The sequence below is a fragment of the Oncorhynchus kisutch genome, linkage group LG29 (assembly GCF_002021735.2).
Source record: "Oncorhynchus kisutch isolate 150728-3 linkage group LG29, Okis_V2, whole genome shotgun sequence".
NCBI lineage: Eukaryota > Metazoa > Chordata > Actinopteri > Salmoniformes > Salmonidae > Oncorhynchus > Oncorhynchus kisutch.
In genome coordinates, this window is record NC_034202.2 from 4,415,190 (window position 1) to 4,520,289 (window position 105,100).

Genomic DNA, 105,100 nt, shown 5'->3' on the forward strand with positions numbered 1-105,100 from the left:
GCCTGACCTCTTACACACTATATTAGGCCCAGCCTGACCTCTTACACACTATATTAGGCCCAGCCTGACCTCTTACACACTATATTAGGCCCAGCCTTTGGAACTTTGGTTTTCCTTGATAAGGCTATTATATTGTGATCACTACATCCTATGGATTTGGATACTGCTTTAAAGCAAATATCTGCAGCATTAGTAAAGATGTGATCAATACATGTTGATGATTTAATTCCTGTTTGTAACGACCCTGGTAGGTTGACTGACAACCTGAACCAGGTTGTAGGTACTGGCTACAGTTTGACGTTTTTTCCTGAGTGGGTAGCTTGAAGATAGCCAGTCAAAAATTAAATCACCCAGATTTAAATACACTTCTCTGTTGATATCACATACATTATCAAGCATTTCACACACATTATCCAGATACTGACTGTTAGCACTTGGTGGTCTATAGCAGCTTCCCAGAAGAATGGGCTTTAGGTGAGGCAGATGAACCTGCAGCCATATTACTTCAACAGTATTTGACATTAGATCGTCTCTAAGCTTTACAGGAGTGTGGTTCTGAATATAGACGGCAACACCGCCTCTGTTGACATTTGTCTTTCCGGTACATGTTATAACCATGTATTGCTACCACTGTATCATCAAAGGTAATATCTAAGTGAGTTTCAGAGATAGCCAGAATAAGAATGTCATCTGTTACAAGCAAGTTATTGACTTCATGGACCTTGTTTCTTAGGCTGCATATATTAATATGGGCTATTTTTAGCACTTTTCTGGGTTGCTTGATTGTTTTTAATGCTTTACTTGGAAGCTTATTAGAGGTAGACTTGCTCATGTTATTTACAATGGAGCTGATAGTGCAGGGTGAGCTGCATACGGTGGTCTTCCTACTATTGCACACAGCCTCAGTGCTAACAGTGTAACTCTGGTTTATACTCTCATGATTACTGCTTACAATAGCTGTAGGATAAACAGATGCATTCTGTGCCAATGCCCCTAAGATCATGTACATTTGATGCAGCATTATGACGACATTGTCACAATGGTAGGGATTAACTGAGCAGGTCTTGGATCATTTACCAGTCATTGTTTCAACGTAGCCTTGAAGTGCATGGACAGAGTCCAGGAGTCAAGATGATTTGGATGGGCTCCGTCATTCCTGTAGAGTATCTTCTGTTTCCAGAAGGTATCAATAAAAGTGACTCCACCAGAGCTACAGTAGCCAGATAAGTAATACCAACAGTCTGTTGAATCTTTAACACCCGCGGCCCAACTATGTTACTGGACCTGAAATGATTGCCCGTTTTTTGGAGTCTTTAAATGCTAAAATCAGTTCTTTAAAATCAATTTTCAAATGTTCTGAGCTAGCACTTCTGATGTCATTTGACCCCACATGGACTACTACAGTGTCAGCTCCCAGCATCTGTGGTAGAACAGTCTGAAGCAGCCTTGTTATGTCCTGTGCTCGCGTGGTAGAACAGTCTGAAGCAGCCCTGTTATGTCCTGTGCTCGCGTGGTAGAACAGTATGAAGCAGCCCTGTTATGTCCTGTGCTCGCGTGGTAGAACAGTATGAAGCAGCCCTGTTATGTCCTGTGCTCGCGTGGTAGAACAGTCTGAAGCAGCCCTGTTATGTCCTGTGCTCGCGTGGTAGAACAGTCTGAAGCAGCCCTGTTATGTCCTGTGGTAGAACAGTCTGAAGCAGCCATGTTATGTCCTGTGCTCGCGTGGTAGAACAGTATGAAGCAGCCCTGTTATGTCCTGTGCTCGCGTGGTAGAACAGTATGAAGCAGCCCTGTTATGTCCTGTGCTCGCGTGGTAGAACAGTCTGAAGCAGCCCTGTTATGTCCTGTGCTCGCGTGGTAGAACAGTATGAAGCAGCCCTGTTATGTCCTGTGCTCGCGTGGTAGAACAGTCTGAAGCAGCCCTGTTATGTCCTGTGCTCGCGTGGTAGAACAGTATGAAGCAGCCCTGTTATGTCCTGTGCTTGCGTGGTAGAACAGTCTGAAGCAGCCCTGTTATGTCCTGTGCTCCCGTGGTAGAACAGTCTGAAGCAGCCCTGTTATGTCCTGTGGTAGAACAGTCTGAAGCAGCCCTGTTATGTCCTGTGCACGTGTGGTAGAACAGTCTGAAGCAGCCCTGTTATGTCCTGTGCTCGCGTGGTAGAACAGTCTGAAGCAGCCCTGTTATGTCCTGTGGTAGAACAGTCTGAAGCAGCCCTGTTATGTCCTGTGCTCGCGTGGTAGAACAGTCTGAAGCAGCCCTGTTATGTCCTGTGCTCGCGTGGTAGAACAGTCTGAAGCAGCCCTGTTATGTCCTGTGCTCGCGTGGTAGAACAGTCTGAAGCAGCCCTGTTATGTCCTGTGCTCGCGTGGTAGAACAGTCTGAAGCAGCCCTGTTATGTCCTGTGGTAGAACAGTCTGAAGCAGCCCTGTTATGTCCTGTGCTCCCGTGGTAGAACAGTCTGAAGCAGCCCTGTTATGTCCTGTGCTCGTGCTCCTGTGGTAGAACAGTCTGAAGCAGCCTTGTTATGTCCTGTACTCGTGCTCCTGGGTAACACAGGGTTTTTGCCTTGGGAACCGAGATGTTTCTCACCATAGAGCTGCCTATGATGACAGCTGGTGATGTTGAAGGTGTCGGTCTCTCAGGCAGCCTCACGGTCTGGTGAGGCTGGAAGATCCGAGGATCTGAGCCAGATGTAGAAACCACCGGAGAGGGAGACAGAGCCGAGGACGAAGATGCAGGTACTTCCGGATCTGATCTTGATTGGGAAGCCACCAAGGACGAAGGCACCAGAACCTCTGGATCCAGGGCGGCAAAGCTGTTTCTGGTGTGTCAGTTCCGGGCTCAACATCTCCATGGAGACCCCCGTTGCCAGAGGACGCCTTCTTCCACGTCGAGTGACATACCTCCATGGCTGGTTGGTTGGGTCGAGATCAGCTCCATTCTCCAGGGAAAGGGGAGACCCCTTCGGGGATGGAACCCTGCCAAGCACCGGCCAGTTGGCTGTGAAGAGCCAACACGGCGGCAAAACTTCCACCAGACCTGCGTCCGGCAACTAGGGTGGAAGAAAAAGTAGGTTGGCTTGGGTTCCACAGTTGCTTATGTAGGTTTGCTACTTGCTTGCTAAGAGTAGCTACTTTACTCCTGTAGTCCTGCAAGCAAGAAGTTGCTACATTGGAAGTCAGCCTGGTCCACATTGTCCCCGAACATCATGACAGGAGAGTGACAGGTAAATAAAAAGGGAGAGTAGCACATTATGTTCAGGTGACTTGCTGTGTATAAATAAAATGTAATTCCTTGCTCCAGCAAATGTATTCAAATTAACAAAACAGAGTGATAGGAAAACATAACTATACAATGAGACTGTCACATAAGCCTACAGTGTCATAGGCCTGTAGCCCAATGTGATTAGTGAGAAATTAGCTTTATATCAAGTGCTGATATGCTGATATTTAGTCCTGCAGTTGTGTCTGTAATGTCAACTTTCTGCACTTTAGTTGCAGAGATTCAGAGAGGGCTACAGTCAATGGAGAGTGCTGCAAAGATAATTAGATGAGCATGTGCAGATATCGACCCAGACATGAGAGTTACTGAAGGAGGATGAGGATGCCATCATAGACATTCATGTATCCTTCGATGGCACTTGGCACAAGAGAGGGATTCACTTCCACCTACAGGATAGGTGTGTGCATTGGTGCTGGTATCAGCGAGCCATAGAAAATGGAGGCCATACATTTTTTTTTATAGAGAGTGGTACCTGTATATCATAGGATGTCAAATGATAACATCCTCAAAATAATATAGCACGGAGGAACCCAGAATGTCTGAACTCTGTAATATGGTCGCGATGCCCCAAAACTGTCTTCATGGGCAAAAGCCGCATTGCCGGAGCAGCCAGTATGGCAGTAGCCATGTTCAACGAGGGAGCCACTGCTATAACAAATGTGATGGACAGATTGTGGCTTGACATCACTTTGGTGACACTGGAGAAATCAGAGAGGCGTTGTGAGAGCTGATGCTGCTTCAATGGAGTGTGCCAAGCGTAGGCGCAGGTCCCATGACACAGTCAAGAAAGTAAAGCGTCACCAGCAACAACTCAGAGGGCCTTACATAGCTGATTAATCTTCTGCACATTTTCAACCATCCTTGTATGTGACAAATTGAGCAAAGTGATGTGTGAATTTGCCCAAAACTGCATATTTGCCCAACAGACCAGTATTCAAAGCATATGCTTGAAACAAAACTATTAAACATGCTAATGTAGTTGTAAAAGGTATATTTGATGTGTATATCAGTTTAGTAGTGATATGAATAAGAGTTTAATTAATGATCAATTCATTTCTCAGTCTTCAAAGGACGAACATTCCCATTATTCTACACAGGTTCTTAGATTTTTACAGAAGCTTTTTTTAACATCTTGTCATTTTGATTTTAAGTGTCACGTGTAAATATTTGCCAAATATGCATCCGTCATACATGTGAATAGTTATTTTTTTAAATCCATGAAATGACAATATTTTAATAAAATGATCTGTAGATGTCGGATCTTTGAGTTTATCACAATAAAACAAACCAAAAAAGCTGCCTTGAAGCAACGTGTTGAAAAACAGATTGTAAAATGTTAGCACATATTTAAGGACAGTTTGCCTCATTTGCATATCATTTAGAAATGTATAACATTTATATAATATAATAATATTTATGTATACTTTCAACTGGTAAAGTTTGTCTGATGAGTGTAAAGGGAGAAAAATCCCTATTTGCCGGTGGTGCCTGACCTTGAGCGTGGTTCAGATTCATTTAGATCTGTGGACCATATCTTTTTAATGGCTTGCTCAGAATATGAGCTTTCTAGAAGTTTGTATATATTATAGAAATTAGTCCTTTCTCGGGCCCAGATTATTTATAAATCCCATAATTGTATGGTTCGGTAGTCGGGTTTCCTAAGGGACTCCAGAGGCCAGCATAGCTGACTTACATTGTAAATAGAAAAAAGGATTTGCCTCGTAATGTGTATGATTATTATAATGTGTGTGCATCTTTCACATTTTGGAATGTTCTCACACTATTATTGTCCATGTTATCCGCAAGGGTACGGATCCCACATTTGGACCATTGGGGGGGGGGATGCAAAAGGCCACCCTCCAGATCGCAAGGCATTATTGTGAAATATTGGAGTATGGGCAAGCCATTTTGATTCCCAGTTAAGTTATTTTTCAATTTTACGCCAAATAGAAAGTGTGTGAACATAGGGTGTTCTATAGCATAGAGTTTTAGATGGGTGAGTCGATGGGTCGATGGAGTCTCGTCAGCCTTAAGGACAGATTCTGCTGGCTGTTACGAATCCCTTTGGCCCGACAGTCTGAGGGGGGGGAGGGGGAGGGGGGGGGGGGGGGGGGGGTAAACGAGACCCGTAACATAACTCAAATTATAGTGAAAGCATTCAAAAACACCCCTAAGCTAGACTCGCCTATTTCAACCACAGCTAACTAACCAACACTACAGTGGGTGGTCCGCCCAGTTCTAGCCAGTGTATTTCTATTTCAACCACAGCTAACTAACCAACACTACAGTGGGTGGTCCGCCCAGTTCTAACCAGTGTATTTAACAACGTTTATCTACGGGTAGTGTATGCCCATGGGCGAACTGTCTGGTTACCCCCTTTTCCCCACCAAACAAACACCATAACCAAAAACAATACTCACAGTTGGGGACAAAGTGACATGTATCCTAAAACAAACAAACACACACACACACACACACACACACACACACACACACACACACACACACACACGAGCTCTACAAACATATGGCATTTACAGAAAAACAACAGTCAGGGTTTTTAAACCAAGGGAAAGGAACTGTGATTGGGTAGGAGAAAAGGAGCAGGTGTCTGATTAGCGACTGATTGGGGAATGATGATTGCCACCTGTGAGTAGGGGAGATGGAGAGAAAATAAATACACACAGGATACCCACAGGATACTTGTGTCCGTAACACTGGCATTGGTACACTAACACAACATAGGATGTACACACAGATTACACACACTAAACGGTATCCCAGCCACATATTTCACCTGTGACCTTTGATCTGAGGCCAGAGCTGTCAGGTGTATAACCCATCCTCAACCTCTAATCCCCATCTTTCTCCCTCCATCTCCCGCCTCTTTCTCTGCCCCCCCCTCTCTCTCTGGGTGGCAGGGTGCTAATCTCAGATTATTTCTCTCATGATTAATCTGTCGTCATGTAATCTTTCTCTGTACAGCCATCTGCACTCCCTTCTTCCCTCTCTTACTCTCTGTTCCTCTCTCTCCGACATCACAGCAGCACTCTGCAAACTACACTAGAGCTACAGAGCCTAGGGGAAGTAAATACACCCCTTGTACAGTTGTCACATTGTGCTGCCTTAAAATGTCATTAAAAAAGTGTAACATTTAATGTTCTACACAACCAGCTCCACATTTTCCAAGAGGAAGAAAAGGTATAGAACTGTTTCTAAATTAAAGGTCTGGTGCAGTCAAAAAAAACATGATGTCACCAGGCAGTCTGAAAACCTCCTCCCACTCCATCCCAACAGGCTGTCTGAAAACCTCCTCCCACTCCATCCCAACAGGCAGTCTGAAAACCTCCTCCCACTCCATCCCAACAGGCAGTCTGAAAACCTCCTCCCACTCCATCCCAACAGGCAGTCTGAAAACCTCCTCCCACTCCATCCCAACAGGCAGTCTGAAAACCTCCTCCCACTCCATCCCAACAGGCAGTCTGAAAACCTCCTCCCACTCCATCCCAACAGGCAGTCTGAAAACCTCCTCCCACTCCATCCCAACAGGCAGTCTGAAAACCTCCTCCCACTCCATCCCAACAGACAGTCTGAAAACCTCCTCCCACTCCATCCCAACAGGCAGTCTGAAAACCTCCTCCCACTCCATCCCAACAGGCTGTCTGAAAACCTCCTCCCACTCCATCCCAACAGGCTGGAATTTCAGGCAGTCTGAAAACCTCCTCCCACTCCATCCCAACAGGCTGGAATTTCAGGCTGTCTGAAAACCTCATCCCACTCCATCCCAACAGGCTGGAATTTCAGGCAGTCTGAAAACCTCCTCCCACTCCATCCCAACAGGCAGTCTGAAAACCTCCTCCCACTCCATCCCAACAGGCAGTCTGAAAACCTCCTCCCACTCCATCCCAACAGGCAGTCTGAAAACCTCCTCCCACTCCATCCCAACAGGCAGTCTGAAAACCTCCTCCCACTCCATCCCAACAGGCAGTCTGAAAACCTCCTCCCACTCCATCCCAACAGGCAGTCTGAAAACCTCCTCCCACTCCATCCCAACAGGCAGTCTGAAAACCTCCTCCCACTCCATCCCAACAGGCAGTCTGAAAACCTCCTTCCACTCCATCCCAACAGGCAGTCTGAAAACCTCCTCCCACTCCATCCCAACAGGCAGTCTGAAAACCTCCTCCCACTCCATCCCAACAGGCAGTCTGAAATTCTCCTCCCACTCCATCCCAACAGGCAGTCTGAAAACCTCCTCCCACTCCATCCCAACAGGCAGTCTGAAAACCTCCTCCCACTCCATCCCAACAGGCTGGAATTTCAGGCAGTCTGAAAACCTCCTCCCACTCCATCCCAACAAGCTGGAATTTCAGGCAGTCTGAAAACCTCCTCCCACTCCATCCCAACAGGCAGTCTGAAAACCTCCTCCCACTCCATCCCAACAGGCTGTCTGAAAACCTCCTCCCACTCCATCCCAACAGGCTGTCTGAAAACCTCCACCCACTCCATCCCAACAGGCAGTCTGAAAACCTCCTCCCACTCCATCCCAACAGGCAGTCTGAAAACCTCCTCCCACTCCATCCCAACAGGCAGTCTGAAAACCTCCTCCCACTCCATCCCAACAGGCTGTCTGAAAACCTCCTCCCACTCCATCCCAACAGGCAGTCTGAAAACCTCCTCCCACTCCATCCCAACAGGCAGTCTGAAAACCTCCTCCCACTCCATCCCAACAGGCAGTCTGAAAACCTCCTCCCACTCCATCCCAACAGGCAGTCTGAAAACCTCCTCCCACTCCATCCCAACAGGCAGTCTGAAAACCTCCTCCCACTCCATCCCAACAGGCAGTCTGAAAACCTCCTCCCACTCCATCCCAACAGGCAGTCTGAAAACCTCCTCCCACTCCATCCCAACAGGCAGTCTGAAAACCTCCTCCCACTCCATCCCAACAGGCAGTCTGAAAACCTCCTCCCACTCCATCCCAACAGGCAGTCTGAAAACCTCCTCCCACTCCATCCCAACAGGCAGTCTGAAAACCTCCTCCCACTCCATCCCAACAGGCAGTCTTTTCAAACAGCTCTTTCACTAAAAGGGCATTATCAGAAATGTCATTGTCATGGAGTGTTGGTCAGGATCCAAATAAATATTAAAGGCGCAACACCCAGGTCTTTTGAACACCTAATCCTGGGATAGAGTTGTATTTTCCAGCGGGCCCATTAATCACTTTTTTTTTATGCAAAAGACTCACTAAAACGGCTTTCCAAGAGTGTTCCTGAGGGGTCCAGTGTAAGTGCTGGCTTAAACCTCCTTGGAAATCAGAGACTTTGAAGGTTTGAATATTGCTGTCCATCAATGACTCCCAACCCAATTGAGCTTGAGCAATTTTGACAAAAACAGTGGATATACTGTATGCTGCCCTGAGAGTTGGTAGAATCTTATTCCAAATGATTTACAGCTGTAATTGCTGCCAAAGGTGCTTCCACCAAGTGTTAACTCTAGGGTGTGAAGACATATGCAATCAAGACATCTTAGGTTTATTTATTTATTTATTTTTTAGAAAATGTTCTATAGTTTTCTATAGTTCTATAGTGCTTGTGTAGATCAATAGGGAAAACGTGACAACTGTGCAAGGGGTGGGTAGACTTTCACTAGGCACTGTACTTGGGTTCAGAACACAAACACACACACACACACTACTGTATCTCCCTATGAGCAACGGGCAGTTGTGATCTATCTGTGTAGCCCAGTGGTTACATACTGTAACTAACAGGAATGGACCAGGACCACACCTCTTTTCCTCTCTCTGTCTGAATCACCCATTAATCTATTCTCTCCAACCCTCTCTCTCCCCATCAACCCCCGCCACCACCTCAAGGATGAAATGGGTTCTCCTACACTGGGTTGGGTGTGTTTGAGTGTGCATGTGTGTGTTCTGATGGATGACAATGCTACTCTTGCTCTGTGTCTGAACTTTGGGAACCAGGAAGACAGACATAGAAGCTACAATATCATCCGCTGCACCACTGGTGTCGCTTAGCAATCATCTCAATACACACACACACACACACGTTTTTTTCATATTGTTGCTATGGGGCAGTATTCTACATCCACTAGCTATATATCCATTCCATTTATATCCACCATATAGGAGCATAATTGGTGTCTGGTCTCTTACATTTCAATGATTGTGTTTGATTATTTTATTCTTTCTATATTGTTCTAGGATCATTTGTTCTAGGATCATTCCTTTTTACATCCACACTTATCCTCAGCATTCTTCATACCCCTTATGGTGTTCATGTCCGTCTCACTCTCTCCTCCATCTCATCACTTCATCCAGAGATGGAAATCCAGCCCCAAAATTCACATCTTGGTGAGGATATCATTGTATCCCTCTTCCCCCCTCTTCTCCTCTCTTCCTCCCTTTTATTCTCTCCACCCCTTCTCCTCTCCCTCCTCCCTTTTATTCTCTCCACCCCTTCTCCTCTCTTCCTCCCTTTTATTCTCTCCACCCCTTCTCCTCTCTTCCTCCCTTTTATTCTCTCCACCCCTTCTCCTCTCCCTCCTCCCTTTTATTCTCTCCACCCCTTCTCCTCTCTTCCTCCCTTTTATTCTCTCCACCCCTTCTCCTCTCTTCCTCTCTTTTATTCTCTCCACCCCTTCTCCTCTCTTCCTCCCTTTTATTCTCTCCACCCCTTCTCCTCTCCCTCCTCCCTTTTATTCTCTCCACCCCTTCTCCTCTCTTCCTCCCTTTTATTCTCTCCACCCCTTCTCCTCTCCCTCCTCCCTTTTATTCTCTCCACCCCTTCTCCTCTCTTCCTCCCTTTTATTCTCTCCACCCCTTCTCCTCTCTTCCTCCCTTTTATTCTCTCCACCCCTTCTCCTCTCCCTCCTCCCTTTTATTCTCTCCACCCCTTCTCCTCTCTTCCTCCCTTTTATTCTCTCCACCCCTTCTCCTCTCTTCCTCCCTTTTATTCTCTCCACCCCTTCTCCTCTCTTCCTCCCTTTTATTCTCTCCACCCCTTCTCCTCTCCCTCCTCCCTTTTATTCTCTCCACCCCTTCTCCTCTCCCTCCTCCCCTGTTTCTTTCCTCTTCTTCTCTCTCCACCTCCTCTCTTCCTCCTCTCCTCTCTTCTTCTCTCTCCACCTCCTCTCTTTCTCCCTTCTCTCTCCACCTCCTCTCTTTCTCTCTTCTTCTCTCTCCACCTCCTCTCTTTCTCCCTTCTTCTCTCTCTCTCCATCCTCTTTTCCTCCTCTCCTCTCTTCTTCCTCTCCTCTTCTCCTGTCTGCCTTCTTTATCACATTTTCAATTGTCTCTTACTCATCCTCTCTTCATGAGTCACTTGTCAGTGATTGCTCATTCAGACAGTCCACCTGAGAGTGTGTGAGAGAGACAGACAGATATGCTATGTTGCATTGCTACGGGTTTGACATGAAGTATTACCCGACTTGGTATGAGGGGCTAGCCATTCTCCCAAACACAATCAGTTATTGTGTGTGTGTGTGTGTGTTTTCTCTAAAGTGCCTGTGTTCTGGTTTGTTGTTGGTCTTGGTCAAATATACCAAGTTCCAGGTTCCACTAAAACGTCTGATATGCATTGATATGATTGATGGCATTGGAGTGCTTCTCGCTACATCTCACACATGCTCATTGGGTAGGTGGTACAGCGGAAGGGGAGTGGTGGGTATGGGTAGGGTCGCAGATGAAGAGACCTAATCCAATTCAGCTCTAAACCATTTGATCTGTTGAACTTCCAGTTGATCAGACTTGTGTTATATGAGCTGTAGGTTGTCTATCTATCTCGGCTCAATCACTTCTAACCCAGCCCACACACACTAACCACACCCTTCGATAGCCTCAATCACTTCTAATCCCGCCCGCCCGCCCACAGACACTAACCATGCCCTCTGATAGGCTGGCTGCACACTAACATCCGGTTGTTTACGAACCCGCTGAGGCTAATATGGCTGAGGTCTGAGGAAATGGACTCATTCAATTGCACTGGACTGATATACTGGGCAGGATCAATACTGTGAGTCAGTGGGTGTGCAGCCAGCCTATCAGAGGGTGGTCCGGGGGTGGCAGCTTAACCAGTAGACCAGCCTCTGGCACATATGCCTTTTATCTAACCTCACCCACATCCTTACACCAACATCTCTCACTTTCCCTGTCTGTTGTGCCATAATTTAACCCATTTCTTTTGGTCCACTGCTGCAGCCTAACAGCACGAGAAACAGCACAGTCACCAGCCCCAAAGGAACCCCCACTGCTGCACTGGTACACTCCTCCTTTAAATCACTCCGTCTCCCTCTGTCTCTTCAACTCTATTCTCTATTTGTCTCTGTCAGTCTCAATTTCCTCTGTGTTTTTGTTGGTCTGTGTCTGTTTATCTTTCTCTCACCATATCAGTCTGTCTGTCGATCTGTCTTTGTCTCTGCATCTGTCTCTCTTTCTGTCTCTGTCTTTGTCTTTGCCCGTCTTAACCCCTCATCGCCTACCTGTCAGTATTGGTTCTGTGTGCATGTGATTATTTGCATGTGTGTTTTTGTGTGTGACTATGTGTACATAGTCACACACACACAGGTTGTAATAGCTTTCAGGTGCCATCATTGAGTAGCTACCATGACTAACTGGTTGAAGCGCAGTCACCAGTCATTTGGTCTATTTGTGGGTGTTGTTGTGTGTCACTCAAGTGACGATATGGGTGCTGGTTGGCTTTGGGTTTTGATTTGGGTTCATTTTAGGTTCTTGCCAGTGTGAGAATGCATGGCTATGCGAGACAAATTTTGGGATTTAGTTTTCTTTGAGGAATTCTTCATATTACCATTTCCTTCCATTAAGCCTTTGATAACCCAGGGGAAAATCTCTCTCTCTCTTCCTTAAATATAACCAGTGTTCTTCTCTCACTCTCTCCCTCCATATCTCTTTCTCTCTCTTTTCTCCGCTCCCTATTTCATCTCTTATGTGTCTCTCTCTCTGTTTGTTCCCCCTCCCTCTCTATCTCTCTATAGGAGCCTCAGACCACTGTTATCCATGTGGATAGGAACAAGGTACATCCTTCTTCCTTCTTTTTCTCTACGCCTTTCAGTCTTCTCATCTCTGTCTTCTCTTGCTTTGTCCTTGGCAAGCTGGTGTGTTAGCGTATTATAGCACATGCATGCGCACGTGTGTGTGAGTGAGTGTGTCAGTGTGTGCGTGTCTATTATGACTCCTGGTTGGAGAGTGTTGTGTGGGTTGTAGGTCTGGTCTTTGTGGGGTTTTTTAGGTCTGGTGAGCCTGCATTCCGCAGTCAGACAGACCTGGGAACAGCTGCTTTGTATAATCACATTGACACAAAACATTATGTGGAGATATATTGTCCACTATCGCCACCTTGTGGAAGTAAATGGAACCAAAATCTGGTGGTTTAGACTGGTATAGATCACTGCATGTATGGACAGCACACTGGATGTGTGTCATATTTAAGGTGGACAGCAGGCGTGTGTGTGGGTGGGTGGGTGGGTGCGCGTGTGTGTCTGCATTGATATGTGTCATTGACGTGTCCCTCTGTGTCTACAGGACTCATCTGACAGCAACACCACTATTGAGGACGAGGATGTGAAACGTGAGTCTGACACACACACAGAAAAGAGGGAGAGTAAAAAGGGAGGAGAGGGGAAGGAAGGGCATTTGAGGATGTCCAGCTGCTAAGTATACATTAATCTCTTCTGCTGGCCTGCTGAAAGAGAGAAAGAGCAAGGGATAGGGGGAGGGATAAAGGGATAGAGGGAGATGGACCTTCCCTGGTAAGTCTTATCTATGTACAGGAATAGCATGATGAGCTCAACGTGCCACACAGGCAATGAGAGAGGGTAGAGGGAAGGAGAAAGGGACTGAGCGAAAGAGGAGTAGGAGAACAGCGCGGGAACAGAAGGACAGACTGAGGGATACGAGGAAAGGGACAGAGCGAAAGAGGAGTAGGAGAACAGCGCGGGAACAGAAAGACAGACGGAGGGATACGAGGAAAGGGAGAGAAGGAGGAGAATAAAAGAGAAGAGAAAGCCACAGAAAAGAGAGCAAGAGAGTCAAAGAAAGAAAGGAGGAGGGAGAGGAGAAGGGGTGGAGAGAAAGAAAGGAGGAGGGAGAGGAGAAGGGGTGGAGAGAAAGAAAGGAGGAGGGAGAGGAGAAGGGGTGGAGAGAAAGAAAGGAGGAGGGAGAGGAGAAGGGGTGGAGAGAAAGAAAGGAGGAGGGAGAGGAGAAGGGGTGGAGAGAAAGAAAGGAGGAGGGAGAGGAGAAGGGGTGGAGAGAAAGAAAGGAGTTCTCCATTGAGGATGAAAGACTTTTCCAGGGAAGGTTCTAGTGACTGTAGCCCAGTGGACTATATCCCGTCAAGTCGTTCTATTGGAGAGGTCTTCATTCTGCATGGCCCTGCATATACCTCTATGGAAACCTGAGTGGCAGGACTGTACATTATGGGTGAGTGTGTATACCATGCTAGGAAAGAGTGTGTGAGGGTACTTATGCGTGGCTCAGAGGATGAGAGAGCAATAAAAAGAGAGCTGATTGAGAGGATTTACCAACATGAATAGCAAGCAGTCTGGTGAGTAACTCTGCTATGACAACAACCCTCACTCTGTAGTTGAGTTACACAATGCAGTGTGTGTTTGTGACTGTGTGACTGCGTTTTGTACGTGTGAATGTACAGTATGTGTGTGAGCTTCTGCTGTGTGTTCGAAAGTGTAACAATGTGTTGCTCAATCGTTTTACTGTCCCGTACCTGTGGTCACTATGTTATTGGTTCCCTCTGCAGTGCGAAAACAGGAGATCATCAAGATCACTGAGCAGCTGATTGAAGCTGTCAACAATGGAGACTTTGAGGCCTACGCGTGAGTACACTACAACTCGCAGCCTGCACCTTACCATAACACTACACATCTGAGCCTGCACCTGACCCCAAAACTGCAACTCCCAGACTGCACCTCACCCTAATAATGTCTGCTAAATGATTGTGCGTAATGAGGTAATTTCCCAGAGATCAGTGCATTTTAGCTAAGGCAAAATGGTGCCCTATTACTCCTAGTCTGCGCCTCACTATAACAATACAACGCCCATTCTGCACCTCATCATCATCCTACATTTAGAGGTTCTATACTGAAATTGCTTGAGCCTGAGCTGTTGCTTTGAGCTGATTTGTTGTGAGCGGATGTGTTGTATTGTGTTGTGTGTTTTCAACAGGAAGATCTGTGACCCATGCCTGACGTCATTTGAGCCGGAGGCCCTGGGGAACCTTGTGGAGGGCATGGACTTTCACCGGTTCTACTTCGACAACCGTAAGACAACCATTACACAACCACAAACAACAACAGGTGCCACAAACAAACCTTTCTCGCCCCCCCCACCACACAACAACTACACAACTATTATACAACCACTACACAACACAGCCACTACACAACTATTACACAACCACAAACAACAACAGGTGCCACAAACAAACCTTTCTCGCCCCCCCACCACACAACAACTACACAACTATTATACAACCACTACACAACACAGCCACTACACAACTATTACACAACCACAAACAACAACAGGTGCCACAAACAAACCTTTCTCCCCCCCCCCCCCCCCCACCACACAACAAATACACAACTATTATACAACCTTTAACATTTCTCTCTCTAGTTCTCTCTAAGAACAGTAAGCCCATCCACACCACCATCCTCAACCCTCACGTCCACCTGATTGGTGAAGACGCCGCCTGCATTGCCTACATCCGGCTCACGCAATTTGTCGATGGCACGGGCCGCCCACGCTCCAGCCAATCAGAGGAGACGAGGGTGTGGCATCGCCGGGAGAGCAAGTGGCAGAACGTTCACTTCCACTGCTCTGGAGCACCGGCCGCACCGCTGCAGCAGTAAACTGGTACACATAAACACACACGCACAAAACCACGTACACACTCACTCACTCACTCACTCACTCACACGCTCACTCACTCACTCACTCACACACTCACTCACACGCTCACTCACTCACTCACACGCTCACTCACACGCTCACTCACACGCTCACTCACTCACTCACACGCTCACTCACACGCTCACTCACTCACTCACTCACTCACACGCTCACTCACTCACTCACTGTATACGTGTGTGTGTGTGCTTTTGTCTTCCAGGAGGAGTAAGAGAGAGGGGAAAGGGAGAAAGAGAGTTGTAGAGTGAGAGAGGAGAGGAGGATGGAGAGAGATACCTGCCCCCCCCCCCCATTGCAGCGCTCCCTAATGGCCAGTGCATGCTACTGCAGCGCAACAACACACAACCTCAACCCCCCCTGGACGGACACACACACACTAGCTGCAGCATCTGACTGCTACTGCAACCATATCAATCCATTAGAAATGTTTTCAGACTCAAACCAACAGTCCTGTATTCAAGCTCTCCTCTCCCTCTCTCCCTCTGCTATAGACCCACCCCTGGCACACATACATATAGGATCTACAGTTTAAATCCAAGCTCTCCTCTCCCTCTCTCCCTCTGCTATAGACCCACCCCTGGCACACATACATATAGGATCTACAGTTTAAATCCAAGCTCTCCTCTCCCTCTCTCCCTCTGCTATAGACCCACCCCTGGCACACATACATATAGGATCTACAGTTTAAATCCAAGCTCTCCTCTCCCTCTCTCCCTCTGCTATAGACCCACCCCTGGCACACATACATATAGGATCTACAGTTTAAATCCAAGCTCTCCTCTCCCTCTCTCCCTCTGCTATAGACCCACCCCTGGCACACATACATATAGGATCTACAGTTTAAATCCAAGCTCTCCTCTCCCTCTCTCCCTCTGCTATAGACCCACCCCTGGCACACATACATATAGGATCTACAGTTTAAATCCAAGCTCTCCTCTCCCTCTCTCCCTCTGCTATAGACCCACCCCTGGCACACATACATATAGGATCTACAGTTTAAATCCAAGCTCTCCTCTCCCTCTCTCCCTCTGCTATAGACCCACCCCTGGCACACATACATATAGGATCTACAGTTTAAATCCAAGCTCTCCTCTCCCTCTCTCCCTCTGCTATAGACCCACCCCTGGCACACATACATATAGGATCTACAGTTTAAATCCAAGCTCTCCTCTCCCTCTCTCCCTCTGCTATAGACCCACCCCTGGCACACATACATATAGGATCTACAGTTTAAATCCAAGCTCTCCTCTCCCTCTCTCCCTCTGCTATAGACCCACCCCTGGCACACATACATATAGGATCTACAGTTTAAATCCAAGCTCTCCTCTCCCTCTCTCCCTCTGCTATAGACCCACCCCTGGCACACATACATATAGGATCTACAGTTTAAATCCAAGCTCTCCTCTCCCTCTCTCCCTCTGCTATAGACCCACCCCTGGCACACATACATATAGGATCTACAGTTTAAATCCAAGCTCTCCTCTCCCTCTCTCCCTCTGCTATAGACCCACCCCTGGCACACATACATATAGGATCTACAGTTTAAATCCAAGCTCTCCTCTCCCTCTCTCCCTCTGCTATAGACCCACCCCTGGCACACATACATATAGGATCTACAGTTTAAATCCAAGCTCTCCTCTCCCTCTCTCCCTCTGCTATAGACCCACCCCTGGCACACATACATATAGGATCTACAGTTTAAATCCAAGCTCTCCTCTCCCTCTCTCCCTCTGCTATAGACCCACCCCTGGCACACATACATATAGGATCTACAGTTTAAATCCAAGCTCTCCTCTCCCTCTCTCCCTCTGCTATAGACCCACCCCTGGCACACATACATATAGGATCTACAGTTTAAATCCAAGCTCTCCTCTCCCTCTCTCCCTCTGCTATAGACCCACCCCTGGCACACATACATATAGGATCTACAGTTTAAATCCAAGCTCTCCTCTCCCTCTCTCCCTCTGCTATAGACCCACCCCTGGCACACATACATATAGGATCTACAGTTTAAATCCAAGCTCTCCTCTCCCTCTCTCCCTCTGCTATAGACCCACCCCTGGCACACATACATATAGGATCTACAGTTTAAATCCAAGCTCTCCTCTCCCTCTCTCCCTCTGCTATAGACCCACCCCTGGCACACATACATATAGGATCTACAGTTTAAATCCAAGCTCTCCTCTCCCTCTCTCCCTCTGCTATAGACCCACCCCTGGCACACATACATATAGGATCTACAGTTTAAATCCAAGCTCTCCTCTCCCTCTCTCCCTCTGCTATAGACCCACCCCTGGCACACATACATATAGGATCTACAGTTTAAATCCAAGCTCTCCTCTCCCTCTCTCCCTCTGCTATAGACCCACCCCTGGCACACATACATATAGGATCTACAGTTTAAATCCAAGCTCTCCTCTCCCTCTCTCCCTCTGCTATAGACCCACCCCTGGCACACATACATATAGGATCTACAGTTTAAATCCAAGCTCTCCTCTCCCTCTCTCCCTCTGCTATAGACCCACCCCTGGCACACATACATATAGGATCTACAGTTTAAATCCAAGCTCTCCTCTCCCTCTCTCCCTCTGCTATAGACCCACCCCTGGCACACATACATATAGGATCTACAGTTTAAATCCAAGCTCTCCTCTCCCTCTCTCCCTCTGCTATAGACCCACCCCTGGCACACATACATATAGGATCTACAGTTTAAATCCAAGCTCTCCTCTCCCTCTCTCCCTCTGCTATAGACCCACCCCTGGCACACATACATATAGGATCTACAGTTTAAATCCAAGCTCTCCTCTCCCTCTCTCCCTCTGCTATAGACCCACCCCTGGCACACATACATATAGGATCTACAGTTTAAATCCAAGCTCTCCTCTCCCTCTCTCCCTCTGCTATAGACCCACCCCTGGCACACATACATATAGGATCTACAGTTTAAATCCAAGCTCTCCTCTCCCTCTCTCCCTCTGCTATAGACCCACCCCTGGCACACATACATATAGGATCTACAGTTTAAATCCAAGCTCTCCTCTCCCTCTCTCCCTCTGCTATAGACCCACCCCTGGCACACATACATATAGGATCTACAGTTTAAATCCAAGCTCTCCTCTCCCTCTCTCCCTCTGCTATAGACCCACCCCTGGCACACATACATATAGGATCTACAGTTTAAATCCAAGCTCTCCTCTCCCTCTCTCCCTCTGCTATAGACCCACCCCTGGCACACATACATATAGGATCTACAGTTTAAATCCAAGCTCTCCTCTCCCTCTCTCCCTCTGCTATAGACCCACCCCTGGCACACATACATATAGGATCTACAGTTTAAATCCAAGCTCTCCTCTCCCTCTCTCCCTCTGCTATAGACCCACCCCTGGCACACATACATATAGGATCTACAGTTTAAATCCAAGCTCTCCTCTCCCTCTCTCCCTCTGCTATAGACCCACCCCTGGCACACATACATATAGGATCTACAGTTTAAATCCAAGCTCTCCTCTCCCTCTCTCCCTCTGCTATAGACCCACCCCTGGCACACATACATATAGGATCTACAGTTTAAATCCAAGCTCTCCTCTCCCTCTCTCCCTCTGCTATAGACCCACCCCTGGCACACATACATAAAGGATCTACAGTTTAAATCCAAGCTCTCCTCTCCCTCTCTCCCTCTGCTATAGACCCACCCCTGGCACACATACATATAGGATCTACAGTTTAAATCCAAGCTCTCCTCTCCCTCTCTCCCTCTGCTATAGACCCACCCCTGGCACACATACATATAGGATCTACAGTTTAAATCCAAGCTCTCCTCTCCCTCTCTCCCTCTGCTATAGACCCACCCCTGGCACACATACATATAGGATCTACAGTTTAAATCCAAGCTCTCCTCTCCCTCTCTCCCTCTGCTATAGACCCACCCCTGGCACACATACATATAGGATCTACAGTTTAAATCCAAGCTCTCCTCTCCCTCTCTCCCTCTGCTATAGACCCACCCCTGGCACACATACATATAGGATCTACAGTTTAAATCCAAGCTCTCCTCTCCCTCTCTCCCTCTGCTATAGACCCACCCCTGGCACACATACATATAGGATCTACAGTTTAAATGTGTATTACTGTATTATAATTTAGATTACTATTATTGTTGTTATTATTATTATTACTATTATTGCTGCAAGTAAGTTGTTGTTGTTATATTGAAACTTTACAATATCTTTAATGGTCCAGTTGAAACTCTTTAAAGTGGTTTGTCCCTGGTTTGTTCTTAAAGGCAAGCATGACTTCTCCAGTGTTATTCCCAGTGACTATTGTTGAGTTGTTCTCCTCCAGTGAGGTCACATTTTTACATAACACATGCCCGCATACCAAAATTAGCTACTCAAAATGGTGTTGAGTTACAATTTGCGGGCTTGCATTTTGTCCTGCTTATTTTCACGATGCAAGTACGAAGAAGGGACATTTTCCGTAGCTAATGGCTTTTTTTTTTTTGTTGCATTGCGTACCTGTGTAAAGTTTAAGGCTGCTTCCCAGCTGGCGTATGAACTGACCACACATTGCACAACAAACCCACTGGATGTAGTGGTGTGTTTTTCTGCTGTTTTGCTTGTCTTTTATTCCGAAATAGGGAAACAGGCTACCCTCTAATAAACTGTATGCTCCCCCACCCCACCCCTTTGGCGCGAGAAGACGAGGGAAGACGATGCGGCATGTACCTTTCTATATGGTTGTTCTTATTACTTGATTCTCTGTGTGTTGAGCGTTGCAAATAATCACTGACTATACGTTTGAAATGATTACACACTATACTACAGTTTCATCGTGGTGACTATACTGCATTATTTGCATGAATTTGAAACATGACGATAAATTTGGTGTTATTGTTAATTGTGTGGATTTTTTACTGAATGCTGGTGATCTATGAACTCCTATGTCTATTTTCTGAACTTTGTAAAGTGCATCAAAGTATTTTTGTCTGGAGAGTATACCATCATGAGGATGATGATGAGGATGATAATGATGACAAATGTGTAATGATGATGCTGATAAACATGCTTTTGTACAGGCTCTATTGCTGAGGCAGAGTGGGTTGGTCACTAACAGTGTTTCATATGGTTATTGGTATGCTTTTATTGTGAACAGATATGGTACCTATATATATCCAGGGGCATCATTTATAAAATGTTAGTACGCACAGATTTGATCATAAATTGTCCATATGGCAAAATCCACATCAACGATGTGATGATAATATGCAATTTACATAGATTTTGCATTAAGTTTTGTGATTTATAAATGAAAGTGCTTTTTTTGTGAACAACTATTTATGGGTGTTGACATTTAATCATATTTTAAGAAATTATTATACAATTGTGTGATGGCAGAAATGTAGTATAGGAACTAAGAACTTTTATAAATGAATGCCCTGGTCCAGGGGACCCACATGGTGTGCACTGCAGGCTTTTGTTCCAGCCCAGCACTAACACACCTGATTCACCTAATCAAGGGCTTGATTGTTAGTTGATGAGTTGAATCGGGTGCATCAGTATTGGGCTGGAACAACAACCTGCACATCGTGTGGTTCAGTAGAGTGTACCAGTATGTAGTGTCCCTCCCTCCCTGTTGACTTGCTGTCTGGCAATGCACTTAATCCTAGGACCCCTAGGGGGAGCCACCATATACACTGAAGCACCTTTATCTAAAAGGTTTAGAAATTGGGTTAAACATTTGGGCTTGTCTTAAGACCTGCCCTGGCATACACTCACTTTAAGGCTCCAGTCACACACAGGGCCATGCACTTTTGTGTTTTTCCAGTAAACCCTCACCTGTGTAGTCTCAGTAATAGGATCAGAGCTAATCAGGCCAGCTAACACCTTCAGGTTAAGGTCACTCAGAGAGATGGCATTACCTCACACGGTCATTGATTAAACGAAAACTGTTTGTGTACGTGCGTGTATATTCGTCCTATCTAGCTCTAGTTACATAAAGCCAACCGCTCCAGTATTAGTAGAGTCCTGTTAGTCCTAACCTTCATTTTAAGTCCTCTGTAGAGAGTCAATTGTGGGCTTGCCATCAGACTCACATCATCCACTTTCACAAGATGGAGTTTGTAAATGAGAATCCAATATTTCTCTTCTTAGTTCTTCTTCAGTGACGATGAATTCTGTTCTTCCAATGAGCATTCCTCTATAATAATGTTGTGTGTTGAGGTGTTATACAATATGTTATCAATAAAGAGAACTCTTGTCAATGCTAAGATCAGCTGTGTCTGGATCTCTTCCTGACACCAAAGGAAACACACACATCTACTAACTCATATTGGGAGCAGAATAAGCACTATTGGCTGAAACCTGTTTGTTTTTTTACACTTCCTCTTCCATGTATAATGTGGGAAGGTCAAAATAATGAAAACATATCTAGCAAATCTATTAATTGTAAAATGTTGTTTACTTATCCTTGCCATGATCGTACCTGATGATAATTTTTTTGCTAACGTACGATCTGGGTTACCGGTTTGCCTGGGAGGGGGTCCCTGGGCAAGAAAAGGTTGAATACCCCTAAATAGGTACAGTGGGGCAAAAAAGGATTTAGTCAGCCACCAATTGTGCAAGTTCTCCCACTTAAAAAGATGAGAGAGGCCTGTCATTTTCATCATAGGTACACTTCAACTATTTATTTATTTTACCTTTATTTAACTAGGCAAGTCAGTTAAGAACAAATTCTTATTTTCAATGACAGCCTAGGAACAGTGGGTTAACTGCCTGTTCAGGGGCAGAACGACAGATTTGTACCTTGTCAGCTCGGGGGTTTGAACTTGCAACCTTCCGGTTGCTAGTCCACCACTCTAACCACTAGGCTACCCTGCCGCCTATGACAGACAAAATGAGAAAAAAAATCCAGAAAATCACATTGTAGGATTTATAATGAATTTATTTGCAAATTATGGTGGAAAATAAGTATTTGGTCACCTACAAACAAGCAAGATTTCTGGCTCTCACATTTACTTTTTTTATTGGTCTATTAACTAATTTACCAGCTGGTGATGTCGCCAGGCAGGCCAAAACACCATCCCACCAAATTTCACAGTATTATTCCAACCTTATATTGTGGAAATATATACAAAACACAGGAAATCGTGTTTTTGACTGTTCTGAGCCTTTAGATTCTGCATTTATTGTACCCAAATATACACTCCCACAGGGCAAAAATTCTGAAATTACGTTGACTCAACGTGGAAAACTGATTGGATTTGCAAAAAGTCCTCAAAGTAAGATAATTTGGCATTTTTCCCCCAATGTCTATCTGCAGGCTGCTAGCTAGCTAGGAGACACCGGTAGACAGTATCCTTCACCCCCGCCTACCAAGCACTGCCTTCTGGCAGTGGAAAGTAGCTAGCTAGCCAGCTAGCTAGGACAGGTTTTTTATTTATTTAAATTGTACTTTTATTTTTTTATGAACAACAAATCAATACAGAAAGTACATGAGGGAACACAAGGATATCTAGATTATATACAATGGACAATTGAGCTGGGGGCGGGGCTAGGGGGTACAATATCACATTACACAAGGACCTTAAGGGACATACAGTGCCTTGCGAAAGTATTCGGCCCCTTTGAACTTTGCGACCTTTTGCCACATTTCAGGCCTCAAACATAAAGATATAAAACTGTATTTTTTTGTGAAGAATCAACAACAAGTGGGACACAATCATGAAGTGGAACGACATTTATTGGATATTTCAAACTTTTTTAACAAATCAAAAACTGAAAAATTGGGCGTGCAAAATTATTCAGCCCCTTTACTTTCAGTGCAGCAAACTCTCTCCAGAAGTTCAGTGAGGATCTCTGAATGATCCAATGTTGACCTAAATGACTAATGATAAATACAATCCACCTGTGTGTAATCAAGTCTCCGTATAAATGCACCTGCACTGTGATAGTCTCAGAGGTCCGTTAAAAGCGCAGAGAGCATCATGAAGAACAAGGAACACACCAGGCAGGTCCGAGATACTGTTGTGAAGAAGTTTAAAGCCGGATTTGGATACAAAAAGATTTCCCAAGCTTTAAACATCCCAAGGAGCACTGTGCAAGCGATAATATTGAAATGGAAGGAGTATCAGACCACTGCAAATCTACCAAGACCTGGCCGTCCCTCTAAACTTTCAGCTCATACAAGGAGAAGACTGATCAGAGATGCAGCCAAGAGGCCCATGATCACTCTGGATGAACTGCAGAGATCTACAGCTGAGGTGGGAGACTCTGTCCATAGGACAACAATCAGTCGTATATTGCACAAATCTGGCCTTTATGGAAGAGTGGCAAGAAGAAAGCCATTTCTTAAAGATATCCATAAAAAGTGTCATTTAAAGTTTGCCACAAGCCACCTGGGAGACACACCAAACATGTGGAAGAAGGTGCTCTGGTCAGATGAAACCAAAATTGAACTTTTTGGCAACAATGCAAAACGTTATGTAGTTACCCTGCGGCAGTGTCTAGCCTGTACATACACGTATAATTCGAACAGCTTTTTTGTTAGTAGAGTATTTAATTGTCTTAAAATACATTTCAATTTCTTTTTTTAGGGTAAGAAAATTAGTTTTTTTGTTTGTAAATTTACATTTGTGAATATGAAATTTGTCCAAAAGAATAATGAAATTAATGACATGAAAATGTTTCAGCTTATTCCTATCGTAGGTAAAGAATCCAAGCAGTACATCTCTCCACATTAGTGTTAAACCTTCATAAAAGTGTTCAATTATAAATCTACTGATGTCTTGCCACAGTTCTCTTTCATTAATACAATGCCAAAAAAGATGCAACACTGTTTCTGGATGGTCATTACAAAAGGAGCAATTTGAGTTGATGTTTTCCTTAAACTTCTTCATATAGTGGGATAATATTTATGAATAATTTGAAAGGAAACTTCCTGAAAATTTTGTTAACAAGTAGGTATGTGTGTGTCAACATCCAAACTTTTTCCAACAGATATTATCAATAAATCCATTCCAATAAGGCATGACATAAGGTATAGATACAACATCCTGCTGAAACAAGGTTTGCATCGCTCTGTTGTTGAATGGACCAAAAGAGAAACAAATCTTTCCTACTGATGAGTCAACAGGGTCAATAGAAGGTAGGCTCTGAGGGTCAGGTCTTGACACGTTCCTGAATAACAGAGCAACACCTGAGGGAATGACATCTAAAACAATTGCAAAACCTTTAGGTGTTACAGGGACCTTGTAAAGAATTCCTTTATAACTGAGTAAAAGACCCTCTGCATTTACCAGTTGGCTCACAAGGTGAGGGATATTATTTCGGCACCAATATTCTAAAAACAAAGAAGTATTTTTATACAATATATCTCGATTATTCCATATATAATATCTGTGTGGAGAAAGAATGTGTTTATAAATTAAGGACCATGACAAGAGAACCTGCCGATGAAAGGCAGAAAGTTTCACTGGAACTGTGTCAATATTATATAGCTAGGACAGGTACACCACAGATAGAACAATTAGCAATATGTTTCACCGGATGTATACATCTGAAGCATCCGGTTGGCGTTTCCACTCACCATGGTGATGATAGGAAGCCCAGGGGCCAGCAGTGGGAGAAGATGGAGCTAGATGGATTTTGGCCGACATTCTATTAATTTTCTCATCGATTAAACATTTGATCTCAATACAGTTCTCTGTTCCTTAAACTGGAATATGTTATGAACAGAGTGGACTACGTTTGTAGACTTTACCCTTTATCAAAGTTTACAAACATTGCATTGTTTATAGGTGTAAGAGCGAATTGTTGCAAACGTGCGCTTCATAAAGTAGGCGTTCCCTAATGGGAATATGCAAATACATATTAGAACGTTCCAATAGAATCTCGCAAACTCGTGCTTGTTCTGCCCACTATGATTAATTTGCTCAAATTGGAAACAACAGGCTGTGCATCTTGGCTTATTCAAAACAAATATTTGTGTACAGTGTCCTTCACCCCTGCCTTCCAAGCACGGCTTTCCCGCAGTTCTGTTACCGTTACAGCGAGGAAGTAGCTAGCTAGTGTAGCCAACCCACCACCGCATAGTGATTACCCTCACCGTAACGTTAAAATAACGCTACCAAAGCGGTGCTCGGCATTCGGGGGCGAAGGACACTGTGTTCCGGTGTCCTAACTAGTTTACAGCATTAATGAGAGTGGGCGCGGCAGGTAGTAAGTGACGCGGTCATGTAGCAAACGTGGTCGGCAGATAGACCCTGTTTGAATGATTTCACGTTGAATCCGTGTTAGTTGACAACTCAACCAACATGTAATCTAAACTAGACTTTGAACTGTCCAATAATAAGTAGATCACATGTACCTTATCTCTTACATAAAGAAAGCAGAAAATGTGTGCACCTCGCTCCTCTCCTACAAGGATGACGTAACAGTGTGACGCATAGCAGCACTTGAGTCGGACAGTGCGATCAGAAAGCCTGCCAGCCAGTTTACAGAAGAGACACACGGCGAGAACAGTCTCAGAAGGCAAGCAAGTTAAAAGCTAGTAGCCTACGAAAATCCTCGAAGTCGCGCAAAGTAAGTACAGTAGGCGCTTTCTAAAATTATTATTGCGTTATTTGAGAGAAACGCGCCAGTCATAGCTTGATAGACCGTGTCTATAGGTTGTCGAACTCGTGGGTATTGCAGTTTTCTTATTTGTCTAAATATATACATTTACCGGGTCCTTTATTTATTTATATATATATATATATAAGCAGGAATTATATGTTTTCCAGCCAAGTATAGGCTACCAGTAGCTGACACACATGATGCGCGCACAAAGCGCAATGCAAGGTCACGTGTTGGGTAGCGGTGCGTGGGTAACGTCACTGGGGAAACCAAGCCAGTAAAAAAAGCCATATTACAACCTATGTGATAATTGCGTTGCTTGCTCTATAACCCATTCGTTCATATGCCACAGTGATATACAATTGGCAGACACAACAAAAATACAACAGTCACACAGTGGTGGAATAAATTCAACCCCACATATGTTTGTTTCATCCCAAAACCGGAGAACAACATCTGTCTGGTGAGGTCCAAAGCAAATATTGCATGTAACAAACACTTATATGACCTGCAGCATGGTCAAGCAAGTTAATGTTTCTGACAACTACTGATTTAGAACCACAGAGACAGGAGCACTACCTTTCCAGCACAATTTCAACTTAAACATTAAAACATTATTCAATCAACAAGGATATACACTTAGTCTAATATAGTTAAAACAAACTTAAACAAAAACAATTTAGGCCAATCAATGTTGCGAAATAACATGTGGCTGGCTGTCTATGGTACGGATTTGTGTGTGTGTGTGTGCTCCAAAAAAACATATGGACCTACCCTATTGTAGACTAGAAGCCAATACCTCACAACATGAAAGACTGTCATACAGTAGGCCTGCTTTTAGTTTTGTTTAATATATTTTCAACGTGTTTATTTACAGTGCAGTGGTCCAAACAGAAGTGTGTACACACACACACAAACTAGCTTTATATTTGAATTGTATTTAATTAACGAGGTAAGTCAGTTAAGAACAAATTCTTATTTACAATGATGGCCTACCCCGGATCAAACCCTCCCTTAACCTGGATGACGCTGGGCCAACTGTGCCCCGCCCTATGGGACTCCCGATCCCGGCCGGTTGTGATACAGCCCGGGATCGAACCCGGGTCTGTAGTGACGCCTCTAGCACTGTGATGCAGTGCCTTAGACCTCTGTGCTACTCGGTCCCCTTTTAGCTAGTTGAAAAGCAAAGCACATGTGTGTTAAGTACGGAAAATGTGGGCAAGACATAATGCATATACATCTGGTGGACATTGGGCATAAAAGTATTCTGTATTGGCCATAGAGCATTTATTGCAATGCAGCCTCTGCAGAAGTCAGGGCATTCATACTTCTTGCAGAGCAGAGCTGTTGTGAAGGAAGTTGTCAAGGAAGTGAGTTTGTGTTTATACAGGACAGACCGCCCCCACCTACAGTAAACCAATCATGCCAATGCGGAACTATACGAAGCCCTCTGCATTGTTTCAACATTTGGGAGGTGCACAGAGCTTGATTTGGCCTCCGCATGCCTCTGGAGGCAGTTTCAAAGGCTTTTATTGACAATTACGTGAAGTTGATGTAGAGTCAATATTTGCAGTGTTGACCCTTATTTTTCAAGACCTCTGCAATCCGCCCTGGCATGCTGTCAATTAACTTCTGGGCCACATCCTGACTGATGGCAGCCCATTCTTGCATAGTCAATGCTTGGAGTTTGTCAGAATTTATGGGGTTTTGTTTGTCCACCTGCCTCTTGATGATTGACCACAAGTTCTCAATGGGATTAAGGTCTGGGGAGTTTCCTGGCCATGGACCCAAAATATCAATGTTTTGTTCCCCGAGCCACTTAGTTATCACTTTTGCCTTATCTTCTTGGATATAGGGGGCGCTCTTTTAATTTATGGATAAAAAAACGTGCCCGTTTTAAGCGCAATATTTTGTCACGAAAAGATGCTCGACTATGCATGGAATTGACAGCTTTGGAAAGAAAACACTCTGACGTTTCCAAAACTGCAAAGATATTATCTGTGAGTGCCACAGAACTCATGCTACAGGCGAAACCAAGATGAAACTTCAAACAGGAAATGAGCAGAATTTTTGAGGCTCTGTTTTCCATTGTCTCCTTATATGGCTGTGAATGTGCCATGATCGAGCCTAAGCTTTCTGCCTTTTTCCCAAGGTGTCTGCAGCATTGTGACGTATTTGTAGGCATATCATTGGAAGATTGGCCATAAGAGACTACATTTACCTGGTGTCCGCCCGGTGTCCTTTGTCTAAATTGGTGCGTAATCTTCAGCTGCAGGCATTTTCCCATGGGATTCAGAGGAGAAAGCACACTTCCACGAACGATATATCATCGAAGAGATATGTGAAAAACACCTTGAGGATTGATTCTAAACAACGTTTGCCATGTTTCAGTCGATATTATGGAGTTAATTTGGAAAAAAGTTTGGCGTTTTGATGACTGAATTTTCGTTTTTTTTGGTAGCCAAACGTGACGCACCAAACGGAGCGATTTCTCCTAAACAAATAATCTTTCAGGAAAAACATTTGATGAACATTTGCTATCTGAGAGTCTCCTCATTGAAAACATCCGAAGTTCTTCAAAGGTTAATTATTTTATTTGAATGCTTTTCTGGTTTTTGTGAAAATGTTGCCTGCTGAATGCTAACGCTAAATGCTACGCTAGCTATCAATACTGTTACACAAATGCTTGTTTTGCTATGGTTGAGAAGCATATTTTGAAAATCTCATATTTATTTCATTTCATTTGCGATTTTCATGAATAGTTAACGTTGTGTTATGGTAATGGGCTTGAGGCTGTAGTCATGATCCCGGATCCGGGATGGCTCGACGCAAGAAGTTATGGCAAGGTGCTCCATCATGCTGGAAAAGGCATTGTTCGTCACCAAACTGTTCCTGGATGGTGGGAAAAGTTGCTCTCGGAGGATGTGTTGGTACCATTCTTTGTGTTCTTAGGCAAAATTGTGAGTGAGCCCACTCCCTTGGCTGAGAAGCAACCCCACAGCAATGGCCACAGGATGCTTTACTGTTGGTATGACACAGGACTGATGGTAGCGCTCACCTTGTCTTCTCCAGACAAGCATTTTTCCTGATGCCCCAAACAATCGGAAAGGGGATTCATCAGAGGAAATGACTTTACCCCATTCCACACAAGTCCAATCCCTGTACCTTTTGCAGAATATCAGTCTGTCCCTGATGTTTTTCCTGGAGAGAAGTGGCTTCCTTGCTGCCCTTCTTGACACCAGGCCATCCTTCAAAAGTCTTCGCCTCACTGTGTGTGCAGATGCACTCACACCTGCCTGCTGCCATTCCTGAGCAAGCTCTGTACTGGTGGTGCCTCGATCCTGCAGCTGAATCAACTATAGGAGCTCGTTGGACTTTCTTGGGCGCCCTGAATCCTTCTTCACAACAATTGAACCGCTCTACTTGAAGTTCCTGATTATCCGATAAATGGTTGATTTAGAAGCAATCTTACTTGCAGCAATATTCTTGCCTGTGAAGCCCTTTTTGCGCAAAGCAATGATGACTGCACGTGTTTCCTTGCAGGTAACCATGATTGACAGAGGAAGAACAATTATTCCAAGCACCACCCTCCTTTTGAAGCTTCCTGTAACGCTCGTCCTCTTCTTCTGACGAGGATCGGACCAAAGCGCAGCGTGGTACGTGTTCATGACGATATTTATTCAACTCAGAATACTAAAACAAAAATAACAACGAGAATGATACGAAACGAAACAGTCCTGTCTGGTGACATACACAAAGACAGAAAATAATCACCCACGAAACACAGGTGGGAAAAGGCTACCTAAGTAAGATTCAACTAACGACACCAGCCTCTGATTGAGAACCATACCAGGCCAAACGCAAAACACAACATAGAAAAACGAAACGAAAACGAACAAAGACATAATAAAATAACTAAGGTCAGAACGTGACACTTCCAGTCTGGTTGTAGTTATTATAGGAATTATAGGACTATTCCCCTTTATACCATTTTAGTATTGCCAGTGTAACAGTATAGCTTCCGTCCCTCTCCTCGCTCCTCCCTGGGCTCGAACCAGCAACACAACGACAACAGCCACCATCGAAGCAGCATTACCCATGCAGAGCAAGGGGAACGGCTACTAGAAGGCTCCGAGCGAGTGACGTTTGAAACGCTATTAGCACGCGCTAACTAGATAGCCATTTCACTTCGGTTACACCAGCCTCATCTCGGGAGTTGATAGGCTTGAAGTCATAAACAGCGCAATGCTTGATTCACAACGAAGAGCTGCTAGCAAAACGCACGAAAGTGCTGTTTGAATGAATGTTTACGCGCCTGCTTCTGCCTACCACCGCTCAGTCAGATACTTAGATACTTGTATGCTTGTATGCTCAGTCAGGTTATATGCAACGCAGGACACACTAGATAATATCTAGTAATATCATCAGCCATGTGTAGTTAACTAGTGATTATGATTGATTGTTTTTTATAAGATAAGTTTAATGCTACCTTGCAACTTACCTTGGCTTACTGCATTCGTGTAACAGGCAGTCTCCTTGTGGAGTGCAACGAGAGAGAGGCAGGTCGTTATTGCGTTGGACTAGTTAACTGTAATGTTGCAAGATTGGATCCCCCGAGCTGACAAGGTACAAATCTGTCGTTCTGCCTCTGAACACCCACTGTTCCTAGGCCGTCATTGAAAATAAGAATGTGTTCTTAACTGACTTGCCTAGTTAAATAAAGGTATAAAAATGATATATACAAAAAAAAGAATCGGCCCCCAAAAATACAGATTTTCATAACAATTTCCGATTGTCGGCCCTAATTAATCGGCCATTCCGATTAATCGGCCGACCTCTAGTGTGTGTGTGTGTGTGTGCGTAGGTCTACTTGTGTGTGTGTGTATACGTGGAGGAGTGTGTGGCTGTAAGTGTGAATGTGACTACGGTCTTTTTTTTTAGCAGACTCTTATTTGCCATTTAGGCAGCCTGGTCTAAATACATAAATAATGATATATGATCCAGCCCATTTCATAAATGTGTTATATGTGCCCACAGCACAGGCTGGGTCAGTGGGAACTGGGAAGTATGCCCGTGTGTCTGTCTGATTATGTAATCTCTCTCTACACAGCCTGAGGAATATTTACAGGACTGGACCAAAACCCCCCTGAGACAACGAGTGAGAGAGATTAAAAGAAAGAAGCAGTAGAGAGAGGACACCCTGTACTCTGTGTGGCTCCTGGAAGAAGTTTCCTGTAGGCCCCAGATCCAGGATCAGCTGCCCCTCCTCCAATCTCAATCTTAATCTCAGGAGGGAAGCACACAACTGAACTGAAATCAGCATCTAGAGGATAACTTCCTCCTAATCCTGGCGTTTCCTGGCGACAGGTGTTTTTGATCTACTTCCAGGATTAGCGAGAGGAGCCACTGCTTATAGGCTACCATGCACCGCTTAAGGACTACGGTTGTTAGGCTACGGCCTATCGCGGCCCCCCAGACAGCCAAGAGCCAAACACAGGCCAGGTTGGCAGCTGTGGGAGGGGCTTTGAGGACGTTTCAGCCAATGAGGAGTTACACTGCGTCGGTGTCGGCCGAGCCTTTTCTGAATGGGACTAGTTCTAATTATGTGGAAGAGATGTACTACGCGTGGCTGGAGAACCCTAGGAGTGTACACAAGGTAGGAGACTGTGTGTGTGTGTGTGTGTGTGCGCGCGTGTGCTCGTGCGCATGGAGTTGCTTCCCAGGACTATGGCCTCTTTATGTTCAAAGTGCAGTGAGACGAGTTATGCAAACACCACGATCAATAACCTTTTCTCAGGGCAAACACACATGAGCGGATACACACTAGTGATGCGTTGGTTGACTCAACTCGCAATACCTGCGGTTATATCCGCGGGGTGAGCGGGTTTAGGGTCAAGAAATATTGTGTGGGCGGTTTTGAATAAAGAGAAAATAATGCATTAAAAATCCATAAATGTATCATTCTTGTGCAATTAATATCTATAGGCTTTTAGTTTTTTTTATCTATTTTTTATAGACATTTAGGTTTTTCTTTAAAAAAAATATCTGACGTTGGTGCGTAAGCCTAAGCTTTAGGGCCCTAACTGTACACAAGCCAAATACACAGCAATTGCCAAATGCTTTTGGGAGCTTGGACAGAAAAGTTTGATCCACTGAGGCAAAAAAAGACAATGCAGGAGTTTAATTCCATAAGAGAAAAGCTGTGAAATCGAGAGTTGAAAATAAGGAGAAGGGAAGGCCAGAACACTTGCCTAATGTTTGGGAAAGATGTGTTGTGTGGTGATTGTTAGGTGTTTTTTACATGGGATAAAATTAAAGACTAGAAAATGGTATATCATACGCTACAGTTGAGGAACAATGGAAAAGTAATTCTGCTTTGATAAATTTGTAATTTCACTTTTGGAAAATGGCCCTTGAATGTTTTACTTCACCTACTAGAGAGCACTTCTTTGTCTACACCCATTCAGCATCATTCACATCCTCTTTTTACATTTTTAATTTAACCTTTATTTAACTAGGCAAGTCAGTTAAGTACAAATTATTATTTACAATGGCCTACCCGGCCAAACTCAGACGACGCTGGGCCAATTGTGCGCCGCCCTATGGGACTCCCAATCACGGCCAGATGTTATACAGCCTGGAATCGAACCAGGGACTGTGGTGACACCTCTTGCACTAAGATGCAGTTCTTTAGACCACTGCGCCACTCTGGAGCTCTTAAGCCTTAGTCCCACCCATCTCTTTAATTATTCAAATTTGAGGCCATGTGAGTACAGAGTGAGTACGGTAGTGTGCTAAACAAATAATGACCATATCATATAGCTGCCAACATCTTAACTTTAGCTAATTTGTATTTGTTATTACAGGAAAATAAACTCACAACAAGATCATTATTTGCAAGTTATTGGCGAGCTAATTGCTTATGGTTGTGAGTGTGACGAAATAAATGCAGGTTATTCTACCAGAACATTTTAGAACTTGGAAACTGTCACTTTGGCCTAACGTTATATCCTAATTTGACTTTGGTGCAGGTCATGTTTTTCTTCACATTACCATGTCTGTTTATTTGTCACATACACAGGATACAGAAGATGTAAACGGTACAGTGAAATTGTTACTTGCATAGTGGACTATTTTTGTTTAGACATGCAGCTAGCTAAACAATGAACCATAATCCCAACTCATAACGTTACTACCCTGTATGAATCTGCTGGTAGCTAAAACTAACCAACTAGCCACGTTCAACGTTAGCTAGCTAGCTAACATTAGGCAATAACTAGCCATGCAAATGGCTCAGAGATATGAATAGTATTACTACACAGATCATACACGTAACGTTAGCTAGCGAGTCAGTCAGCTAACGTTAGCTAGCTAGCTAACAGTACAACGAGAACAACTTTCTGACAAAATTAGAAGTGTACAATATATGATATATAGCTTATAGACTTTCTTACCCGTGGATACATGGATGAATTCTTCTCCCTCTCTTTCACAGATGCCATGGTTGCCCTTAGTTCGAAGATGTAATCTGGAGACAGGTGTTTTAAATAACAGTCTTCTTCTATGTGTTCTCTTTTTGACTCCCTCCGCATTATTTGCATTAAAATTCCAGAATTGTATCCATCTCCTTAGCTATCATACTCTGCTTCCACCGGGCATTCCACTGATTTCAAAACATAGAAACACTTATGCAGTTCTTTGTAATATCTTTCAAAATAGCCACGTTAGAAAGGATTACCTGGGGGGATAAAATGACGCCGTAGAGAAAACACAGCATTTCAGAGAGCTCATTAGCATAGCTAACACAATTGTGGATCTGGTGATTCAAAAGATGACTGATAACATTACTAAAGGGATCGATGTCAAGATAGGAATGGTCTTGGAGGCAATAGCAGGCCATTCAGTCAAACTACAGAAGGTTGTCAAGCGTGTTGATGAGGCGGAAGGAAGAATTGCTACTGTGGTAACTTTAACTACATCAATGGACACTAGGATAAAGGCACTTGAGAAACAGGTGTGTGAAATGGCAGAGCACATTGATGACTTGGATAACCGAGGACGCAGATGCAATATCCGTGTGGTGGGACTCTTGGAAAATTCTGAATGGTCACGTTCAGTTAAATTCTTTGAGGAATGGATTCCTGGCTACCTACAAATGGATACTAAGGCTGGTTGTGTGAAGCTGGATAGAGCCGATCGCTTTCAAACATCGATACTCGGTCCCAACCAGCGCCCACGGCCAGTGGCTATAAAGTTCCACAACTTCACCGACAAGCAGCGTGTAATGGATGCGGCTAGATGCATCGGATCTGACGGTATTCAACGCCAAGGTCCAAGGGTCTCATCCTTCAACTCCACGGCGGTTGTACAAAGACGCAAGGTGTTTGATGAGGTGATTATGCAGACTTAAGAGTCTACATTGGAGATTTGACATGTTTATTTTTTCTGTTGTGGTATAGTTCGGGTTCAGGGTTCATATAGTTTGTTTTGGCTCGGTGAGAATGGGGAGAATTTAATCCATGGGGAAAGGTACCACCCTATCTTTTCAGTAGGATTCAGTCTGCATATTGGCTTGTCAAAATACAATGGCAGGTAACAGACTGTGTTTATGTACATGGAACATTAGAGGGAGCCATAACCCCATTAAAATGAAAAAAGTACAAATTAATTATTGATATTGCTCTGTTGCAAGAAACTTATTTGGATGATAAGGAGCATCTGAAATTGCAACAAGGGGGGTTTGGTCAAGTGTTTTTCTCAGTTTACATCCAGAAGTAGAGGTGTGGCAATTCTTATGAAAAATAACCTCCCACTTAAGGTGTTGAATTGTGTGAAAAATACTTTCGGTTGTTTTGTCATAATTTAAGGTACTTTACAAGGGCAGAACATTTCCATAATGAATATTTACTTCCCCCCTGCTCACCCCCCTGATTTCCTCACTAAGGTATTTCTAGACTTCTCAGAATTAAACTCAGTCACTGCAGTGATGGGATCGGATTTTAATTGTTTTTTGAACCCACTTATTGACAAGTTTCCCAGCAGCATAGCTTCACCCTCTCCTCAAGCTAGGTCGCTTAAAGCTATTTGTGATGATCTGGGGTATGCTGATGTCTGGAGAACCTTTCATCCCTCCAACAGAGAGTTCACCTTTTACTCTGCACCTCATGGATGTCAGACTAGAATAGATTACTGTTTTATGCCCAGGACGTCTTTGCAGACTGTTTTATCTGCTAGGATAGGAAGCATAGTCATTTCTGATCAAGCTGAGGTGATCCTGGACATAAAACTCAAAGGGTCACTTAATCCATCAAGACATTGTAGATTGAATACAACCATTCTGCAACGGCTTTCTTTAGGTGAAGTAGAGGCGGACCAAAATGCAGCGTGGTGGTTATTCATGTCCTTTAATTTATAAAGACACTACACATGAGAACTAACAAAAACAACAAACGTGAGAACCTAAAACAGTCCCATCTGGTGCAAACACAAAGACAGGAACAAGACAGGAACAATCACCCACAAACACACAGTGAAGCAAACTATGGTCAGGGTGTGACACATTCTTAAAGACCATACATTTACATCACATTTATTACAGTTTAAAGCATTTTTTTTCTATTAACTCTCAATCAACAGATAACCACTCGCTCTTTTGAGAAATCTGTAAAGGGTATGCCAGGGGTCTGATGATGTCATACTCAGCCACTAAGAGGTGGAAAAACCGTGAAAAGCAAAAAAACATTAGATGGTGAATTGGCAACTAAAGAGAAGACTACATAAACATTTCCACTCCTGCCCTATTAAAGGAAATATCAGTCTTTAGATCAACATTGATCTCCTAACACAGGATGCTAAAAAGAAAATTAGATTTGTCAGGCAAAAGCTTTATGAACATGGTGATAAACATGGAAAATATTTGGTGTAGCTAAAAAGAGAGCAGACTCTCAGTCAATTGCTACTATTACTGATTCTGATGGCAACCATTTAAATGGATAAATGAGCAATTTAAGACATTTTATTCAAATATTTATGCCTCAGAAGTGACAAATGATGGACCCAAACTAATGGAGGACTTATTTTCTAAGATTGAGCTCCCAACTATTTCCAAAGAACAGAGGTATCTCCTTAATGCCCCTATTACCAAGGAAGAGATCATGTTTGCAATTGAGAAACGGCAAAATGGTAGGGTCCCAGGACCAGACAGGTTTTGTAGTGAGTTCTATAAGAATTCCACGGCCTGATCCTTGAGCCATTGCTTGATATGTTTAACCACTCATTTTCAAATGACTGCATCCCTCAAACACTGAGGGAAGCTAACTTATCACTTATTCTCAAAAAGGGAAAATGCCCAGAGTCTTGTTCCTCATACAAACCTATTGCTCTTCTGAACGTGGATAGAAAATTGCTTTTTAAAATCCTTCCCACATGACTAGATGACTTATTGCCACTAATTGTGAAATGAGACCACACTGGCTTCATTAAAACCTGTTGGTACTAGGCAGTATTTTCATTTTTGGAGAAAAAAAAACGTTCCCGTTTTAGACGGGATATTTTGTCAGGAAAAGATGCTAGAATATGCATATAATTGACAGCTTTCGATAGAAAACACTCTAACGTTTCCAAAACTGTAAAGATATTGTCTGTGAGTATAACAGAACTGATGTTGCAGGCGAAAGCCTGAGAAAAATCCAATCCGGAAGTGCCCCAGGTTTTGAAAGATCTGCGTTCCAATGACTCCCTATTTGGCTGTGAATGTACCATCAACGAGCTTATGCTTTCTACATATTCCCCAAGGTATCTACAGCATTGTGACATAGTTTTACGCATTTATGTTGAAGAATAGCCGTAGGCGGCCACATTGTGTAAGTGGTCACATGGTGGCTCCGAGAGAGATTCTCGCGTAAAATACAGAGGTAACCATTACTCCAATCGGTCCTAGTGAAAAACGAATTGTCCCGACGGATATATTATCGAATAGATATTAGAAAAACACATTGAGGATGGATTCTAAACAACGTTTGCCATGTTTCTGTCGATATTATGGAGCTAATTTGGAATATTTTTCGGCATTGTGGTGACTGCAATTTCCGGGCGAATTCTCAGCCAAACGTGAAGAACAAACGGAGCTGTTTTGCCTACAAAAATAATATTTTGGGGAAAAATGAACTTTGGCTATCTACCTGGGAGGCTCGTGAGTGAAAACTTCCGAAGTTCATCAAAGGTAAACGATTTAATTTGATTGCTTTTCTGATTTCCGTGACAAGGTTGCCTGCTGCTAGCAAGGCATAATGCTATGCTAGTCTATGATAAACTTACACAAATGCTTGTGTAAGCTTTGGCTGTAAAGCATATTTTGAAAATCTGAGACGACAGGGTGATTAACAAAAGGCTAAGCTGTGTTCCAATATATTTTACTTGTGATTTTCATGAATAGGAATATTTTCTAGGAAGATGTATGTCCGTTGCGTTATGCTAATTCGAGTCAGGCGATGATTATGCTCCCAGATCCGGGTTTGAGAGTCACAAGAAGTTTTAAGGACCGTAACTTTTGTAATAATGTCTGTCGGCTTCTTAATGTTATTCAAGCCTACCAACTAAGTGCTGTGGATGGTCTTGTGCTCTCCCAAGATGCTGAAAAAGCATTTGACCGTGTGCAGTGGTCCTACCTATTCTTTGCTCTAACTAAATTCGGTCTAGGTGACAACTTTATGAAATCCTCAGTCTACTGTCCTTACTAATGGGCTAAGGTCAAAAAGCTACACCACACACAGAGGTACCAGACAGGGATGTTCTTTGTCCCCTCTCCTATTTGTGCTCGCTATGGAGGCCATCAGAGTAACACCTGCTATACAGGGTCTGCTCATTTGGTGACATTCATCATAAAATAAGTTTGTATGCTGGTGATGTTTTGATATTCAAACCGAAAATTTTTCCCCTTTGTTTTGTTATTGCATTTTCTCACCTGTCCCTAAATGTATTTGCTGCTCGAGAGAAGTAGATGAAAGAGAACTTTACCAATGTCAAATAGATTGAAGCATTCTATCGATGTGTGACATAATTTCTGGTGAGCAAGTGTTTATTTAGTCTACTAGGGCAACAAGTAATGACAGAGAAGCTGCATGTATAGTATCTAATTATAGACAAGTTGACTTAACAAATCCAGAGTGGCACAGCAGTCTAAGGCACTGCATCTCAGGGCTAGAGACGTCACTATACAGACCCTGGTTTGATTCCAGGCTGTATCACAACCGGCCGTGATTGGGAGTCCCATAGGGGGGCGCACAATTGGCCCAGTATCGTCCGGGTTAGGGTTTGGACGGGGTAGACAGTCATTGTAAATAAGAATTTGTTCTTAACTGACTTGCCTAGTTTATTAAAAGGTAAAATGTAAAAAAAGCTTGTGAATATGTGAATAGGATGTCATTCCAGAACAGATTTGTTCCATGTGTTTTGTGAGGTTGTTATTTATTCTCAGTGTCGGGAGGCCAGAGAAGAAGGTTTCTGATTAGGAACATTAGTTCATGGCAACGTGTTGTGTTAGAATGACGTAGCTGTCAAAAGACAATGGACTTATTTTTTGGGATTTGTGTGTATTGTCATGTATTACTGCACTGTTGGAGCTAGGAACGCAAGCACTTCGCTACAACCGTGATAACATCTGCACAAATGTGTACGCGGCCAATCACATTTGATTTAGTGGCTGATGGTCTGTGTGTGTGTGTGCGGAGAGTTGCAATATTGTGTGGTCTATAGGGGCATACGCAGATGTGCAAACGCATGCATGTACACACAAGCCCCTTCCACACACACACATACATACATTTGCATTGAAGTTTAGCAGTCGTTGTGGTTTCTCTGTGGTATTCCAGTGACAACTGCCTAATCTCTAAAGCCTGTAAGCTCATTAGACTTCTCCCAGGTTAGAAACAGTTACGTGTGTGTGTGTGTGTATGTGTGTCGTTGACCACATGGTTGACCCAGTCTTACTCAATATGCCGAGTCAGAGCCTGGAAGCCTCACCAATGAACCAACTCAATACCTGTGTGTGTCATCATCATTGAATATCTGTCTGTCTGTCTGTGTTTTTACATGTATTTGTGTATATGTGTGTGTGTGGTTGTACATGCCTACATGCATGTCAAATCAATTCCAATCAATTTTTCATAATTTGTATGTGTGTGTGCGTACGTGCCTGCATACATCCTATGTGTTTGACTGTGTGTGTGATACAGCTGTTCTAACAGTTTGTTCTAGTTTATATATCCCAGAACCCTGATTATGAAATGGTGTGTGTTACTGCATCCCAGTATTTAGCCAGCTAAAGCATCCTAGCTGGCCCACTTTTGAAGCATGCTCCTGCTCTGTTTAACCAATGCTTAACATGGCTTACCGACCTAAAAACCAAGCCCTAGAAACTACTGTTCACTTAATGTTACTGTTCATGTTATTGCAAAGTATTTGTCACAAGTGTAGAGAGGAGTAGGCAGGAGGTAGTCGCAGGTTTAGAACTACTGAACTTATTAAAGCACTATATATTCAAAAAGCAGGACAAATTCCAAAGTGCAACATAATAAAGTGCTCAGGAAATAGTAGGAGAGATTCCTCTCAGGAAAACAAGCAGCATTTACAATGACCGACAAAGACAAATGACAGTGAGTGTATATATACAGTGATAGTGGGGATTGGAACCCGGTGTCTAATGGTGATGAGACAAGTCCGGGGTTGATGAGTGAAGGGCGTTTGCCAGCAGCAGGTTCGGAAGCAGCTAGCAGCTTGGGGACGTCCCGGGAGACGCAGTGCGGGTCAGCCGGGACGACGCCTGTGGACGGCCTGAATGAGAGAATGGTCCAGGATGTCACGCGCCAGAACCCAGCCCGCTCTTCGGGACCGTACTCCTCCCAGTCTCCCAGGTACTGGAGAGACCTCCATGACGCCGTGAGTCCAACAGACTGCAGACGGAGAACGCCGGGGTCCCCTCAACGTCCAAGGGAGAGGAGGTGCATTGTGAGGTCCAGCACTACCCAAGGGACCAGCTGCCACCGGCCTGAGGATAGATCCATGAAATGAGGGTGGGATACGGTAATTGACAGGGAGCTGAAATCTGTACGTCACCTCATTGACTCTCCTCAGGTTATTGAACGGCCCCGGCAGGGCAGGCGGAGGGGAAAATCCTTCGTAGAAAGCCAGACCCTGTCACTGGGGTGAAAGACCAGAGTGGAGTGAGTGACTTGTAGCCTTTAGAGAATAGTAAAAAGAGGGATATGAACCCTGTTTTCCCTGTCACTGTATACAACTGACCCTTATCGTAGAATTTGCGGTGACGATCAGCCTGCTCCGTCTCCTGGAGGAGGACGCGCTGGAGAATGGTGTGCGCTGTGTTCCATACCTCCTCGGCGCGCCGGAACCAATTGTCCACCGCATGAGCCTCGAGCTGACTCTGGTGCCAGGGCCGGCTGATAGCCTAGAACACACTGAAAGGGTGTGAGGTTAGTGGAGGAGTGGCGGAGGGAGTTTGGTGCATATTCTTCCCAAGGCAGGAACGCAGCCGACTCCCCCGGCCGGTCCTGACAGTAACTACGAAGGTACCTACCCAGTTCCTGATTTATCCTTTCTACCTGCCCATTTGATTGGGGACAATACCAGGAGGTGAGCCTGACCATGACACCCAGTCATTCCATGAAGGCCTTCCAGACACGGGAGGTGAACTGAGGATCACGGTCAGACACAATGTTCTCTGGGATCCCGTAGTGTCAGAAGAGACCGCAGTCTGCATGGCCTTAGGGAGACCAGGCAGAGGAATCAAACGACAGGCTTCGGAAAACCAGTCCACCACGACCAGGATGGTGATGTGCCCCTCTGAGGGGAGAAGATCTGTGACATAGACCATGGAGAGATGGGATCAGGATCATTGTGGAACAGACAGCGGGTGGAGTTTTCCATAGGGAAGGTGTCTCGGTGTCTTTCTCTGAGTGCAGGTGGAGCAAGAAGAGACGTAAACCCGGATGTCCTGGGCTAAGGTGGGCCACCAGTACTTGGTGGAGAGACAGATGATTGTATGGGCTATACCCGGGTGCCCCGACACAGGTGCTGCATGTTCCCAGGCGAGGAGATGGTCCTGCACATCAGAGGGCACGTAGATATGCCTCTCGGGACAGTGGGCAGGTGAGAGCTCCACGACAGGGTGTCACTTTCTCCCTCTGATCCTCTGTCATGCACTCCGGACAACGCATCGACCTTGACATTCTTAGAATGTACCACTGTGCTCCGACTGGTAGGAGAGGGTAAATTCAAACCTGAAGAAGTATAGGGCCCACCTGACCTGACGCGGGTTCAGCCTCTTCGCTGCTCGAATATACTTTAGGTTCCGGTGGTACGTCTTAACAAGGAATGGGTGTTGAACACCCTCCAGCCATTTGCCACCATGTTTTCCAGCGCCTTCTTGACAGCCAGCAACTCACGATCCCCCAGGTCGTAATTCCACTCCGTAGGAGACAGCTTCCGTGAGTAGAAGGTGCATGGATGGAGTTTAGGCTGCGATCCAGTGCGTTGGGAGAGAATAGCCGCTACTCCAACCTCTCAGGTGTCCACGTCCACGATGAGGGGAAAAGATTGGTCAGGATGAGCCAGAACAGGTGAGTTTGTAAAATGTTCCTTGAGCGCACAGAAGGCTTCGTTGGCCTCCTCAGCCCAGCGCAGCTGTCTAGGACCTACCTATCAAGAGGGAGGTGAGAGGGGCCACCACTGTGCTGATACCCCTAATGAAGCGCCTGGAATAGTTGGCAAAACCTATGAAGCTCTGCACTGCCTTTATGTTGGATTGAACAAACAGGCCACGACCGTACTGCACTGACCCTCTGCTCTTCCATCTCCACTTCCACGGTGGATATCTGATAGCCCAGGAAGCCTGCTGGAAGAATAGGCACTTCTCCGCCTTGGTGTACAGGTGATGCCCTATCAGCCTATCCAAAACAGACCTGACATGAGAGACATGTTGCTCGCGTGTAGTGGAGTAAACCAAGATGTTATCTATGTACATCATTATACAGCGACCCAACATGTCTCTAAACACCTCGTTAATGAAGGACTGAAACACTGAGGGTGCATTTGTCAGGCCATAGGGCATTAGCCTGTATTGGTAGTGCCCGGTGCTGGTGCTGAAGACTGTCTTCCATTCATCCCCCTCTCTGATGCGCACCAGGTTGTAGGCACTGCGTAAATCCAATCTGGTAAAGTACTGAGCACCGTGCATCTGTTTGATCACAGTGGGTATGAGAGGCAGGGGATAACTGAATTTAACAGTTGTCTTATTCAGTGTTCTGTAATTGATACAGGGGCGGAGACCTCCATCCTTCTTCTTCATGAAAAAGAAGCTGGAAGAGGCAGGAGAGGTGGACAGATGGAGGAATCCTTGGGCCAGCACCTGCTGGACGTAGACCATGGCTTCGGTCTCTGCATACGAGAGAGGGTAGATGTGCCCTTGCGGGAGGGTAGTACCAGGCAGTAGGTCGATAGTGCAGTCCCATGGGCGATGAGGGGGCAGGCACGTGGCACGAGTCTTCAAAAAAGCCACCTGTAGGTCCTGGGATTCCTCCGGGATAGAGATGTGGGTGGCCTGGTTTGGACTTTCCACTGAGGATGCACAGATAGACATCTCCCCTGACACTCCTGCGACCAACCCAACAACCTCCTCTCTGTCCACGATATTATGCAACTGTAACCAGCAGAAACCTAAAACTACGGGGTGTGCAGGAGAGTCTAAGATGAGGAAAGTGATGCATTCATGGTGGTTGTGAGGTAAATGGGAATCGTGATCTGGCACACCAGTCCTGTTCCTAGGGGACGGTTGTCTAGCGCATGAACTGGGATAGAGGGTTGTAAAGGGACTAGAGGAATGCGAAATGATCAGGCCACTGACCGGTCTAGGAAATTACCTGCAGTACGTGAGGCCATTAGGGCAGGACTCAGTGGGGGTCCAGGATAGTCCGGGAAGGTGACAGGAAGGAGGACGGGCTGGGTGGATAGAGAGGAGCAAGGCACATCCACGCAGTGGCGTGCTGTGGGCCTGGGCCTTCAGTGAGGTCCTACACAGCCCCACCCAAATTAAACCACCTCTTATTACCATCATTATGATGCCATGGCTCTAGACACTATACATTTAGACAGAAATGCAGTATAACCAGGTGTTGCGTCACCTTGAAATTGATATTTTTATTCAGAGAATTGCAGGGGAAGAGTACAATACAGTACAGTTCAACTAATAGGCAAGAACATAGTCGAGTGCAACAGAGTTATATTAATATTCTTCTTCTATCCATTTCTGGTCCACAAACTTTGAGCTTTAAGTCCCCCCCCCCAAAAATACCGTGTGTTCACTAAACAGCGCATTGTCACACCCAAAGCAGTTTCACCCTGATGATAAAGACACAACTATTCACTGAAAATAAAAGAAAACAAATAATTTGCAACATAGGCTATTTGCCATTTTATTTTGTTAATGTATAGGCTATTTAATATTAACAAAATAAAATGCGAAACATACTGTGAGCGGACCAAGTAATTGGGTGTCACTCTAAAGCGGGAAGGTGGAATAAACGAGTCAGGAGTAGGTTTTCTTGATTGAACACAGTTCTCTATTGAGGGCATTTGGTCAACACAGACACTCCAACATAATCAATGAAAATCTTCCAAGGAAAAACATACATCTTCTTCTCCAGATGAAACAGGAACACAATACGATTATCTTTAAACTACAACAAAAGTCACGGGATTGTCACCGTCTTAGTGGTTCTTCCTGGATAGCTCCTCTCTCTCGGTGGCCATCGTCCAGAGATAGTTTTCCCCTCTTCCTCTGCTGGTTCCATTCTCTGTCTTATAGGGGAAGGAGAGTATGTCATTAGTACCATCAGCTGTGCTTAATTGCCTCTGGTTACCTTGTCTCCCATGCCTTGTTGGGCTACTATCCATGAGCCCAGCCTTCCCTCTGGTGGTCCTTCCACAATACATACACATTTAATAAAAAAATTAAAATGCATTGTATGCCTACTCACCAAAGACTGATTATTTGAACACAAAATCCTTCCTCCTTTCTTTCCTGAAGAAGACTTCAATGACTGTTGTGCAGTCTATCTGTGCGTTTTAGTTCCATCAATAAGTCCTTTTCTATCGCCATGGAGGCTAATGCTGACAGCCGAGTCTGTCCAGTAGCATTTCTGGAATACGTTTTGATTCGTTTTAAGGCCGAGAATGACCGCTCGACAGAAGCCGTGGACACAGGGATAGTCACTGTCACACATGCCAATGTGTAAAGTTGCCCCATGTCCTCATTCACATTTTTCTGCTTAAGGAAATCAAGGAGATCAGAGGGACTTTTCCCTTAAATCAGTCATAGCATACATTACAGTCAGTTCTGTTTTTAGCTTGGATAGGTCAAACAGCGTTCCGTGACTCTCTGTTAAGCTGGAGAAGGCTGTTTGCGGGAATTGTTTCCGGTAGGTCTGAAAGTGCTGGGGGTCCAGGAGGGAGAAAAACATACATTTTTCGTGGTCTTGAAACCTGTTTCGTATCTGGCAAAGAATGTTGTCCAGAATATTGCTGTGGAGTTGTTGGTAGTATATGCGAGGGTCTCCTTGTGCTGGGCCTCTGGGTGAACTTGAGATGCGCGCTGCGTCATCGTAGATTTGACTGAACCTGCGCCTCTCTCGCTCAATTGTTCACCATTGTCAGGCAAAATTGTACATCCAAAAAAGCACATCCGAATAATTAAAAATCCCATTGAATGTTTCAAGCAAAAAACAAAACTCTAAATCATCCAAACGTGCATTAAATCCATCAGTATCCCCGTCATGGTCATCATGATGTTCCAGTAAGTGGTTAAACAGCTCCTTTAGGGCAACTCTCTTTTCAAAGACTGCATTTCAATATTTCCCTATTTTTCTTCACCTTTTCATTGTGCAGCTCCGTTGCCCTGCGCGCTTGTTCGCTGAGCTGTAGATCCACTCGGGTGTCCCCAAAAGTTTTCAAAAGCACCATTGCTTGTAAGTGCCCAGACATACTTTGGTGTCTCGTTGCTGCCTTGGTTAGACAACTCAAGTTTGCAAAGCCAGTGTGGCTCCAAACACCAAATCGATCACTTGCAAATAATAGGCATTCCCAGCAGTACGAACCCCTTTCCCGCCTGTGACAGGCTTTGTACCGTCGGCGTCGACCTCTCCTGACAATGTCTAACTTTTCTTGAAAAGTTTGTCTTGAGAATGGCTTTATAATTATATCTTCGACCAAATCGATATCTTCTCCTCCTTCCGCCATTGTGGGTTGAAAAAACAGCTTAGTAGTACACAAATTAATTTGATTATCAAATTCAGTTTCCTAGTTCTGAGATTCTGCATTGACCTGCCCATATAGGACCTGCCTCTCAATATTGGTAATCCAATCAAAAGACGTGCACGCACTATGCCTGCTAGCTGGCTCCTGTGTAACACTGGAGTCGGCCAGCAGGTGTACAATAGCCAACTCTAAAGCTGATTGGTTAACACTATTTCCATTCACTTTAACCTACAAGCGCCCGCACTGTTGATTCTGAAGGCCTGAGGGCAGATTTTAGACCCCTGGCAACACATGATGGCTGAATATGATTGGATAAAAAATCTAACATAAAGACCAGCCCTCCAAATCTCAACCTGGGGCTGGAAGCAGTGCAACCAAGAGGAAAGCTATGAAATGAAGAGTATAACTCTTACTCTGGGGAATAATTTTATGCATATTTGTGGGAAAATATATTTTTAAAAAAAATTATATTCTGATGTTTAGGCCAGCAGAGAAGGCCTTGCTGGCCCTGACGGCCCAGCACTGGGTAACCACTGCATCCACGCCTACCTGGGAAGAAGCAGGAGCCTATCGCTTCGTCACCTAGTTCCCCTTCTGGGACAGGTGTTCCAGGGGTGGTCTGACTCCCCGCAGTAGCAGCAGAGACCCTGTTGATGGTGGCGTTAACGTTCCTCTGGGGGAAGGTGCGTCATGCCCACCTCCATGGGCTCAGTCTCGCTGGGGGTTCCTGGGAGAGACCCGAAACCCCGGGATGGGCGACGACAGGCACGCAGGAGATTATCCAGGTGGATGGCCATGGCAATGAGCTGGTCCAGCGTGAGGTCCTCATCGCGACAGGCCAGCTCGGTCTGGACGTCCGCCTGTAGCCCGCAGGGGAAACCCGTCAACAGGGCCTGGTCGTTCCAGCCAGTGGACACAGCCACCATCCGGAAATCCACTATCAAATCACCTCCCTCTTGGCCCTCTGTAGGGTGGTCGAAAACTGCACAGAATAGTTAGGTCAAGCGCTCGTAGGACTGCACTTCTGGACCGCCCCTCTCCCAGACGGCGTGCACCCACTCCAGAGCCCAGGCTGTCAGCCCCGAGATCACCAAGGCCACCTTGGTGGATGTTGCTGATCAAGACCGGGTGATGTAGATCGTGGAGGGAACAACCTTGGGGGCTGGGAAGGTGGTGGTGGTGTAGCCTGCAGCTGGCGTATGGTCCGGAGCACCTCGTCCATGGCAGTCCCGAGGGGCTCCAGGCACGAGTCGTGGTCTCCTATAGCGGAGAGGTCGGGATGTCCTGCTGCAGGCTGTTCTCTTGGGTCGGTCATTCTGTCACAAGTGTAGAGAGGACTAGGCAGGAGGCAGTCACAGGTTTAGAACTTCTACATTTATTAAAGCACTATATATATCTAAAACCAGGACGATAGATTTGATAATCTATTGATCATTTTTGTGTGATTTTGTTGTCAGCACATTCAACTATGTAAAGAAAAAATGTAATAAGAATATTTCATTCATTCAGATCTAGGATGTGTTATTAGTGTTCCCTTAGTGTTTTTGAGCAGTGTATATCTAAAAGCAGGACGAGACCCAAAGTACATAATAATAAACCACTCAGGAAATAGTAGGATAAAAGAAACATTTACAATGGCCGACAAAGTCTTCTTCTACGAGGTTTAACGGCGGTTGACATCCAATTTGTTGCATTACCGCCACCTACTGCCACCTACTGGACTGGAGTACAACTCCCTTATACTTTGCTTGAAAAATACCAATGTAATAAATAAATACCCTACCGTCTAATACTACACTCACTATTTTCAAAATTATATCAAATCAAATGAACACCCTACTCCACTAATTACATGTATTTATTCCCACCTCATGCCATCATCCTGAAAGGATGGGGCATCACCACTTAACACACCCTGTTACTCTTCTGTTGTAAAGTCTCCCACATCAAAATGCCATTCTGCAGCTGCCACCACAACCTCCATTTTCTGCGACTTCCGTACCATCCCTGCAGTACAGTTGATAACCATTACGATAAATGCTAAAAATCCAATCTTACTGAAAAGTATATCACTTTTTGGCCTGTCCCTCTGTACTGGTATATCTCTACTACTCTCACCACTCCTCCCTCTTAACCAATCTTCCTCTACTTTCTTCACTGCCTCAGTATATGACAAATTCTGCACTATTCTAACCCTGGAAACCTCAACCTGCCTTTTCGCACGGGACATGTCTGATCCCCAGTCCCATGGGCACCCCTACAATTAACACATTCCACTACTTTCCCCAATACTACACATTCCTTTGTCTCATGCCATTCTGCACACTTCTCACACGTTGGACCCTCCCTCCTACACACTGCTGCCACATGCCCATAAGCTTGACACCTGTAATATCGGAATGTATTCAGCACATACGCTCATACAGGATGACTTATATATCCTAACTTCACTTTGTCGAGTAAGGACTCAACTTCAAAACTCAGAAGAACAGACAATGACTCTTCTGTTTCCTCACTCTCGCCACCCTGTCTGCGTCGCATCAAATGACGAGCATCACATACACCGGGAATCTTTCCCCTCAGCTGGTCAACTTGTACATCTACTGCTACCCCAGTTATCACTCCTTTCATTTCCTTTTCTTGAGAGCGAAACAATTCACTTTTCTTGCCCCAATTGGTTTTTACTCTGAGCGCCTTCACCTTGACCAACAGAAACACAAACAATTATTACTAGACCACTTCTGGTTACCCTCATCGATTCCACATTACTCAACTCTTTTTTTTTTTCACCCACCGTCCACTTTTTCCATAAACTTCACTCCTACTGTCACAGACTCATCTTTTCCCTGACCCTCGATAACTTCACCACACCTACCACCTCCGATACTTCACCCTCATTCACTTCCATTTCTCCTCCTGTCTTCAGCTCCATCTGCTTACACTTTCTACCATTCTTCTTTAACAAACCATCTCCCTTTTTTCCACCATTTTTATCCGACCCTCTTCTTCCCTCTCTCTTAGACCTCATCCCTCTCTTTTTCCAAGTATATGTCTCCTTAAGATAATACTGCACTACTCCTGACAATCATCTTGTTCTTTCTTTCTCTAAGGACTCCATTTACACCACCTCGCTGGCTCCTTTGTTTTCGGCATCACCGACAAAGACAAATGACAGAGGGAGTGTATATACAGTGATATAGGGGGGATTGGCACCAGGTTCGGCAGAAGCTAGAAGGCCGGCGATGCCGAACGCCAAAGCTGGGCAGGAGGGGGAGCCAAAGCGAAGGCTGATGTGACAGTTTGAATGAACGTGTAACTGCATGTTATTGTACATCAAGATTTGTATATTGTAGAGTAGTTTTTGGCTCAATGATAGCGTTTTGATCAGATTAAAATGCAAATTTTGCTAAACTTATTCAAAAGCACTCACTGTGACTGATATGGTATGGGTCACATCCAAAAGAGAAATGCACTAAATGAATATCGTTTGTTTTCTCCCCTTGTGCTAAATTAGTTTAAAGGGCAACTGCATTTACTCCTTTGGCCTCATTTTAGATTTGGTTCATTAGGAAATGCTAGCAACCATGTTTTGGGTTGTTTTTGGGGTGTGGTTTGATATGGGTGTCTCTTGTGCGTGCTCGCAGGTGGCAGAGTTAGCTAAATTATTTAGCCAATTAGCTTCAGCTAGCTGGTGTGCGACCGTGGCAAAGTTGGTTTGACTTTCGATAGCCTATCTCTGGGGCTAGTTAGGGAAATGAGACAACATTTTGTAAATATTTTAAATGGTTTCAACATTTGTACATGTGTAGTGGAAAAATAAAGACCGTGAATGATGATGAAGGCCAGTGATGAAGATGCATCGAGCGACTTGCTGGCGCCAAAGCCCAGAATGATGACAATCACAATTTATGGCATTGGTAGAATGACAGACCATCTTTGGCAATCTCAATGAAGAGACATTCCCACAGAAGTCCTAGGGTCACTGTAGCCAGGAGACATTCCCACAGAAGTCCTAGGGTCACTGTAGCCAGGAGAGGTGAAGACTTATGAAACTTGAATTGACTAAATTAATGTTACTGTGTGAATTAAATTGTCATGTTTGGATTGTTTCAGGAGTTCATAAAGACCTATGAATTTCTATATATTTCATTGTACTGTAAGTCATTTATTGTTACAGAAAAACTGTTGTTCTGTTCGTTGGACAGCGCATAGTTCAAAGTGGAGCTATAATTTAGAAAATAGTTATATCCAAGAATGTGTGTTTTGATTTCCTGACGTTGTTTTGATGTTTTGAGCAAAGTGATGTGATTATTTTTAAATGGATACAAACCGTAGTCTTCTGACTGTGCATCTCTGAGCTGAGGGTTCACTCAATAATTGAATGTTAGGACATTGATTGCACAATATTAGCTCTTTGTTCCCTTGCCTCTTAATAATTGCATAACGGTAAACCTAGACACGTGCGTCTTATAATATTCTGTCTCTCATCCTTGGCTATACCCACTGGATACAATTATGGGCTTATAGCCTTCAAATAATTATGGATTCAGATAGTCCATATATTAGGGGCATTTGGATACCCTCTACACTAATTCTCTGTATTCCTCAGAGGAAGTGAATTTCCACTATTCTACATATGCATTTCAACAATTTATAGTTCGTTTAAGGTTTTTAAGTCCTTGAAATTCTGAGCTATTGAAACATATTGTCCCATGTATATTGTGTAATTGCCCTAAGGTCCCTAACTAGCCCAATATGGATATCCAAAGATGATTTCCAAATTGATGATTTCTTGTGTGCTGCCAGCTGTGGGCAGGATAGAAACAAACCCAACCTTCATTTGTGTTGTGATGCAGTCATGACCAGAAGTCTTACAAAAACAATGTTTTGGACGAGACTGACTTGATGACCAAAATTATCCTATTTCTACTTTGTAGTCAAATTTGACAGTAGAATATAAACTCCGCAAAAAATAAATGTCCCTTTTTTAGGACTCGGAACGGTCGTTAAGACACTAACAGTTTACAGACGGTAGGCAATTAAGGTCACAATTATGAAAACTTAGGACACTAAAGAGGGCTTTCTACTGACTCTGAAAAACACCAAAAGAAAGATGCCCAGGGTCCCTGCTCATCTGTGTGAACGTGCCTTAGGCATGCTGCAAGGAGGCATGAGGACTGCAGATGTGGCCAGGGCAATAAATTGCAATGTCCGTACTGTGAGACGCCTAAGACAGCGCTACAAGGAGACAGGACGGACAGCTGATCATCCTCGCAGTGGCAGACCACGTGTAACAACACCTGCACAGGATCGGTACATCCGAACATCACACCTGCGGAACAGGTACAGGATGGCAACATCAACTGCCTGAGTTACACCAGGAAAACACAATCCCTTCATCAGTGCTCAGACTGTCCGCAATAGGCTGAGAGAGGCTGTACTGAGGGCTTGTAGGCCTGTTGTAAGGCAGGTCCTCACCAGACATCACCGGCAACAACGTGGCCTATGGGCACAAACCCACCGTCATTGGACCAGACAGGACTGGCAAAAAGTGCTCTTCGCTGACAAGTTGCGATTTTGTCTCACCAGGGGAGATGGTTGGATTCGCGTTTATCATCGATGGAATGAGCGTTACACCGAGGCCTGTACTCTGGAGTGGGATCGATTTGGAGGTGGAGGGTCTGTCATCGTCTGGGGCGGTGTGCCACAGCATCATCGGCCTGAGCTTGTTGCCATTGCAGGCAATCTCAACGCTGTGCGTTACAGGGAAGACATCCTCCTCCCTCATGTGTTACCCTTCCTGCAGGCTCATCCTGACATGCCCCTCCAGCATGACAATACCACCAGCCATACTGCACATTCTGTGCGTGATTTCCTGCAAAACAGGAATGTCAGTGTTCTCTCATGGTCAGAGAAGAGCACAGATCTCAATGCCATTGAGCACGTCTGGGACCTGTTGGATCGGAGGGTGAAATGTCCGGGAACTTGCAGGTGCCTTGGTGGAAAAGTGGGGTAACATCTCACAGCAACAACTGGCAAATCTGGTGTAGTCCATGAGGAGGAGATGCACTGCAGTACTTAATGCAGCTGGTGGCCACAGCAGATACTGACTGTTACTTTTGATTTGCCCCCCCCCCCCCTTGTTCAGGGACACATTATTCAATTTCTGTTAGTCACATGTCTGTGGAACTTGTTCAGTTTTTGTCTCAGTTGTTGAATCTTATGTTCATACAAATATTTACACATGTTAAGTTTGCTGAAAATAAACGCAGTTGACAGAGAGAGGACGTTTCTTTTTTTGCTGAGTTTTTGTTTCTGACTCATATCGATACCAGAAGTTGTTTTTTAGGGTCAGTTGCTCTTGAACGTTGGCTTGGCGACCTAAGATCAATTTTTTTTTTTTACCTTTATTTAACCAGGTAGGCAAGTTGAGAACAAGTTCTCATTTACAATTGCGACCTGGCCAAGATAAAGCAAAGCAGTTCGACAGATAAAACGACACAGAGTTACACATGGAGTAAAAACAAACATACAGTCAATAATGCAGTATAAACAAGTCTATATACAATGTGAGCAAATGAGGTGAGAAGGGAGGTAAAGGCAAAAAAGGCCATGATGGCAAAGTAAATACAATATAGCAAGTAAAATACTGGAATGGTAGTTTTGCAATGGAAGAATGTGCAAAGTAGAAATAAAAATAATGGGGTGCAAAGGAGCTAAATAAATAAATTAAAATTAAATACAGTTGGGAAAGAGGTAGTTGTTTGGGCTAAATTATAGGTGGTCTATGTACAGGTGCAGTAATCTGTGAGCTGCTCTGACAGTTGGTGCTTAAAGCTAGTGAGGGAGATAAGTGTTTCCAGTTTCAGAGATTTTTGTAGTTCGTTCCAGTCATTGGCAGCAGAGAACTGGAAGGAGAGGCGGCCAAAGAAAGAATTGGTTTTGGGGGTGACTAGAGAGATATACCTGCTGGAGCGTGTGCTACAGGTGGGAGATGCTATGGTGACCAGCGAGCTGAGATAAGGGGGGACTTTACCTAGCAGGGTCTTGTAGATGACATGGAGCCAGTGGGTTTGGCGACGAGTATGAAGCGAGGGCCAGCCAACGAGAGCGTACAGGTCGCAATGGTGGGTAGTATATGGGGCTTTGGTGATAAAACAGATTGCACTGTGATAGACTGCATCCAATTTGTTGAGTAGGGTATTGGAGGCTATTTTGTAAATGACATCGCCAAAGTCGAGGATTGGTAGGATGGTCAGTTTTACAAGGGTATGTTTGGCAGCATGAGTGAAGGATGCTTTGTTGCGAAATAGGAAGCCAATTCTAGATTTAACTTTGGATTGGAGATGTTTGATATGGGTCTGGAAGGAGAGTTTACAGTCTAACCAGACACCTAAGTATTTGTAGTTGTCCACGTATTCTAAGTCAGAGCCGTCCAGAGTAGTGATGTTGGACAGGCGGGTAGGTGCAGGTAGCGATCGGTTGAAGAGCATGCATTTAGTTTTACTTGTATTTAAGAGCAATTGGAGGCCACGGAAGGAGAGTTGTATGGCATTGAAGCTTGCCTGGAGGGTTGTTAACACAGTGTCCAAAGAAGGGCCGGAAGTATACAGAATGGTGTCGTCTGCATCAGGTGGATCAGGGACTCACCAGCAGCAAGAGCGACCTCATTGATGTATACAGAGGTCCGGACAGCAGACCCTCCGATTTGACACACTGAACTCTATCAGAGAAGTAGTTGGTGAACCAGGCAAGGCAATCATTTGAGAAACCAAGAGTGTCGAGTCTGCCGATGAGGATATGGTGATTGACAGAGTCGAAAGCCTTGGCCAGATCAATTAATACGGCTGCACAGTAATGTTTCTTATCGATGGCGGTTAAGATATCGTTTAGGACCTTGAGCGTGGCTGAGGTGCACCCATGACCAGCTCTGAAACCAGATTGCATAGCAGAGAAGGTATGGTGAGATTCGAAATGGTCGGTAATCTGTTTGTTGACTTGGCTTTCGAAGACCTTAGAAAGGCACGGTAGGATAGATATAGGTCTGTAGCAGTTTGGGTCAAGAGTGTCCCCCCCTTTGAAGAGGGGGATGACTGCAGCTGCTTTCCAATCTTTGGGAATCTCAGACGACACGAAAGAGAGGTTGAACAGGCTAGTAATAGGGGTGGCAACAATTTCGGCAGATAATTTTAGAAAGAAAGGGTCCAGATTGTCTAGCCCGGCTGATTTGTAGGGGTCCAGATTTTGCAGCTCTTTCAGAACATCAGCTGAATGGATTTGGGAGAAGGAGAAATGGGGAAGGCTTGGGCGAGTTGCTGTTGGGGGTGCAGTGCTGTTGTCCGGGGTAGGAGTAGCCAGGTGGAAAGCATGGCCAGCCGTAGAAAAATGCTTATTGAAATTCTCAATTATGGTGGATTTATCAGTGGTGACAGTGTTTCCTATCTTCAGTGCAGTGGGCAGCTGGGAGGAGGTGTTCTTATTCTCCATGGACTTTACAGTGTCCCAGAACTTTTTTGAGTTAGTGTTGCAGGAAGCAAATTTCTGCTTGAAAAAGCTAGCCTTGGCTTTTCTAACTGCCTGTGTATAATGGTTTCTAGCTTCCCTGAACAGCTGCATATCACGGGGGCTGTTCGATGCTAATGCAGAACGCCATAGGATGTTTTTGTGTTGGTTAAGGGCAGTCAGGTCTGGGGAGAACCAAGGGCTATATCTGTTCCTGGTTCTAAATTTCTTGAATGGGGCATGTTTATTTAAGATGGTTAGGAAGGCATTTAAAAAAAATATCCAGGCATCCTCTACTGACGGGATGAGATCAATATCCTTCCAGGATACCCCGGCCAGGTCGATTAGAAAGGCCTGCTCGCAGAAGTGTTTCAGGGAGCGTTTTACAGTGATGAGTGGAGGTCGTTTGACCGCTGACCCATTACGGATGCAGGCAGTGATCGCTGAGATCTTGGTTGAAGACAGCAGAGGTGTATTTAGAGGGGAAGTTGGTTAGGATGATATCTATGAGGGTGCCCGTGTTTAAGGCTTTGGGGAGGTACCTGGTAGGTTCATTGATAATTTGTGTGAGATTGAGGGCATCAAGTTTAGATTGTAGGATGGCTGGGGTGTTAAGCATGTTCCAGTTTAGGTCGCCTAGCAGCACGAACTCTGAAGATAGATGGGGGGCAATCAGTTCACATATGGTGTCCAGAGCACAGCTGGGGGCAGAGGGTGGTCTATAGCAGGCGGCAACGGTGAGAGACTTGTTTTTAGAGAGGTGGATTTTTAAAAGTAGAAGTTCAAATTGTTTGGGTACAGACCTGGATAGTAGGACAGAACTCTGCAGGCTATCTTTGCAGTAGATTGCAACACCGCCCCCTTTGGCAGTTCTATCTTGTCTGAAAATGTTGTAGTTTGGAATTAAAATGTCTGAATTTTTGGTGGTCTTCCTAAGCCAGGATTCAGACACAGCTAGAACATCCGGGTTGGCAGAGTGTGCTAAAGCAGTGAATAGAACAATCTTAGGGAGGAGGCTTCTAATGTTAACATGCATGAAACCAAGGCTATTACGGTTACAGAAGTCGTCAATAGAGAGCGCCTGGGGAATAGGAGTGGAGCTAGGCACTGCAGGGCCTGGATTCACCTCTACATCGCCAGAGGAACATAGGAGGAGTAGAATAAGGGTACGGCTAAAAGCTATGAGAATTGGTCGTCTAGAACGTCTGGAACATAGAGTAAAAGGAGGTTTCTGGGGGCGATAAAATAGCATCAAGGTATAATGTACAGACAAATGTATGGTAGGATGTGAATACAGTGGAGGTAAACCTAGGTATTGAGTGATGAAGAGAGAGATATTGTCTCTAGAAACATCGTTGAAACCAGGAGATGTCATTGCATGTGTGGGTGGTGGAACTAATAGGTTGGATAAGGTATAGTGAGCAGGACTAGAGGCTCTACAGTGAAATAAGCCAATAAACACTAACCAGAACAGCAATGGACAAGACATATTGACATTAAGGAGAGGCATGCTTAGTCGAGTGATCAAAAGGGTCCGGTGAGTGGAGAGGTTGGTTGGTGATTTAGACAGCTAGCCAGGGCATCGGTAGCAAGCTAGCATAGGATGGAGGTCTGTTGTTAGCCACCTCTTGCGTTCCGACAGTAGATTAGTGGGGTTCCGTATGGTAGAGGGGATTAATCCAAATCACACAACAACAACAAAAATAAAAACAATAGATATAGTTATAGAGGCCCAAGAAGAAAACATAATAATAATAATAAAAAATAAAAAATTGTCCGATTGTCTATTCAGATAGCAGCCGGTAAGACAGCTAACGGTTAGCAGGCCGCAGATGGGCGTTCGGGTAACGTCGCGACGGAGGAGCCAGCCGAATAACTCCTTCGGGTAGATAACGTCGGCAGTCCAGTTGTGAAGGCCCGGTGGGGCTCCGCGAAGGCAGTAAAACGGGTCCGGATAGGTGACTGCAGCCCAGGTGTGATTGATGGAACTCAGGAGTGATTGACGGAGCTTGCTAGCTCCGGAATAATTGATGTTTGCTCCGGAATCGACGAAGGCCGATAGTCACACGGATAGCAGCTAGCTAGCTGTGAGATCCGGGTATGAATGTCCAGAGAGCAGTCGAAATCCAGGGACATGGAGAGAAAAATTGGTCCGGTATGTTCCGTTCCGAGCCGCGCTGCGCCGTACAGAACTGGCGATAGATTTTCGAGCTAAAGGATAGCTGATGACCACAAACCGTGGTTAGCTGAATACTAACGATTTGCCAGTAAAGGAGCTAACTAGCTTCTGAACTAGCTTCTGGATTAGCTTCTGGCTAGTTTCAGGCTAGCTTCTTGGAGTTTCTGGCTAGCTTCTTGGAGGATTACAGATCTGAGGTAAATAATACTTTTTATAAATATACATTGGTGAGGAGAGTGTTTTGAAGATGAGTTGATGGAAAATAAAAATAAAATGTATGTGAAAAAGTTGTAAATATATATATATACAGGACACGACAAGACGAGGACAAAAGACGTCTGAACTGCTATGCCACCTTGGACCACCTTATGGATATGACTATTAGGCAATGCAGTTGGTAACTACCTGGTACCAAATGGTGTTTTGTAGTGGTGCTAGGTTTTAAATGAATCCCAAAGAAGCAAAAGTAATTCATAGGTTTTTACTGTGTAATTACCATTTTACCATGTCATTTATTGGTAAATACCTGGCATACCTGGATTGATGGTTTTCTAACCAAGCCCTCTTTCTGTTCTTTTGTCTCTCTCTCTCTCTCTCTCTCTCTCTCTCTCTCTCTCTCTCTCTCTCTCTCTCTCTCTCACTCTCTCCCTTCTCTCTCTCACTCTCTCCCTTCTCTCTCTCCTCTCTCTTCTCTCTCTCCTCTCTCTTCTCTCTCCTCTCTCTTTCCTCTCTCTCTTTCCTCTCTCTCCTCTCTCTTTCCTCTCTCTTCTCTCTCTCTCTCTCTTTCCTCTCTCTCTCTCTCCTCTCTCTCTCTCTCTCTCTTTCCTCTCTCTCCTCTCTCTTTCCTCTCTCTTTCCTCTCTCTCTCTCTCTTTCCTCTCTCTCCTCTCTCTCTTTCCTCTCTCCTCTCTCTTTCCTCTCTCTTCTCTCTCTTCTCTCTCCTCTCTCTTTCCTCTCTCTCCTCTCTCTCTTTCCTCTCTCTTTCCTCTCTCTCCTCTCTCTTTCCTCTCTCTTCTCTCTCTCTCTTTCCTCTCTCCTCTCTCTCTCTCTCTTTCCTCTCTTTCCTCTCTCTCCTCTTTCTCTCCTCTCTCTCCTCTCTCTCTCTCTCTCTCTCTCTCTCTCTCTCTCTCTCTTCTCTCTCTCTCTCTCTCTCTCTCTCTCTCTCTCTCTCTCTCTCTCTCTCTCTCTCTCTTTTCTCTCTCTCTCTCTCTCTCTCTCTCTTTCCTCTCTCTCTCTCTTCCTCTCTCTCTCTCTCTCTCTTTCCTCTCTCCTCTCTCTCTCTCTTTCCTCTCTCTCTCCTCTCTCTCTCTCTTCTCTCTCTCTCTTCCTCTCTCTCCTCTCTCTCTTTCTCTCTCTTTCCTCTCTCTCTCTCTCTCTCTCTCTTTCCTCTCTCTCTCTCTCTCTCTCTCTTTCCTCTCTCTCCTCTCTCTCTTTTCTCTCTCTTTCCTCTCTCTTCCTCTCTCTTTCCTCTCTCTCTCTTTCCTCTCTCTCTCTCTCTCTCTTTCCTCTCTCTCCTCTCTCTTTCTCTCTCTTTCCTCTCTCTCCTCTCTCTTTTTCTCTCTCTCCTCTCTCTTTCCTCTCTCTTCTCTCTCTTCCTCTCTCCTCTCTCTTTCCTCTCTCCTCTCTCTCTTTCCTCTCTCTCTCTCTCTCTCTCTCTCTCTCTCTCTCTCTCTCTCTCTCTCTCTCTCTCTCTCTCTCTCTCTCTCTTTCCTCTCTCTCTCTCTCTCTCTTTCCTCTCTCTCTCTCTCTCTTTCCTCTCTCTCTCTCTCTCTTTCCTCTCTCTCTCTCTCCTCTCTCTCTCTCTCTCTCTTTTCTCTCTCCTCTCTCTCTCTTTTCTCTCTCCTCTCTCTCTCTTTCCTCTCTCCTCTCTCTCTCTTTCCTCTCTCTCTTTCCTCTCTCTTCTCTCTCTTTCCTCTCTCTTTCCTCTCTCTCCTCTCTCTTTCCTCTCTCTCCTCTCTCTTTCCTCTCTCTTCTCTCTCTTCTCTCTCCTCTCTCTTTCCTCTCTCTCCTCTCTCTCTTCCTCTCTCTTCTCTCTCTTTCCTCTCTCTTCTCTCTCTTTCCTCTCTCTTCTCTCTCTTCTCTCTCTCTCTTTCCTCTCTTTCCTCTCTTCCTCTCTCTCCTCTTTCTCTTCTCTCCTCTCTCCTCTCTCTCTCTTTCTCTTCTCTCTCTCTTTCTCTTCTCTCCTCTCTCTCCTCTCTCTCTCTCTCTCTCCTCTCTCTTTCTCTCTCTTTCTCTTCTCTCCTCTCTCTCCTCTCTCTCCTCTCTCTCTCTGCAGTCATGGGATATTTTCTTCCGGAATGCCAACGCGGGGGCGCCACCAGGCGCAGCCTATCAGAGCCCTCCTCCTCTGGGATTGGCTAACGCCCAGGCGATGGTCGGGGTGCAACCTAACGTGGAGAAGCTGGTGGAGGACCATCTGGCTGTACAGTCGCTTGTACGAGCATACCAGGTACTGTACACACACACACACTGACACACTGAGTGTAATACCTGTGTTTAGGAGGTTCCTCTGAACACACACACACTTATGCACCTTATATTATACACACACACACACACACACTGAGTGTCATTGCACTGTATGTGTCTAGGTGCGGGGGCACCACATAGCCAAGCTGGACCCTCTGGACATCAGTGTTGTAGACTTTGATGAGGCCCCAGTAATGGTGGGCTTGAAAAAAGTTGGTGAGAAACGTGCGCCCGCCTGCCTCGCCTCGCTGCCGTGTGTGTGCCAACTCTGATTAAGCTACTAATTTTTTTAACCTTTCTGATTGATTGTCTTACTTTCTTCTTCCTCTGTTCTGTTTATTCTTTCTCTTTTTCCCTCCCTCTTGCTTTCTGGATTTATTTTGTCTTTCACCTCTTTGATTTTTCTGTCCTCTTTTGCGTTTTCGTTTATTTTCATATTTGAATTTGTCCCTTCCCTTCTTTCGAACTTACCCCCTGCCCCCCTGTAGATTCGGGGTCACCACGTGGCACAGCTGGACCCTCTGGGCATCATGGCTGCCATCGACCCAGGCCCTCCCCCCTCTGACATCATCACCTCCAATGACAAAACTGGGTGAGGAGAGGAGGGGAAGGGTTAAGGGGTAATTGAGACTGACAGGTTTTAGGCCTTAAATATAGTCTGTCGCCACATACTGTATCTAACCCTAACCCACACCCCTATCCTCATCCTCCACATGGTTTAACCCACCTGTCACCAGCCTGTCACCCAACTATGTCACTTCCTTAGCGTGTACTATAACACACATGCTGCTTCTTCTAGCAGTATGGTAAACTATATATTTGTCTGTGCTAGTGTTGCATATGCCATGGGTAAATATTGCATGCCGCCATTTTGTTTCATTCATTCTCACTCACATTTAGGGCACAAAGTCAGATTGTCACACTGTTAAACCATGGGATCTAGTTATGTTTCCAGTAGGGATGCACAATATATCAGGGAACATATCAGAATCAGTCGATATTAGCTAAAAATGGAAACATCGGTATCGGCCAGTCAAAGCTGACGTCCGTAAAATTTTGCGCTACACGTGCAACACAGCATTCCTATCCTAGCCCACAATGTCTGCTGTGTGGATCGAGCAGTCAACAAGTCGAGCAGTCATTTGAAAGAGTAAGAACATTTCAGCGAGACAACTCAAAGGCGAAATCCAATAATGCCAAGATAATGGGAGTCATTGCCCTTGACAATCAACAGTTCTCTGTCGTGGGTGATGTTGGCTTTTGCCGACCGGTCAAGCACCGGTACACGTTGCCCTACCAGAGTTACACAGTAATAGCGTCACTGCTATTAGCTTCACGACATACTATGGAAGGCCGTTTGGGTCAATGTTGTGTGTTCTGAATTTGCACGTGCAAGCCAAGCGCCACCACTACTATCAGTAGCACTGTCAAAGCTGTACAAAAAAGTCTGCAAACAAGCAAACACCAGCCACAAACGATGTGTTTACAATACCACGTTGGTAATAAAGCATTATTTGTTCAACTGCAACTTCTGGGGTAGCTAGCTTTAGCCTGGTACCTAGCTAGCACCAATACAATCAACCTGAAAACAATGACCAGTAGAAACTGCAGTCATTTTCATTTTTCTTAGCAATGATTTAGGAATCCTTGTGAGTAAATATTAGCAAGGTAGCCACTTGTTGTTCACCTATTGAAATTGAACTTCAGTTCATGAAAATAAATAGCTAGCCAGCTACTTAACACTGTTGCCCAAAGCTAACGTTATAAGCAGCCAGCTAGCTTCACCTGGCTAGTCAAGCTCGATCGGACCGGGTACCCCAGGTAATCTTAGGTTTTATTTCATACAGTCGGGAGGAACTACTGGATATAAAAGCAACGTCAACTCACCATCATTACGACCAGGAATAAGACTTTCCCGAAGCGGATCCTCTGTTTTACCCACCACCCAGGACAATGGAGTGGATCCCAGCCGGCGAACCAAGACAACGATGCCGTAAAAGAGGCAGACGAAGCGGTCTTCTGGTCAGGCTCCGGAGACGGGCACATCGCGCCCCGTTCCCGAGCATACCACTCGCCAATGTCCAGTCTCTTGACAACAAGGTTGATGAAATCCGAGCAAGGGTAGCATTCCAGAGGGACATCAGAGACTGTAACGTTCTTTGCTTCACGGAAACATGGCTCACTCAAGACACGCTATCGGAGTTGGTACAGCCAGCTGGTTTCTTCACGCATCGCGCCGACAGAAACAAGCATCTTTCTGGTAAGAAGAGGGGCGGGGGGGTATGCCTTATGATTAACGAGACGTGGTGTGATCATAACAACATACAGGAACTCAAGTGCTTCTGTTCACCTGATTTAGAATACCTCACAATCAAATGTCGACCACATTATCTACCAAGAGAATTCTCATCGATCATAATCACAGCCGCATATATTCCCCCCCCAAGCAGACACATCGATGGCCCTGAACAAACTTTATTTGACTCTATGTAAACTGGAAACCACATATCCTGAGGCTGCATTCATTGTAGCTGGGGATTTTAACAAGGCTCATCTGAAAACAAGACTCCCTAAATTCTATCAGCATATCGATTGTGCTACCAGGGCCGGTAAAACCCTGGATCATTGTTATTCTAACTTCCGCGACGCATATAAGGCCCTCCCCCGCCCTCCTTTCGTTAAAAGCTGACCACGACTCCATTTTGCTCCCTGCCTATAGACAGAGACTAAAACAGGAAGCTCCCACGCTCTGGTCTGTTCAACGCTGGTCCGACCAATCTAATTCCACGCTTCAAGATTGCGTCGATCACGTGGATTGGGATATGTACCGCATTGCGTCAAACAACAACATTGATGAATACACTGATTCGGTGAGCGAGTTTATTAGCAAGTGCATCGGGGATGTCGTACCCACAGCAACTACTATAACATTCCCCAACCATAAACTGTGGATTGATGGCACCATGCGCAAACCACTGCTTTTAACAAAGGCAAGGTGACCGGAAACATGACCGATTACAAACAGTGTAGCTAATCCCTCCGCAAGGCAATCAACAAGAAGTACTACAGTACTACAGGACTACAGTCAATCGCGGATTACAAAAGGAAAACCAGCCCCGTCGCAGATCAGGATGTCTTGCTCCCAGACAGACTAAACAACTTCTTTGCTCCGTCCTGTAGCACTCACTTCCGTCATCATGAAGTGCTTTGAGAGACTAGTCAAGGACCATCACCTCCACCCTACCTGACACCCTAGACCCACCCTAATTTGCTTACTGCCCCAATAGGTCCACAGACGATGCAATCGCAACCACACTGCACACTGTCCTAACCCATCTGGACAAGAGGAATACCTATGTGAGAATGCTGTTCATCGACTACTGCTCAGCATTTAACACCATAGTACCCTCCAAACTCGTCATCAAGCTCGAGACCCTGGGTCTCGACCCTGCCCTGTGTATCTGGGTACTGGACTTCCTGACGGGCCGCCCCCAGGTGTGAGGGTAGGTAACTACATCTCCACCCCGCTGATCCTCAACACTAGGTCCCCACAAGGGTGCGTTCTGAGCCCTCTCCTGTACTCCCTGTTCACCCATGACTGCGTGGCCATGCACGCCTCCAACTCAATCATCAAGTTTGCAGACGACACTGCAGTGGTAGGCTTGATTACAAACAATGACAGGACAGCCTACAGGGAGGAGGTGAGGGCCCTCGGAGTGTGGTGTTAGGAAAATAACCTCACACTCAACGTCAACAAAACAAAGGAGATGATTGTGGACTTCAGGAAACAGCAGAGGGAGCACCCCCCTATCCACATCGATGGGACAATAGTGGAGAGGGTAGTAAGTTTTAAGTTCCTCGGCGTATACATCACAGACAAACTGAATTGGTCCACCCACACAGACAGTGTGGTGAAGAAGGCGCAGCAGCGCCTCTTCAACCTCAGGAGGGTGAAGAAATCCGGCTTGTCACCAAAAGCACTCACAAACTTTTACAGATGCACAATCGAGAGCATCCTGTCGGGCTGTATCACCGCCTGGTACGGCAACTGCTCCGCCCACAACCGTAAGGCTCTCCAGAGGGTAGTGAGGTCTGCACAATGCATCACCGGGGGCAAACTACCTGCCCTCCAGGACATCTACATCACCCGATGACACAGGAAGGCCATAAAAATCATCAAGGACAACAACCACCCGAGCCACTGCCTGTTCACCCCGCTATCATCCAGAAGGCAAAGTCAGTACAGGTGCATCAAAGCAGGGACCGAGAAGCTGTTTTTCAGTCTCTATCTCAAGGCCATCAGACTGTTGCCATCAGACCACCACTAACATTGAGTGGCTGCTGCCAACATACTGACTCAACTCCAGCCACCTTAATAATGGAAAAATGTATGTAAAAAATGTATCACTAGCCACTTTAAACAATAGGACTTAATATAATGTTTACATACCCTACATTACTCATCTCATATGTATATACTGTACTCGATACCATCTTGGCTATGCCGGTCTGTACCATCGCTCATTAATATATTTTTATGTACATATTCTTCATCCCTTTACTTGTGTGTATAAGGTAGTTGTTGTGAAATTGTTAGGTTAGATTACTCGTTGGTTATAACTGCATTGTCGGAACTAGAAGCACAAGCATTTCGCTACACTCGCATTAACATCTGCTAACCATGTGTATGTGACAAATAAAATTTAATTTGATGTGTTGTGAAACTAGCCACAATAAGGATTAGGCACAACAGTGGAATTTGCGGTTTGTCTTCAAAATAAAAGTACCTCTTTGAAAGTGATGCAGAAGGTTACAATAGTGGACTCATGCCATATTTAGACTAGATAATGTTAAACAAGGTTGGAATGTGAAGCAATGAAATGGGGTTTCAGTCTACTCGGTGACACCCACAGAAGAGTTTACGCCAATATTAGCTTTGTAGTTCTTATGTGAAGTCACCTCCCCAGTCAGCCTATTGTGTGTATTGACATTCATATTGCACTGTACAGCTTTACCTAACGATTGGGGATCAATGAATTGGGGTATCAGTCTACTCAATACCCAAGATATTTTTCCCAATTTCCAACATCCTCCTCAGAGTTATCAGACTCCAAAACATCCACGCAGTATTGTTTTTCCTCGGGAATGGGGTTCAATGCACATGGGTTGACAATAAATGTGGCTCAATTCACAGTTGTTTCAGAGTCCCACAATAAGAGCTACAATGCTAATGTTCTCTGGGTGTCACTGAGTAGACTGATACCCCACGTCACTGATCCACAAACCATAGGTAAGGCTGTACAGTGAAATAAGTATGCCCCACAATGCAATTCTAAAGTATAATACATCCAGTGTGATTTCAACAGATTTTTGTCAAATTAAGAAATTATTGTTTTTGTGGATTTTATATAACATCATTCCAAACTTGTTTAGCATGATCTATTCAATTATGCCATAATTCTACTATTTGTATTAATTTGCATCACTGTTAATGACATACTTTTATTTTGAAGGCTAACTGCAAATTCCACTATTGTGCCTTATCCTTATTGTGGCTAGCTTTACATAGATGGGTCCGACCACCATTAATCAAATAAGAACTGTCTTATAAATTAGGGTTATTTTAGATGACACCTAGCTACATAGTTAGCTAGGTAACTATAGCTACTGAAACAGATTATGTCGTTTTGCTATGTTTTTGGGAAAGAACTTTGTTTGCATCAATGAGCTAGCTAGCTTTTTTTATGACCAGCACTGTAGGTGCGCAAGACAACTTTACCAGCATCATAGCATACGTATCGATAAATCGTTGTGACATATGAAATACGAGTGATAGTGTAATCAATGTGTATAAACTACGTTAAAAAAATTATGAACACGTAAAATTATCATGTGAGGTGCAGTCATATTCAGGTCCTGATTGGTCAACAAGCTTATTTGACACGGCATCCAAACGACATTCTATAGTATGAGAAATCCTGGTTGAGAATGAAACGACTGAACAAATGAACAACGAAACAGCACAGGAAGTAAGTGAAAGGAAATAGGTTTTGATTGGTAATGGGGACATGCCAACAAAATAACTATTTGGTCTGTGTGTGTGTGTGTGTGTGTGTGTGTGTGTGTGTGTGTGTGTGTGTGTGTGTGTGTGTGTGTGTGTGTGTGTGTGTGTGTGTGTGTGTGTGTAACCTTTATTTAACTAGGCAAGTCAGTTAAGAACAAATTCTTATTTACAATGAAGGCCTACCCCGGCCAAACCTGGACAACGCTGGGCCAATTGTGCGCCACCTTATGGGACTCCCAATCACGACCGGATGTGATACAGCCTGGATTTGAACCAGGGACTGTAGTGACGCATCTTGCACTGAGATGCAGTGCCTTAAACCACTGCGTCCATGTGTGTGTGTTAACTATTTAACTGTACTAGAATGCTTAAAACGCAGCAAACAATGTAAATATCGGTTATCGGTACCGGTATCAGGTTTTTTTGGCAAGGAAAATATCTGATATCGGTATCGGCCAAAAATGTCATATCTGTGCATCACTAGTTTCCAGGCATACTGTTATCTAATCCCCCCTTCCTCCTGCCTGGGTAATCTCTAGTTATGATCTCTGACAGAAAATGGTCACTGAGAGTGTGTGTGCATGTGTGATTGCATATGCATGTGTGTGTACTGAAAGGGTTACATAGTTTAAAAAAATGTGATTACATGGAATTTACAGTTGGCCTATTGCTAAGTAGTGTTGGGGTCATAGATTTCTCTTCTGCACTCTTAGAAAAAAGGGTTCCAAAAGGGTTCTTTGACTGTCCATAGGATAACTCATTTTAGATCTCTTTTGGGTTCCATGTAGAACCCTCTGTGTAATGGGTTCTACATGAATCTCAACATGGTTCTACCTGGAACGGAAAAGGGTTCTTCAAAGGCTTATCCTTTGGTTCTGTGTGACTCAAACTGGTATTGTTGAGCTTCAGTAGTGTGTCTGACTGGCTGTCACTTTTAGCTGATGTCAACAGGGCAATATCCGGGTTTGTGTGTGGGTTTGAGAGACATCTGTGGGTGTGCACCAGAATATGTGCGTGTGTTTGTGTTTGTGCGTGCGTGTGTGTCACCAACCTCTGTATGTGTACGTTCCACTAACCCATATGTGTGTGTCTCTCTCTGTGTCCCCCAGACCTCTCTGGGTATAAAGAGCGCCTGTATGATCTTACTGCTGAAGGTATGGACACAGCCCCTAGACTACAATATACAGGATCCTCTACTTCCTTTTTAGCTCTGCTACAGCTCTGCTGCTGCTGCGGCCTGGTTCCAAATCCATACCATGGCCCTGTCTCTATGTACTTGCCCCTAAGACTACGCTCTCAGATGGAGAAGCAAGGGCCTAGGGATCAGGTCACAGTATTGGTTTTTGAACTGGACCTAAGGATTTCTCTGTAGCTTTCAGGTGATATTTCCCAAGTCCCACTGATGAGTGATGGTAGGATAGTTCCTTAGTTTTTGTCTCTTCTTTTATCTCTCGGTTGCTCTGTGTGCAGTTTATTGTCGAAGTAAAGTAGTCCCAAGTTTATTTTCCTGAAGTAAACACGATTAATAGCATTGGGCCAATAGTCGAAAGGTTGCTGGTTCGAATCTCTAAGCCGGCTAGGTGAAAAGTCTGTCCATGTGCCCTTGAGTAAGGCACGAAACCCTAATTCCTCCTTTCAGTCGCTTTGGGTTGGAGCGTCTGCTAAATGACTAAAATGTAAATGTCCTAAGGGTCAGTGAGAAGGCTGTGTAGACATGTCTCTCCGGCTGCCTCAACTCTTTCACTTGATTAGATTTAATCTGCTTGGCTGGATTCCCACCAGTCTCTAGTAAAACAAGTGACAGAGTGGTAGAGAATGCTGTCTTGGCTGGATTCCCACCAGTCTCTAGTAAAACAAGTGACAGAGTGTTAGAGAATGCTGTCTTGGCTGGATTCCCACCAGTCTCTAGTAAAACAAGTGACAGAGTGGTAGAGAATGCTGTCTTGGCTGGATTCCCACCAGTCTCTAGTAAAACAAGTGACAGAGTGTTAGAATGCTGTCTTGGCTGGATTCCCACCAGTCTCTAGTAAAACAAGTGACAAGAGTGTTAGAGAATGCTGTCTTGGCTGGATTCCCACCAGTCTCTAGTAAAACAAGTGACAGAGTGTTAGAGAATGCTGTCTTGGCTGGATTTTTATTACCACAAGGTCATATTAGGGAATTGTGTGTGTGTGTGTGTGTGTGTGTGTGTGTGTGTGTGTGTGTGTGTGTGAGTGAGTGCGCTGGGTGATAGTGTGTGTTTTATTAGGTCAAATCCTGTTAAGTAACCCAGTGAGCTGGCTGACTGAACCTGAACCTCAGATCCAGTGGCGCCTTGCCAACCTGTTGCTGGCACACGCACACATACTGTTTGGCCCTAGGGGGAGTCCAGCTGGGGGGGTGAGAGAGAAAGAGACTGAGCAGTACTGTGCACATGTGTGTCTGAGGACATTCTGGGCTGTGCCGAGTCAATCCATTGAGGTTTGGACTGTTACTGGGACACCTACTAGGAAATCACACACACACACACCTACACGCTATAAGATTCCTTCTGTAATAAGCCGTGTATTATACACGTATTGGCTAAAAGTATAGACTTTGACCTATAGTCGTTCTGTTAATTGTAACTGTCCAGTGAAAATATATCTTATAAACATAATTCCACTTTGACATTATGGGCTGTTGTGTGTTGTGTGTAGGCCGGTGACACAAATTCGCAATTGAATCTATTTTAAATTCAGGCTGTAACACAACAAAATGTGAAAAAAGTCAGGAGGTGTGAATACATTCTGAAGGCACTGTGGTGGGACTCTGCTGACTCTGAGACAGCCTTTCACGTTCACGCCATTCCCTGCCACCATTTTGTATTTGCATCATCACTTACCCCTTCATTCCAGAAAAGGAATTGTTTTTGTCACCCCTCCATCTCTCCCCACCACCCCTCTTCATCCTACTGCTGACATTATTTCACCATCACCTCTTGCTGTTTCTTTTTCTCTCGCTCTACCTCTTCCTCTCTCATATGCTCTGTCTCTCCCGTCTATCTCGTGTAATGCAATAACCCTGTGGCCATCAAACTAACCAATCAATGTTCTGCTTTTTAGGATGTCTGTATAACTCTGATATTCAAATATAGAGTGGGTTTCATTCTGATGTTTAAATTATCCTTCCTTCTGTATGCCCCCTCTCTCTTTCTGCTTTTTTCCATCTCTCTCTCTCTTTCTCTAACTCTCTGATCACCTCTTCCTCTCTCCATTTGTCTCCCCCCATCTACTTGGTAACAATGGCAGAGTTCTATGGTCTGGATGAGTCCGACCTGGACAAGGTGTTCCGGCTCCCCACCACAACCTTTATAGGGGGCAGCGAGAGCACTCTGCCCCTCCGAGAGATCATACAGCGCCTCGAGGTAGATCCGACGCATTGCACACACTCACTGCTTGCAACAAAAACTCCCCACACACATGCGCACACACACAGACGCACTGACCTCTCCTCTCCTCTAGATGGCGTACTGTCAGTCCATTGGAGTAGAGTTCATGTTCATTAATGACCTGGAGCAGTGCCAGTGGATCAGACAGAAGTTTGAGAGGCCAGGCATCATGCAGTTCACCCTGGAAGAGAAGAGGACCCTGCTAGCCAGAATGGTTCGATCCACCAGGTCTGTCTATACACCGGTTTCACATAAAAAAATAGTGTGTGCATATTTACCTATTGTTCAGGTTACCAATGTCACAAGAATAAAAGGAATTCCTACCGCAGTTTATTGCATATTGCTATTACCACATTGCTTGTGCTATGATATGTTCAGTGTGATGCACATAGCTGGACAACATACTACACTTCCACACCTCATCCGCAGATGGCAGCAGCAACCGGTTTAAGTGATGTGCTCTGCCAGGAAGCCTTACATTTGACAGTTTAGTCATTTAGCAGACGCTCTTATCCAGAGCCACTTACAGTTAGTGCATTCATCTTAAAAACCTCTTAAGGATCGTACCCTTTTTTTTTTTTTCGCCTAAAATGACTTACCCAAATCTAACTGCCTGTAGCTCAGGACCTGAAGCAAGGATATGCATATTATTGATACCATTTGAAGGAAAGCAATTTGAAGTTTGTGGACATGTGAAATGAATGTAGAAGAATATAACACATTAGATCTGGTAAAAGATAATACAAACCAAAGAAACATGTGTTTCCTATTTGTTATTATTTTCATAATCTTTGAAATGCAAGAGAAAGGCCATGATATAATATTAGAGTTTAGATACAAGTTAGATTAGCAGTGTATGTGCAAAGTTTCAGATTGATTCAGTGAAGCATTGCAATACTGCCCCAAAAGTCTGCCCAAATGTGCCGAATTAGTCAATTGATACATTTCCAAGTACATAACTATAGAGAACATACAACAATGATATGGTAATAAAAAATGTAAGTTTACACACTCCCAGGAAGGTCATACATGATGGAAAATAGCTTCCCTACAGAAAATACATTAACCTTCACACATCTAGATGGCCGGTCGGGATGGGTGTGGGGCCAGAAACAGCAGGGGTTCTAACTTTAGAACCCAGTTATCAAACAAAGCTACATTTTATCTCTGGAACCCTCAGGATGACAAATCAGAGCCAGATTACTGAATGTAGATGCATTGTTTACCTTCAGAGGTGCTGGTGTTACTTCACAAAAGCCTTCATAATTACTCAAGTGTCCTCCTCTCCGTGAGAGAGGACCGAAGCCTCTCAGACGGCCTTTGTGTTAGTTAACCTCTTTAGTTGGGCATGCCTTTTTGTAGGTTGGTTTTTGTACATATATTCATTTTGTCACCATGAACATGAATAACCTTCTTGGGCTGGCCGACCAAGAGGTTAAGACGGAGCTGGCCCTGAACTCGGTAAGTTTGCTATCTCCTAGGTACATGTACATACAACATGGTCCGGACACTTCTATGTTCACACTAAAGCACACACCTAGTCAGGTCACAGAACAATTAGGCAAGCCTAGGTCCCCTAGACAAAGTGAGTATAGTGTTACAGAAGGTTGTCTAATCGATTCCGTAATACTTACACCTATCAAATCCTCTCAGATCTCCTCAAATGCACAGAGCGAAAGGGCTATTTGAAATTGGGAATAGGGTTAATTTCTGGACTTGGTGACATAGGTTTAACTTCCTGTTTAACTTCCTGTTTCCTGTTGGCAAGGTTTGAGGAGTTCCTGCAGAGGAAATGGTCATCAGAGAAGCGTTTTGGCCTGGAGGGCTGTGAGTCTCTCATCCCGGCCCTGAAGACCATCATAGACAAGTCCAGCATGAACGGAGTGGAGAGCATCATCATGGGCATGCCTCACAGGTACTGTTACCACAGAAACACCAATCACAGGCTGCCCCACAGGCAGCTTGTTCATGGAAACACCAATCATAGGCCCACCTACAGGTACAGTTACCACATGCACACCAATCACAAGCTGCCCCACAGGCAGCGTGTTCATGGAAACACCAATCATAGGCCCCCCTACAGGTACAGTTACCACATGCACACCAATCACAAGCTGCCCCATGCGTAGCTGAAAGTTGTTCTCCCTCTCTCCACCCTTCTCTCTCGCTCTATCTCTCCAGGGGGAGATTGAATGTGTTGGCTAATGTGATCCGTAAGGAGCTGGATCAGATCTTCTGTCAGTTTGACTCCAAGCTTGAGGCTGCTGATGAGGTAAATCCTACAGCTAGCAGAGAGTAGGGTCCTGTTCATTAACCACCAAACGGGGAAACAAATAACTGAAGCAGGGAGGGACTACCTGGATTTGTCCAATAAGAAACACAGATTTTCATTTTCTGTCGCAAAAAAATGTCAAATGTTGTCCATTGCGCACCCTAAAGATCACGACTCTGGTAACACAATATGGAAAGTGAATAACATTTAAAAAAATCTTCCATATCAGAAGCTAAAGAAAATGAAGAAGTTATACTCTTACAATTCACCTGCCCTCCCCCCCCCTCAGGGTTCTGGAGATGTGAAGTACCACTTGGGGATGTGGCACCGGAGGATCAACCGGGTCACTGATAGGAACATCACACTGTCACTCATGGCTAACCCTTCCCACCTGGAGGCTGTGGACCCAGTGGTGCAGGGCAAGACCAAGGCTGAGCAGTTCTACTGCGGGGACACAGAAGGCAACAGGGTAAGTACACACACAGACTGTGTATGTATTTGTATGTTTTTTGGTTTCTGTGTCTGTGTGTGTATTTATATTTCTGTTTGTGTGTATTTACAGGTGATGTCCATCCTGCTTCATGGTGATGCAGCGTTTGCAGGCCAGGGGGTTGTCTATGAGACCTTCCACCTCTCTGACCTGCCCTCCTACACCACACATGGCACTATTCATGTGGTGGTCAACAACCAGGTGACACATGCACGTGCGCGTAGGCACACATGCATGCACACACACACACCCTTCCCTTGATTTAACTTCCCTCTTTTCTCTCTCCCTCCCTGTAGATTGGTTTCACCACCGACCCCAGGGTGGCGAGGTCATCCTCTTACCCTACAGATGTGGCCAAGGTGGTGAACGCCCCCATCTTCCATGTCAACGCTGACGACCCCGAGGCTGTCATGTACGTGTGTAATGTCGCCGCCGAGTGGAGGGCAACCTTTCACAAGGACGTAGTCGTCGACCTGGTGAGTGTGTGTTTCCTGACCAGGGTGGTGTTCATTAGGCATGAGACAGAGGAAAACAGACTGAAACAGGGAGGGACTACTAAAAAAATGGTGTGAAAACATTTGTGACCAATTAGAAACTTGTCCAATAAGAATCAGGTGTTTGTAATGGTCATAATGAGATGATAATTATAATAGGGTTATTAAGCAGACACCTTTAGTGACTTACCAAACAGTCATCATTGACACTTTCTATAAATAAAGGGACTAATGTGACATCAGGGGGGGGGGGGCTTTATGTACATTTAAATATGATTTTCTTGCAACTTCACATGTGTATTTACAGGAATAAGAGTCTAGATAGGCAAAATGAGACCATAACTCCGAGCAACAACAGAACATCTACATATCATTCAAAATGTCACATGAAACATGGGCACTGCATTTGTCTTTGCCATGCCTAGTAGCAGGTCTGTTTGTGTTGTAGTCATCTTCTCTAACATTTATAGCCATGCGAAACATTCCAGAAGAATGCATTTCTGTATATTTGTATGGTTTATATAATTTAATGCAATAATATAATAGAATGGCCTCTGTCAACAAATCATTGACAATAATAATAACCAATAATGAAATCATTAAACTCTTCGTGTGTGTGTGTGTGTGTGTGTGTGTGTGTGTGTGCATGCGTGTGTGTGTGTGAAAACTAGACGTCACATTCTTGCTTCCTCTGTCCTTGTTTCCTCCACTCCATGCACCTCCGCTAAAGTGGGAGGAACCTTCCCACCTCTCCCCCAATGTGTTTTGAGAGGGTTGTGAGGAATGGAGGAAACAAGGGGAGAATCTCAATTGCATTTCCTTCATTCCTCACATCCTCTCCCCTTGCCCCCTTCTCAAAACCCATTGGACAAGAAGGTGACAGAGGAGGGACCTCTGAGCTTCTCATCCAATGGGTTTTGAGATGGAGATGAAGAGAGAGGATGCAACGAATCAAGGAAATGCAATAGAAATTCTCCCAAGGACATAGGAAGCAAGTATTTGACAGCTATTAACATGTTTTGACAGTGCCAGACTGACTGACTAGACACTTGTGGAGATCTGAGAGGGATTGATGAGTGGTGACATGGTGAGAGCTCCATCTTAACCTCTGATAGGCTTGGTGGTATTGCTTACACCTGTTCATTTCTCTCAGATCTCCACAAGTGTCTTGGGGTAGGGGCTAGGGAGTGTTTCTGGACAGGACCCCACAACCCTTAGGGTGTGTAGTGGACCTACAGCACAACACTTGAGGCATTGGTTGGATGTTTAATTCCATTGCTATACACACACAGATTTTCACAGGTGTAAGCTGGACACACCCACAGCACCCTGTCAGACTGATCAGACAGGTCTGAGCAGCTGGAGACCTGCTGCAAAACAGGATCTATTTACAAACCCTTCCTTCATTCAAATCAAATTTAATAACAATAACAATAACGAGGCTCCATACAGGGGGCACCGGTACCGAGTCAGTGTGGAGGCTATATACAGGGGGCACTGGTACCGAGTCAGTGTGGAGGCTATATACAGGGGGCACTGGTACCGAGTCAGTGTGGAGGCTATATACAGGGGGCACTGGTACCGAGTCAGTGTGGAGGCTATATACAGGGGGCACTGGTACCGAGTCAGTGTGGAGGCTATATACAGGGGGCACCGGTACCGAGTCAGTGTGGAGGCTATATACAGGGGGCACCGGTACCGAGTCAGTGTGGAGGCTATATACAGGGGGCACCGGTACTGAGTCAGTGTGGAGGCTATATACAGGGGGCACCGGTACCGAGTCAGTGTGGAGGCTATATACAGGGGGCACCGGTACAGAGTCAATGTGGAGGCTATATACAGGGGGCACTGGTACCGAGTCAGTGTGCGGGGGTACAGGTTAGTTGAGGTAATTTGTACATGTAGGTGGGGTGAAGGGACTATGCATAGATAATAAACTTCAAGTAGCAGCAGTGTACAAAAGGGGGGGGGGGGTTCAATGTAAATTGTCCAGTGGTGATTTTATTAATTGTTCAGCAGTCTTGGCTTGGGGGTAGAAGCTGTTGAGGAGTCTTTTGGTCCTAGACTTGGCGCTCCGGTACCGCTTGCCATAGCAGAGAAACTGACCATTTTATTGGCTTTCCTCAGACACCGCCTATTGTATAGGTCCTGGATGGCAGGAAGATTGGCCCCAGTGGTGTACTGGGCCGTTCGAACTACCCTCTGTAAGCGCCTCACGGTTAGATACCAAGCAGTTGCCACACCAGGCGGTGATGCAACCGGTCAGGATGCTCTTGATGGTGCAGCAGTAGAACCTGGATCTGGGGACCCATGCCAAATCTTTTCAGTCTCCTGAGGGGGAAAAGGTTTTGTTGTGCCCTCTTCCCGACTGTCTTGGTATGTTTGGACCATGATAGTTCGTTGGTGATGTGGACACCAAGGAAGTTGAAACTCTCGACCCACTCCACTACAGCCCCGTCAATGTTAATGGGGGCCTGTTCGGCCCACTCCACTACAGCCCCGTCAATGTTAATGAGGGCCTGTTCGGCCCGCCTTTTGCTGTAGTCCACGATCAGCTCCTTTGTCTTGCTCACATTAAAGGAGAGGTTGTTGTCCTGGCACCACACTGCCAGTTCTCTGACCTCCTCCCTATAGGTTGTCTCATCGTTGTCGGTTATCAGGCCTACCACTGTTGTGTCATCAGCAAACTGATTGATGGTGTTGGAGTCGTGTTTGGCCACGCAGTCGTGGGTGAACAGGGAATAGTAGGGGACTGAGTATACACCCCAGGGGGCCCCAGTGTTAAGGATCAGCGTGGCAGATGTGTTGTTGCCTATTCTTACCGCCTGGGGGTGGTAAAAATAAATACTTATTTTGGCACAGTGGCTTGGTATGGGCAGCTATTAATCAATTAATTAATAGATTCATAGAATGGAATTAGAAGGGTGACCTCTTACTTTGAAAGGACATGAAGTGTTGGCTGTGCACTTGACCAGGGATACCACATTTAACCCCACCCAAATTTGAACATCGAAATATCAAATTGTTTTGGGGTTTTAAATTCAGGAACGAATTAACAAGCTTTAACATTGCCGAGTGGTCAGTTTGAGCTATTTATCTTGACCACCGTAACAACAGACACCAAAGTGTTCTGCCAGTCCTCCAGATCAACATGGTCAGTTTGAGCTATTTATCTTGACCACCGTAACAACAGACACCAAAGTGTTCTGCCAGTCCTCCAGATCAACATTCATTCCTGCACTTTGGCTGTTGTTAAATCACGTGCTCTTTATCACTTGACTGTCATTCAGACAGTATCTCCGATGAGATACATTCAGGGGGGGCATCCATGAAAACAATTGTAGCAGCTCCAAACAGTTGTATACTACTAGAGATGCACACTGGTACCCTAGTTTATAGAAATACCCATATATGTAGCCCATGCAGGAAACATGCCATAACGAGCTGATTTCTAATGTGTGTGTGTGTGTGTGTGTGTGTGTGTGTGCGTGCGTGCATGCGTGTGTGTGTGTGTGTGTTACAGGTGTGTTACAGGCGTAACGGCCACAATGAGATGGACGAACCCATGTTCACTCAGCCTCTGATGTACAAGCAGATCAAGAAGCAGAAAGGAGTCCTACAGAAATACGCTGAGAAACTCATAGTAGAGGGAGCTGTCACCAGACAGGAGTATGAGGTATTTATGCCATATATACTGAGTATACCAAACATTAGGAACACCTTCCTAATGTTGCGTTGCAATCCCCCTTTTGACTTCTGAACAGACTAATTTCATCGGGGCATGGACTCTGCAAGGTGTCGGAAAGTGTTCCACAGGGATGCTGGCCCATGTTGACCCCAATGCTTCCCGTAGTTGTGTCAAGTTGGCTGGATGTCCTTTGGGTGGTGGACCATTCTTGATACACACGGGAAACTGTTGACTGTGAAAAACCAAGCAGTTCCTGACACAGGCAGGTGCGCCTGGCACCTACTACCATTCCCCGTTCAAAGGCACTTAAATATTTTGTCTTGCCCATTCACCACCTGAATGGCACAAATACACAAACCATGTCTCAATTGTCTAAAGGGTTAAAAACAAGTGACATCAATAAGGGATCATAGCTTTCACCTGAATTCACCTGGGCTGTCTATGTCATGGAAAGAGCAGGTGTTCTTAATGTTTTGTGCACTCAGTGTATACTATACACCATAGACTGCCCATATACATCATGTAGCATAAACAGTCCTTACAAACCTCTACTTGCAGTAGATATTATATTCTGTCCTCTGTCCTTTATATGAAAGACTGTCCTTATACAGAATGTAGTCGCTGATTGATATGAGGTACCAAGGTGTTGTTGAGGATGACTTAATTTAACATTAAATGGATATTAACCCTCTCCCCTCTAGGAGGAGATTGCCAAGTATGACAAGATCTGCGAAGAGGCTCACGCTCGCTCCAAAGACGAGAAGATTCTACACATCAAACACTGGCTAGACTCACCCTGGCCCGGTCAGTGTGTGTGTATGTGTATGTGTGTGTATGTGTGTGTGTGTGTGTGTGTGTGTGTGTGTGTGTGAGTGTGAGAGAACCTACGTTTTACAATATATTGTAAGTGCATACAGTACCAGTCAAAAGTGTGGACACACCTACACATTCAAGGGTTTTTATTTGTACTATTTTCTACACTGTAGAATAATAGTGAAGACATCAACACTATGAAATAAATCATGGAATCAGGTAGTAGCTAAAAAAGTGTTCAACAAATCAAAATAAATTTACATTTTAGATTCTTCAAAGTATGCACCCTTTGCCCTGATGACAGCTTTGCACACTCTTGGAATTCTCTCAACCAGCTTCACCTGGAATGCTTTTCCAACAGTCTTGAAGGAGTTCCCACATATGCTGAGCACTTGTTGCCTGCTTTTCCTTCACTCTGCGGTTCAACTCGGTCGGGTGATTGTGGAGGCCAGGTTATCTGATGCAGCACAGGTCAACTCATCCCAAATCATCTCAATTGGGTTGAGGTCAGGTGACTGTGGAGGCCAGGTTATCTGATGCTGCACTCCACTGATACAGCACTTACTCAGCCTGGAGGTGTGTTTGGTCATTGTCCTTTTGAAAAACAAATGTTAAGCGCAAACCAGTTGGGATGGCTTACTGCTGCAGAATGCTGTGGCAGCCATGTTGGTTAAGTGTGCCCACACCATGACACCTCCTCCTCCATGCTTCACGGTGGGCATTTCACATGCGGAGAACATCCTTTCACCTATTCTGCGTCTCACAAAGGTTGTAACCAAAAATCTCAAATTTGGACTCATCAGACCAAAGGACAGATTTCCACCGGTCTAATGTCCATTGCTTGTGTTTCTTGGCCCAAGCAAGACTCTTCTTCTTATTGATGTCCTTTAGTAGTGGTTTCTTTGCAGCAATTCGACCATGAAGGCCTGATTTCACGCAATCTCCTCTGAACAGTTTATGTTGAGATGTGTCTGTTACTTGAACTCTGTGAAGCATTTATTTGGGCTGCAATTTCTGAGGCTGGTAACTCTAATGAACTTATCCTCTGCAGCAGAAGTAACTCTGTATCTTCCTTTCCTGTGGTGGTCCCCATGAGTGCCAGTTTCATCATAGCTCTTGATGGTTTTTAAGACTGCCCTTGTAGAAACTTTTAAAGTTCTTGAAATTTTCCACATTGACTGACCTTCATGTGTTAAACCAAAGATGTACTGTCATTTCTCTTTGCTTATTTGAGCTGTTCTTGCCATAATATGGACTTGGTATTTTACCCAATAGTGTTGTCTTCTGTATAGCACCCCTACCTTGTCACAACACAGCTAATTGTCTCAAACGCATTAAGAAGGAAAGAAATTCCACAAATTAACTTTTAACAAGGCACACCTGTTAATTGAAATGCATTCCAGGTGGCTACCTCATGAAGCTGGTTGAGAGAATGCCAAGAGTGTGCAAATCTGTCATCAAGGCAAAGGGTGGCTACTTTGAAGCATCTCAAATATACAATATACATATACCAGTTACAAGTTTGGACACGCCTCCTCATTCCAGGGTTTTTCTTTATTTGTACTATTTTTTACATAGTAGAATAATAGTGAAGACATCGAAACTATGAAATAACACATGGAATCATGTAGTAACCCAAAAAATGCCCACACTTTTGACTGGCACTGTATTTGTGTGTGTGTGTGTTTTATTCTCTGTGTAAGCATACACTAACAGTGTGTATTCTTTATCAATGTGAGTGTGTGTAGGTTTCTTCAACATGGATGGCCAGCCCAAGAGTATGACCAGTCCGTCTACAGGCCTGACTGAGGAGGAGCTGGGACACATAGGACACATTGCTTCATCTGTCCCTGTGGAAGACTTCACTATACATGGAGGTAGACAACCACGCACATACACTCAAACACACAAGTGCATGCACAAACCCATACACACACGTGTGGACACACACACTACCTGTGGAAGACAAGTACAGCGTAACCTATGTACATGCTCACATATCCTCATATGTGTGTGTGTGTGTGTGGTTCAGGTCTGAGTCGTATACTAAAGGGTCGTGCGGCGATGGTGGGCCAGCGTGTGTGTGACTGGGCTCTAGGAGAGTACATGGCCTTTGGCTCGCTGCTCAAGGAGGGGACACACATACGTCTCAGCGGACAGGACGTGGAGAGAGGAACCTTCAGGTACTACCGTTACTAAAGTCTCTTGTTTGACAGCGTTATGTGTTATTTGTTTGCTGAATTATATATTTACGGTTTATTTGGAATTGTACACATTTGCTGCTAAATGCTGAATTAAATATAATACAATAAAACATGAAAATATGAGATATACAGGGCATTTGGAAAGTATTCAGACCCCTTGACTTTTTCAACATTTTGTGACATTACAGCCTTATTCTAAAATGGATTACATCGTTTTTTTCCTCATCAATCTACCCACAATACCCCACAATGACAAAGAATAAACAGGTTTTTAGAAGAAAAAAAATATGAATTTACCACATAACTGAATTTATCACAGATGGACTCCAATCATCTCAAGGATGATCAATGTAAACAGGATGCACCTGAGCTGAATTTCGAGTCTCATAGCAAAGGGTTTTCGCTTTGTCATTATGGGGTATTGTGTGTAGATTGATGAGGAAAAACATTCATTGAATCAATTTTAGAATGAGGCTGTAACGTAACACAATGAGGAAAAAGTGAAGGGGTCTGAACACTTTCCGAATGCACTGTAGTATACAATATTACAGTTAAGCAGCATTAAGCAGTCTCACCAAGTAAGGCTGTTGTAGTATCTGTCAGTCCGAGTAGGGGGAAGGTTCAGTTCAGTTTGTGACTGGATAGATCTGACATGGACTCTTGTCTGAGGCAGCCATTTGTTGTAGTCCTGGGATTTTGCAAGCTTCTGGGCAAAGGATCTGCAGAGGTGGGTGCGGCGGGACTCCAAGGACTGCAAGCCCATGTCACTGCATGCAGTCGTAGGATGTGTAGGTGGGGCTCATGGGGATTTTGGTTGCACGTGTTGGATCTTCTCCAGTTGGTTGTGTTGGTGGGCTTTGAGACCTGGGTGCCATACTGAAGCACTATTGTCACATATTGGTGGTATATTAACTCTTGTTTACTCTCTCTCCCTCACTTCTACCCTCTACCTCTCCCCTTCCCTCTCTTTTCTCTACCCATAACTCTCTCCTTCTCCATCTCCCTCTATACAGTCACAGACACCATGTTCTCCATGACCAGAATGTAGATAAGAGGATCTGTATTCCCATGAACCACATCGCTCCTAACCAGGCTCCATACACTGTCTGTAACAGCTCTCTGTCAGAGTACGGAGTACTGGGTTAGTACACACACATATACACACACATACACACACACGTACATGTACGCAGACATGCGCACACACATGCAGATTCAGTCTATTATTTTGCTGTCTTTACGGTACATGCCACAGCATTGTGAGGAGTTGTCTGTTTTTTTAGTTCCCTCATGCTTTCTGACCTGAACATCTCTCTCTCTCCTTTCCTCCCCCCTCTAGGTTTCGAACTGGGTTTTGCCATGGCTAGTCCCAATGCTCTGGTTCTGTGGGAGGCCCAGTTTGGGGACTTCCACAATACAGCCCAGTGTATCATAGACCAGTTCATCTGCCCAGGACAGGCCAAGTGGGTCAGACAGAACGGAATAGTCCTACTGCTACCCCATGGCATGGAAGGAATGGTAGGCACTACTGTCTGTCCGTCCATCCATCTGTGAGGCAGAGTATGTGAGTGTAAACCTGTGTGTGTGTGTGTGTGTGTGTGTGTGTGTGTGTGTGTGTGTGTGTGTGTGTGTGTGTGTGTTTACGTCCGCCCGTCTGTCTGCCTCAGTCTCTGAGAACAGAATAGCACTGCTGCTCCCACCACTAATCTATAAGTCTGTCTTCGCTTTGAAGAACATTGTCTATTCTCGTAAACGGATGATAAACTACATATCCCATGATCCTATACTCAGGGTCCAGAGCACTCGTCAGCCCGACCAGAGAGGTTCCTGCAGATGTGTAATGAAGACCCGGATGCATACCCTGTAAGTGTGTGTGTGTGTGTGTGGGTGGGTGGGTGGGTGCGTGTGTGTATGACCTGTCCCTTCTCTCATGCATAGAAATTCTCTGCTGAGGAGTTTGCTGTGCGTCAGCTGTATGACTGTAACTGGATCATAGTCAACTGCTCTACACCAGCTAACTACTTCCACGTCCTCCGTAGACAAATACTACAGCCCTTCAGGAAGCCTGTGAGTGACACACACACACACATACATTCAGGTTTACAGAACCACGTCCTTCACATACACTCTACACACACACATCTCTCCTCTTTTTCCCTTATTTTCTCCCTCTCTCTTTCTCTCTGCCCTCCAGCTGATAGTCTTCACCCCCAAGTCTCTGCTGCGCCACCCTGACGCCAAGTCCAACTTTGACGACATGCTGACAGGTGAGGGAGGGATGGAGGGAGATGAGGGAGGATTTAGGTTAGCAAGGCGAGGAGGTTGGAAGCTAGCTATGGTCATGATGGCTCCTTCTAACATCTGATATACAGTACTGTACATCTAACATACAGTACTGTAGTTAAGTTATTTGGTAGCAAAGCTATCTTAGCTAAGATATCTGGTGGAACGGGATGAGAGCGATTGTCTGAAGTGTCTGCTTGTCACCAGACCTGAGTTCAAATGGTATTTGCTTTCAATCAAATGCGCTGAGCAGGGGTTGCACTTTGGGGACTATTCCATTGGGCACCAGGCAATTATTTGAAAGAAAACAAATACTATTTAAATACTGCTTATCAGACCAATGAGAGACGTGTGTGTGTTTCTATACTGTGTGCTTGTGTGTGTGTGTTTCAGGTACCCACTTCCAGCGTCTGATCCCAGACAGTGGTCCTGTGTGTGAGAAGCCAGATGGGGTGAAGAGGATTGTGTTCTGTACTGGGAAGGTCTACTATGAACTGACCCGAGAACGCAAGAACAGAGGAATGGATAATACTGTGGCCATTGCACGCATAGAGCAGGTATACACACACACACACACACATGCATACATGCACACAGGTACAGTTCACACACACACACACTTCCAATCTCATCTCTCTCTCTCCTCCATCTATCTCTTTCTCCTCCAGCTCTCTCCCTTCCCGTTTGACCAGGTGAAGGTGGAGACAGATCGTTATCCCAACGCTGACCTGGTGTGGTGCCAGGAAGAGCACAAGAACCAGGGTTACTATGACTACGTCAAACCCCGCCTCCGCACCACCGTTGACCGCACCCGCCCCGTTTGGTACGACCAGCCTCCTTCGCGCACACCTGCTCACAGGGGAAGATATCAATGAACCATTTGATTGAACCTGGTCAAAGAGTTGTGTTTTGTATTAAATGTGTTCTCGCTTCTTTCTCATGTTTGTATGTGTGTATGTGTGAATGTGTGTTTATGTATGTGTGTGTGTAGGTATGCTGGTCGTGGGCCAGCAGCAGCTCCAGCTACAGGGAACAAAGCAGCTCACCTGGTGGAGTTACAACGCTTCCTAGATACAGCTTTTAACCTGGACGCATTCACTGGGCAGTCCTAACACGCTTATACTATACTCCCTATGCCCTATACCCCTCCATCTCAACTCTGGACCTCCCAGCCAGTCCTAACACGCTTATACTATAATCCCTATGCCCTATACCCCTCCATCTCAACTCTGGACCTCCCAGCCAGTCCTAACACGCTTATACTATAATCCCTATGCCCTATACCCCTCCATCTCAACTCTGGACCTCCCAGCCAGTTCCACTGCATTTTTTCATTGTCCCCTCTAATCAGGGACTGATTTAGACCTGGGACACCAGGTGGGTGCAATTAATTATCTGGTAGAACAGAAAACCAGCAGGCTCCGGACCTCGTAGGGCTGAATACCACTGACCTATACACCACACACTACCCTTACCTCACCTGCTGAAGTTACACTGCTTTTTAGTCAGGTTTTAACCTGGATGTATACACTTGAGTCTTAGTAGACTTATACCCTAGACTCTAACCCCAACACCCTTAATCCTACTCGTATCCCTAAACCAGCAAACACTGGATAGTCTTAACACCCTGAACCCTCATTCAGTTTCTCTATATTATGTATATATCAAGACACACTATGAACTATCTGCTATGAAAGACCTTAGATACAATGATACGCACACTGACTGACCATAGGTCCTCTTGCACTGTTGAGCAATATAGGGAAATGTCCATGCAGTTTGACAATGGATCCATTTTAAGAGGAATGTATTCAACCATACAAATGCCCTCCATTTTCCTCTCTCACTTTCTATCTCTCACTACTCATTCTCCATTTTCTCCATCCCTCTCTTCCTGTGTTTTAACCTTCTTTCATTTATTCTTCCCATTCATCATCTCTTTCATTCCCCTCTTATTCTTTCTCTTTTCTTGACCACTCACCTCCTTCTCTTTTCTCCTCCTCCCTACTTTTCCCTCTCTTCCACCTCCTGTGCCAAATGTCAACAAACTGTTGGGAGATGAGAAATGACTATTATATTATATAAAAACAGTGTATAAGCTTTGCTAGTAACTTATGAAGAGACGAGGTAAAAATGCCTACTGGTCTGGATCTCTTTCGGACTAAGTAAAGGATTTATTTATTTCCGCATAGTGTTCTGTTTGTTTAATCATTTATTCATTCAATAAAGACATTGTTGGTGTCATCGTGTGAGCCTTCAAATGCTTTTCAGGTATCTCATATCTTACATATGAATAACTTATCAATAACATATCACGGGTGTGTCAGCAGTGCTCAGTTTATTTTACCAATAAACATTGTGACGTCATCAAAACTCATTCCGATTAGCTGGGCCTGGCTCCCCTGTGGGTGGGCTCCAAAGTAGGTGGGCCTGGCTCCCTGTGGGTGGGCCTGGCTCCAAAGCGGGTGGGCCTGGCTCCAAAGCGGGTGGGCATTTGCTTCCCAGGCCATAGATTAGGGCCTAATGAATGTATTTCAATTGACTGATTAGCCCTAATGAACTGTAAACCAGTCAAATCTTTGACATTGTTTAACGTTAGTTTTATATGTTTCTTCAGTACATACAAATGATAGTCCCACTAAGCGCAAACCAGATGGGATGGCGTATCGCTGCAGACTGCTGTGGCAGCCATGCTGGTTAAGTGTGCCTTGAATTCTAAATAAATCACAGACAGTATCACCAGCAAAGCACCCCTACACCACCTCCTCCTCCATGCTTCATGGTGGGAACCACACTCGCGGAGATCATCCATTCACCTACTCTGCATCTCACAAATACATGCCGGTTGGAACCAAAAATCTCAAATTTGGAGTCATCAGACCAAAGGACAGATTTCTACCGGTCTAATGTCCATTGCTCGTGACTCTTCTTCTTGTTGATGTGCATTAGTAGTGGTTTATTTGCAGCAATTCGACCATGAAGGCCTGATTCACGCAGTCTCATCTGAACAGTTGATGTTGAGATGTGTCTGTTACTTGAACTCTGTGAAGAATTTATTTGGGCTGCAATTTCTGTGGCTGGTGTCACGTATACTCCCTCTCCGGCCTCTAGGTCATCAGGTTGCTGATTATCCCGCACACCTGTCACCATCCTCTTGCACACCTGCGCCTCATGACACTCACCTGGACTCCATGACCTCCTTGATTATCTTTCCTATATCTGTCACTTCCCTTGGTTCTTTTCTCAGGTGTTGATTCATGTCTGTGCATTGTTTGTTTTCCGTGTTCATTGTTTCTTTATTTATTAAAACACTATCTCCCTGAACTTGCTTCCCGATTCTCAGTGCACTTGTTACAGCTGGTAACTCTAAAGAACTTATCCTCTGCAGCAGAGGTAGTGGCGGTCCTGATGAGAGCCAGTTTCCCATAGCGCCTGATGGTTTTTGCGACTGCACTTGACATTTTCCAAATTGAAAAGGGGGATACCAAGTCAGTTGTACAACTGAATGCCTAAAACTGAAATGTGTCTAACGCATTTACCCCATCAGAGAGGTACGGGGCCTTAATCAACATCCATGTCTTCGGCGCCTGGGGAACTGCCTTGCTCAGGGGCAGAACAATAGACTTTACCTTGCCAGCTCGAGGATTTGATCCACCAACCTTTCAGTTACTGGCCCAACGCTCTAACCACTAAGCGACCTGCCGCCCCTGACCTTCATATCTTAAAGTAACGATGGACTGTCATTTTTCTTTGCTTATTTGGCTGTTCTTGCCATAATATGGACTTGGTATTTTACCAAATAGGGCTATCTTCTGTATATCACCCCTACCTTGTCACAACACAATTGATTGGCTCAAATGCATTAAGAAGGAAAGAAATTCCACAAATTAACTTTTAACAAGGCACACCTGTTAATTGAAATGCATTCCAGGTTACTGCCTCATGAAGCTGGTTGAGAGAATGCCAAGAGCGTGCAAAGCTGTCATTAAGGCAAAGGGTGGCTACTTTGAAGAATCTCAAATATACAATATATTTCAATTTGTTTAACACTTTTTTGGGTTACTACATGATTCCATATGTGTTATGTCATAGTTTTGATGTCTTCACTATTATTCTACAATGTGGAAACAGTGAAAATAAAGAAAAACCCTTGAATGAGTAGGTGTGTCCTAACTTTTGACTGGTACATTTAAAAGCCGTACCGATGCTGGTACAAAACTGTTAGTGGCTCTCTTGGTTTTAGGAGGTAAAGACCGGTGTATGCACCCTGATGACAGTATCTTATTTTTTGTTGATTGTTGAGTGGATGTGTTAGATCCAAAATGATTTCTTTATCCCTCTTACCAGTGAGGTCTCGGAGAGCCTTTTGGTTTCTCCCTACAAACTTACCACTGACATGCACAACTTTCTCTAGGGTATTCTGACTTGCCCATGTGAGGGAGCCAAACCAGGCAACTAAACTAAATGTTAAGACAGGCTCAATAAACATCTGTAAATTGACCGTAAAACAGATTGATTAACACTCAGCCTTCTAAATTTACACAGAAAGCACAGCCTGGAATGAGATTTTGATAACACTGTTGACTCCAAAATGTTGCTTATTATCCACTATGTGCCGAGCTACTTACAGTGCATTCGTAAAGTATTCAGACCCCTTCCCTTTTTACACATTTTGTTATGTTACAGCCTTATTCTAAAATTGATAGAATAGTTGTTTTCCTTCATCAGTATACACACAATACCCCATAATGACGAAGCGAAAACAGGTTTTTAGAAATGTTAGCAAATTTATTAGAAATAAAAAACAGAAATACCTTATTTACAGAAGTATTCAGACCCTTCCCTATGAGACTCAAAATTGAGCTCAAGTGCATTTCTGTTGATCATCTTTGAGATGTTTCTACAACTTGATTGGAGACCACCTGTGGTAAATTAAATTGATTGGACATGATTTGGAAAGGCACACACCTGTCTATGTAAGGTATCACAGTTGGCAGTGTATGTCAGAGCAAAAACCAAGCCATGGGGCCGAAGGAATTGTCCATAGAGCTTCGAGACAATTGTGTCGAGGCACAGATCTGGGGAAGGGTATCAAAAAATGTCTGCAGCATTGAAGGTCCACAAGAACACAGTGGCCTACCACATTCTTAAATGGATGAAGTTTGGAACCACCAAGACTCTTCCTAGAGCTGACCGCCCGGCCAAACTGTGCACTCGATGGAAAAGGGCCTTGGCCAAGAACCCAATGGTCACTCTGATAGAGCTCCAGAGTTCCTCTATGGAGATGGAGAACCTTCCAGAATGACAACCATATCTGCAGCACTCCACCAATCAGGCCTCTATTGTAGCGTGGCCAGATGGAAGCCACTCCTCAGTAAAAGGCACATGACAGCCCTCTTGGAGTTTGCCAAAAGGCACCTAAAGGACTCAGACCATGAGAAACAAGATTCTCTGGTCTGATGAAACCAAGATTTAACTATTTTGCCTGAATGCCAAGCGTCACATCTGGAGGAAACCTGGCACCATCCCTACGGTGAAGCATGGTGGTGGCAGCATCATGCTGTGGGGATGATTTTCAGCGGTAGGGACTGGGCGACTATTCAGGATCCAGGGAAAGATGAACGGAGCAAAGTACAGAGAGATCCTTGATGAAAACCTGCTCCAGAGTGCTCAGGACCCAAATCTGTCATCAAGGCAAAGGGTGGCTACATTTAAGAATCTCATATATAAAATTCAATTTTTGTTTACATCCCTGTTAATTAGCATTTCTCCTTTGCCAATATAATCCATACACCTGACTGGTGTGGCATATCAAGAAGCTGATTAAACAGCATGATCCTTATACGTGTGCACCTTGTGCTGGGGACAATAAAATGCCACGCAAAAGTTTTGAGGGAGCGTGCCATGTGCATGCAGACTGCAGGAATGTCCATCAGAGCTGTTTCCAGATCATTTAAAGTTAATTTCTCTACCATAAGCCGCTTCCAATGTGGTTTTAGAGAATTTGGCAGTACATCCAACAGGACTCCGAACCGCAGACCAAGCCAGCCCAGGACCTCCACATCCGGCTTCTTCATCTGCGGGATTGTCTGAGACCAGCCACTTGGGCAGTTGATGAAATTGAGGACTATATCAGTCTGTAATAAAGCCCTTCTGTGGGGAAACTCATTCTGATTGGCTGGGCCTGCCTCAAAACTCATTCTGATTGGCTGGGCCTGGCTCCCCAGTGACAGATGTATTTATATGAATTGTAACTCAGTACAATAATACAAATTGTTGCATGTTGCGTTTATATTTTTGTTCAGTATATATTTAGTTTGTTTGTCTTTGAAATAACACCAAAATGAAGTCAGATTAATCCAGATTAATCTATATAATCAAGTTGTCACATTGACACTGAGAAGTGTTAAGAGTATAACCAAAAGATGATGGCAATTGCATCAAAGAAGTAACTTTAGTTGCATGATTGTTTATTTCTGAAGAATATAAATAGCCTATGTTAGTTTCAGAACGCATCTAGAAAGCTTCGCTGACTGAACGTGAAAGAGGAGGATTTATGAAAATGAAAGTGAAATGTAGTCTTGGTTGATGGGGATTATTTCAAGCACGTCGCCTGTGTATATGACGTATAAAGCCTTACATTGACTCACTTTTTTTCAATGCATACCTTTGATAATTTATCATTCCCACATTTAGCCAGCAAAGTTGCGCCACATGGTCCTAAAACACACCTTTGCCTCATTTTTATTCCATTCCAATGATACAACTGGGGGGGAATAATACAACATCACAACAACATGCAAATTGGCTATGTGATAGAGTAATCGTCAATTCCGCTCTTGAACAGAAGGTGGCAGTGAAGTACAGTAATCCACAGGCCACGCGCTTCCTCATACTGCAGCGTACCATTTCCCATTTGTGCTGATCTGAAAACACAGAATATGAGACAAGGAAAGGATGGGCTATTAGGACACAGCATCTGTCTTTCATCAACATGTTTCTGAGCAGATGGAGCGGCTGTGTGTGCGTGTGCGCGTGAGTGAGTGAGTGTGTGTGTGTGTGTGTGTGTGTGTGTGTGTGTGTGTGTGTGTGTGTGTGTGTGTGTGTGTGTGTGTGTGCGCGCATGTGTGGGCGTCTACCTGTATGTGTGTGTGTGTGTGTGAAAACACCGACACAAGTGTGTAGGGTCAGTAGGGCTGTCTGCAGCAGTGAGTGTAGAGAGGCAGATGGTAGCTGTATCGGCTTACCTTAGGCATGTGGTCTGCAGATATGAGGGGGAAACCAGGGACTACTACTACTCTGCTGGAGCAGGATATTGTGTGAGCAGTACTGTCTGTGTCTTTACATGCACAAATTGAGTGTGTGTGTGTGTGTACAGTGCATTTGGAAAGTATTCAGACCCCTTCAGTTTTTCCACATTTTGTTACGTTACAGCCTTATTCTTAAATGAATTCAATTGTTTTACTTTTCTCATCAAAAACTGAAATATTACATTAACATAAGTATTCAGACCCTTTACTCAGTACTTTATTGAAGCACTTTTGGCAGTGATTACAGCCTTGAGTCTTCCTGGGTATGGCGCTACAAGCTTGGCACACTTGTATTTTGGGAGTTTCTCCCATTCTTCTCTGCAGATGCTCTCAAGCTCTGTCAGGTTGGATGGGGAGCGTTTGCTGCACAGCTATTTTCAGGTCTCTCCAAAGATGTTCGATCGGGTTCATGTCCAGGCTCTCGCTGGGCCACTCAAGGACATTGAGACTTGTCCCGAAGCCACTCCTGCATTGTCTTGCCTGTGTGCTTAGGGTCGTTGTTTTATTTATTTATTTATTTCACCTTTATTTAACCAGGTAGGCAAGTTGAGAACACCTTTATTTAACCAGGTAGGCAAGTTGAGAACAAGTTCTCATTTACAATTGCGACCTGGCCAAGATAAAGCAAAGCAGTTTGACACATACAACAACACAGAGTTACACATGGAGTAAAACAAACATACAGTCAATAATACAGTATAAACAAGTCTATATACGATGTGAGCAAATGAGGTGAGATAAGGGAGGTAAAGGCAAAAAAAGGCCATGGTGGCAAAGTAAATACAATATAGCAAGTAAAACACTGGAATGGTAGATTTGCAATGGAAGAATGTGCAAAGTAGAAATAAAAATAATGGGGTGCAAAGGAGCTAAATTAATTAATTAATTAAATACAGTAGGGAAAGAGGTAGTTGTTTGGGCTAAATTATAGGTGGGCTATGTACAGGTGCAGTAATCTGTGAGCTGCTCTGACAGTTGGTGCTTAAAGCTAGTGAGGGAGATAAGTGTTTCCAGTTTCAGAGATTTTTGTAGTTCGTTCCAGTCATTGGCAGCAGAGAACTGGAAGGAGAGGCGGCCAAATAAATAATTGGTTTTGGGGGTGACTAGAGAGATATACCTGCTGGAGCGTGTGCTTCAGGTGGGAGATGCTATGGTGACCAGCGAGCTGAGATAAGGGGGGACTTTACCTAGCAGGGTCTTGTAGATGACATGGAGCCAGTGGCTTTGGCGACGAGTATGAAGCGAGGGCCAGCCAACGAGAGCGTACAGGTCGCAATGGTGGATAGTATATGGGGCTTTGGTGACAAAACAGATTGCACTGTGATTGACTGCATCCAATTTGTTGAGTAGGGTATTGGAGGCTATTTTGTAAATGACATCGCCAAAGTCGAGGATTGGTAGGATGGTCAGTTTTACAAGGGTATGTTTGGCAGCATGAGTGAAGGATGCTTTGTTGCGAAATAGGAAGCCAATTCTAGATTTAACTTTGGATTGGAGATGTTTGATATGGGTCTGGAATGAGAGTTTACAATCTAACCAGACACCTAAGTATTTGTAGTTGTCCACGTATTCTAAGTCAGAGCCGTCCAGAGTAGTGATGTTGGACAGGCGGGCAGGTGCAGGTAGCGATCGGTTGAAGAGCATGCATTTAGTTTTACTTGTATTTAAGAGCAATTGGAGGCCACGGAAGGAGAGTTGTATGGCATTGAAGCTTGCCTGGAGGGTTGTTAACACAGTGTCCAAAGAAGGGCCAGAAGTATACAGAATGGTGTCGTCTGCATAGAGGTGGATCAAAGACTCACCAGCAGCAAGAGCGACCTCATTGATGTATACAGAGAAGAGAGTCGGTCCAAGAATTGAACCCTGTGGCACCCCCCATAGAGACTGCCAGAGGTCCGGACAGCAGACCCTCCGATTTGACACACTGAACTCTATCAGAGAAGTAGTTGGTGAACCAGGCGAGGCAATCATTTGAGAAACCAAGGCTGTCGAGTCTGCCGATGAGGATGTGGTGATTGACAGAGTCGAAAGCCTTGGCCAGATCAATGAATACGGCTGCACAGTAATGTTTCTTATCGATGGCGGTTAAGATATCGTTTAGGACCTTGAGCGTGGCTGAGGTGCACCCATGACCAGCTCTGAAACCAGATTGCATAGCAGAGAACGTATGGTGAGATTCGAAATGGTCGGTAATCTGTTTGTTGACTTGGCTTTCGAAGACCTTAGAAAGGCATGGTAGGATAGATATAGGTCTGTAGCAGTTTGGGTCAAGAGTGTCCCCCCCTTTGAAGAGGGGGATGACCGCAGCTGCTTTCCAATCTTTGGGAATCTCAGACGACACAAAAGAGAGGTTGAACAGGCTAGTAATAGGGGTAGCAACAATTTCGGCAGATAATTTTAGAAAGAAAGGGTCCAGATTGTCTAGCCCGGCTGATTTGTAGGGGTCCAGATTTTGCAGCTCTTTCAGAACATCAGCTGAACGGATTTGGGAGAAGGAGAAATGGGGAAGGCTTGGGCGAGTTGCTGTGGGGGGTGCAGTGCTGTTGACCGGGGTAGGAGTAGCCAGGTGGAAAGCATGGCCAGCCGTAGAAAAATGCTTATTGAAATTCTCAATTATGGTGGATTTATCAGTGGTGACAGTGTTTCCTATCTTCAGTGCAGTGGGCAGCTGGGAGGAGGTGCTCTTATTCTCCATGGACTTTACAATGTCCCGGAACTTTTTTGAGTTAGTGTTGCAGGAAGCAAATTTCTGCTTGAAAAAGCTAGCCTTGGCTTTTCTAACTGCCTGTGTATAATGGTTTCTAGCTTCCCTGAACAGCTGCATATCACGGGGGCTGTTCGATGCTAATGCAGAACGCCATAGGATGTTTTTGTGTTGGTTAAGGGCAGTCAGGTCTGGAGAGAACCAAGGGCTATATCTGTTCCTGGTTCTAAATTTCTTGAATGGGGCATGTTTATTTAAGATGGTTAGGAAGGCATTTAAAAAAAATTCCGGGCATCCTCTACTGACGGGATAAGATCAATATCCTTCCAGGATACCCCGGCCAGGTGGATTAGAAAGGCCTGCTCGCTGAAGTGTTTCAGGGAGCGTTTGACAGTGATGAGTGGAGGTCGTTTGACCTTGAAGTTGTCCTGTTGGAAGGTGAACATTCGCCCCAGTTTGAGGTCTCATGGCTTGATCTTTCCTCTGACATGCACTATCAACTGTGGGACTTTATATTGACAGGTGTGTGCCTTACCAAATCATGTCCAATCAATAAGATGTACTGCATGTGGACTCCAATCAAGTTGTAGAAGCATCTCAAGGATGATCAATGGAAACAGGATGCATCTGAGCTCAATTTCGAGTATCATAGGGAAGGGTCTGAATACTTATTTTTAATATATAAAATTAAAAAAATTCACTTTGTCATGAATGGGGTATTATAGTGTGTAAATTGATGAGGGAACATGTTAATCTAATCCATTTGAGAATAAGGCTGTAACGTAACAAAATAACAAAAAATATATAATTTATACAGCTGTTTGAAGCTTGTGGACCAAAACCACTGTTTGAAGCTTGTGGACCAAAACCACTGTTTGAAGCTGATGGACCAAAACCACTGTTTGAAGCTAATGGACCAAAACCACTGTTTGAAGCTAATGGACCAAAACCACTGTTTGAAGCTGATGGACCAAAACCACTGTTTGAAGCTGATGAACCAAAAGCACTGTTTGAAGCTGATGGACCAAAACCACTGTTTGAAGCTTGTGGACCAAAACCACTGTTTGAAGCTGATGGACCAAAACCACTGTTTGAAGCTGATGGACCAAAACCACTGTTTGAAGCTGATGGACCAAAACCACTGTTTGAAGCTGATGGACCAAAACCACTGTTTGAAGCTTGTGGACCAAAACCACTGTTTGAAGCTGATGGACCAAAACCACTGTTTGAAGCTAATGGACCAAAACCACTGTTTGAAGCTGATGGACCAAAACCACTGTTTGAAGCTAATGGACCAAAACCACTGTTTGAAGCTGATGGACCAAAACCACTGTTTGAAGCTTGTGGACCAAAACCACTGTTTGAAGCTGATGGACCAAAACCACTGTTTGAAGCTGATGGACCAAAACCACTGTTTGAAGCTGATGGACCAAAACCACTGTTTGAAGCTGATGGACCAAAACCACTGTTTGAAGCTGATGGACCAAAACCACTGTTTGAAGCTTGTGGACCAAAACCACTGTTTGAAGCTGATGGACCAAAACCACTGTTTGAAGCTGATGGACCAAAACCACTGTTTGAAGCTGATGGACCAAAACCACTGTTTGAAGCTGATGGACCAAAACCACTGTTTGAAGCTAATGGACCAAAACCACTGTTTGAAGCTAATGGACCAAAACCACTGTTTGAAGCTGATGGACCAAAACCACTGTTTGAAGCTTGTGGACCAAAACCACTGTTTGAAGCTGATGGACCAAAACCACTGTTTGAAGCTGGTGGACCAAAACCACTGTTTGAAGCTGATGGACCAAAACCACTGTTTGAAGCTGATGGACCAAAACCACTGTTTGAAGCTGATGGACCAAAACCACTGTTTGAAGCTGATGGACCAAAACCACTGTTTGAAGCTTGTGGACCAAAACCACTGTTTGAAGCTTGTGGACCAAAACCACTGTTTGAAGCTGATGGACCAAAACCACTGTTTGAAGCTGATGGACCAAAACCACTGTTTGAAGCTGATGGACCAAAACCACTGTTTGAAGCTTGTGGACCAAAACCACTGTTTGAAGCTGATGGACCAAAACCACTGTTTGAAGCTGATGGACCAAAACCACTGTTTGAAGCTGATGGACCAAAACCACTGTTTGAAGCTGATGGACCAAAACCACTGTTTGAAGCTGATGGACCAAAACCACTGTTTGAAGCTGATGGACCAAAACCACTGTTTGAAGCTTGTGGACCAAAACCACTGTTTGAAGCTGATGGACCAAAACCACTGTTTGAAGCTGATGGACCAAAACCACTGTTTGAAGCTGATGGACCAAAACCACTGTTTGAAGCTGATGGACCAAAACCACTGTTTGAAGCTGATGGACCAAAACCACTGTTTGAAGCTGATGGACCAAAACCACTGTTTGAAGCTGATGGACCAAAACCACTGTTTGAAGCTGATGGACCAAAACCACTGTTTGAAGCTGATGGACCAAAACCACTGTTTGAAGCTGATGGACCAAAACCACTGTTGAAGCTGATGGACCAAAACCACTGTTTGAAGCTGATGGACCAAAACCACTGTTTGAAGCTGATGGACCAAAACCACTGTTTGAAGCTGATGGACCAAAACCACTGTTTGGAAGCTGATGGACCAAAACCACTGTTGAAGCTGATGGACCAAAACCACTGTTTGAAGCTGATGGACCAAAACCACTGTTTGAAGCTGATGGACCAAAACACTGTTTGAAGCTTGGGACCAAACCACTGTTTGAAGCTGAATGGACCAAAACCACTGTTTGAAGCTGATGGAACCAAAACCACTGTTTGAAGCTGATGGACCAAAACCACTGTTTGAAGCTGATGGACCAAAACCACTGTTTGAAGCTGATGGACCAAAACCACTGTTTGAAGCTGATGGACCAAAACCACTGTTTGAAGCTGATGGACCAAAACCACTGTTTGAAGCTGATGGACCAAAACCACTGTTTGAAGCTGATGGACCAAAACCACTGTTTGAAGCTGATGGACCAAAACCACTGTTTGAAGCTGATGGACCAAAACCACTGTTTGAAGCTGATGGACCAAAACCACTGTTTGAAGCTGATGGACCAAAACCACTGTTTGAAGCTGATGGACCAAAACCACTGTTTGAAGCTGATGGACCAAAACCACTGTTTGAAGCTGATGGACAACCTTAGCTATACACCACTGTTTGAAGCTGATGGACCAAAACCACTGTTTGAAGCTGATGGACCAAAACCACTGTTTTGAAGCTGATGGACCAAACCACTGTTTGAAGCTGAATGGACCAAAACCACTGTTGAAGCTTGTGGACCAAAACCACTGTTTGAAGCTGATGGACCAAAACCACTGTTTGAAGCTTGATGGACCAAAACCACTGTTTGAAGCTGATGGACCAAAACCACTGTTTGAAGCTGATGGACCAAAACCACTGTTTGAAGCTGATGGACCAAAACCACTGTTTGAAGCTGATGGACCAAAACCACTGTTTGAAGCTGATGGACCAAAACCACTGTTTGAAGCTGATGGACCAAAACCACTGTTTGAAGCTGATGGACCAAAACCACTGTTTGAAGCTGATGGACCAAAACCACTGTTTGAAGCTGATGGACCAAAACCACTGTTTGAAGCTGATGGACCAAAACCACTGTTTGAAGCTGATGGACCAAAACCACTGTTTGAAGCTTGATGGACCAAAACCACTGTTTGAAGCTTGTGGACCAAACCACTGTTTGAAGCTGATGGACCAAAACCACTGTTTGAAGCTGATGGACCAAACCCACTGTTTGAAGCTGATGAACCAAAACCACTGTTTGAAGCTGATGGACCAAACCACTGTTGAAGCTGATGGACCAAAACCACTGTTTGAAGCTGATGGACCAAAACCACTGTTTGAAGCTGATGGACCAAAACCACTGTTTGAAGCTGATGGACCAAAACCACTGTTTGAAGCTGATGGACCAAAACCACTGTTTGAAGCTAATGGACCAAAAACCACTGTTTGAAGCTTGTGGACCAAAACCACTGTTTGAAGCTGATGGACCAAAACCACTGTTTGAAGCTTGTGGACCAAAACCACTGTTTGAAGCTGATGGACCAAAACCACTGTTTGAAGCTGATGACCAAAACCACTGTTTGAAGCTGATGGACCAAAACCACTGTTTGAAGCTGGTGGACCAAAACCACTGTTTGAAGCTGATGGACCAAAACCACTGTTTGAAGCTGATGGACCAAAACCACTGTTTGAAGCTTGTGGACCAAAACCACTGTTTGAAGCTGATGGACCAAAACCACTGTTTTGAAGCTGATGGACCAAAACCACTGTTTGAAGCTGATGGACCAAACCACTGTTTGAAGCTGATGGACCAAAACCACTGTTTGAAGCTGATGGACCAAAACCACTGTTTGAAGCTGATGGACCAAAACCACTGTTTGAAGCTGATGGACCAAAACCACTGTTTGAAGCTGATGGACCAAAACCACTGTTTGAAGCTGATGGACCAAAACCACTGTTTGAAGCTGATGGACCAAAACCACTGTTTGAAGCTGATGGACCAAAACCACTGTTTGAAGCTGATGGACCAAAACCACTGTTTGAAGCTTGTGGACCAAAACCACTGTTTGAAGCTGATGGACCAAAACCACTGTTTGAAGCTGATGGACCAAACCACTGTTTGAAGCTGATGAACCAAAACCACTGTTTGAAGCTGATGGACCAAAACCACTGTTTGAAGCTGATGGACCAAAACCACTGTTTGAAGCTGATGGACCAAAACCACTGTTTGAAGCTGATGGACCAAAACCACTGTTTGAAGCTGATGGACCAAAACCACTGTTTGAAGCTGATGGACCAAAACCACTGTTTGAAGCTGATGGACCAAAACCACTGTTTGAAGCTTGATGGACCAAAACCACTGTTTGAAGCTGATGGACCAAAACCACTGTTTGAAGCTGATGGACCAAAACCACTGTTTGAAGCTGATGGAACCAAAACCACTGTTTGAAGCTGATGGACCAAAACCACTGTTTGAAGCTGATGGACCAAAACCACTGTTTGAAGCTGATGGACCAAAACCACTGTTTGAAGCTGATGGACCAAAACCACTGTTTGAAGCTGATGGACCAAAACCACTGTTTGAAGCTTGATGGACCAAAACCACTGTTTGAAGCTGATGGACCAAAACCACTGTTTGAAGCTGATGGACCAAAACCACTGTTTGAAGCTGATGGACCAAAACCACTGTTTGAAGCTGATGGACCAAAACCACTGTTTGAAGCTGATGGACCAAAACCACTGTTTGAAGCTGATGGACCAAAACCACTGTTTGAAGCTGAGTGGACCAAAACCACTGTTTGAAGCTGATGGACCAAAACCACTGTTTGAAGCTGATGGACCAAAACCACTGTTTGAAGCTGATGGACCAAAACCACTGTTTGAAGCTGATGGACCAAAACCACTGTTTGAAGCTGATGGACCAAAACCACTGTTTGAAGCTGATGGACCAAAACCACTGTTTGAAGCTGATGGACCAAAACCACTGTTTGAAGCTGATGGACCAAACCACTGTTTGAAGCTGATGGACCAAAACCACTGTTGAAGCTGATGGACCAAAACCACTGTTTGAAGCTTGTGGACCAAAACCACTGTTTGAAGCTGATGGACCAAAACCACTGTTTGAAGCTGATGGACCAAAACCACTGTTTGAAGCTGATGGACCAAAACCACTGTTTGAAGCTGATGGACCAAAACCACTGTTTGAAGCTGATGGACCAAAACCACTGTTTGAAGCTGATGGACCAAAACCACTGTTTGAAGCTGATGGACCAAAACCACTGTTTGAAGCTGATGGACCAAAACCACTGTTTGAAGCTGATGGACCAAAACCACTGTTTGAAGCTGATGGACCAAAACCACTGTTTGAAGCTGATGGACCAAAACCACTGTTTGAAGCTGATGGACCAAAACCACTGTTTGAAGCTGATGGACCAAAACCACTGTTTGAAGCTGATGGACCAAAACCACTGTTTGAAGCTTGTGGACCAAAACCACTGTTTGAAGCTGATGGACCAAAACCACTGTTTGAAGCTGATGGACCAAAACCACTGTTTGAAGCTGATGAACCAAAACCACTGTTTGAAGCTGATGGCAGATGTTGAGCTGATGGACCAAAACCACTGTTTGAAGCTGATGGACCAAAACCACTGTTTGAAGCTGATGGACCAAAACCACTGTTTGAAGCTTGTGGACCAAAACCACTGTTTGAAGCTGATGGACCAAAACCACTGTTTGAAGCTGATGGACCAAAACCACTGTTGAAGCTGATGGACCAAAACCACTGTTTGAAGCTGATGGACCAAAACCACTGTTTGAAGCTGATGGACCAAAACCACTGTTTGAAGCTGATGGACCAAAACCACTGTTTGAAGCTGATGGACCAAAACCACTGTTTGAAGCTGATGGACCAAAACCACTGTTTGAAGCTGATGGACCAAAACCACTGTTTGAAGCTGATGGACCAAAACCACTGTTTGAAGCTGATGGACCAAAACCACTGTTTGAAGCTGATGGACCAAAACCACTGTTTGAAGCTTGTGGACCAAAACCACTGTTTGAAGCTGATGGACCAAAACCACTGTTTGAAGCTGATGGACCAAAACCACTGTTTGAAGCTGATGGACCAAAACCACTGTTTGAAGCTGATGGACCAAAACCACTGTTTGAAGCTGATGGACCAAAACCACTGTTTGAAGCTGATGGACCAAAACCACTGTTTGAAGCTGATGGACCAAAACCACTGTTTGAAGCTGATGGACCAAAACCACTGTTTGAAGCTGATGGACCAAAACCACTGTTTGAAGCTGATGGACCAAAACCACTGTTTGAAGCTGATGGACCAAAACCACTGTTTGAAGCTGATGGACCAAAACCACTGTTTGAAGCTGATGGACCAAAAAAGTACCTTTGTTTTGGTCCATCAGCTTCAAACAGCTTTCAAGACGATATTTGTTGTTATTTAAAAGGTATAATTTAGATGGTATAATTCCCTACACTATTCACTGCTTGTTTTCTCACATAAACTGAAATTTATGTGAGAACAGTGTAGAATCTTTGCAACCAGGAAATAACAGAGCGATTTTCACTAAATAACACAGTCACAAAGTGATTTTGACAACAGACTTCAGCGGAGAAATCAATAGGCAAATATCACAGCCAATCACAACACAGGCTGGTAAGTAATACTGTGAAACACTACCATTCCACTGATACACAACCATTCCCAAATTTCTGAAAACCTGTTTTCACTTTGTCATTATGGGGCATTGTGTTGGGAAAAATAAATATTTTAATCCATTTTAGAATAAGGCTGTAACATAACTAAATGTGGAAAAAGTCAAGGGGTCTGAATACTTTTCGAATGCACTGTATGTGTGTATTTCTGTATGTAGGCTTACTCTTCCTACCTTACTCTGTGTGTGCGTGTGTGTGTGTTTGTGTGTGTGTGTGTTATTGTGGGTCAGCCATTTCTGTGGAATGTTCCACCCTTGGCTAGAGAGGAGTCACCACAATGGAATGTACTGAGAAACCAGAAAAACACAACACAAATACTTTGTGTGTGTGTCAATCTATCATTTGTAAAATAATGTTAGAGGGTTTAAGAGACAGAAGCTTAGCACAGGAGAAAGAGAAATGGAAAGAAAGAGAGATAGAGAGGGGGGGGGGGGGGACCGACTGCTCAAGAGCAGAGCTTTCCTTCCCTTTGTCTCCGTCATCAGTTCCACCAATAGCAGTGCAGACAGACATCATCACATGCACCCAGTGGCATTCACACGCTCTCTCCTCCTTCTTTTCTCTTTTGTCCCTGCTTTTTCTCCCCCACCTCTCTCTTTCTCTCTCTCTCCTCCCTCTCCTCTCCCTCCCTCCATCTCTTCTCTGCTTAGAGATTAGCTAGAGGTCCGATTGCCGCAGCAGTGATCCTCATGCCTCGACCACACACACAAAGGGGAAAGTCAGGAAAGTCAGACCAATACTGAAGCACTATTTGACCCTGTGTCCTGTTTCAAATGAAATAAAATGCTATTGGTAAGAGTGCAGTAATACATAACAATACACAATAATACGTACAGATCTATGGAATGTCGGAGTCCGGAGTATGTAGGTATGTATGTATATATATATATATATATACAGTATGTTTGATGGAATGTATAGACATTATGGACAATATGAATAGAATATGTAGTATATCTGTAGAATATGTAGGATAGAATAGTATATGTACAGTAATAGGATGGCCTTGACTAGAATACAGTTTCATACATATGACATTTGGAAGTGACCAGTGTTCCATGTCTATGTACATAGGGCAGCAGCCTCTAAGGTGTAGGGTTGAGTAACCAGGTTGGTGCAGGCTAGTGACAGTGACTAAGTTTAGGACAGGGTACTGGGTGGAGGCTGGCTATGGATGGCTATTTGTCCAAAGGCCTTGAGATAGAAGCTGTTTTTCAGTCTCTGGTCTGTGCTGATCTCGCATTCTGGATGATAGCGGGTGAACAGGCCATGGCTCGGGTGTCTGAGGTCCTTGATGATCTTTTTGGCCTTCATGTGACATGGGGTGCTGTAGGTGTCCTGGAGTGCAGGCTGTGTGCCCCAGGTAGTGTGTTTTGCAGACCGCACCACCCTCTGAAGAGCCTTGCATTTGCCATGTCTGTGTAGGTGGACCATTTCAGATTGTTTGTGTATGTGTGTGTTTGTGTGTGTGTGTGTGTGTGTTTGTACATGCTTGAGTGTCTGGTTTCAATCCGTGTGTTAGTTTGTGAAGTGGAAGACAGGACGAGTTCCCATGACATTGCTATATTACTGCAGTGGACTGGAATGGTGATGAGGTGGTGTGTGTGGTGTATGTGTGTGTGTGTGTTTGCGTTGCAGCAGGTTGTGAGGGGAGGGGGCACAGGAGGGAGCTGGAGAAGGGGGTAGGAAGGAATGAAGGAGGAGGAGGAGGGTGCACTGATATGGATAGCGGAGAGAAATATGAAGAAAAGGAAAGGATATCTACCTGTTTCCAGGGCAACGGAAAACTGCAGGTCGGAGTGTTTTCTTCACGCTATGCTGCCCTCTAGCAGAATACTGCAGACACTTCTACACATACACACACACACACGCACGCACGCACACACACTGTGACAGCCCTGAATTTTTCTGAACCGTCTCAGTGCTTCTCCTTCTCCAAGCGAGCTTGGCCGAGAAGAATTGTTCAAGTAAGGATGAGAGCGAAGCCCGATCACGAAGCTGGAACTGCATGTCTCGTCTGTTTGACAGGACAGTAGCACATGTAAGATGAGGGCCACCCCACTTTTGCGCAGCTGATGCTGGCTATTTAATTGGGAATTAAAGGGAAAGCGCCCTATTGGAAGGAGAAGCACTGAGACGGTTCAGAAAAATTCAGGGCCGTCACAACACACACACACACACACAGACTTACCTCAGTCAGTGCATACTGAGCAGTGTGTCCTTGCTTCTAAATCTCTCTGCCAGTGATGCGGTATGAACAGTTATGTACCTGCCACTGCCTAACTTTGTGTTGAACATAAGGCTAGGACTGTATATGTAAGGTGTGTGTGTGTCTGACCCCCCACTTCCCCCCCAGCTTTAGTTTATAACCACTACATGTTTATGAATCATCTATAAGGAATGAATCATCTATAAGGAATGAATCATCTATAAGCAGAGTAGTAATTGTGTACTCAGTCTTGTGTGATGGTCTCATCTGACACCATCCCCAGATACTTTCTCCCCTCCCTCCCTCCTTTCCTATTCAATTTCAATTTAAGGGGCTTTATTGGCATGGGAAACATAGGTTTACTTGCCAAAGCAAGTGAAATAGATAATAAACAAAAGTGCAATAAAAATCCTCAGTTAACAATACACTCACAACAGTTCCCAAAGAATAAAGACATTTCAAATATAATATTATGTATATATACAGTGTTGTAATGATGTGTAAATAGTTAAAGTACAAAAGGGAAAATGAATCAACATAAATATGGGTTGTATTTACACTGGTGTTTGTTCTTCACTGGTTACCCTTTTCTTGTGGCAACAGGTCACAAATCTTGCTGCTGTGATTGCACACTGTGGTATTTCACCCAATAGATATGGGAGTTTATCAAAATTCGATTTGCTTTTGAATTCTTTGTGGGTCTGTGTAATCTGAGGGAAATATGTGTATCTAATATGGTCATACATTTGGCAGGAGGTTTGGAAGTTCAGCTCAGTTTCCACCTAATTTTGTCGGCAGTGTGCACATAGCCTGTCTACTCTTGAGAGCCAGGTCTGGCTTTGGCGGCCTTTCTCAATAGCAAGGCTATGCTCACTGAGTCTGTACATAGTCAAAATGTCCTTAATATTTGGTCTGTGTACTCTCTGTTTAGGGCCAAATAGCATTCTAGTTTGCTCTGTTTCCAATGTGTCAAGGAATTAACTTTTTGTTTTCTCATTATTTGGTTGGGTCTGATTGTGTTGGTCCTGAGGCTCTGTAGGGTCTGTTTGTGTTTGTGAACGAAGCCTCAGGACCAGCTTGCTTAGGAGGCTTTTCTCCAGGTTAATTTCTCTGTAGGGGATGGTTTTGTTTTGGACAGTTTGGGAATCGCTTCCGTTTAGGTGGTTGTACTTTAGGTGGAAGACTTACAGAAAACGTTTGACCTCTGTCATTGCCAACAAAGGATATATAACAAAGTATTGAGATAAACTTTTGTTATTGACCAAATACTTATTTTCCACCATAATTTGCAAATAAATTCATTAAAAATCCTACAATGTGATTTTCAGGATTTTTTTTCTCATTTTGTCTGTCATAGTTGAAGTGTACCTATGATGAACATTACAGGCCTCTCTCATATTTTTAAGTGGGAGAACTTGCACAATTGGTGGCTGACTAAATACTTTTTTGCCCCACTGTATGTATGATTCCCAATCAGCGACAACGATAGAGAGCTGTCCCTGATTGAGAACCATACCCAGCCAAAACATAGAAATAAAGAAACCTAGAAAACAAAACATAGAATGCCCACCCCACATCACACCCTGACCTAACCAAATAGAGAAATAAAATGGCTCTCTAAGGTCAGGGCGTGACAAGAACTCATATGGCAGGCAAAAACCAGAGAAAAATTCCAGCCAGGAAGTGGAAAATCTGAGGTTTGTAGTTTTTTTAACTCTTTGCCTATCCAAGATACAGTGTAAATTTGGTCCGATTGCACTTCATAAGGCTTCCACTAGATGTCAACAGTCTTTAGAACCTTGTTTGAGGCTTCTACTGTGAAGGAGGGGGGAATGAGAGCTGATTGAGTCAGGTGTCTGGCAGAGTGCCATGAGCTCATTCAGGCGCACTCCCGTGATAGGTAGCTGCATTCCATTGCATTTCTAAAGACAAAGGAATTCTCCGGTTGAAACGTTATTGAAGAATTATGTTAAAAGCATCCTAAATATTGATTCTATACCTGCGCGTCGTGATTTTGTGAACTCAAGGCGTGAAAAGGAGGTATTTGGACATAAATGATGGACTTTATCGAACAAATCAAACATTTATTATGGAACTGGGATTCCTGGGAGTGCATTCTGATGAAGATCATCAAAGGTAAGTGAATATTTATAACGCTATTTCTGACTTTTACTGACTCCACAATATGTTGGATATCTGTATGGCATGTTTTGTGTCTGAGCGCCGTACTCAGATTATTGTATGGTGTGCTTTTTCCGTAAAGCTTTTTTGAAAACTGACAAAGCGGTTGCATTAAGGAGAAGTTTATCTAAAATAACACTTGTATTTTCATCAACATTTATGTTGAGTATTTCTGTAAATTGATGTGGCTCTTTGCAAAATCACTGGATGTTTTGGAAGCAAAACATTACCTAACGTAATGCGCCAATATAAACTGAGATTTTTGGATATAAATATGAACTTTATCGAACAAAACATACATGTATTGTGTAACATGAAGTCCTATGAGTGTCATTTGATGAAGATCATCAAAGGCTAGTGATTAATTTTATCTCTATTTCTGCTTTTTGTGACTCCTCTCTTTGGCTGGAAAAATGGCTGTGTTTTCTGTGACTAGGTACTGACCTAACATAATCGTTTGGTGTGCTTTCGTCGTAAAGCCCTTTTGAAATCGGACACTGTGCTGAGATTAACAACAAGTTTATCTTTAAAATCGTGTAAAATACTTGCAGGTTTGAGGAATTTTAATTATGAGATTTCTGTTGTTTGAATTTGGTGCCATGCACTTTCACTGGCTGTTGTCATATCGATCCTGGGAGCGGGATCTAAGCCATAAGAAGTTAAATAATGTTGAGGTTAGTGTACTGTATATTTACTTGCAAAAAAAGCCAAGTTTACATTTATTCAACTCTATATTTATATTTTTGCAGAAGAACTAAGGAGCCCATGAGCTCACCTCTCTCTCTCTCTCTCTCACACACACACACGTTTCCTTTTGTTTTTGGGATTCCGAGTGGCGCAGCGGTCTAAGGCACTGCATTTCAGTGCAAGAGGCATCACTACAGTCCCTGGTTCGATTCCAGGCTGTATCACATCTTGCTTTGATTCGGAGTCCCACAGGGCGGTGCATAATTGGCCCAGCATCTTCCAAGTTTGGCCGGGGTTGGCTGTCATTGTATATAAGAATTTGTTCTTAGCTGACTTAGTGTGCCCTAGATAAAAATAAATAACATAAACAAATGTGTATTGCTCTGACCTCACATCATGAGGTCAGCTATGCTTAACAGCACCTCTCATCTATTGTTCTCCTCAGTCCTCACCGCCCTCTGTCTCTATTATCCACTCCTCTTCCTGTCGTTCCCTCACGACCCCCCTCTCTGTCGTTCCCTGTCCATCGCACATTCTCCCTCTCTCCCACCCTATCCACCCCCCCCCCTCTGCCTCTCCACCACCTCTCTTTCTACACCCCTCTGCCCTCTCTCTCCCACTACAACGCTCCTCCCCCCTCTCTCTCCTGATATGTGATTGCCTTAGGGTGGAACTGATGGAACATACCAACCACATTAGACCAAAGGAAGAGGGAAGGGACAGAAAGGAAGGAAAGATGTTTTGTTTCCATCTTGACACATTTTAAAGCCTGTGTTCTCTACTACAGCAGTGTTTCTCAAAGTAATCGTCAGGAACTCCCAGTCGTTTCACATATGTAACTGTTAACTTCCACCACTAGCACCTGATTCAGCTAATTTAGGGCTCGCTGATTAGCTCATTCACTGAATCAGGCTATGGAATTAAACAGTTATGGGTTTGCGGTTCATGAGAACAAGTTTGTTGAGAAACAATGATACACAGTTGAAGTCGGAAGTTTACATACGCTTAGGTTGCAGTCATTAAAACTCGTTTTTCAACCACTCCACAAATTTCTTGTTGACATACTATAGTTTTGGCAAGTCTGTTCAGACAACTACTTTGTGCATGACACAAGTCATTTTCCAACAATTGTTTACAGACAGATTATTTCACTGTTTACATATACTAAATTCACTGTGCCTTTAAACAGCTTGGAAAAATCCAGAACATTATGTCATGGCTTTAGAAGCTTCTGATAAGCTAATTGACATCATTTGAGTCAATTGGAGGTGTACCTGTGGATGTATTTCAAAGCCTACCTTCAAACTCAGTGCCTCTTTTGCTTGACATCATGGGAAAATCAAAAGAAATCAGCCCAAAAAATTGTAGAGTCTGGTTCTTCCTTGGGAGAAATTTCCAAACACCTGAAGGTACCACGTTCATCTGTACCAACAATAGTACGCAGGTATAAACACCATGGGACCACACAGATGTCATACCACTCAGGAAGGAGACACGTTCTGTTTCTTAGAGATAAACGCACTTTGGTGCGAAAAGTGCAAATCAATCCCAGAACAACAGCAAAGGACCTTGTGAAGATGCTGGAGGAAACCGGTACAAAAGTATCTATATCCACAGTAAAACGAGTCCTATATCGACATAACCTGAAAGGCTGCTCAGCAAGGAAGAAGCCACCGCTCCAAAACCACCATAAAAAAGCCTGACTACGGTTTACAGCTGCACATGGAGACAAAGACCGTACCTTTTAGAGAAATGTCCTCTGGTCTGATGAAACAAAAATAGAACTGTTTGTCCATAATGACCATCGTTATGTTTGGAGGAAAAAGGGGGTGGCTTGCAAGCCAAAGAACACCATCCCAACCATGAAGCACGGGGGTGGCAGCATCAAACATGGGGGTGCTTTGCTGCAGGAGGGACTGGTGCACTTCACAAAATAGATGGCATCATGAGGTAGGAAAATTATGTGGATACATTGAAGCAACATCTCAAGACATCAGTCTTGTTAAAGCTTTGTCGCAAATGGTTGAGGATGGTGTAGAATGTGACTCGTTCTGCCAGTCACATTCTGTTAAGTTAATTGTCCCCAAAGCAGACACATTCCTGAATTGCTCCTCTTTTCAGTTCGCTGCAGCTAGCAACTGAAACAAGTTGCAAAAAAACTTTTTTCTCCATCTCTTCATTTCATTTAAAGACTCAATCATGGACACACTTACTGACAGTTGTGGCTGCTTCGTGTGATGTATTGTTGTCTATACCTTCTTGCCCTTTGTGCTGTTGTCTGTGCCCAATAATGTTTGTACCATGTTTCGTGCTGCTACCATGTTGCTGCCATGTTGTGTTGCTACCATGCTGTGTTTTCATGTGTTGCTGCCATGCTATGTTGTCGTTTTAGGTGTCTCTTTATGTAGTGTTGTAGTGTCTCCCTTGTTGTGTTTTGTCCTATATTTTTATTTAATTGTTTATTTTTAATCATAGCCCCTGTCCCTGCAGGAGACCTTTTGCCTTCTGGTAGGCTGTCATTGAAAATAAATAAAAATCTTAACTGACTTGCCTAGTTAAATAAATAAAATCTATCTTTATAGGGCTATATTCAATAGAGCAGGGATTTATACGTTTTGTTCTATGATATAATCAGTCTGTTAACATGACCTTGATGAATATTATG

The 105,100-nt window shown here is 44.5% G+C and overlaps 2 protein-coding genes across 22 annotated transcripts in view; both read left to right on the forward strand.

Moving 5' to 3' along the window:
• LOC109873539 (calcium/calmodulin-dependent protein kinase type II subunit beta) overlaps nt 1-15,561 on the forward strand; it is a 95,612-nt gene extending 80,051 nt beyond the window's left edge. For 5 of the 17 annotated variants that reach the window (XM_031809159.1, XM_031809153.1, XM_031809161.1 and 2 more), the window contains 8 exons: nt 9,618-9,650; nt 11,496-11,555; nt 12,290-12,328; nt 12,837-12,882; nt 14,068-14,143; nt 14,493-14,587; nt 14,946-15,185; nt 15,442-15,561. In XM_031809159.1, coding sequence (XP_031665019.1) covers nt 9,618-9,650; nt 11,496-11,555; nt 12,290-12,328; nt 12,837-12,882; nt 14,068-14,143; nt 14,493-14,587; nt 14,946-15,181 — 585 coding nt within the window. In that variant the 3' untranslated portion in view covers nt 15,182-15,185; nt 15,442-15,561. The remainder of the gene's footprint in view (nt 1-9,617; nt 9,651-11,495; nt 11,556-12,289; nt 12,329-12,836; nt 12,883-14,067; nt 14,144-14,492; nt 14,588-14,945; nt 15,186-15,441) is intronic. The other 12 variants (XM_031809155.1, XM_031809166.1, XM_031809157.1 and 9 more) reach the window with 4 other exon arrangements.
• A 10,102-nt stretch (nt 15,562-25,663) lies between these two features.
• Nucleotides 25,664-82,285, forward strand: LOC109873776 (2-oxoglutarate dehydrogenase, mitochondrial). 5 transcript variants are annotated; one of them, XM_031809116.1, is made up of 24 exons: nt 25,664-25,819; nt 30,963-31,508; nt 58,131-58,304; nt 58,447-58,540; nt 65,498-65,542; nt 67,658-67,773; nt 67,871-68,025; nt 69,566-69,712; nt 69,979-70,069; nt 70,359-70,538; nt 70,632-70,760; nt 70,856-71,035; nt 74,577-74,729; nt 75,443-75,545; nt 77,303-77,431; nt 77,587-77,737; nt 78,772-78,899; nt 79,098-79,276; nt 79,550-79,621; nt 79,697-79,825; nt 79,953-80,025; nt 80,435-80,598; nt 80,710-80,864; nt 81,033-82,285. In XM_031809116.1, exons 2-24 carry the CDS (start codon nt 31,275-31,277, stop codon nt 81,151-81,153), a joined length of 3,102 nt encoding a protein of 1,033 aa, XP_031664976.1. In that variant the 5' UTR covers nt 25,664-25,819; nt 30,963-31,274; the 3' UTR covers nt 81,154-82,285. The 5 variants fall into 5 exon arrangements, with proteins under 5 accessions (XP_031664976.1, XP_031664974.1, XP_020321069.1 ...); XM_031809114.1 differs by lacking the exon at nt 58,447-58,540 and adding an exon at nt 58,813-58,916 and having other exon boundaries at nt 25,665-25,819; XM_020465480.2 differs by lacking the exon at nt 65,498-65,542 and having other exon boundaries at nt 25,665-25,819.
• Nucleotides 82,286-105,100: the final 22,815 nt, after the last annotated feature.

Coding starts and splice junctions, on each gene's coding strand:
- LOC109873776 (XM_031809116.1), top strand. CDS start 31,275: ATGCACCGCTTAAGGACTACGGTTGTTAGGCTACGGCCTATCGCGGCC. Junction 77,738..78,771: donor GTGGAGAGAGGAACCTTCAG/GTACTACCGTTA, acceptor CCCTCTATACAG/TCACAGACACCATGTTCTCC. Junction 79,826..79,952: donor TACAGCCCTTCAGGAAGCCT/GTGAGTGACACA, acceptor TCTGCCCTCCAG/CTGATAGTCTTCACCCCCAA.